Below are 105,019 nucleotides of genomic sequence, written 5' to 3'. Positions count from 1 at the left end.
CCCAATCCACGGAGTAATCCCCAACCCCGTAGAGGTTCATACAATAATAATTGTATGAAACTCTATGCCCAACCCCATTAATCGTGTTCGACGTGATGATCGTGTCTACAGATCATGTCATCAAAGCAACGCCTCTTCTAGATCTTTTTATGAGGCTTTGGTGTCGTGATTGTGCCAGATTTTGATCCAGCAGCCGTGGCATAGCCGTGGTAATGCACTGTGGAGGATCGTGACGCACATAAAAATCTGCGCGATCATTGGGTTTATCACGTCAGGCAACGCGCCAAATCACGAAGGCAAGGAGGTTCTATACCATGTCTTGGAGGTGCGCCCCGATAATTGACGCCGGTCACCGCCATATTAGAAAATGGAAAGACTCGGAAGCAGACGACAAAGTGCGCTTCGTAGCACCGCTCTCACAATGGCCTTTGGAGACTGTGACATGCTTTTGTAAATCAGTTAAAGATTTTGCAAAGCCACGGTGACTTCGTGCGCCGAATATCGCTGCGCAAATCGCATCAAGAAGACGCCTGGGATCACTTTTCACGTGTTAGTATTCTGGCTTCGTTCACTGGCGATCGCCTGTTTTTTCACGTATTCTGTTAAATAAAAAACAATGTCAAACGTACGCATATGTGTAATACATGCGTATAGCTGTATGGAAGGTAACTTGAAGCTTTAAATGCTCGCTGACTCGACGTTGTACATGAGGTTTAAGTTTACGGACGAAGCACTTGCAGTCTATGGCTGCACGTATTAAACATTGGAACGAGTAGGGCGTCTAAATGCCCTTTAAATTCCAAGTTTTCTGGTGTTGTCTTACAAGGCAAGACTGACGGCGTGTATGCATATTTTTTTGGCGAGTGAATATCGAATTTGGTGCATGCTTATCGAGGTATTCGCAAATGTAGAGAAGAGTTCCATGTCGTACGTGATTATCCTTGTTACAAGTTTCCGAAAGACAGTGCGCTGCGTTATGCTTGAGAACGTGCTGTTCGAAGGAATAGCTAGAGGGCTACGGACGGTGACCACCTATGTTCTATTCACTTCGAAGAAGGCTGCTTCGACAGAACGGGGCAGACAACCAGACTGCGGATTGGCAGTGCACCTTCGATTTTTCCTGCTTTCCGAGCGCATCTGCAGAAACTTGTTAGTTTCTACCTCCTTGACGTAGATTCAATGGAATCTAGTGACAAAAATAAGCAATGGCGTCTAAAACAAGATGAGACACATTTAAAATCTATTCTATCCTGCGACGAAACCTAACCAAAACACCGAAAGACGAAGTTGCCAAAATGATCGAGTAGTGCCATGGCGTTATATCAAACATCGAGCTACCTCGTATCTAGGCTCTGAAGGTTGCGCTCACCATGACAACACACGTCCCCAACGGAAGTTGATAAATATTATGCATAACTAACGCCATTACAATCGTTCTTATAAACGGTTCAATTGGGGTACGTCTCCTGGAGTTTGTCAATTGCACGCGACATCGGTGCTTCGGTTTTGGTTCCGCCTGTAAATTGGTTAGAATTCGATAACTCTAGAAAAAATTACTGGTGACTTCCAGTTTACTTAATTACCTCTCTTTTCTAACTTTAGCTTTAAATATTTCAACTTCCTTATATATATTCTCTGGTAATCTGCCGACACACACATAAGCACATATATGAAAGAAGCGAGTAAGTATCGCGTTCCCCTTGATCTTGAGTATCTGCAGGCACATTTTTAAAACACCCAATATATACTACAACCTTTTTGTACCGCAATAGTGCGCCAGCAAGCTCGATATGCGAAGCATCCCTCGACAACAAATTGATCTGAGAGCGTGCAGCTGCATGAAATAATTTGTTTCATAAACAAGAAGAGGCATTTATTCGTTGGTTTAACGTAAAAGTGGTTTCCATCTCATTTTTTTTTTTTTTATCGTGGAATTGCAAACCGACGCGCGCAACGCGCGTATTCCATTGCGTTCCGCTCTATTTTTCCTCTAGCAATATGGCCGCTGGCGGCTTCACTTGCTCCCGTTGGCGGCGGCCGGGACTGTTACTCCAGAGGTTCTATAAAACCTCCTTGCACATGGGCCATCAAATATTTATGGCCTTCGAGATTGCGCATCAACTGCGCACCATCTCGGTAACTGTAAAAAAAAAAAAAATCAATATTGATTGCGTAACTTCCCGACAGAGGATGCTACTGCTTTTAGGGAAGAATCCGCATTGGCCGACTCCGACCCGCGTGAAAGTTATAAAAATAAGTGCCGTACCCAGCGTCCGCTCGATGGAAGGGCTGTTCAGCGCATTCAATCGATCGTAGTGCATAGGTGTTCTGTGATTCAAGCGCCGTGTATTTGTTTTCACCTTGTATTTGCTCAGCTACAGCGTCACGAACATGAAGATATTAGCACCGCTGAACTCGATCGAGGCTCTTTCTTCGGAATCCGCGCGTGCTTCAAATTACGCGGTTCACTTTCAACTCAACTTAGAAGTATAAAAGCGGTCTTATTTGTACAATGAGTGCCGACATCAAGCCAGAGCTTGGAAGCCTCCGTGTTGACACCCCTCCGACAATGCCCGCAGGCACCATTCGTGTAAGCAACATGCACTGTTTTGATTCGACAGTTTCATGCTAGCAATAACGCGAAACTAGCGAACGTGATCGCTAAAGGTTACAACAATGCCTCCTTACAAGTAGAGGGGACGTTGAAAATTCCTAGGCCACGATGCCATAGGAATACATGGGATAGTGGCCTGGGAACTTTTGACGGCCCTTGTACTAACTAGCTCGCCCCCTTTTTTTTTTTTTTTCGCCGCTTGTTCACGTTAGCGATGCCGTGACACTTGTGGGTTGATAGGTAGGACAGACCGACGTAGAGATACTGTACATGCTACCGATAGAAAGCAATATACAGTAACTCTAGACCGACGGTGTAACTGTTTACTAGCAATTACTAGAATCCCTCTGAGTTCTAGCAGACGACAGTTTAGCTAGTAGATGTTATTCAATGTATATATTTTCACGACGTCAAAAAACGCTAAGATAAAAACACCAGCAGCTTGGTCTTAAAAAAATAAAAAAAATACCACACTTCATAGCGTTCTTCTTCTTTCTAATTTCGCAGCACGCGCGTGGGCTCATTCTCAACCGGAATTATGAAACCTAAGGGAAGCATATTAAGATGGAACCAAGCAGCCAGCCAACCATACTACATTCTGTAAGTGATCGCGCATGTTTTTCTGTTTTAATTCCCTGTTATCACGTCAATGATATTTATGGGTTGATAAAACAGCAGACTTACTAGCGATCAGAATCCTTTCAGGCTTCTTACATTAAGGACTTCAGCTGGTTCACATTGACACTTCCACATAAAATGAGGCTCTTGCCTATCTGTAATAAGTTGAATGCCTTAGATATCGTATTTATCAAAACGTGAGCGTCGACGTCAGCGCGAGTGACGCGAAAAGCACTCTTTGATAACGTCACGGGTCAAGATTTACGACGTCGTCATGTGACTACGACGTCGTCATGTGTTTACGGCGTCGTCATGCGACGACGTCATGTGACGTCGTCGCTTGCTCAAAGGTCGACCAATCCTGGACGCTGCATAACCACACGAGGCGAAGAAAGATATCAATGTCTCGGATCCGGGACACATTGCAAAGCCATGTTGCATGTAGAAAGCTTAAAAAAGAAGAGGGTGGTCAGTACGATTGAGAAAAAAAGAAAGAAAATGCTTTTAACCTTTGAGTCGTCCTGGGCAAATGCATATGATCACATGGGAATTAAAAAATATATATTTTTCCAATTTTCAACTCTGCTCATAGGGATTATTTAAAATTTGTTTTCAGAGTTTTTCGGGTGTTGACATCAAGGTCGAGCAAAGCAGTCCACCACCTCGAGCCACTGTAAGTAAAGATCAACCTGCAGTTTTCATTCTTTAGTTGCGTGTTAGTGACATTTAATGCTTGCGTTGTTTTGGGACATTAAACCCAACATATCATCATTTGATGCTTGATAAGGCAGCCAAACCATAAATATCATTGGTGGGATATTATGCCGCATAATGTTTGCTTTTCAGTTAAGTAGTTTTCCAGCAATATGTTTTCTTCAGATGATTGGTTCACGACTTCTCTAAGAAAAAAAAATCAGCTCAAGATAACACAACAGGCAGATACAAGGCATATTTCTTATATCTTGCACACAAGAGGGATTCAGTTCTGGGACTGCGTTAATTAGCGGTAGGATACACACGATTTAGCTCTGTAGCCTTCACTTCATTGCCAAGAAAAGCTGTATGCATGTAAAGGACAAGTCCCGTCGTGTGCCTGTCCATTCTTCTAAATGGCAGGAAGGAGAGGGAAGCTTGTGATGGAAAAAAAAAATATATATATATATATCCGTAAACAGGAGTTGTGTCGATCCGACGTTTCACAAGCAGACTTGTCATCCACAGAGCTTGAACTGTCCTTGTGTAATTTTGCCCTGCAATTTCATCAAGTGTGTCCGGCTTGTCAATCTATACATCTGATGTGGTGCGATCATATTTTCAGTGAAGTGCTCAATACTAGACATAACAAGGCTAGCAATGCTCGAAACTATGTTAAAATGAACAAACACAGTGTAAGATAATATATCTGGCAGAAATAACCAATTTCTTGCAATTATTAACCTAAAATCGCTTTTCGGAAACATAGTTCTGACTCTGGCCTCGCTCAAGAGATGCTGCCACCACTTGGCCGGTTGAGCGAATGACCCTTCTCTTGCATGATAGAAAACTGGACAAGTTGGTGCAGATTCATTGTGGCCAGCAGCAGGAAAATGCAGACATAGATTAGAAGTGGATACACTGTGTCAGCGCTGTGCCCTTTCCACATCTAGTCTAGGTTTTTGCGCTGTTAGCCGCAATGAACTTCCCTTTGTGCTTTGCCCACACTGCGTTTCTATGTCTCATGGATGAAGTGTGGCATATCTCGATGCAGATGACCTGTATTTGAACTGCCGTAACAAGCTGTAAGTGGATAAAGCGCAACAAAAAGTGGCACACATGTGGCACTCAAGTTTATGAATCTCCCTGACGAGTTTCTACTCATGCTGGGGTTTAGCACAAACATTGGCGACATTGTCGCTTTAGTAAATGGAGCGTTGGGATATTCGTGCTATCTTTTGCCGTTCTGTATCGACTTCCAGTTTAATGTTGAGTTACGTGTCATTTGGAGCGAGTTCTGTCAGGCTGTTTCACTAATCAGATGTAGCAACACAGCTCTCCAAAACGCCAGGGGAAGGGTATTTGCCCACTCATCGGGGCAGTGGTGTCCTCTTTTCAGCGTCTCCGTAGTCAGTTGCGTATTTCCAAAACTTCTTTAGCGATTCTCGGTTATTTATTACACTTCTTGGTTATTTCCATTTGGTACATGATTTCAGAGGTTGTTAATTTTAACCCACTTTTGAGCATTCATAGCACAGAGTTTCATACAATAATACCTAGAGGGGAATATGGCGCTGGTGTCTACGCCAGCTCTTTCAGTGGCACTTGTACCCCCGTGGGAAATATGGGATGTACTGGCTTCGAATCTGTTTTGGATGGATCACGTTCTTGAGATTCGTGACTCTTGTTTGCCGAGTGTAAAACTAAGTGATATGAAACTATATTTAATTTAAACTTGCTGCATCTTTTTTACGTATACTTTATTGCTAAAAGTTTTCTACCATGAGGTCGTAATGAAACCTGGACGAATTCAAGCACCAAGCATTGCTCTGCGATTGTGCTCCAGGTTTGGCATCAAGATATAATAAAAATTTTTCACGATACTTGAAAACAAAAAATCTTGTTTTTCCCTCGAAAGTACGCATTATTGATTTATAGAAATAACAGTATAATATTGAGTGAGAAACACTCAACAAATGATCTGCTTCGATGCCATGTGCATCTGTCCAAGTGGTCTGCCCCAATACACTTCTCGTTTTGTTGTGAAGTCGAGCCAGAAAAGTGCGACGGTGACTTTACTTGGTTTCACCATCGTTTTACAGTCATTTTGAACGAGTTTTCGCAAGAAGCGATTAGGAAAAAAACATGGGGGTATACGATCACAGCACCAGATTCCTCTCTAGGTATTATTGTATGAAACTCTATGATTGGCTAGCATTGCTATGGCCTGTATAGAGCACATTATTGAGCACTTTATTGAGAGTGTGATCACGCCACATGAGATGTATCTATCAACAAGCCAGGCCACAAAACGGCTCTGCACTTTAAAAAAAATAAACCTAGACAGATCACATCCTGAAAGGGCGATTGGGAACTTCAGCGAGAAACCTTATCAGTGAGCGAATTGGAAAATAGTCATTAATTGAGAACAAAAAATGGTAATCCTAAAACTTGACATATGAGAAGAACTATTCATTTTCCTTTGTTTGAGGTAATCAGCTGATCCACATTGTGTAAATTGAGTCTCAAGGTAGACTCAGATAATGAATTTCTCAAATTTGTGGTATTTTTTCTTTCAAGTTTAGAAATTTCAGTTTCTTAAGAATAAGTATTCATTACTCAAATATTTATAAATGGCTCAGTGTCACAATGCAAAAGTGCAAACATAAAAAGTTTTGGTGAAATTTGTGGAGACTTATGTGGCATAAAAATTCCAGCAATATCATTGAGCTTCGAGCACTTTACACGAGTAATGTTACCTAAAATGTAAACTAAATTTGGTATGTAAATAAAAAACGGTACTCTCAAAATAAATTTCATCACAAGAAATACTTACATGGTATTCTGTTAAATTTGGAAGGCATCCACATAACCAAATATTTCTTTTTTTCTGAGATATTGTTATGAGACAATGTCCCACAAAAGCGGTTAGATAGGCGCGGAGAAAGACGACGTGATTTTGGTGTAGAGCACAGCATTCGTTCTCCATCTTGGCTTGCGCGTTGGCGCTGTGTAAATATATCTTCAAGCGCCTAGTTTCGTGTGTACCTTCACGTAACAGTATTTATGAAATTCACGGTTTTCAGTGTTTCTTTTTTTTTCCAATGAATTTTATATAGTCTCTGAAACGACTAGGATGTTTTTCTCGGAATGATCGATATCTGTGTTTTCCCTCATAAGGGCTGTACAAGTCTGCTTCTCGGCTCTTTGTACATTGTTTGCTGAAAGCTTTCAAGACAGTTTACCTATTTGTATTAGCCTCTTTCACAGTGGAGTGTTAATTCCAATATGGAAACCTCTCAAGCAGCAATATCGCCAGTAATAGTTGCTTGCCCCGATGTGCTGTTTCCACCGCCTTCTTGTCAAGAATTTCTGTGGGCGCTTTCACGCATGTGTGTTTGAGCTGGCCAAAAAGTAATGAAAGTGTGCAATTGAGAGAATTTTGTACTTCGAGGGAAATGTCTCTGTTGCACAAAAACTAAGTGAGCAAACTGTCTGGTATCACAGAACATAAAGCACATGCCATGCGCAAAGTCTCACTTTTCCAGTGTTGCTGCTAGATAAGTGAAAGTTTATACCATGGTAGCCAGGGCTGAAATTGGGGTGCTGACAGGTCAGTCAAACGAGAGGCGACAGCCCTTAAAGACAGTCTTGACTCTGAACCTAACCTGATCTAACTTGAAGAGTAATACTATAATCGACCCGTTGCCCTCACTCAGTATTATATAACCTTTGAGGCATTTTGTGTATAATTGTATGCACCACTTGTTTTTCGAGTTTTGTCAGCTAGTGGCTAAAGCAGACCCATAGCGAGGAATTTTTTCAGGGGGAGGGGGCTCTCGTTAAAGACCTTGAAAGACGCCTTTTTTAGTATTTTTTTTGGTAGAACAAACACCCCCCTTTATATGAATTGACGAGGTTGGGGGGGGGGGGGGCTATTGAGGTTTTGGGCGAGTTGGACCTCCTCCCTGACAATTATGTCTTCTAAAACTTTTTTTTTTGCGTTGTACTGTTGTATATGGTCACTCTGTGGCAGGCGGTGTTGAGTTCGACTGGTAATTCAACCTGCCGCATCCCACGAGCCACGCCGAAACTATAAATTTTTTTCTTTGCTCAAAATGAATTCATCCGAAAACGAAACTGCATGATATTTCTAGTCTGGACTCCATTCTAACTACACAAAAGCATAGCATGAAAGAGTTCAGAATAAACATGTGCTTGATTACAATTAAATTGGGATGAATTGCTACAGTACACATTGAACTGCATATTATGATAGTTTTTCGCAATATTCAGTGCCTTCAAGCAATCTTGCATCAGTGTGACACCCTTGCAGGCAGTTTTTCGTAAGCAGCGTCTGTTAAGGTTAAGCTCTATTTTTTTGTATTTTGTGTCCTCTTAAGTGCCTTCATCTATTTAATCTTAATTGCTGCCTACGTAAGTTTATCATTGCTGTTAATCATCATCTACAATCACTGTGATATAGAAGGTATATGTTACATAAGCATGCTGCCATGCAGGATTCCCTAACCGTCTATATAAAAGGGCCGTTCGAGCTTCCGGTCCTGCTGCCAAAGATTGTCTCGGTGACTTCATTGAGCAGCAGCTCTGACACTTCAAGTGGAAAGGACTCCTTGGTTAGCAACAACGGGTGAGCTATCCATAGTGAACCCATTATGGCATATGATCCTAATAATCTTGGCGGCGACCATAGTTGAAAATTTTTGGCGAAGTGCACTGAAGAGGAGAGACAAACAGAAGAAGCTGTCTTTTTGGTGCACATCAACAAAATTTTCAACTGTGAACGTAATTCAACTTGCCCAACTTGCCATCTTGCTATGACCATAGGGATCTGTCAAATTAACTAGAGGTGACTCTGGCGCTGCGATTGTTCAGTGACCATGGGAACGATGTGTAGTACTTATATAGATTTGCTTAGTCTTCGTGCTTGCGGGCTTTGAACACACTTGTGGCTTTTGTTTATTGCAGTGTTTTTGTTTTGTTTCAAATAAAATAATAAACCATTTTGAATTTCGTGAGCCGATTTGACTCGGTGAGCCTAGCAGGTTAATGTGGTGAAGTGCAACTGCTGTACATTTGCGGCTTTTCGTTTCATTACAAAGCAACTTTCAAGCCACGCGAAGCCAATCAGAGCCGAAAGAATGAAGATCAGGCAAATCCATGAACTACCCATAATTTCCATTCTCACTGAAGCATCATGCGTTGCAGCTCCCATAGACACTAGTGCCAGTGTTTCCTCTAGTATACTTATAGGAAACTCTATGGCTATGGCAACTAGTCTCGGCTGTTGTCATGTGTCATTCAACACCTACAACACAGGGAGTCACCCAGCATATCTTCCGGCAGCCCAATGGTGATGACTTTCCACTGCTATATTCAAGTTTGGAAGTTTCAATTCATGCACAGTGCCGAATTTTGATGATTATAAAATGAAGAAATGCCTGTGTTACATAGATCTGGGTGCCCGTCAATTTCGGATGGCAAAGTCAATCCATAGTGCCATGCTGTGGTGTGTTTTATAATTGCGTCACGATTTTACCATGTGTGCAGTACTTATTGAAACAGTTGAATCTTTTTCTAAGAGGCACTGATATAAGAGACATTAGTGTGCTCATAGTAAAAAACGGGCTGACAAGAAAAGGCATGCAAGGTACCTTGCTTATAAGATAGATCTCATATAAAAGGCTAGAATTGCTGCCTAAAGCGTGCCTCTTATAAAGGGGTTCGACTGTAGAAGCACAACATAATTTTTTAAGTGCGTAGGGTTTAAAAGGCTTGGCTTGTTTTCCATGCAGGCCGAATATGCTTCAATCTAATGAACACAGGCTTCCAGAGATCCGCTTTTTGCTCTGCACAAATTCCGATTCTGTTATCATATTAGCCCTTAAATCAGATTGAATGTGGCTGCCTGTTTAGTGCATCTGTGAAGGTAGATACATACGCATCCTCTGCAGTCCCTCAAGAATTTGGGAGATGCTCAAATGCAAGGACAGACATACAAAAGTCTATTTGAGTTTTCGGTGACTTCACAATTCCTCCACTTTCTTTCTTTTAACACAGGGTGCTATTAGGGTGCGGTGCGGCGACGTGGTTATATATGCTAGAACGTCGTGACTTGCTGCTTTTTTAATTAACTGAATACGCTGCACTGAAATGGACATGTCCATTAGATAGACAGTTTGCCAATATAGTTATCCTGATTGTGCTCTCTGAAAGTGGTACATATGCAAAAAGGGGTCATTGTTCAGGAAGAGAAGTAGCTGGGCGAGTTTGTACTTATTTATGATAGTGGTACTTGGAAACGCAAAACACACAAAGTACACAAGAACTATATGAGCAATCACACAAGCGCACACGAGCACTCGTCTTCTTCAGTTCTCCTAGTGTATAATTTGTGTTTCGCACTTCCAAATTTAGTAGATTCATTGGACAGAAGCTGAAGGAACTATAAAATTATGTACCATTTAACGGGAGTTCCGTTTGCTGTGAGACGAATATGAGTGCAGAATACAAGTATGAGACCAGTCATACCAGAGGCAGTTGTCCCATTGAAGCAGCAGTTAATTTCCCTTTACTAAGAGTCTACTGTACCATCAACGTTATTGTAAAAGAAATTGTTATGCTTGGAAGTAAGCACTTTCAGCATCTTTCAATATTTTGGTGTCACCAAGGAGGTCCCCTAAAGCTGCCTTTAGATAACTCAGAAGTGGCGGTCACAGCATCTGCTGCTACAACACAGGGCTAACCACACACAAAAATTACTGCAAGCAGTGCTGAAGGCTTTCTCATTTCCTGCTTGCCTTGTGCTGTAACATCATTGCTTACTTTTAATGCTTTTCCTATTGATGGTGGTGTTCATGCATGCAACATGCATCGTGTGTCTTTTCTCTACATATTTACTCTAGTTGATCATGCTGTACTGTAAGTGCTTTCAAAACTGGGGTGGATGACTAACCCACTGAAGTAGACAAAGTCCGGCTTAACTCATTTTCTGTGGTAGTCTACTTGCAGCTTGATAATCAGTGTCGCGCGACCTAAGCAAGAATATCGCCCGTGTTGTCGTGTCACCACTTTACAATTTGTATAAATGAGAAAGGCTTTGCCTGGCATTACATAGGTGCCGCTGTTGCCAATGGTTCGTCCGTGTCGCCGGGAAAGGTGCAGTACAACCTACACCCTGCAGCTGCACCGTTCTTGTTACAACTTAAGCTTGCATTGAACAAAACCCAGTTTTATAAAATTCCTGATCTAACAAGCATACCTCGATTCCCCAGCAGGTAACCATAGCTGTTGTTGTGATCGACCCAAGCTAATGAAACTAACAAAGTACTAAACTCAATTTAATGTAAGTGTTTCTAGAAATAAACTAGTGATCATGGTAGTTATTTCTTTATAGTTTTGAGAGAACAAAGTTTTTTTGAGTATGTGCATGCTTTGCCGATATTGCGTTAAAACATTGGGCCACCCTAGTCACGACGTTAGCTTTATTTTGATGGGGCTGCATGTTACGCTCATGCAGGGAACCATGAAATTAACAGTTTGTAGCGCTCCTTGTACGACATGGTACAAGGTTCACCAGTGGTTTATTGTTCCTATAAATGCTCTCACGGGAACACAATTAGCCTTGAGAACGAACACTGGTGTCGCTGCGGTTGCGGCGATGTGACGTCACGACAAGAACTCGCCAGCTCCGCCGGTGCTTGTCGCCTTTTTCTGTGCCCGCCGTGCACACGCTCTTCAACGATACGTTGGTGATTATTCCTCAATTTTGTGAACAAATTTCTCAACATACAAGGTGAAAGGTTTCACAACTAGTGGAAGTTTTTAAAGCTGTAAGAAGTTTCCATAATTTAGCCTAGGATAGGCAGACTCCCATCCAAACTGAAGATTTATTGTAAGCATAGTGATGCAGGAGAAGACGTTTGTTGTTTTTATCGCGTACACCACAGAATGAATATTAAGAAAATATGCTACGCAGAATGAGTACTAAGAAAATATGCTACACAGAATGAGTACTAAGAAAATATGCTAAGTGGTACTAACATTATTAAAACTAGGCATAGACTCCGGGATTAGAACATATCTGTGCCGAAGTATGAGAAATGAAATTGGGAGGTTTTCAATTCACTTTAAATTGCACTTTACCTTGCAAGTTACGCTCGCATCTGCGAATGATCTAAATGATTTGATAGAACTGCTCTTTTTCCAGCAGGAGACATTAAATGAATATGGCTGTCATAAGCACTCAGGTAACATATTCGACAAACAAACAAAATCGATCAAAATAATACTGCCACATGCACAGCGATTTCAGAAATAATAAGACATTTCTGTTCGCAGGTAGCGTATATGTACAACTTTGTTCTCAACAGTCGCCAGGGATTATGTAGTCTTATACCCTGATTTCCGTGAGATGCTGGAGTTTTGCGTGGAAGCACTGCTGATAGCAATGATTTCAACACAAACGTCAGATAGTCGAAATGAACTCCTTCTATGGCGCGCTTACGGACATGGCCCAAGCAGTGGCGTAACCAGGGGGTGGGTGGTTCATGGGGCCTGTCTCCTACCCCCGAAAATTTTCTCCCCATGCAGAGAGAAAAATGACCATTTCAAGTAAATGCCCTTCCCAACCCCGAAAAAAATTTCATCCTATAGGCTTCTGTATCCATTTAATAACTAAACAACCTCCGCATCGATGAGGTGACAAGTGGTCTCCCACGTCATGTCCACCAACAGGTAATCAACTGCAAGGAAATTTAACATATGAGGAGGCTATCTAAACTGGTAGTTCAGAGCGGGACCACACTGTTGCTAAAATTCTGCACGAAGAAAGAATGTGACCGCAATAAGAATACCCGCATATAACCTAAACCGCTTTTAACTTCAATAATTTGGGTCAACTAAAGCTTCATAATATTGTGAGAAAAATATAAAACTGAACGTGTTGAGTGAGCAAGTACATGAGAAAAACACACAACAGCAGCGGTGCTATTCTAGAGCGAGCGCCTTCCGGTATATGTTGAAATACTCAATGCTGCAGGCGAGTGCGGGGCTTAATACACTTGTGAAAGCGCTGCCCATAGATACGTGGATTCCTCCGGTACCAATTATTTTAGGGGAGAAGCCCTCGATATCCCAGAAAAGAATCATCTATGCACATCTCAACCTTGTAATGTAAATATTGTGTTTTAATTCCTTCTCAAAATCACACGAATATGCGTCAATAAGTTTGTTGTATCCAAACAGAAGCGTGTTATTGATTTTCACACCCGTTGGAATGCGGCGCCACAAATAGAATCCATCATCGGGATTAGCAACACGACACAGACCTTTTCACTCATCTCACATTGCTATACCACCCAGCGTGTGATTATACAGCAGCAAAAGTAAACTTTTTATTGTTTTACCTGCAACATGAAATCTGTTTTCTTCATTCATCTGTAGCTTGAGACGAGCAAAAAGCTAACACAAACATTGGAACAGCGCACGAAGCGAGCGCATCATTATGTAGGTGCACCGCGGCTCGCATCGAAGAGTCCGTGCCTTGACGTCATCTGCCAGGTGGCGCCACTCCAACTTCTCGGGGCTAATAGCAGCTTTCATTTATATTCTCTCTGGGCATAAATTATGATGCACTCTCTGGAAATGCGTCAAATTTGGATGGCATGGTTGCAAGGCACTCAATATTATGTTTCAGGAAAGAAAATGAAGGAATGTGTTGTTTTTTGTGAGTTTGAGTAATTAATGTTAATAAGCATGTAATTAAATATATGATTGCTTTGTAATTATTCATCTTCAATCCTTGCATGAAAAATCAGACATTAGGCCCAAAATGTATGCTGAGTTTGGTTTTTAAACACACCACATTGACTGATCGTCGAACACTGTAGTGTCTCCAGCAAAGTGACCATCTGCAGCAATACGCAGCACAATGAAGTTCAGTGACCACTGTTTGTCCACCCAAGAAGCCTGCATGAATGTGCACACCGAGTTTCAAGCCATTTCAAGAGACATGCCGTGCGTGACATTTCTCCAACTGTGGTGTGTGCGATTGTACTATCAGCGTGAAATGGAACACGAACAGCGGCAAGCCTTTGTGATGATATAGTGCGTGCCGTCCAGCTATTACCGCAGACAGGCATGCCTATATGTGCAGAGCTGCCAAACAGTATTCGCGTGCCTATCAACGGTGATAACTGGACGGCGTGCACTACACTGTCGCAAAGGCTTGCCGCTGATAGTACACACCGCTGCCGAAGGAGATATTATGGTTTCTGCAACAGATGGCACTGACAGTCTCCTTTCAACTTTCTCGCTCGGCCTACTTCCAAAATCACTGCATTTGTGCCCCACAAGTCTGCGTATCGGCCGGCTGTCATAGCTGCACGTAGCCGGCCCTCTGGCTTGCATCGCCTCGACAAAGCAGGGTCCATGTCGGGTCAGCCCCCATTGACTTTTTACACGTGCAGGTGTGGAATATTAGGAAACACGGTGTGGCAATAGCTTGTAGTATCATCGTGTTGCAATATCGGATCATAAAAGACAGAAAGATCCCTTTCTCAATTCTACAACTTTTCCGATTTAATAAACTCAGCGCACTCGTCACTTGGTTAAATTCAGTTCTTTCTGCATTTTGACAGCGTCACTGCTGCTAGAGCTGTGGTCGACAGCGACGTGCTGCTGCGCCAATGGCATCACACGTGATGTTTCTGTTCGAGTCGCGTGACCCCAAGACTGTTAAAGTGTCAATGCTCTGTCATGTTTTCGGCGCGTCTTTAATCATTTGCTGTGGTACTGTGCCAAAGCACTGTGCCATATTTGTAATATCTTAATTCTTATCAGAGATGCAAAAAGTTTAATTTAGGAGTGCCACTTGAGCCAGTATTGTGACAAGCGGGCTTGTCTTTTTCAAGGCTGCTATACCACTTGTCAGGACCACTGGTCCAAAGGTTGGCTCAGTGGCACCCATATTCACAAATTTTTCCTCTCTTCCATTTTTTTCTAAAATTCAGAGTTTCTATCAGCGTGATGGCAATAAACAGTATAGTAAGTTTGTGATTTTCTCTCTTTTCCTTTATGCCCAGGGTCTCTGTAGGTCCCACGGGATCTTCACAGAAGGAATCTGGCAGCAACGAAAGCACCCACTCTGTGTGCGAAGTGTGTTGGTGTTATTTTTTAAATGAAGATAAAGCGCGACGACATCGGCTCAGGCACGAGGGGAAGAAGTCGTACTTCTGTTTTGTCTGCGGCCGTGGGTTTCACTACTTGAACAGAATGCGACAGCACGAGCAAACCCACGGGTGCGTGAAGGCGCACACATGCCTCGTGTGCGACCAAAAGTTTGTCGAGGAGTGCGAATTGGTTGAGCATCAGATCATGCACATGAGTGCAGAAATGTACACGTGCCGGATGTGTGAGTCCAAATTCTGCACAAGGGAGGCCTTGGACAGGCACGAACAGATGCACGCGAGCGGGGCGGACATGTGCGTCTGTGGGGAGTGCGGCATGACCTTCGAGCAGATGGCGGCGCTCGAGAGGCACCTGAAGCTGCACGTGACAGAGATGCCCCACCGGTGCCACCTGTGTCCGGCCAGGTTTTCAGCGCAGCGCAGCCTGGAGAAACACGTGGTAATGCATGTGGCCACAAAGCGGGAAAAGTGTCCAGTGTGCCGGAAAACGTATTGCGGATATAAAAACCTAATGAGCCACATTAGGGTCAAGCACTGCAGAGTCCACACTACCATGGCAAATGGCAACAACAGCGGCAAGGTTTTGTGCGATCCGCCGACCACATCACCTCCTGTAAGTGAAATGCAGTGTGGCATTGTGTATGCACAGTGTACAGTATCCCTCTGTAACAGCAATCAAGTCAGCCGGAATGCTTTCGTGTTCTCATCTCTTAAGGGGGCAGACTGGTCTTTGGGACCAACAAAGGACAAAAAAATTTATTTTTTAAAATTGACATATTTGGTTTCTGCAAGTATTTTTCTATCTCTCTGCAAATTTTCGCACACTAGGAAGTAGTAGTTTTTTCGTAATGTCATTCTAACTGTCGAGATCGTTGGTGCTGTTAATATACAGAACCTGCAAAAAAATGGGGAACCGACTTCGAGGCTTCTTTATGATTTGCCGGCACCTGTGTTAGAAGCTCTGCTACGAATTTATGAGCACCTTCATGAGGACTGCAAAACATGCGCACCATGATTGTTGCTTTTTGAAGAAGCTGTGTTTTTTCAGTTTTTTCCATTTTTCTCAAAAAAGTAAATTTACGACTGTTCAATTTTGAGACCTCAATATCTCTGCAGCTAGGGCAGGTACAACAATAATTCTATTTGCAATGGAAACCTGTATGTGTGTAGAATGCAAGTATGGAAGCAAAATATAGAGCACAAGCCTTTTTAATTAATTACTCATCAAAAATATAACACAATCCCAACTGCTCTTGAAGGCGGATAGTTCATTTTGCTGTAAAATAACCAAGAAAGGCCTAAAAACAAAAAGCTCTTGCATACTTTCAATCTGTAGTCATAAGTCTATATTGGCTTGTCTTAAATATCACTTTTAATTAAGCACTGTTTCTCTATGGTGGCCTTAAACAATATCATGTGAACTCAAGTTATCTCAGAAGTAAGATGAGTTACAGGAAAACTAATTGAACATTTGAAATCACAAGAAAAGACTGCATAATCCTGTGCAGTTTGATCAAGATTACTGAAGAAGTAAACAAAGAAATGTCTAAGACCAGTCTGCCTTCTTAAGCGGGCCCCAAACGACCTCCAATGATTTTGATTTAATCTAATTGACATGGAAGCTTAGAGAAGTAAATGATGATTTGATATGTAGGGTTTAACGTCCCAACACGACTATATGATTATGAGAGACGCCGTAGTGGAGGGTTTTGGAAATTTCGACCACCTGGGGTTCTTTAACCTGCACGCAAATCTGAGCACACGGACCTACAGCATTTTCGCCTCCATCGATGACTCAGCCGCCGCAGCGGGGATTCGATCCCGCGACCTGCGAGTCCGCAGCTGAGTACCTTAGCTACTAGACCACCGCGGTGGGGCAACCCTAGAGAAGTATAGGGGATGTTATTTGTAGTATAGTTATGATGTTAGTGTGGAGAATGTAAAGTGAATGAAAAGATCACTTGCCATTGACTGGGACGAAACCCACGACCTTTGAATAATGCGTCCAGTGCTCTACCACTGAGCCGTGGCGGTGGTTATCTTTCTGTCCAGTTTATGCAGTATATATGTGCATCTGAACATATGAGTGTTAGCACTGCGAGTAGCCATAATGGCGAGTGTTCTCATGTTACACACTCACGTGGTCCCTGTGCCTTCCCACAGTCACTGCACGGTGGCGCTGCAACTCTCTACGGTTCAGTGCGCTTTGGCGGTTCCTGTGCTTTCTGCTGCAGATCGAGTGTTCTTTGTCGCTTTTAACACACTCGTCAAAACACTTTACCAAAAGGAGGAAATGTCAGGGCTGAATCCCTGTCCATAAAGAATCCGCAACTGGTTTGATGCTACGAAATGACGCATTTCACACATGCCTAATGTCGTCTGCGAGTTCGGGGTTCAGTGCTTAACCTGAAAGTGAAATAGAAAAGTCGCATTATGTATCATACAACAGACCCAGCTAGCCAATCGAAAACAAGCAGCTGAGGTTGACATGTTAGACGCAAAAAGTCGTGTCGTAAGAATGGCTCACAGCAATTTTCATCGTGATCAAGTCCGCCTCGGATGAGAACATCGGCTGGCTGTGTCACAAAGAAGGGCCCATTGGTATGTTGCTGAGATGAAAACGGCATGAAAGCGAGACGGGCTTGGAAACAATAGTACTGGTGTTGTTCCTTAGTTTTTTTTTAACACTACACCTCTCGGTTGAGGTCAGATTAGTGGTGCATCACACTCAATATGCGTTCGTCGCCCCCGCTTGCGCACGTTTGCCTGCATGTGAAACGTACAATGCGCAAGGTGTGGGCGTGCTATCGATTTGCACATTACACAAAACATGTCGGAAACGGCACAAAACAGCCGCGAATGTCCATATATTTGCTATTGCAATAAAAACAATATAGGTTTCACCTTGAATCGTCTTTATTGTACGCATACGATACCCTGTGAGGCTTTTTTTTTTCTATGCCTTCTAGAGGCCACAAGGGAGTTCTTGGTGTACAGGCAGAAAGTAACAGCCATTTAAAACTTCGCTGCAAAAGAAAAATGAAGTATGTTAAATTATACAGTCCTAGCACCGAGATGCGTCTCAGGAGTTGGAAGTGTTGGAGGAGGTTGGCTCTATGGCGCTCATGTTTAGAACCATGAAAATCTTGGCGAGATTGTACTGATCTATAGTGGTATAAAAGGGAGCAAACGCAAGAGACGGATGAGAAAGAGCGCTCGTTTGTGTAATCTGTCTCTTGTATATTGTCATTTACACTCTCTTAATAGCACTATAAAGTGACATTATGTTACGACAAACAATACAATCGATAATGTAGAAAAAGAACCTCTATTCCTCCTTGCAGTCGTCTTAGGGTAATACATTTGAGACAGTGCGAGATTCTAGCGCTGTACATCACACCGTTTGTCTACCATGTCTGCTGATAACCACATAGGTGCATACTTTAAATGTTATTTCATAAATTACAATTTTGTTCAGTGCAGTGCATGCCTATGCTCAGCAGCATGATGCCATTATCTTTGCATCATCGAGTGAAATGGGGAGTGCTCCTAAGATGATTGGCTCCATGAGATTGGCAATGAATCAAAATATTTCTAGCTCTTCACAAAACCCGCAAAATAATTATTCATGTCCTTGAGCATAAATCCAACTTGCTTCACCAGAGTACTCTGTGATCATGTGGAGTGAGCTGCTCTGGAGTGCTCCCAGATATAAAACTACCTGCCCCAAAGTGCTCCAAATAGGAAAATTCTGCTGCTTCAAAAATCGCTGCAAATCGGAAGACTTCGGTAGCATGACTGCGATGGCTGTATACATTTTGTCGCTTTGATGAGAGTGGTAGATTTCCTCACATTATCTCGGAGTGTCTGCTGAATGCGCTGTAGCTCATTTTTAATCTCCGATGAATTTCTTTTTGTGATTAGGCTTTCGTGGGGACGCGGCGCGGCGTCTGTGTTGTTCATACGACCTTCGAGTGGCTTCTGCTTCCTACAATGATATTCAAGTGAATTTTTCGAGTGCGCGTTCAGCTTTGTTTGTGTCGCATCAGTGAAAGTGCCAGGACTATTTTGATGCCAAAACCTGCTGCGTGAGTGAACTATTTTCACGTTTTGGAACGTTTTTTCTCCGGAGCCGGCCACCGCCTGGGCTAAGCCTAACGAGGTAAGCCCACGCCGGCGCGACGCCAGCCGCGTCGCCGTTCCCGGGTGCCCTTTTCGCTCTTCTCAGGGCTTATTTTCAGAAAAAAATGGAATATCAGGTGGTGGGGGAGGACATAACCCCCGAAGAGGTGACAGAAGACCGAGGTTGGCAGTCTGCAGGCGCCAGAAGAGCTGGCGCGCGCTCGGCAGGCGCTAATCCTAATGGTGCTACTCTCAACGAGACGAAGTCGACAACGGCCGAGGCCCCGCGAGGCTGCAACAGTGGCAATAACATCAAGGCTAGAATCATCCGCGCTGGCCGGATGCCCCAGCTCCCCAGGGAGGATACGAAGATCGTGATTCGGCCTCGCGGAGGCCTCAATATTGATACAAAACAGCGGCTGAACACGGCTGCAAGAAAGAGGAGGACGAAGTGGGTTTTTCGGTTGGATGCTGTTCTGACGCCATCTTGCTCGTCGGGTTCTCTGCGCTGTGAATAGCTCATTAAACAAGTTACTCGTAACATTATTGGTGGAGGTGGACGACCCCCGTACCTCGATGGAGACGCGCAGTGGTCGCACCATCGGCGACCTTTCGACTGCTTCGACTGCCGGTACTTCCTCTACGCCGCCCTCATCTGTCCAAGCCACCACCTACGTCACAATACCGCACCTCCGGGATCCCGGCACTTTCTCCGGTGATGGTACGATCGATCTCGACACTTGGCTGAAGCGGTACGAGCGCGTCAGTGCTACTCACCGATGGGATCCTACGCTCATGCTCGCCAACGTGCTTTTCTACATGGACGGCACTCCCCGAACATGGTTTGAAAGCCACGAAGCAGACATAACGAGCTGGGATCTCTTCAAAGAAAAGATACGTGACCTGTTTGGCGATTCATCTGGTCGTCAGCTCGCTGCGAAGAAGACTCTTGCCACACTGGCCCAGTCTTCTACCGAATCGTACGTCTCTTACATTCTTGACGTCTTGGCCCTTTGTTCCAAGGCCGACCAGTCCATGTCGGAAGACGAAAAGGTTAACCACGTCTTGAAAGGCATTGCTGACGATGCTTTCAACCTGCTGGTTTTTAACAACGTCTCGAGCATCGACACAATCCTTAAAGAATGCCGTCGTCTCGAACAAGCTAAAGCCCGCCGCGTAGCCCAAAGCATCGTGCGCCTTCCGAACACAGCGGCCACTTCTTCGTGTGACGACGCCTTCCACCAGGCCCCTCAATGTGACAACCTTACACGCATCATCCGTCGAGAGGTCGAGGCAGCACAACCGGTAGCCACGACATTTCCGACGCCTGCGCCTTCCCCGACCACGATCTCTTTAATACAAGCGGTCGTTCGTCAAGAGCTATCGAATGTCGGCCTACATCCTGTTCCTACCGTATACTCTGCTGAGCCTTCTTATCGTACCCCGCACCTCCACCAATAATGTTACGAGTAACTTGTTTAATGAGCTATTCACAGCGCAGAGAACCCGACGAGCAAGATGGCGTCAGAACAGCATCCAATGGAAAAACCCACTTCGTCCTCCTCTTTCTTGCAGCCGTGTTTAGCCGCTGTTTTGTATCAATATTGTCAAGACCGGCTGCACCGTGGTGGCTGATGCAATCCTGGCAGCCACAAGCATCTGCGCCGAAGATTTGCGGGGCGACACGCTATGCCCCAACGTGCAGCAGAATATTATGGTTGTCAGCACACCTAGAAGGGAAAATGCCAACCACTACGTCAAAGTTCGGCAGATTGTCGTCATGGGCCGAACATACAAGGTCAGTGCCTACGAGGCCGCCCCTCATTCCACGTGCAAGGGCGTGATCCGAGGTATTCCACTCGTAGACGGCCCGAATGATATTGACAACAAGATCGTAAATGAAAGCAATCCGCTCGCCCTGGCAGCCAAGCGCATAGGCAGCACCGGTACGGTAATCGTCGCCTTCGACGGTCATAGAGTCCCAAACTTTGTACGCTACGGCCCCACCCTTGTGCAATGTTCGCTTTATCGCAAGAAAATAGACATTTGGTACGCTTGTGGTCGGCTCGGTCACCGTGCTGATGTGTGTCCCAGCCCAGGCGACGTCGTATGTCGGGGCTGTGGGGCTTCAAATCCTGACGCACAACACAAGTGTACCCCCAAGTGCAGGCTGTGTGGTGGGCAACACCTCACGGCTGACAAGTACAGTAGGCAAAGATTCGAGATCCCATATGTCGTGCGACGAAGGCGCTGGGAAAAGTCTCGCGCCACCGATCAAGGCCAAGCCACGGCACCACCATCACCCCCAACGGATGGGCAGGACTTCCAGCAGTCACGTGGTTCCGGGGGCCGTTCCAGGCGACTTTCTCGGTCCCGTTCCAGGGGCCGTTCCCGGTCCAGGAGCCGCTCCCGGTCCCGAGGAGGAGCCCGGCGCTACAAGTCTGGGAGCCGCTCCAGGTCTCAATCCAGGTCTACCGGGCGTCAACAGCAGCCTAGCGGGGTGTCAGCGAGAAGCAAGAAGTCGGGCTCTATAACCTGGGCCGACACGGTCCGAGGAGGGCCAGCTGAGGTACTGTCGGGGTCACTCCCAGAGCATGCGGAGAGCACGCGCGAGATTTCTCAGCTGAAACGCGAGAACGCAGCGATGAAGGAAACCATAAACAGGCTTTTGTCCGAAATTGCTGAGATTAAGAACGCGAGAAACCCACCACCGCAACCCGCCGTCGCATGCGTCGCCGATACAATGCCCTTACCCATGGAGGTGCACAGCACTAAAGCCGGCGACAGCAGCAGTGAGGGTCAAAGTGCTCCCAAGAAAAGGGCCGTCGCCTACGAACAGGGAAGTGTAGCAATTCGAGTCAGGTCTGAGCTTCGAGACACGCTATCCGCGCTCAGTGAAAGCATCAATAAGCTCGGGGAGAATTTCGCCCAACTGCAGATCACCCTGGCCGCGCAAAACGACCGAGTATCCAAGGTAGAGTCGTTTCTCGAAAGCGCAGTGAAACCAGCTCTGACCTCAACCGCCGTCGTACAACCCCAGCCCGGCGCTACGGGCCCCATCGTCCACGCTATTCTTAGCCAATCTGAGGGCACCACCAGCCCACAAAAGCACCAAGATGGCCAAGCCAAGTGAGACGTTTCTTATTTGGCAATGGAACTGCAGGGGCTTTCCTAGTAAAAAGGCGTCCTTGCAGCAGTACATTCGATGCTCTAGCGAAAAACCCCTCGTCATTCTGCTTCAGGAAACATTAACTCCAAACGTCACACTGACTGGTTACAAGCCCATCTCGCGTTATTCCGATGGCCGGGGTGTCTGCACCTTGGTCAGTAACAAGCTCACACACATCTCTCACGACCTCAAAATGGCCACCAGCAGCGCCGAATATGTCATGACCGAGATTCTGCCGCGCAGCTCGGACCGAAGCAGCATCTTTTTTCTCAACGTGTACAGTAGCCCTAAGGACCGACGGCAGCGCTTCAGGGCCCTCATAAAGAAGGCCGTCAACTTGGCAGGTCCCAACCCCCTGATTGTGGCGGGCGATTTTAATGCTCCGCACCACACTTGGGGCTACCCGTACAATACCAGCAAGGGCGCGGAACTGTGGCAGAACGCGATGGACATGGACCTGACTCTAATCACCGACAAGGCCTTTCCAACTCGGTTGGGCACCTCATCCTGCAGAGACTCCACTCCCGACTTGACATTCGTCAAGAATCTCCCCGATGTACAGTGGGCCAACTCAAACATTGACTTAGGTAGCGACCATTACGTCCTGGTGACGCAGTTCTTAATGGTCCGAAAGAGGGCACGGGAGTTTTCTTGGACAAACTGGGACCAGTTTCGCAAAGTCCGCAACGACCGACCCCTACCTTCAACCAGGCCAAGCCTACAGGAGTGGATTAGCCAGCTCAGAGAGGACGTCATAAGTACCACCAAGAATATTAGTACTGACCTTCCGGTTAAAAAAATGGATAGCCGCCTTGCCCACCTGCTCGAGGCCAAGCAGTCACTTCTCGCCCACTGGAAAGGCCAGCGCCTCAATCGCAGGTTGCGCAAGAAAATCTCCGACCTAAACAAGACCATCGAGGAGCACTGTCGCGTCCTCTCCAAGCAGCAGTGGGACGAGGTGTGCAACTCGGTAGATGGCCAGATGCGTAATGGCAAGACATAGAACCTGCTCAAGCACCTGCTCAGCGAGACTAACACCAAAACTAACCAGCGGAACGTACTAGCGCGAGCCATGCACGAAGCCAAGCAGTCCTCTTCAGAAGAGGAGGTTTTGAAGAAGCTGGTGCAAAAGTACCTCCCTGTCGACTCGAACCCCGCAACAACGTACCCCGAGTACTCAGGACCGGCCAACACTGAACTGGACGCCGAGATATGCCACGAAGAGGTTTGGCAGGCGCTTTACGGGCTCAATGGGAGGTCTGCCGCGGGCCCGACGGCATAACTAATAAGACCCTGCGCAACCTGGACGACCGGTCAATCGACTACCTCACCGAGGTCATCAACGAGGCATGGAAGAGCGGCGAGGTCCCCGACCCGTGGAAGGTCGCGCGCACCGTGCTCATTCCTAAGCCGGGGAGGTCACCCAACTTGGACAACATGCGCCCCATTTCGCTCACATCCTGCGTGGGAAAGGTAGCCGAGCATGTGGTCCTCAATAGGTTGACTCGGTACCTGGAAGACAATGGGCTCTACCCGTACACCATGATTGGTTTTCGGGCCAAGCTTTCGACGCAAGACGCTATGAAGCTGCTCAAGCACCAAGTCATTGACTGCAACACTCGAGACATGCGGGCCATTCTCGGCCTCGACTTAGAGAAAGCCTTCGACAATGTTGCTCACTCTTTCGTGTTGCGGTCGATTGCTGAGCTCGGCCTTGGAGTCAGATTCTACAAATATGTCAAATCGTTCTTGACCCGTAGGAGAGCCACCCTGAGTGTGGGAGACCTTGTCTCCGAGGACATCGAGCTGGGATCGCGCGGCACGCCACAAGGGTCAGTGATATCGCCCACCCTGTTCAATCTTGTCATGGTCGGGTTGTCCAAGAGGCTCTCATGTATCGAAGGCATTAACCACACAAATTACGCGGACGATATTACTATTTGGTGCACAGGTGGCAGCGACGGGCAAGTCGAGCGCTCCCTGCAGGAGGCCATAGACACCACGGAAGATTACCTCCGTCCCACAGGCCTGAGGTGTTCCCCAAGCAAGTCCGAGCTTCTCCTTTACCAACCCACTAGGCGAGGGCCCAAGCCCAAAAACTGGCAGCCGATCTCGAAGAGTGATATCAAGCTCTACACCGGAGATGGCAGTGCAATACCCAGAGTTGACTCCATTCGGGTCCTCGGCATGACCATCGAGTCTAATGGTTCCAACGGCAAGACTATACTCAAGCTCGCCGCCAAGACGGATAACGCGGTTCGGCTGGTTCGGCGGGTGGCCAACCGCTACCAAGGCCTCAAGGAAGACAACCTAATCCGCCTGGTCAATGCCTTTGTGCTCTGCCACTTTTCATATGTCGCGGCCATGCACAAATGGCAGCGTGCCGAGCGTGACAAGATCAACGTCTTGCTCAGAAAGATTACCAAGCGGGCCCTCGGTATCCCGATCAGGACGCGCATCGAGCGCCTGCTCCAGCTCGGAGTACACAATACGTTGGAGGAGATTGCCGAAGCGCAGGAGCGGGCCCAACTCTCCGGCTGAAGTGGACGAGAAGATGAGACAGGTACCCCGTGAGATTCGTGACCTCATCACCGTGGCACCGATACCGAGGAATGTCCATCCCGAGCACAATCGTGGTAGGCGACGGGCTAGAGCTGCCACTCTTCTCAAGCAGATTCACAGTGAGGAGCACGGCGTCAGCTTTGTCGACGCGGCCGCGTACCGTGGGAGCCGCGCCTTCTCCGCAGTCGTCGTCGACTCCAAACAACAAATCACCAACTGCGCATCGGTTCACACTGACGATCCGACGGTTGCCGAGCAAGTGGCCATCGCCCTGGCCATCCTGGAAGGTGAAAGGGAGGTCATTTATAGTAACTCTAGGTCAGCTATTCGCGCTTTCGAGCGCGGTGTAATCTCCAAGAAAGCCCTCCGCGTGCTCCAAAGTGGTGGCCGCGACGGCATCAAGCACCACGTACTGATTTGGTTTCCTGCACATGTTGGACAGGTCCAAGGCGCTCCCCCCAACGTTAACGAGTCTGCCCACGAGGCCGCGCGCGCACTAACCGACCGCGCAGGTTCCGGGCAACGATTCGGGGCCAACGGGGTTTCGGAAAACAGGGACGCGCCTGCCACGTACAACGAAATAACAAAATATTTTTACCTCGCGTGGAGACTATATCCACTCCCTCATCCAAATCTTAATAGGCCACAGGCCCTTACGCTCAGACTACTGCAGACCGACACGTACCCTAACCTGAGATCTCTTCACGCTATTTATCCTGACGTGTTTCCCAATGACGCTTGCCCCACATGTGGGGATGTATCCACGCTGGCGCACATGCTCTGGGAGTGCAAGGCAATGTACACTAACCCCAACACTACATCGGTCAGGTGGGAGGCGGCCCTACGCAGCTCCCTCCTGGCCGACCAACTTTGGGCCGTCCAGCAGGCCCGCGGAGCAGCCGATAGGCTTGGCCTAACGGTCCCGACGTGGGAGTCGCCCGCTGCGCGCTGACGTGCGTCTTGCAGGACCTCAATAAAGTTTCGCAACCAACCAACCAACCAATTAGGCTTTCGTGTTAGTAGTTGTCCTAGGTATGCATGCTCCTGTATACGCTTTAATGTACAGTTCTCAATCTTACTCTTCCTGTTTCTCCATGCTATTTATTGTAACACAGCATCTCATATATGCAAATGTAAAGTGGGGCGGGGTCACTTTCACTGTCCTGTGTTTCTCAACATGGCATCTGTATTTCTCTTAACCATATGCGGTGAACACAAGATACTGACACAAGCCAAGGGGTCGATGTCCGACGGGACAGTGAACGTTGACACCTCGTGTAAGTTCGAGCTATGGCCATTCCCGTACAGCGGCACAAAGCAGGTTTTGAGCCTGCAGTGATGTGTCTCCTATTGCATCATTATTCAGAAAAGTTTTCATTACACGTATGAGCGCAAATAACAATGCAAACATGACAAAAAAAAATAGAGTAGACGTTGCCAATACAACCTCTGACAACACCAAGCATGAAGGACCGACAGAGCAGCGTTGCACATGCCCACACACAAGCTACACCTTTATGACAACTGGCCGCACCTGCCAGCCAATGATGGAAGGCATCACCACGTCGTTGCCACTTCCTCGCATAGGGGGGGCCCCCTTGGCTGCACTCTAGCCAGTATATTCTAGGCACGCTTTTTTTTTTTCGGCCTGCTGGCGTTATGATGCATGTGATCTTTTTATGCACTGGCAGCCGACCGACGATCCCTGTCTGCCTGAATGACACCCGTGCTATGATTAAACAAAAAAGAATTTTAAGGGCTTTGTTATTTTTTGCTGGACATAACATTAATTAGAAATAATTATACAAGAGAGCCTAGAAAAGTATAGAGAATGTGCATTGTAGTAATTGTGGTGTAAATGTGAAGAAAGTGATGTGGCAAAAAGAATAACTTCCCAACGGCAGATGACTGCTGCTGCAGCTGCAAGTAATGCCTTGTTTTTTTGTTTTTTTGTCTTTACTTTCTTCACATTTATATCATAGCAACTATAAGTAACATTCTGTTACGAGTGTGCTGGCATCTCTTGCTCAGACACTGAGTGCGCCCGCCAGAAACACTGGGCGCGTCCTTCACAGACGCCAGAGGCGTCCGTCAGAGATGCTGCGCGCGTCCAACAGCGGGGCTGCATCCTCCTCCCTGAGCGTCTCGGCGCCTATAAAAGGCCGGCGCATCCAGTACCGGGCTGCCTCCTCGTCCACGCTCTGTACATATGTCATAAATATAAGCGTTTTGTTTGCTCTGGCTGCCTTTTGCCTTGCCACTGCCTGGATGCTCCCTGTTCCAGTCCATTGGTCCTTGCGTCACGCTACCCAAGAGACCACGGGGCCCTCTCGTAACCATTGTCTATACGTTCCTTGGCTTTCTTGTCTTTTGTTCTGATTAATGTTGTCTAGCAAAAAAAAAGGAACTAGCCCTTAAAATTACTCTTCTTTCATTTCTCTAATGATTGTAACATCGGAGGTATGTGCGTGCATAGAGTTCAGGATGCCATCACGATATCAACGATGATAGACGCAGCAGCAATACGAGTCACAGGTGCCTCACGACTTTCAAAGAAACAATCTTTTCTCCTCTCTGGGTCTTTCGATAATCCTAAGCGTGCACCATGATGTCAGCAATGCTGTTGTCTTTTTTTTTTGGGGGGGGGGGGGGGGGAACATACAGCTAGAGTTTATCTGCAAGGTAAGGCAAAAGGACCTAAACCTCCTGGCTAGGCCTGACCACACTGGGGAAGCAGAAGCAACAGATTTCAAAATAACAAATCAACTTTGAAACATAGTGAATAAACAAGGGCATAATAATTAATATAGTAAGCATGTAATTGCTAGTTACAGAAGTAACAAATTGACAGGAATGAACATAATGAAATGAACATAAGCACAAATATGAAACAAGCAACAAAACAACACATAAAGTAATAAAGCAACTAGTTATACAATGACAATATTTTGTAACATTATGATGGTGTCACCTAACATTATGATTATTATTTATTCACATTTACAACAAAACTTTTACAATACGTCTGCGTCTGCAGCAGAAAATGTGTTTATCAATAAATGTTAAGATTTTGTAATTGTTTTACAATTTTTGATATTTCCACAACAGTTGGATACATATTGTCATCCACAAAAAAGAACCTGATGTCTGCTCGCAGGTACGCATGCTCGCTGCTCTTCCTCTTCGCACAGTGAGGAGGAGTTGGAGAATGGAGCATATTGAAGGAGAGAGCGAAACGAGCGAGGGCGCTTTTGGGTGGTAAAATGCGGGTAACTCCGCTGTTACGGCACCGTTTAAAAAAATTCTCATGGCTATGTGTTCATTGTAGACCAATGCACAACTGCAAAACTGCAACTAAATTATGAGCTCTGGCTGTTTTGGGGGCCCTTTAAGAATATGCTTGAGGATTCTCTGCAACTTTTTCTGTATTCTTCGCACTGCAAACAAAAGTAAAAAGAAATCAGTCGTTGTGTTTAGAGGAGCACTACAAGACTTTTTCAGAGGTCAGAAAATGCTACTGATCGGTAGTGGATGCTTCTGAGAATGTGTGAGCCAAATAATCAGCGTAGCATGAGGCAGAGAAATTATAACAAATTTTAAAGTTAGCTGCGAATCGTTCCCTTTTTTTCCAGCAAATGATGCCATATACTTGAATGGTTTCATTATATCGCCAAATTCGCAGTCATTGGCTGGTTCGAGCTGCATAGTTTCCTAGACTACCATGCATCTGATCACACTGAAAGTAAGTCATGCGTTTGAAGAAAAAAAAAAATGAAGTGCTCAAAGACATGCGCGTGACGTTACTTCTGCACCCCATCCCATCCCTCCATCCTAATCTTCCTATACACTTGTCAGCATGAGAGAAGAGAGAAATCAGTTGTCATGATCATTGTCAGCCTGACTAGCCCACTGCAGGACAAAGGCCTCTCCCATGTTCCGCCATTCAACTCGGCCCTGTGCTGGCTGCTGTCACTTGATACACACAAACTTACTAATCCCATCTGCCAACCTAACTTTGCGTCTCCCCTTCATTCGCTTTCATTCTCTTGGAATCTAGTCTGTGACCCTTAATGACTAGCGGTTATCTTGCCTTTGCGCTACATGCCCCGTCTATGAAAGCAATTATAGTATGCAACAAATTCTTGTAACACCACTCATGCCTGATGGATTCTAAAAATATTTACAGTGCTTGATTAGTGAAGCAATAAACTCTTTCAGTGAAGCCATTTGATGGCTACCTGGAAAAGTGTTGCAGGGCCACTTTAAGGGGGCATCATTCTAGCCGTGCTTGTTCTGGCCAACTGGCACTTTCAAAAAGTTCAGGGCACATGTTGCCGCATGCAATTCGCCAACATACTGTGCTTCAGGTTCGTGAACACTGTTTTCATAGCTTTCCTTTTCTTCGATAGTTTGCTCGTTTCCTTGATAACGTTTGTAGTAACAGTGTGCATATTGTCTTACAGGAAAACGCCAGTGTGAGTGAAAAGGGGCCAGCAGGAGCAGCATGTGGGGAAAGCACCTCTGCGATGCATCTCCACAAGTAGCCCATGAAACATCAGTAGGCATTGTGGGTAGCAAACCAAGGATAAACTCGCTTGTCCATTAAAACTCGGTCGAATGGAAGCCTTGCACATGCTTCATGTAATGCTTCCTGTAAGACGAGTCATTGTTCATTCCAGCGCATTTCCTTGTCTTTTAAACACTGCATCTCCATATATAATGTTGCATCGTTTACTACTCATGCTCATTGTTTTACTATGGAAACTGAACCGATCAAGGGAATGCAGGAATTGTGTCCCAAATTATCAGTAGTTAAGCGAAAATTCCTAGGTTGATTCACTGTTTTCTATTTATGTACATGTGTGTGCACTTCATTAAGGTGTAAAATATTCATGGCCATAATCAAATGTAATAAAAGTATATATAGAACACACTTTGTTTTCACTTCACGGCATCGGCAGCAGCGTTTTGTTCTGGCATCTCTGAAATTCTGTAACTATCTAAATGGCATTTCAAAAGCCTATGCACAATCCAAGGTGTTTAAAGCAGTGTTGAGTGTTGTTGGTTCCGGCAGCACAGAAATTGACACTCGCACTACCTGCATATATGTCCCGATACGCTTCTTTGCCACTTTCACGTAGTCTTGCATACTTCTAAGTGTGTCTCAGACAGGGGTGATCCTTGAGACAGCTGTAATCATATTTTGTAATCGTGTGGGCCTATTGAAGTGTTAGTGTTTGATTGTCAGCTCGACACTGTGGCAGAAAAATGTTGTATTGTTGTGATGCAAAGCATGGCAGCTGGAAGTGCAAGTAATGGCGAATTACATTGAGAGAAGAGGGGTAGAGGGGCAGGGCACTGAGGAGTGGGGCGCAGAGCACTGAGAGAAGAGTCACTGGATCTGCCACTGGAATGTGGCATGCTCCCGGAGAGCAGTTGAGAGGGTTCGAGTGGGGAGACCTAGTGATTGAAACATTCGAAGCCCCCAGCATTCTCTGTGGGGCAGCAGCAAAATACATACGAAGTCAGTCACATGTTCATTATTCTTATACATAGTATGTTTGTGCAAAGGTGCATTAGGCAAGCATCCAGCTGTCGTCGTCATTAATACAAAATAGTGGTGTCAAACCACACGTGCTTGCTACCACTGCCGCTGCGCTTGCCACCTGAAAATAAATTCGAAAACTGTGACGTTCAAAGGTCACATGACTATCGTTGAGTGTGCCTACTCCGCTTTTCCGACCAGAGCACTACAAACGGCTCCTGACTGCTCTAAGCGCAGTGGAAGGGCTCTTGCTCTACCAATAGATAACAATGCTCTGACCTATGTTCGACCACTGAAACATACCAGCTCTGAAAAGAGCACGTTCAGGATGCTTTTGATTTCTCCTGCTCTCACAATGGAATTCGCCATTAGAGGTAACTTTATAGTGGGTAAGTTAAAATTCATCATTCGTAAAAGGCAGCGTGTATAGGCACAGACGAAACAAAAGAGAAAAACAGGACTAGGTTTCCTCATGTTTCGTCCACTGTCCCTGTGTGTGCTGCACTTTATGAATGATGATTGTGTACCAACGGAGCAGTCATCAGAATCGAACCTAGTGTGGCACACCCAGTTTTTTTTTTTAATGCATCATTGTAAAGGGCTCATGAATTGAAACGTATATTTAATGCTATGTTATACCCCTACTTTCTTATGGGTCATGTCTAGTCTGTGTCATGTTGTTGTAATGCTCGCTTGTACTCTTGTGCCACAGTGAAGATTACCTTTAGTGGTTCATTTTGTAGTGACAAGAGACAGCTTTTTTTGACCAGCTCAATACGTTGACTTCGCAGTTTGATTTTCGGATTGATATCAGATCAGACTTTTAGCACATACTACCACTTGTAGCTTGTACACTTGAACGCAATGTCATTAAGGACACTGTGCACTCACAAGCATAGGTGTTCAGGATATTATCTGTAAGTGATGAACATATCTTCCTCATAATGTTCTTACTTTCCAGGTGACACTTTCTGTTACGCATCAAACGTGCACCTTTGAACAAAATTATTTGAGCTGTATACACATTATTCACTCATGCATACACCCAGGCACCAAACACTTACAACGCTCACTTGCAACTGTTTATTCATTGTACTAATGCGTGAATATATCTAAGTCTTTCGGCATATGGTGTTCACTTTTGTGGAACAGTGGTCGCAGTGCTCAGCTGCTGACCCGAAGGTCGCTGGTTCGATCCTAGCCGCGCCGAATGCCAGCTATACCCCCGACCCCACTGATCGCCGGACAACTTTCACCAAATATTATGGCGGCGCCTCCAGACCTGCACACCTCCCTCCCCCTATTTTCCTTCCCCCGTCTACCTGGGAGCATACATCCCATCCTGTGCCCAATGCGCCCACCACCACGCTACCCTTACTCATATCTTCTCGGAATGCCCGGCAAACCCTCCCCTGTGGGGCTCAGAGCCACTGAAAACATGGAAGGAATGAGAGACCTTGCTGCGCTAGACAGACCCTGCCAAGCAGAAGATCGCCATTGGCTGTGCAGCCCACGTCGTGGAACTACTCGTGAATGCTTACTGCAGTGGGGTCGTGCGGGGACCCTGGAACGTACGTGCCCAAATCCCTTGGTTAAATAAAGTTTCACATCCTCCTCCTAGCCGTGGCGGTCTCATTTTCATGTAGATGAAATGGTGGAGGCCCTTGCATTGTGCGATGTCAGTGCACTTTTAAGAACAGCAGATCGCGAAATTTGCGGAGTCGTCCGCTACGGTGTCTCTCGTAAACGTATCGTGGTTTCAGCATGTAAAAGCCCTCATAATATTATTACTGTCGCACATGCACACAAACACTTATGAAGCCAACTGCACATGTTATGAGGAACATTCTTTTTTTTTCTTGCAGCCTAGAATTGACAAAGTTAATTTTGGGGGGGGGGGGGGTGCAAGAGGGATGCAACAGTGTACTTATACAGCGGTGCTCACACTTTTTGATGAAAACAAGTCTCTAAAGCATCACGTGCTGTCATTATTGTGCTTCTGCCAAGTCTCTTCATTTGAGAAAAAAACGTGCCTCGCATCTCAATATAGCATACACAGCCACATAGATGCACCTCCTTGTCATCTCTCTTGCTAAATTTTTGGGCATGTCTTAACTGGCCATTAACACACCTCTCGGTCGGACCAATGTATACCTTGCCACAAGACAAGGATATTGAATAGGTGGCTTCAGTGAAACCTTTTCCGAATGGCCTCTGGTGCTTGTTGCAGCTGCGTTTTTTGCTATTGCAAATGTGTTGACCCAACTTCCGGAATATCTCGGGCTCTGCAAACATATTTGGTACTCCGTGCCTGCCTGCAACTTTTTCAACGAAGTTGTGGGCAGATAATTTTTTATATCGATTTACCAACTAGCCCAGCAACAAGTTGGTTTAAATATGCATCAAGGTATGAGAAAAAAGAATGATGTAAGTTTGTAGATCGGAAAGGGCCCAACATGCCCAGTTTTTAATTGCATTGTAACAGCCTGAGCGTGTTGCAGATTGAGATTGCATCCTTATAAAATGTTACGCTGTCAGCAGATTGTGGAGCCATAAAGCTTTTGACATATTTTGAAACTTTGCAAACAAGAGAACACGACTGCTTTGTTCAAAGTAGTAATACTGAGGGTAATCACCATAGTGTGATTACGAGGGATGCTGTAGTGGAAGGCTCCGTAAATTTAGACCATCTGGGCTTCCTTAATGTGTTCCAAAACCAATAGGCCAGCATGGCAAACTTGAGTACTGAAGAATTTTGAAGTCTTATACTTGGACCGGTTAGCAGCTACAAAGGAAAAAAAAAACATGATTAAGCCAAACCTATGCAACAGTTTCCTCTGCTCAGAAGGTTTTGAACAACTATATCCAAGGACATCCTTGCCATCCACTCGCTGTCAATTCTTTTGCCTCGCCTGCTAGTATGCTAGTAATCTGTAATAGGGCAAGTTAGCCTAGCAACTAAAAGTTAGCTGAATTCGTGGGATACTTCCAAAACTTTAGCTTTTGTTGTTGCTTGCAGAGATGGAGATGTCTTGAACAACGCCCAACCACAGTCGTCGGCCAGCCTGTAAACAGGAACCCACAGAACTGTTTAATGCTTCTAATGAAGCATTAAACAAAAAGCGAGGGTTGGGAGTACTTGCAGTTGGGCTAGCTAATTCATTCTGTGTGCTAACCATAAATGCTGGTCGCTGTGTGCGGAATGGTAAAAAATAAAAATGACAGCATATCTACGAAGTGAATGAAGATGAGTGGGGTGAAGCGCTGGAGGGTTTCATCGCTAAACCGTGAACCACCCATGAATATTGCCCACTACATCATCAAAAACGTGACAAACACTGTATGTATTTATACAAAAAATTTTATTATTCGCAAATGGTACCTATACTTCGCTTCCGTTCTTCTTTAATTATAACGGCTTTATGGTCGGTGAAGTGGTAGATCGGTGATGGGGCATAGTGGCCAGTTTGCAAGGACGAAGTAGTGGGCAGTTTGTTCGTCTGTCTGTCCATGCATCCGTCCGTCCATCTAATGAACACTTCAAGTACCGCCATCTCCCATCTCGCATCCCCTGTGGCACATACCGCTCTAAAACAATAAGTGCCACCATATCCACGAAGTGAATGATGATGAGTGGGCGAAGCTCCGGAAGTGAACCTGGTAAACCATGAATCCTCTGTACATTTTCCCCACCCGATTCTATTACAACGCTCCCCCTAGCGTACATCGTTGCACTGAATCGAACGATTGCCTTCCACCAATGACACGCGCCATACGTGATATCATTCTTATTTTATAACATCTCGCATATTTCATCATCAACTACAAGTACCGCCGTCTAGTTTATAACATCTTGCATCTTTTCATGGATGAATGGATGGATGGATTGAAGTGGCTGTACCCTTTAGATCGGGCAGTGGCTAACGTCACCTAGCCGTAATACTTAGCGAACCAACAACTAGATTTATCTTTTTTTTTCTTTAAATAGTGAAGTTCAGGTCTGGTACTTTGCAGTGAAGAGTTTAATCTTCACTCGTGCTTTGACTTTAGCCACCAATCAGATAACCTCCTTCTAGTTAATTCTACCCACTTAAAGTCTATTTTGCCCTCCCTGTCCCTAAACCCGAGTACTTTGAAAAACTCTGCACCATCATCCTGAACTATAAGGTGAAGCCCTCCCTTTACAGGACATTATCAAGTGTTCGGCAGTTTCTTCTTCCTCTCCACACGCACTGCATACCGTGTCTACCCCTTCATATTTGGCCCGATATGTCTTGGTTCGCAATACTCTCGTCCTGGCCTCAAACAGTAGAGAACTACCCCGAGTATTATCATAGATCCTTTCCTTGGTGATTCCCTGCTTAAAAGTTCAATAGATCTCTAGTGTGGACTTCCTAATCATGCCAATTCTCCATATGTCAGTCTCCGTTTCCTTCACTTTTTTTTTAACCGATAGTTCTTTTTGGTTTGGCCACCTGCTGTTTTCTAAGTATTTACCAGTCAACTTCCTGGTTCGCTTCCTCCATTTTGTATCGACATTCTTCATGTACAAGTAGCTGAAAACCTTCCTAGCCCAATGCTCCTCTCCCATTTCTTTCAATCGCTTCTCAAATTTTATCTTGCTGTTAGCTTCCCTGCCTTCAAATTATGGCCATCCCATATCATCTTGTACTGCATGACTTGGTGTATTCCCGCGAGCTCCTAAAGCAAGCCTACCTATTCCCTGTAACTTAATTTCTAATCTTGCTTGAACTTCTGATCTCATGCACAAGACCGCATTGCCAAACGTCAAACCAGGAACCATGACCCCTTTCTATATTTCTCTCACAACATCATACCTATTGTAATTCCACAGTGCCCTATTTTTCATCACTGCTGCATTCCTGTTAGCTTTAGTCGTTATGTATATTTCGTGCTCTCTTAGGTACTCGGTCCCATTGCTTATCCATACGCCCAGATATTTGTATTTATCTGTTATCTCTAGCGTGACCCCCAGTATCCTAAGCTCACTACTTCCATTATCAGTAAAAATCATGACTGCTGATTGTTCCTTGCTAAATGTGAAATCTAACCTATCTCCCTCATTACCGCAGATGTCAATCAATCTCTGCAAATCTTCCTTGTTGTCGGCCATTAGCACTATATCATCTGTGTACACCAATGCTGGTAGTGCCTGTTCAATGAGTTTTCCTTGTTTGACGAAAGAGAGCTTGAAGCCAAGTCCACTTCCCTCTAATTTTGCCTCTAATCCTTGTAGGTACATCATGAATAACAAGGGTGACAGAGGACACTCCTGCCTAAGCACCCATTTTACCTCTGCAGGCTTGGATATCTGTTTTCTCACTTTATAACTACCTTGTTACTTTTATAGATATTCTTTAAAAGATTAGTGATGCCATCTTCCACACCTAGTGTGTCCAGTATTTTCCACAAGTCCTCTTGAACCGCGCTATCGCACGCTCCCTTGATATCCAAAAATGCTAGCCACAGGGGCCTGTGTTCCTTTTCTGCTATTTCGATGCACTGCATCAGTGAGAACAGATTGTCTTCCAACCTCCTGTGTTTCCGAAAACCATTCTGCAGTTCCCCCAGCACTCCCTCATCTTCTATCCGTGCCTGTAGTATTTCCTTTATAATTTGCATCGCCACTGTATAATTTATACTTTAACTATAAATTAAACTTTATAATTTGCAATGTCACTGTTATTGGACAGTAGTTGTTTATGTCAGCTTTGTCCCCCTTTCCTTTATAGATCATGCTCATCCTGCTAAGTTTCCATCCATCGGGGACTTCACCATTGATTATATTTTTGCTCACTGGCTCTATCAAAGTCTGTTTAGACTTCGAACCCAATGTCTTTATCAGCATAATTGGAATGCCATGTGGGCCTGTTGATGTACTACTAGGAACCCTTTTCTCAGCCCTTTCTCACTCTCGTTGTGAAAATAGAGCCACTGCGCTACTTGATCCATCCTTGACGATTGTGATGCATAAGGCACTTCTTTGTTGAAATTTTTCTGTCATGCTTGTTCTTATATATTCAATAGCTTTGTCCCCTTCTAACCTAGCACCTTGAGCTGTAGTTTTAAACCTCTGCCCTAGGCTTGTCTCATTTCTTAGGAAGTTTAGATGGTTCCAAAATTTAGCAGCTGCCTTTCTATCCTTTTTATGTACTTCTGCCAGCCACTGAGCTCCCTTTCTTCTAATCTTTTCATTGATCAAAAGGGATGCATCCTTTCTACAGCTTAGAAAAATTTCCCATTTTCATTAAACATCATCTGTCGGTTCACCCCACTGCTTAGCTTGTGTTTCTTAGAGGCTGCCTGATGTTTTGGTATGGCTCTCTTAACTTCCTCATCCCACCAACTCTTGGGTTTGTGTCTTCTTTTCTGAGGTGACTTGTCACGTGCCTTAGCAAGCTCTAGCTCAAACAGTCTAATTAGATTCGTGTATGTCCACGCTGTTTTATTATCCTCGGTGATTGCTTTCTCAATTTCTTTAGTAGCTATTTGTATTTGCCTTTCTGAATAGAAATTTTCCTGTAGTTGGTCATCTTGTCTCCTTCCCACTTTCACTGCTCTTCCAAAACTTAGCTTGATGCGTTTGTGATCACTACCCAGACGTCTGGAGCCACCTTCAACGATGTGCATTCCCCTGAGCTTATCATACATTCTATGTGACATCAGTGCGTAATCTATCGTTGACTGCAGCCTTCCTACCTCCCATGTTATTTGCCCTTCACACTTCTCAATACTGTTGAAAATCATCAACTCGTGTCTTTCACGCATATCCATGATCATTTTGCCTGTTGGGTCAGTACACCCATCTATATCTTCTATGTACGCATTCATATCTCCTAATATAATTATCTCGCACTCTCCTCCTAGTTCCTCAATATCCTTTTGCATACACTCCACCATTGCCTGGTTTTCCTATCTGGCCTTTGCTCTTGTCCACAAGTCATCAGCTACAAGTTCCGTCATCTAGTGAACACTGCAAGAACTAAACGAGAGGTGGCTACATACAGGGGACGGTACCGCCATCTAGTACACTCTGCAAGAACTAAACGAGAGGTGGCCACAGAACACCTACCAGTTTGGTAGGGCGTGGGCTGTGCATCTACTGCTACATGCAGGGGATGTACAGCCCACGCCTTAAGGAGCTACACCCCTGAAAAAAAAGGAGCAGAAATGTGGCCCTCACGCATTTTTTAAGGGGCGAAGCTCTTTAGGGCGTGGGTCTGTCCATTCCTTGTGTGTGTGTGTGTGTGTGTGTGTGTGTGTGTGTGTGTGTGTGTGTGTGTGTGTGTGTGTGTTTGTGTGTGTGTGTGTGTGTGTGTGTGTGTGTGTGTGTGTGTGTGTGTGTGTGTGTGTGTGTGTGTGTGTGTGTGTGTGTGTGTGTGTGTGTGTGTACGTAGCCACCGATGGCACATACACCTTAATCATGTACAGTCATGCGAGTAATAAGTCGCAACATGCTACCAGTGGTCAAAGCAGTGCCAACAGTGCACGATGGCGGAGACATATGAAACAATCGATGACATAAACACTATTTTAACTACTGTACTGGTATTTCCAAAACCAATTTCACGTTTGCTGGTAAGCTGCTGTTTTGCAGCTTTTTTCTTCCTTTCCCTCGCGCTTTATTTTTTTTTCTTGTAAAAAGGAAATGGGAAATAAACTTGAAACAGTGCAGGCTTCAACCTTGACCACTGTGCCACAACTCGAACCGAGCGCCACTGTACGCATGCTTTCAGTTATCTTAAATGTGTGCTGTAGGCTACTGTAGGGTTTGAAGACCCTCACAGAAACATATGGTACCGGTTGTCCGATCGGGTACTTCTCTGGAATCTGCAAAAGAATAGCAAAACTCTATGGAGGTCTTAGCATCTCACAGTTATTGGGTACTACTATAGACAGCAGCAGCATGTCCTCCTTCAAAGACGGACGAATACGAGCTTTCACGGATGGGTATGCACTCTAGAGTGGTGTTCTAAAATGGACGGCCGGTGACTCTATTGTACAGCTGATGAGCGAAACTTCATTCAGACTGCTATATACCCGCATATAATGAAATGCCGGTTATATCGAAGTAAATAAAAAATAACCTTGTAATATATATAGCGTTAGGAATAAGCTTTTATTATGGGGAGTCGCTTGCTGGATTCCGTGCTGACCGGTTGTGCGCGCACGCACTTGCGATCTCCGGCGTCAGCGTAGCTCTGACCGACTGCACTTGCTCTACGCCATCTACCGACGCCAACAAGAGCTCTCGCAAGTGTGCCCCGTCCAACGTTTTTAGAACACTTTCCTATCTCTTCTATACCATCAGTTTGTTGTCGCTCGCTCTGGCTTACCACCTCACGTCTCTTCCTCTCTTCTTCTTTCTCTTTTCTACACCTTTACTCCTACCCCTTTTTTATCCCTCCTCACCCCCATCCCTTGTGAGCTACTGTTGAGGTGTCGCTCACTGAAGCAGACAATAATGGGTCTCACTTTTCGGTTCCTTTCTCTCTCTTAAGAATCACTCACACACAAGCTTTTATTATAAGTTTTCGGATGTAACTAACATTATTTTGTAAGATGCAGCTTTATTATAATCAGTTTCGAACGTATCTCTTTTAGTCACTAGGACAATTAGCAGTAGTGCTTGTCATCTGGGCTCGTCTATCGTCACAAGTTGCATCCGTCCTCACAACAGAACCACACTTCCAAGTGTGAAATGGCACAGGTAAGCCTCTACTTTACTTTGCTGCTCGCTACCAGAAAATGTGTTACCAATAAGTACGACAGCAAACCATTCCTCTGTAATCACCTGCCTAGCCTGCATTGCCAGCAGGGTAGCTGTAGACAGCACACTTCCTTGAAAACGTGTGACCGTAGGTAAATGCAGTGCGGCGATTTGGATGTCGGCTGCGTTCAAATGATAACAGCCTGTGCGCCCAGGTCGTCAAAACTACTAGAACTCTCTTGTATGGTATCCCTCATAATCATATAATAGTTTTGGGACATTTAATTCCCAACAACTATTATTAGTCACAGTTTCAAAGTGTTCAAGTTTATCATGCGAACAGGCATGCCAGAAGTACACTGCATTGCAAGCATGTCAATGTTTAACTCTGCATTTTTAATAACCTCATTTCATTCAGTGAAGCATTTAGAGTTTAATGCCATCAGCAGTATTCATCAGCACTGAGTAGCCCAGCTTGTTACAACATAATTATGCTACATATACAGCCAGTTGGCTGATTCTAAAGATGCTTATATTCACTGGCATGCGTAGAAGTAAACTCAGACATAAGATTTTAATGCGGCAGCGTCAAAGAGTTTGTTTCTCAGAAATTCTGGCATAGGCATCGTTGGTTGCGAGTGAGAAATTATCTTGCCACTTGCCGAATAATCCAGCAAGAAAGATGCGAAATAAACTATAAAAATCTTCGGTTTGAGTAAGAATCAAGCCCAGGCCATCTGTGTGGCAAGTAGGAGTTCTACCGCAGAGCTATGTTACCGCTTAAAGCTGCCCAGGAAAAAAAAAAGTACACACTATATGAATGTAATGTAACGGAAGCAGTTTCCTTAACTGTATAAACATTGCCTGCCAGAAGTGCAGAATGGGGAACCAGGCATCAAAACGCGAATTGCGCACATATTGTTTAGTTTTTAAGATTTCTTTGCAGTTGCTGTATTATCATGGTTGCTGTTTTTTTTGGAATTTGAACTTGATTTTTATATCTTTATTTATTTTTATTTATTCATCTATTTGGTGTTGTTGTTATTGTCGACTTCACATCGCTGATTGTTTGCCACTGCTGTCGTGCTAAAAGGTAGCTGTGGGCATTTGTCAAGCTGCCTCTTTTGGAGAGCAGCTTTTACCTGCAGCTGTCCTTCATCAAACTATTGATGAAAAAATTATTATTATTATTATTATTATTATTATTATTATTATTATTATTATTATTATTATTATTATTATTATTATTATTATTATTATTATTATTTCATGAGTGTTTTGAAGCGCTGAGAGACATTTAATGATCATCTGCTGCACAAGCACCAACATAGTAAAAGCACGTGCACTGATGCATAGGTTCCAGGGTTGCCTAGCTAGCTTACACACACGTAGAGGTCCAAAGACCGATTCGCAAAGGAAACAATTATGGTGCGCAGTAGGCACTGAACAACTGTATTGCAGCAGGCATTCTAGGATAGTTTGGGGCTACCAATGTTACACGCACAGTCGTTCGTTTCCTTATGCCATGGTCAGTGGCGCAGCTTGTGCCCCCCCCCCTCCCCCGTATTTTTTTTTTCTCGCTGTGGCATACATAGCGGATAATGGCCATTTGCATACCTGCCCCTTCCCTTTTCAGATCTAAATGCCCCCCCCCCCTTCCCGTATTTTTTTTTTCCTACGCCGCTGGGCATGGTTGTGGCATGTACCGAGAACCATGTAGCGTAGCCAAGGGGTGACACACCAGGCCCATGTTCCTCCCCCCCCCCAACTCCCCCGAAAGGAGTGTCTGCCTACGCAGAATTTTCAAGATATACGAGCAGTTGGGAAAATGATGCGCACAGAGCTCAATTACGATATCGCGTACTATTGAAGGCGAAGCTCAAGTGTCGTCGACGTTTTTTTTTCTCCTTCTTTGTCTTGAATCTCTAAATAGCACGAATATATACTATAGGCTGCTCGGTCGGGGTTGGCGTTCTAAAGACAAATAACCGCGTTCATGGTTCAAGGTGTAAAATGCCGTCCATGAAGACAACAAACAAAAGAGGGAGCTAGGACAGCGGACAAGCGCTTGTCCTTTGTCCACCTCTTTCGACAGTAAGTGACAGCAGCGATACAGTGCGATTTGTTTACTTCCTTATGAGCTCGTTGCTGTATTATGTGAAGGAAATACGTGAGCGGCCTCCGATTATTCTTACATATAAATGCCATAGCAACGTATGCATGTTGTACTAAAGGCGGCTTTGTAGGAACGTAGAAACTACGGCAGTGTTAACCGACGGCACGAATGAATCAAGTTATCCTGCCAGCCCTGTGGTAATCGCTTCGAGCTCACTGGAATTTGGGTATCGTTGAAAGAATGGTTGATCGTAGCAGTCAGCGGAGCACCAGATGAGTCATGGTAACCGCGAAGCCCTGGTTCACAGCAATGGTCACAGCCTTTGCGTTTGAACTAGCAAAGCATACTCACAAATAACATTACCGAGAGTAGGCTAAATTCGACTAAACAACACTCAACACGACTTGCAGCGTACTAGCTGCAACACAAATCAAAGCAGAAAGACGAAATTCGCGCCACTTCTTTGCGCACGGACGTTTCTTTTGCGCTGCTTGTGAGTGCGCACTCACAGTTTCGTTTTCTAAAAAAAATGGAATTGTCTAATATTTTCTAAAAAAGTTACTGCCAATTAGTATTTAAGGTTTTTTTATGGCAGTTTATGCATTGCTATCAACGTTTTTTTTTTACCATTAAAAAGGCGGAAGTGTAATAGATTGTAATAGACTAGTGAGACATAGTACAACTCCACATACGGTGAAAAAAACCATTAGGAGCCAATCAGAGTCACGCAGTTTTTGTCGTGCCACCTATCTTGACCAATCATAACGCTCGCTTTATGTGCCGTGTAGATAGCGTGAAGTGGCTTTGCTTAGGCGTTACGCGTCACGCAACCATAGAAACCGCTTGGCGGGGCTGAGAAGCCACGCGGCGCGTGTGTCGCTGCAGCTGCCGTATAAAAACACCGGGAACCCAGCAGCGCGCTATGACTGGTGCTGATAGTAACAAGCGTGCGAAGATGGCTTCGTCTCTCGACCAGTTGAAGGAGATCACCACCGTTGTCGCCGATACGGGGGACTTCGAAGGTGCGTGACCATGCCCTGTGCCGTATAGTAGCCGCCGCCTGACGAACTAAACAACTAAAAAAAAAAAAAGTGGGGCGACATCGTCTCGTAACACGTGCCCCCGATTTCCCTAGCATTTGCTGTCGTTAGCCGGCCAGGCACTGTCTTCATTAGCGGTGCAGTGCATTCCACAGACCCGCCGAAAGCCGTAGTACGGGGCGGCGTATCAATCAGATGGCAAAGAGACTTTCTAGCGGACACCGTCAAAACGGTTTCCTGTTGCAAGGTGTTCGTGGCATCCGCCTGGAAATTCCTGTCGCGGAAAAGCCGGTCTCTTGTTGCGATAGCCCGACGTCTACAGAATTCATTCGCGTCCTTCTGCGCTGAGTTGGCCCGTGGTGTCTAGAGTTTTATGTTATATTAGTCGGGGACCTGGAGATGCCGAGTGCGGCAATTCGGAGCTTATCAGTGGCCGTGATCGGCGAATCGCAGCAGCGGTCGCGAGAAAAAGATCTTGATCCCATCAGCCGGGTGTCCTTCGGGTTGCCGGCTTTGTAACGAGAAAAGTTTTGGAGTGGCAGTGGTTTCGCTATCGTTTATTTGCCTTTTGGTGGGCGTGGCATCCTATTTCTCTGTCGTCGTGTTGTTAATCGGTCGTGTTTTCCCCGCTGGTAGCTTTCCAGCCTGGTGCAGTCTTTTATTTCATTTTACTTCCCCATGTAACACCGAAAGCGCTGCTCCTCGAATTCCGTTGACAGGCGCCACTGCCCCCCCCCCCCCTCGCCACAGTAAAGATGTCACTGTTATTTAAATACGGCTTTTAACACACTTGTTTGATTTGTTTCGCACGTGCGGTTGGCGTAAGGCTCTTACAAAAATTATTTTTCTGTTAATTAACTCGGGCCATGTGAAACTGTTCACCTCTGATATATTATACATGGACCAATTTCAGCCCGTGACATGATACTGTAGACTTTTATTCCTTGTGGCAAGTGTGACCACTCATATCTGCACTTGTACAGGCTGTAATTGTACACGTCTACTGTTGTATTTATTTTTGAGAGTGATCACGAAAAAGTGATATTGACAACAGTGTCAATTAACGGGTCGGGTCGCTCAAAAGTGCTCTGTCGCAATAGTGGTATTTATAATAATGATGCCCCCAAGTCTGCGTAACTGAGTAGTGAAAACTTTTCGATATCCACAGTTCTTTTTTTTTTATTGCTACACAGAGTTGGTCTTAAGGCATGATATTTTGTGCGTATGTGTGTATTAAATGTGCTCCATTAAGCCTGTGTTAATCAGGAGGTTGAAGCCATGTGCAATTTCTCTGCTAAATTAATGAAATGAGAGTATGGCTAGGTGTCACATTAGCTGCAAGTCTGTTCAACACAAAAGTCCAGTAATCTGAAAAAGAGCAGCGAGTTTCAGCTACTTAGTAAGCTAAGCCTCTGCGCCTTGTGCTATGCACTTTTCAAACAAGAATAAGATTGGTACTGATGATGAATGAATACACCAGTGTGCATGCTGACACATGTGCAAAGCTAGAAGGGCTGTTTTTCTAAACACTCTTCTATGATTGGGCGTTCCTCTATTTTTTTCGTTTGACGAAATTTCTTTGGTCTCGCAGTAAAAACCAAGCTGCACATTGCGTCTCGACCTTTTCATACTTTAGTTCATGCCTCCCACCTGTAGTCTTGATAAAGTAAAGTACAAACTACCAGCTAGCTTTGTACTCGAGCTAGGCTGTTCGTCAATCTCACTATAAACCAGCAGTGCTTGGCTTTTGGCTTCTGTTCTTGTGCATTGCTGGTATCAATATTATCGCTATTCAAAGACTGCATAGCACATGAACAGTGCAATAGTGGTCTTCCTAAAACTGCTTAATAAGTGACTGTTCAATGCTGCAAAGATCTTAATGCTCGTGAAAATTCTTTGCACCTGAACATGCATATCTCACTAGATTTGGAATTTTAATAGTCGAATGTAATCTATGATGGATGCCAGTTCACAGAACCAGTCACCGACGAGTAAACTTGGTTATGCTGGTGGGAAAAAGCATTCGGTTGTGGTTATGCTTAATCATATGTGCGGTTATTTTTTTTATCAACTCAATTAAGCTGTTCTTTGAGGGAAATAGATCGAAGAGTTACTTGAGCAACGCTCGGATGTGCTAGAATTGTAGGGTTTGAAAAATCTGGCAACCTAAATTGCTTGATGGAAATCGTCTGTGGTGAGATGTTACCACCAGGAAAAGTGCTGATTGCAATCTATGTTAACATACTTATGAACAGTAGCTTGGTCAGTTGCTGTAAACACCTGAAAGGAAATTAGTATAAAAATTGATAACATAATGTGTAATATTTTGTATGGTGTATTTGATAAGAAAATGTGGCATATTAAAATTGACACCACTCAACCAATTTGTCTGAACGATTGAAATCTAAGGACTGAAGTGTTAGTCAATTCATCAGCACAGTTACAATCAATTGCCATTGTAGCACGATGAATTTTTAGTGGCAAACATGTGAATACAGCTTTATATTGTTCATGATTGATTGATCAGTACGTGCAGCTGTAGCCAGAAATGTTTTTCGAAAGGAGGGGAGTTCAATTATGCCTTCTGTATTTCATGTATACATGATAATTGGCAAACAAAATTGCACAATTTTGGCTTGAACAGCCCCAACTTGGCTATGCCCATGGTGTGCAATATCTTAAATTGGCTGCAGTTAACTGAAAAAAAAATCAACTTTTGGCATAATTTTTGTCAGATATGAACACTATTAGTATAGGTACATACATAGTATTGAAGGTGCACGGCTCGCGGTTTTAAATGTGTGCACTCGGAAATGCCTATATTAAATTTTCTAGCAAGGCATATATTGAGTTTAAACTAACAAGCTCAAAAAATAGCTTTGACTCTGTGCTATTTGAAAGAATGTTGCCAGTCTTGAGTTTATTCACCAAAAAAAAGACCAATTATTCATAACTTGAAATGCTTTATTCCCGAGGAATCTGCCTGGTCTTTGATGCCACTATGTGAATTAGACTTCTTTTTTTTTTTTTTGCCACAACTTTCTTTTCTACTCATAATTGCTTTAAGTATTAATTTTTTTCCTCCCACCATAGTCGAGTGGTATAAACTAATGCGATTGTTTCAGCACCCTCACTGGCATTGTTTTCAATAGAATTAGAAAGTGCTCCGACCCACTGAATCGTATTACATATTGTATAAGTGTGGTCTCTCTTTTTTATTGTATTTTCTTTTATCTTGCTGTATCTTCTTGCTTGTGAAATTTTGCATCTGCCCTATGCCCACTGTAAAGTCTGTATTATATATTCATGTACTTGGTATTTTTTGGTCAAGACTAACTTCGTGTACCGCCTTGTTAAAATAGCTGAATAGTGATTGCAGTACCTGAAAATAAAAATAAATATAAAAAATTGTTTCTCTTTTTATGCTGAAAAGTTTCTTTTCACTTTCCTGAATTATCGCAAACTGAAATGCCAACAAATAAATGCATTGTATTATTTGTTATCCAAATTCTGAAATTGTATTTTATTGGGGGTTTGTTAGTAATTTCAAGGAACCCTTAGCTGGAAATGCATGAATTCGTTTCGCATGCTTTGATCTGGTTGCTTGCAGTGATGAAGCAGTACAAGCCAACAGATGCCACAACAAATCCATCTCTAATCCTGGCCGCCTCCAAGCTTCCCCAGTATGCCCACCTGGTGGACGATGCTGTCAAGTACGGCAAGAGCCACGGAAAGTGAGTCTCTTCTGTGTGGCTTCTCCTTATCATCTATGCGTGGCACACACGTACACAACAGTATCTGCCAGTGGCATTGGGCATGTGTCTGCTTCAACTTTGAAGTTAATTTTCGCATCGACTGCAACATAGACAAAAAGCCTCATACTGGCTTGGCAAGGTCTGTCCCCCCCCCTCAATTTTTTTTGGCAACCAACAGTACACGGTCATCATCATAAGTAAAATGCATAAACAGGCTCTTGTACAGAGAAAGACTCTTTGCATAAAAGACATGACTGACTTCTAATTAATGAAAAAAATGTACTCTTGCTACTTTCAGAAAAAGAAAAATGGTGAAATGTAGAGCTTAAAAGCACTTCTATCCACTAAACGTCGTACTGATTCATATACAGTTTGAAACTCATCGTGGTACACTTTCAACATAAAAATGTTGAATGTTGTAGTGGACACAGTAGAACCTAACACATTCTTCATGTGACCGTGAAGAAAACCCACAGTAGCTGGGAAATGGGCAACACAGGAATGCCATTAAAGGAACACTAAAAAGGAACTTTTTTTTTACATATCAGTACATTAGTTTCGTGGTTTGGGAAATGTCAGCCTCGTGGCGAGAAGACCCTTTGAAAATGCACGACAAGAGAAGGCTAGGAGCAACGCTGCCTTGAAATTTCTGTACAAAATGCCGTGACATCCTAGACTTTGATGGCCTTTACTAGGTGAATCCTAGTTCCTAACTGGTAATAATGAAGTGCATTGACCTCTGATGGAACCACGCAAAGTTTCTGGTAATTTCATTGAGCCACTGTCACCAAGCTGTGAAAGTGGACTTTGAAGTTAATTATGATGCATGCACAGATATTGTCACAAAATTTTAAAATAACTGTGGTCTTGCTTTCTCACCTCTAGTAAGAGGTTTGGGATGATTAACCTAGCAACATTAAAGTAATTGGGCTGTAATTTATTGATCTAAGCCAATAAATTGTTTCATTTTAGGGCGGTTTTAAGTGCTGCTGAGTAGCGGCACACATAGCACACAATTTTGTGGCTGGAACCTGTAACAAGCACTTGATGGAAATCTGGCATTTCTTTGATGCCTCTGTCATTACCTGAGCCTTTCGGGAAACATGCGTTGCGGCAGTCAGGGGTGTAGCCAGAATTAAGAGAGGGGGAGCCAACCATACTTTGTGTGTGTGACACGAGCAAAATAAAACGATTTCGGGGTAGTTCCGAGTTCTCTCTCAACCTCTCCTGGGCTACACCCCTGGTGGCTGTCTACATTGCCAACTCATTGAACCTTCTCAGCTTTATACAGTGAAGTGGAAATTCGCAACGTATCAAGCAGGAACGTTGCAGAATGACTTGTCAGAAGGGGATTGTGCAAGTGTCTTTAGATCCTTTGCTGGGTCCAGGTTTCAGGAAATAATATATGTAGCAAATTGTATGAGCAGCCATTCAACCACATTTAATTTGACAGCACCATGTCTTGGGCATAGCTGGGAAAAACTGATTCTGACCATGGCATTCGGAGCATGGCAGACATTCATTAATTGACACTTTGTGAATCTGACTGTAGGGCATCGTAATTAATTAAGGTTGGCTGTGCAGTGGATCATCAAGGGTAGCCAAGTGATAACACGCATTTACTTCAGACAGAAAGACTAGAAAGGGTTAGTGGGTGAGAGTTCATATTTAGTGAGAGGTGCCGGAAATTGCCGATACTAAGATAGCTTACTACATTGTGAAATGCACATAAATTTGCTGTAACGTTCTACTGAAACATACCTTAAATGTCCAAATTTCTCGGTTTGCTTGAGTCGGAGAACATATTTTTCTGTAATTGCATTAGTTCTTTGGAGGTAAACATTTAATAGTCGAGAGTTCGACAGAATGCCATCTGGTCTGGTAAAGGCATTGTTTAATAAACAGGTCACTGACTGAAGTCACAACACAAAAAAAAAAAAAAATGGCATTGTGGTATCTCTACAGATTTGGAAATGTCTTTTTTTCGTGTTTGCGTTGGTCAGTGATGCGTTTTTTTAACAATGTGAACATGCCCATGTACGTGGGTACTTTTGGGTTACACCTGTTGCTTAGTTATTTTCAGTTCAGCAAATCTGTCTCTCCTAGAACTGCAGTGTTAGATCAGAATTGTTCTAGATATATACGTGCTTAACTACTAATACTTAAGAGCGAAGTGCGACCCATGGTGTGTCAATCTCAATGGCACTATGGCAATACTTTCAGCTGCAATGCCCTAGCTGCCAGTCACGCTGGCTCGAAATTCGCGCGTCACCTTGCGGCAACGTCATAGATTTTGGCCGCTTCCGCAAGAGCATATGCAGTTATGTATCGGCAAGAATGCCAATTCCATTGTGTTGCAAAAGAGCAAAGCAAAAGGCAATGTTTTCTCGGGCGATCCTGGCATTGAAAACCGTGACGTAACGCCGACGCTAGGTTTCTGCGCGAGTTTCAAAAAGCGATGTTTTCGCCTAGGCAGTTTTCAACGGAGATGTTATCTCCTGAAACAGATTTATGTTTGTGGTTTAGCGTCATTTTGACATCTATTAGCCTCACGGGTTTTCGCTCCGCGGAGATATCTTGACCGCAAGTAGAGAAGAGCTCTCGTTCAATCTTCCACGCACCCCCCCCCCCCCTTTTTTTTTTTTGCAATCCCGTGTTCATACCCATAGGCACACGCACAGTTCTCCTCGGGGGGGGGGGGGGGGGGGAGGGGGGAGTGAAGGCTCGTCGCAGCGCCTCCCTCCCTATTATGTCAATGTATGGGGCATGCTTTGCGCCCCCTGCGCCTACCCCCCCCCCCCCCCCCCCACCTCGTTTGCAGACTGCCCACTTCCCTCACGCCCCGCTCTCGGTTGGAACATCCTATGAAAACCTGAACTTTTGCGTGTTGCCCCCCTCCTCTTTTTTCCCCCTTGAGACCTCGCGATGCCTTGCCGTTTACTGCACGATTGCTCGTTTTCTTCGCTTCGTTGTTACGAAAGATTGAGGAAGGCGGAACGGCCCTGGTTCCGCTTTCTGCTGCGCCGCGCACAGTTTGGCGAAACCGGAGGCGCTTTTCGCGATTCGGCGCACCAGCCTGTTTCAGACCTTCAAGGGAGGGTGCCGTGTTTATCCGTATACTAGCCAACGCTCGTCTCCACCGTCCATCCTTTCTCCTCATGCTCTCTTAAAGTCTTGCAGATTTAACCATGCAGCTGCGTGATTTGGCCTAACTCGCCGCGCTTTATTTTGCGCGTCCACAGTACTCGTGAAGTAATGTTTATGCAAAAAAAAAAAAAAAAAATCATCGCTTTTGTCGGGTTCGAAAGCGGGCGCACCACGCGTCGATCTAGTGCACAATCGTTACGCTTTTGCAAAAGCAAGCGCGTTGTTTCTGCGAGCATCTGCGGGTGAGTGTTCAAGCAAACGTGTATGGAAGCGGCGCCTGCAGTGTACGCATCAGGCACGGTGCGTGCGTTCCTTGTTTTTTTTTTCTTTCTGTACGTCTTTTTCAAGAGGTTGGTGTTTACGGTGCACAGTAAATGCCAATGGGCGTCGAAATCGAAGGCGTCCTAGTCCCGGGCAAGGAAACAAATAAACCTGAAACGCATTGTAGTCGGTATTCGTTTGGCACGACAGCGGCGCATATTCTTGCAAGGTGGTCGACTTGTACTCTGTACCGACAAGTACGGTACACACAGGCTGGCGCTGCCCTTGCCTGTCTGTGCATGTCTTCACCTCAAGCTTTTTTGTGCTTGCCCAGTCGTTAGTCATCGGCTTTCGGACTTGTTTTTTTATTTCGCTTTCTTTCTCGGCCCTGTACTTCCAGTCCGGCAACAGTTCCTTGCTTTTCCCGGCGCTTAAGCGGGCTCGTGGCATTTTAATGTATATTTTTGTGCCTTTGTCTCGGTGGCCCTGCCCTCCTTTGCTTCCTGCTAGGCCGAGTTTTCCTTAGTTTTGTTTTGCGCGTTGGTGGCTTTCGTATCCGTCTCTCTCCTGGGGCAGTCGTGGCCTTGGATTGAGGGAGTGCTAGACTTTGACCACGTTTTCTTCTTTTTTTTTCGCACTTTTTTTTTTCTTTGCCCTCGTGTAAAGTTGAGACGGCTTGTTTTCGCTTTCGGCGCGGTGCCATTGACCTTTCTGAAGTTTTTGAATCTGTTGAATTGACTTGTGACTTTCATGTGACTGATTACTGAACTGCATACTATTCTCTCGTAATTTCGTTCCGCACGTCTGGGTGTACCTTCTCTCCGGTGCCGTACGCACGCCTTGATATATTGCAATAGAGCGAAGATTCGGACACCCAAAGAAAATTTTACGAAAGCCGTTCTATTTCATTCTGCGATGGTGGATGACCGATAAAGCTGTGTATCACATGGTGATACATGATTTTGATGAAGGCGAAGGAAATTTCAGTGTTTTGAGCGGGCGGCGGTGACAATTAAGCGCACGCACCATTTACTCTTGATCGGTAGTCATTACAAGCCCGTCGCTGTTCGTTTTTTTTTTTTTTTTCTCCTGTGACCCGTTGCTCTTCCGGAGTGCTAACTATAGGTGGCCTTGCTGTAGCTATTGCGGAACATGTGCAGTGTGCTGCCATGGGTGTCGGCCTTGAGGGGCGCTGCCCGTGTTGCGTCATGCGCAGTGAGAGAAGTGAAGGAGCGCTGGTGTAGTTTGGGGTGGGGAGTGTGTGTGTTGCTTCGCGAGTGCAAGTGCCTCCTTTGTAACCTCCTCTCCCTGCCGTGGCCCACGTGTGCCACCCGCCAGCTGCTGGTTTCGTTAATTTCATTGTGCTCTAGTGCGCACGACATTTTCATGAGTAGGCTTCCCCGCAAAATACCATGTGGAGAAGCCAGCTTAGAGAAGCCAAGCTTACGTTTTGGAAAGATTGTTCTCGTATTAGTGCATTACTCTTTTACAATGCTAAAATCGCCACGCTTCCTGCGAGAAAACGCGTGGTAAGTGAAAAAAAAAAAACAAGCTAGAAGACAATTTGGGTGGCGACGCCCCCTAGAAAATTTCGCCGTGACCTCGTAGGTTTTCGACAGCGTCCATAAGGGACCCAGTTCTTCATAATATTGTCGCGAGAGGGAACGATAGACAGGAACTCGAAGTAAAAATGAAGCAGATTGTCCTTTCAATGAGTGGAGAAGGGGGGAGGAGCAATCGGTTTAACATACTAATTTTAAAGATTTTGGGACGTCGCGCGCGGGAATTACGGCGCGGACGTTAAAAATGAAAATGTGACCTTGTTTTTCTCGTCTATGAATGAATTTAAGTAAATCCTCGGAGTAAAATTTGCCAATCTAAGTCTATTCATTGATTGACTCGCTTTACCGTCGCTTGAAATTCCACTTCATTTCTAAATATAAGTGTATCGCTGTGAAGGCATTTTTCTGCGTTACGTCCCGAAGCAAAATATGATAGCTTAAAAACCTTTATTATTAAGTCATTTTATTACTTGCTTGCCATTGCTGTTAGATCTGCGTGTCCTTGGAAAGCGTGGCTGTGGGAATAGCTGGTTTCGTCATACTCCAGCACGAACAACTACCGCCATCTCGGGGAGCCTGAGGAAGTACACTCGAACCTCGGTATAACGAAGTAAATCGAAAACTGTTCGGAATAATTCTTTACAATGCATTTTTGAATATAACAAACTTAATTTTATGCAAGATGCAACTTTGTTATGCGGTCTGAGTGTATTTGCACACTCCACGATCCTGCAGTATGAATAGCTTGAAAGAGACGTCGTCGCTGCTTCGTAATGTACTGGTTCATCAACATGGTGGCCTTCATATTGTATATGCAGGATAAGGACTCTGTGCTTAACCTGCTTCGGTGTGATGAGAATATTGCCAGAACTTTGTTGGCCCCAGTGTGCCAATATATAAAAAAACAAACTTTTTAGTGATATAATGGTAACATTAACATGTGGTGTTGTAAACATTGCGTGTGCCATGCATGGCACCAACATGGCGATTTCATTGCACGTGATTGTGGCAATGGAGTTTCCTTAAATTATCTAGAAAGGACTCTGTCGCTGCAATCGTTCAGCGACAATGGGAATGATGGGTAGTACACACATTTGCCTAGTCTTCGTACTTTCGGGCGGCGAATTGTACTTGCGGCTTCGTTTATTGCTCTGTTTCAGTTTTGTTTTCAAAGAAAGATTCAACCCTATTGAACTTCGTGACCTGATTGGAAAGGTAAGTCCAAAAGAATAAGGTGGTGAAGCACAACCGTTAAACATTTTCTAATATTTCTTTCGCGAGAAAACAGCTCCAAGCCACACGAACACACAAGGAGCCAAAAGCAGGCCAGAAGTACGAATATTAGACAAATCTGTGTACTATTCATCATTCTTATGCTCGCTGAAGCGCCGTGCGTTGCAGCTTTCATAGACACTAGCGCCAGAGTCCTCTAGTGTATTTTGGGAAATACTAGAGGACTTATGGTTGCGACAGCTCTGTGCGAGGAGTAGTGCAATAACACACTGCACATATGCGCGGCTTTTGGACCTTGTTTTGTTTGTTGGCGGTTGGCACACATGCCAGGAGTGTGCGCCCAGGTTCCAGGAAAGCCTTCTCCCGTTCAACTTGGTGCATACAATAGTGCTTAAACACAGATTTGCTACAGGCGTTCTGAGGAGTGCACTCGAGAGGTTGTGTTTGTCATCAAACGCAAAAAAGCTTAGGTACTCGTGTCCATCGGTAGAAATGTGCCACCTACCTGAAGGAACTCCTGTGTGCCTCAGCCACAAAGCTACTTAATGAGGTTTTTGGGGGAGAGCCATATGCTCAAGAAGATTGTAAGCAAAGTTGGGCATTAGGCTTGTGTTTAAGCTCCCCATAAACTCTGCTACCTGTGCCAGCGCCAAGGAAACGCTGAAGAACCCAAGAAGCACACTTGTGCCAAGAACCACTGGACTTGATACGTCGAATGTGTTGACAATGTTGTCTACGATATTCCCTTGTCGTGTGGTCGTTCCTATATATGGACAAACCAGGCGCTGCTTGAATAACTCGCTTGCATGCATGCATGCAATCTTGGGTCTTCAACTAGCAACACTGTTCGTGTGGTTGCACTCCAGTCTTCAACGACTGTGAAGTGCCCTCAAGATGCCAAATCGCATCTAACCTGAAATTAATGGAGCCATTCGTACCAAAAAAAAAAAAAAGGGAGCACATGCATCAAAGAGCCTTCGATCGCCCTTTCAGAAAAAGAATTTGTTTTTATCAAGCTGATAAAGATGTCTTCACCGTGGTGGACTTTCACTGTTATTTCATCACTGTTGACCCTATGACAGTTCAGGGCTTTATTTTTTTTTTTTATTCATTGTTACAGCATACGTTTTTCGACGCAGTAAAATTTCGCTGGTTGTTAATCAGCATTTGTGTTGTGCGTTATTTCTACTCATCCCGTTCCTGTGCCGTTTCCACTTCGTACTTTAAATTGATTTCTTCATTATGGTTAAAAACCTGGAAAGTGTCTATCTGAACCCATTGCCATTCAGTGTGATGATAAAAGTTATAGTATTGCGGCTAACCTCGCTCTTCTTTTGTTTTGTTTTTTGAGGTTAAACAAAAAAACTATCGAAACACTGTAGTAATGATGTTTATGATTACTTTTTGACTCCAAATTACTAAATTTACTAGTATTTTGTTCAGGAAGAAGTGTTTGTTACGTTCTATTTCTACTTTTTCACTCTTGACTCGGTTGCTACCTTCCAGAATGAAATAAACAATTTAGTAGCCTCTGTGTACGTATAAGCCCTGTTACAATTCTGGTTTTGCAGACGATTGCGGGGACTTTACAGTTACGAAAATAGAAATACCTGCAGAGTAATTGCTTTTCTCTCTGTGTGTCTTTTCTGTGCCGCAGAACTCTGGGTGAACAGGTGACCAATGCCATGGACAAGCTGGTCGTCCTCTTTGGCACCGAGATTCTCAAGATCATTCCCGGCAGAGTATCGACGGAGGTCGACGCCAGGTCAGAAAATCACTTTAAATCGAGAAAGGGCTCGGATATTACAAAGGGACACAAGCTGTGAATTCGAACATACGATTCAACCTCAGTGAAGCGAATCATTGTTTGCTTTCAAGTTAGTTTGATAAGTCGAGGAGTTTGTGAAATTCAGAACACATTTTTTTTTTCTTGAAATCTAAAATTGTAACATAGCAGCACTTGAAAGCTGGCCATTGTTCTAGCCAGCAATCTGCACCTGTGCATTTGAAAAGTCCGAGAGATTGGCTCGGACATGCAGCCTTAGATGTAGCCCAGAAACTGGGGATGCCATATCTGGGAGATGGGATTTATAAAGACTGTTAAGTGCAGCAACGACATTTCACTGATAAGCATTGATGCAGAGGACAAATGCAGTGACCATACTAACGGATCGAGCCCGAAAGTTGCGAAGGAGACGATTGGTACAATCTGTTGCACAAGTTATGAAAAGAAACCAATCACTGCCGCCCATAGTGTCAGACTTCAGTCTATTGTTTTATGCAGAAACATGGTATGCAACTTCATTGTGGAAGGGCCATAGGGGTGATATAGAAAGGGCGGAAAAAAAATTGGCCAGGAAAACTAGAAAAATCGGTCAGAAAATAGCGAAATTGGGCCAAGGGCAGTAAAAGTAGCCAGAGGAATGAAAATGACTGCAAGCATTTTAATTTAAAGGACTGAATGCAGGAGCATTTTGGTGGAAATGTAAATTAATACAGCAAGAATCCTTTCTTGTCATAATTGCAAAGATAAAAGCACGAATTGTTCACTTGCACAATCATTTTATGTAGGATGACTAAGTTCCCTGTGCTACCACAAAAATGACACTTTTCAGACATATTGCTTAACTTCTCTTAAAAGGACTGGAAGTACCAGCCTTGAGGCGAGGATAAAAATTGCTGGTGCTTGAGCTTGCCCCTGGTCACAGTTAATGTTATTAAAGTGTAAAATAATCTTATTCGCAATCATTTCTCACATGATGACTAATCTGTGCAGTTAATATTTCTGAGTTGCACTCCTTACGTAATTCTCAGAAATATTGCAGGTAATCTATCAGATATCTAACTTCCAAATTGGATGACTGTAGATCTTCCTGGATGCAAAGCACTTTCGAATGTCCCGTTCACTTCCAGTTAGTTTGCAGTCGTGCTTAGAAATAGGTTGTCTGTAAAATGAGGACCCATCAAACGGAACAGAACTCGAACATACTAGCCTGTTTAGTGACACCAGAAAAAAAAAACTACAAAAAAATTCTGACAAAGGAACAATAGCGCTGCTTCCATGCTGTTATTGGTTTGTGCCCAGCCAGAATTCTGTACTCTTTTTGTTTTTTCCTGTTGTGTAATAAACTTTCATAAATTTAATGACAGTGAGCTAACTAGTGCAACCGTCAACTTTAATAATAAGGATGTCTGGGTTTTTACGTCCCTAAACAAAGACGTGACTATGACAGATGCTGTAATGAAAGGTTCTGAAAATTCGACCATTCGGTGTTCTTTGAAATGCACCTAAATCTAAGCACAAGGGCTTTGAGCATTTTTGCCTGCGTCGAAAATGCCGCCTCCCAGCCAGGCTTCGATCCCGCAACTTGCGAGTCGGCTGTTAAGCAGCTCAACCGCAAGCAGGCTTTATTGCTCAGTGACCCTTTAAACATAAGTACTGGTTCTTGTTCAGAACGCTTTTGTGACTGCTCTGACCCTCGCTATCTGTCCTTGTGGTTTGCAGGCTGTCGTTCAACACTGAGGCTTCCATCGCCAAGGCCTTGCAACTCATTGCCCTGTACAAAGAGCATGGCATCGACAAGAAGCGCATTCTCATCAAGCTGGCCTCCACCTGGGAAGGAATTCAGGCAGCCAAGTGAGTTGTTCTCTCATTTAATTTTTTCCCCGCTCTCTGAGAGATTGAATATTGAAAGGAAGAAGTGAAGTTACCCTTGTGCAACCCATAGGGGTTTGGGAGTGATATTTGCACTGACTGGGTTGGTAAAGTTGCAATTCATTGGAAGCCACCTTTCATTTCTTCTCGGTCAGCGTGTTGATCCTTGACCACTCGCCCTCGAAAGTTCTTTGCGCCTCACCTGGTGTTGCGCTGCCTTTGAGATAGGCACACCTTTGACCACGGAGATTTCATATGATGTCGCATTCACGTCACGAGTTTGGGCTATGTACGATGCCTTGATGGCTGCAGAAAGCTTGAACAGACCCAGATGTCTGGCTGCATCATAGGTATTCGAACAATGTGCCCGTGGCTGTTAACTAGAAGGGGCTGTGGCACTGTAGTCATTAAGCACCCACGGGAATGATGGGTAGTGCATGTGTTTGCCTAGTCTTCGTGCTTGCGGGTTTCGAATGCACTTGTGGTTTTGTTTATTGCAGTGTTCTGGTTTTGCTTCGAATGAAGGAATGGACGGTTGCAAACTCCGTGATCCAATTTGAAATGCTGAGCCTAAATGGTTAAGGGGGCAAAGTGCAGCTGCTGAACACTTGCAGACTGTTGTTTCGTGGCAAAGCAACTTCAAGCTATGCGAAGCCAACTGGAGCCGAAAGTAGGAAGATTAGACAAATTTGTGTACTGCCCATCATTCCCATGCTCACTGAAGCAGTGTGCATTGCAGCTCCCATAGACACTAGCGGCATAATTCCCTCAGTGTATTTATAGGAATCTCTATGGTTGCTCGTGCCCACGTTCTTTGTCCTCTTTTCTTCGCAACAATGACATCACGTGTTGACATCGATTGAAGCAAATATCTCTAGTCCTGCCACCTTTTGGCGTCCTTCATGTTGATGCCGATGGCCACTTGTGTCATTTGCCGAGGCCTGTGCACCTTTCTGCCTCAAAATAGAACTCTGTGGTGGCATAGCTGCACAAGTTGCACCAAAAAGTGAAACCTGCTACATCTTGGGGAGAAATTTCATTTGTGCCAAGCGTGCATGAGGATGTCGTTTTTGCATTATTTTGGCGAGAAACAAGATGGCAGGCACTCAAAACTCGTAGGTTACCGCTGAAATTTCAAGTGGTCATCGCGGTAGACTGAAGTGCTATGTTGTCAAAGCAGTTGCTGGGTGCAAGCCTTCCAAAGAATTCGAACTTGCTTTTGCCGTGAAACTTAGTGCATGGCTTTTTTACTAGACCATACTGTGAGATCACATTTCAATAAAATAGTTTCTAATGGTTACTGTGGTTAGTCGGAGATGCACAAGTTTCTTAATTGTTCTGGACAGCAGTATTGACTGACTGCATTAGTTGCAGTAATTCTGTGTGTCTGTGTGCTTAATTAGTTTTTAAAACTTGCAGTTCTATTTGATTCGGTTTAATTCTAAAATATTTCATGCAGGGTGCCTATGTTTTAATGCCTTACAATGGGCAGGCTATCAAAAATTGGAAATACCACATCCCGTGCATTGACTGTTACTTTGCCGAGAAGGCGTTGCGTCCCAATATTCACTTATCTGAACTTCTCTACTTCGGCAACCTACCTATTTCTTCTTCCCCATCATCATAAATTTTGTTGGGAACGCATCAAACAACGAGAACAAGGGACCAGTTACTGAGCCCTGTTCATTATTAACCATCCATTAAGCAGTGCCCACACCATGAAAGCCTTTATTATACTCAAAGAAAATGTAGTTGGACTTCTTCTTTCAGAAAGTCAGTAGAATGCACAGAAAATTTAGACAGCTTGTGCTTCCAGTATATTGTAACTTAACAGTCATGGAAAGCCAGAGGCATTTACGTATACCAGGTGAATTGTTAGCCGGCTTAAGCTGACTGGTAATAAACTTGGGGATGTCTGCAGAAAAGCAAAGAGCACTGACTTATCATGATTTTGGCAATAAGTACCACTCCAAATTAAGATGCATATGTGCATAAGCTGATTCCATTTGACATGTGATGCAACAGCTCCATGTTATACTTCATCTTTCGGCTATCGTTCAGCACTGCTAAAGCTGCAGGGTGTAAGAAAGCCACATGCTTGTGCAACAAAACTTGGTTACAGATATAATTGCCTGGTTGTTGGAAAGCTTCAGATGTTTTCCTTTGTTTAGCATCTGCTGCTGCCCATTTATAAAAGGTTCATTTATCGCATTTACGGCATATTCTTTTAAATGTTGTATGGGTAACCGCCGGCAACTGGTTAAAAATTAGCATGGCAGCGCCCATGCACATGCGACTGCGTGCTTCAAACCGAGCTTGCCCTTGACACTTTTTCGAAGAGCTGACAGCTGCAAATAAATGGTATAAAGAGTTGTCACCCTGTACTATTTCATGATCAGGAGGAAGCGTTGTGTAGGTTGTATCATTATTGGTGAGATAAGCTGTCTCTCGGACCACAACTGCTAATCACTGCTAATCCTAATGCACCAATAATCTGAGAGCAGTTTATAGAAATAGCTCAATGGGGGGTGGGTTCATCATGAATACATTGCTGCCGAAGCTCCAAGGCATACATCTGAAGCAAATGCAAGTGCGAGTTTGGAACTTATGGATCACAAAGCACACGACGACAGCATGATAAACTCCAAGCAGAAAGCACCAGTGTCAAATCGTGCAACCTTGGTCTGTTTTATTCATTATTTTATTTTGTGGTGCTGCCGTCTGCTCACCGAACGTGCCAGGAATGTGCCAGGAGGACGCTTAGCAGATGGCACGGCGCGGATGAATACATGCAGAGGGGCTAATTGTCCTTCCTATTGGCCGTGGGGCCTTGTAGCCCCCCCCCCCCCCAATGTTAAAGGCAACTTTTTAGATGGAATATAGAGGACAATATTTGCGTCCGAAAATGTGCGAAAAGTAACAGCTCCAAGTGGTTGCTCCAGAGTGATATTTTAGTTGCTCCAAAAAGTGTGCAAGAATGGCTTTAGTCAATCTCATCACTGAAAACTCCTCACTTGGACCACGACCATATATTTTGTACTTGTTTTCTGAAGTGTGTATCCTGATTGCTGCTCATTCTAATTTTCCCTGTTATCATTTTGTCATCTAAATTTTGTGACGTGTCTTTGTCTGCTCTGTCATGTACAACCTTCAGCTGAATCCCGTTCCATCTCTTATATGTTTTTATTTTTATCAATGTTTGCAGACAACTCATGCCAGCTCTTGACAGGGCGGTCTTCAAAGCGTAGAAAGGAGTGTCATTTGGTGCCACTAAAAAAAAATAATTGCCCCATAAAATGTTTTCTGGAGATGGAACAAAACCCATGCTGGTTCCTTAACATTTTTTTTTTTTCATTTGGCAGTTAAAGTTCCAATAGGTTCAAGATATCAGTTAACCAAAACAAAGAAATAACTTCAAAGGTTTCAAGCTTCTTGATACCCAGAGCAGTGGCATCATTTTGATAATTGGTTATTTCAAATTATCTGAAAAATATCATTTGTTATAGCATGATTGTTTATTGTCTAAGCTGTGCAATTGCTTAATTGGATTGCTTTCATCCTGTTAAGCTACATTTTTGTTTTTTCTTCTCCATGCAGAGTTCTAGAGTTTCAACATGGCATCCACTGCAACATGACCTTGCTGTTCAACTTCACCCAGGTAGGCACAGTAATTATTTTTCCCAAAATGTGCCTAGCATAGCTTTGTAACCTGCACCTAGCATACACTAAAATTATAATATTAGTAATTAAGGGGCTCTTCATCAATGTGGTTCTATAAGGGGCCAAGCACTATCGATTCATTCTTTGTGCTGAAAAATCGCCTGTCGCCATAGAGCATTATGACAAAATATCTTTTCAGTAAGTGCAACAAACTGCTGCTGCAATGTTAATCAATTTTGAAAGCTCCGAACGGCGAATCTGAATGTGTTTTTTTTTTTTTTTTTTTAAATAAGGTTGCCTGTGGCACTCGGATAATGTGTTCATCTTATGGCATGTTTGTTGGGGCATGGTGCAAAATGCATCCCATGTGATCGACACCTGCCGTATTGGTATTTGCAGTAGTCAAGTCTTTGTAGCCCATGATGCAAGCCTGGGCGAAAACCCACTACTTTCTCGAGTAGCCAAATCCAATGCTGTTTTTGTTTATGCATGGTCATTGTTGGTTTGAAAACGAATGGCATCATGGAGTGAATAAGGATTAATGGGGAGTACATAGTTTTATATAAATACGCGAGAGGGAACTCGGGCACTAGTGTCCATGGGGGTTGAAACGTAAGGTGCTTTGGCCAGCATGGGAGTGATGGGTAGTACATGGATTTGTCTAATCTTAATTTTTTCGGCTTTGTTAGGCTTCATGGAGCCTGAATCCGCGTTGCCGCAATATGAAGTCCACCGAAAGTTCAGCAGTTACACTTCACCACCTTCACCTTTTGAAGCCCAGAGATTCTAATCTGCTCATGCAGTTCACAAAGTTCATCCGGAGAGAAACCAAAACACAGCAATAAACAAAGCCACAAGTGCGTTCAAAGCCCAAAAGCACGAAGACTGGGCAAATTCGTGTACTACCCATTATTCGTATGGCGGCTGAACGATCGCAGCGTCAGAGTTCCTTCTAGTTAATTTTGGGAAGTAGATTATGGTGGAGTAGATTATGCAGTCTCAGTTTCATTAGATTTCATTGGCGGACTTTGTAGTTGCTTGCCAAGTACAGAGACTTCTAATGGGGCATTAAATATAATGGATCCTCTGTGCACATTGTATAAATGCTGTAATACAGTGCAGTCCACTTATAACGATACCACATATAACGATATATCGGTTATAACGATGGGTCGACTTAACAGTCTCATTTTATGCATTGGGGCTATGGGGAAAAAAACCATATATAACGATATGTTATCCACCGCATATCGGATACAGCGATGAAAAGTTTGCCGTGGACGGCATGTTTCATTCAGAATAATCGTAACATTTAGATTGATAAGTTCCTCTGAAACGAACTATGCCGAGACAAGACGAAAAGTTAGCGTAGGCGAGTACGTATCTGCCGCCACTGCAGCACAGCGCCGGCAGCGCGTCCCGGCCGTTCAAAAAGCCGAGGAGAGCATCGCGAGTTGGCGCGACGCGCTACAGATGGCGCCAGCTGTGTCACGTTTTGCGCCTCGCCGCGCGTCGACCGCGGAGAGGCTGAGAGAATTAAAAAAAAATGCGAAAAGCAAAGCGCCGCGCTCCGCGGCTCCCCGCCTTCTACAACGGCAAGCCGGCAAGCTACTCGTAGCTTGCCGAACGAAAGCGGGAAAGAGAGAGAAAATAAAAAAAGCGAAAAGCAAAGCGGCGCGGCGGCATCGGGGCGGGGCCTCGTTGGCATTCCGGCTGTGTACCTCTGGCTGTGCTTTCTTCCTCCCACTGCTCCCACCCCGCCGTCGGTCAGTCTCTCTTCCTCAGCGAACCCGTGATGCGTTCTTCGGAGTAAGAAATAAAGTCTTGTTTTTGACATCCTACTATCTACAATATTTATTAATTGGTGAAAATAGCGAAATGAAGCCTGGAGCTACGAAAGGTACGTCCGGCGACGCTTTTTTGGCGGCAGTCCAGATATAACGATCACCGGTTATAACGATCATATTTTTAGGTTTTCTCGATATCGTTATAAGTGGACTGCACTGTAGCTTGACAGTTTCGTACATATTGCTACATAACGCATTTATTGTGCTCCAAGAAATCTATATTCTTGTTAGCAGCTATGAACAACCAGCAGAACAGCAAACTGGTGGCAGCTGCCTTGTGTTTTTTGCAGAATGGGGCACTCTCCACCTGTTTAGAAAATGGTTGTTTTTCAAAAAGTAATGACGCTGTTCAGTTTGTTTTGTGGTGAACTACACTTAAAACAGGGTTCAATATTTTGCGCTCTATAGTCTTCTTTCTTATTAATGTGTAACAACCTGGTGTTAAGAATTTGGGACTTAAACACAAGCTTGTTTAATTGCATATTTCTAAGCTCTTTTTTGTTGTGCATCGGATATGAATAGACCTGCTCACACCGGTCTTACCAAGTTTTTATAAATTCGCTATTCCAGTAAACAAGTTTCTTTGCGGTGGTCGTATTTCGATGGAGAAGATACGCTAGAGTCTCACCTACTGTGTGGTTGGTGTCGGTGTATGTTGAACTCCAGACAGTCTAAATTTCAGATTCTAAAACGGGCTCTCGCTGATCCAGCCCCGAAACGCATCGTATGGGCTCCTGGCCATCAGGGCTTACGAGGCAATGAGGCCGCTGACGCGGCCGCCCGAGCGCTTACCCACCGGGCTCCTCACCTTGGCTCTTATGACTCGGAGGCCAATACACCACTGCTGCGGTTCAAAGAAATTCTGATCTATTATCGTGACACTCACCGCCTTTACCCGGCTCCTGCAAAGGGGTTGAGTAAGGCGGAAGAGCGAACTCTAAGGCGCCTGCAGACAGGTACTCTACTCTGTCCTGCAGTCCTAAAGCATTTCGATGCGAACACAGATGGGCGGTGCCCATACTGTGGGGAGACGTGTGATATCTTCCACATGGTATGGGCATGTCCGAAAAATCCCCACCTACCCCCTTCCCCTACCCCTTCCCGAGAGGCATGGGAGACTGCCCTCCTCAACTGCTCATCACTAGAGTCTCAACGGGCTCTAGTGAGACGGGCGCGAGTAGGGGCCTCGTCATGCGGTGTCCCGGACTAAGGACGCCGACCATGTAGCAGGGTCATGCTTTGGCCCCGTACCTCTCTCTTCTCTCTTTTATAATAAATGTTTTTCATCATCTAAATTTCCGGAGCCCTCTGCTACAGTTTACCTCATGATCGTATTGTGATTTCGGCAGGTAAACCCCCAAATATTGTTTAATGTACAGTCGAACGCCGCTTCAATGAATTTTCCGCTACAACGAAAAATTCAAGATTCCCTGTCAGCAGTCCATAGGAGTAAACGCATAAATATTGTCGCTGCAACGAACACTTTTTTTCGATCGCCTCGCTTCAACGAAATTTTACAGTGCAATTCCAGACTCGGATACTTATTGCTATGCAGTAAAACCAATCTTTACTATTTCGATGCATTTCCAGAGCTTGAAAATGCGTCAATGAAGTCTAAAACACGTGTTGGCACCACCAGAAACCGCCGCTATTCAGAAAGAATGAGCGCTGCTATTGCTCGATAGCAATGGCAATGAGACTGCTCTATTTTCGTTTTGCCACTGGCTTGCTTTTGATCTGCAGACGATCTGAAGCTGAAGCTCAGTCGCTCAGTTCATGGTTTCCTTCTCGCAGCTGCTCGGTGCAAACGCGACACGATGCCTTTTCCGATGCTTATCATTATGTTCGCGCTTGGCCAGTGTGGTAACTAATCGGAGTGGCTGTTCGTCCGCATTATCAACAAAATCTGCTAGCCGCAAGTTATAGATGATAAAAATGGCACAGAATAATGCAAAAGTCGCCGCTCCACGATACCCTGCCTCCATTTCGGCATTCTCTGATACTTTTGACGGCGGACAGTTGCTGGTGTGAACGTATTAATGCAACTGCTTGGTTCGTTCACAAGAGCGGTTTCAGGCGTTGTTTCAGCGTGCTTTTGCTGTGGCCTCTCTATGCAGGGATGAGAATCTCGTCGTGATGCTGCTGGGAAGGAATAGGAAGCAACGGACATTTTTTTGAATCTTGAGAATAAACGTTCCTTTGTTTTGTTGCTCAGATCAGCTATATTTTCTCGATTTCACTACAACGAAATTCTCGCTTCAACATATTTTTTCTGTGCCACGTCAGTTTCGTTGTAGCAGGTTTGACAGCAGTGTATGGTGTTAGCAAAGGAACTACTTAGAAAAAAAGAAACATGCATAGATTGATACCAGTCTCTCTGTTGAAGACCCGTTTTGTCAACACCCTTCGCAGGCGGTGGCGTGTGCAGACGCAGGTGTCACGCTGATCTCTCCGTTCGTGGGACGCATCCTGGACTGGCATGTGGCAAACACCAACCAGAAGAGCTTTGAGCCCCTGGAGGACCCCGGTGTGAAGAGTGTGACGCGCATCTACGAGTATTACAAGCGGTACGGCTATGCGACCGTGGTCATGGGTGCCTCGTTCCGCAACGTGGGACAGGTGCGCGCCCTCGCCGGCTGCGACCTTCTCACCATCAGGTGAGTGTACACGGGCAGGATGCCTGCAATTCACTGTGTTTGTCGAAGCACGCCTCTGTTGGCTCGATCGTAGCTCTGTCACAGTGTGCTTGCATAGACAGTAAGCTCTGCAGTGTCAGAATAGAGCCTTGTACATAGTGTCTGTCATCGCAATGATTCTTGATGCTGTATGTGATACTTCTCAAGAGTAACCGGAACAGCACTACGATGAGCAGAGCTACCAGAGTATGCATTTCGCCTGCTAGGCAAGCACTGTACGACTGCTTTCAAGATTGTTGTATTCGTTGGCTTCCCTCAGAAATGTACTCGGAGGGCCTTTTTTTTTTTTCCTTCTTTTTATGGTGGCACTTTCGCACATTTCTCATGTTTTTGGAATGGCCAATTTAAAGGGGTTCTGACATGGCCACCCAACAATGGCGATGATAGAGGGTCAAACATGCTTGTACTTGTGTGAAAACTGGACTGTAAGATTATTTCAGTCCAAAATAAGCCGTAAAAACCATTGGCTATAAACTCCACCCACCACAGGTGACCGCAAATTCGCCATGGCGTGCGTGACGTTGCATGCCATAGGGAGCAGTGCTGTCGTCTGCTACCAAACCGCACCTTTCGCACGCGGTCCCCATCGACACCTCGCGATTCCGGCAGTGCTTCATCGAGCATCAGATGCTGTGATGACGTCGAGTATGCTGCACATTTTGGCTTTGACCCAATCGCCACCAGCTCAAGCATTGAAGAAATTGCTGAAGACGGGACGAACCAAGCTGCCAATGACCTCGCCAGTGTAGCAGACGTTGCAGACGGCTTTCTCTGCTAAGTAGCCTTATTTCAAGCGTGCCAGGTTGACAAGCGAGCTTGGGGTACGAGAGTTTGTCGTTGCTGTATTTGCGAGCAAGTGTTACTTTGTGCAGTGGAATTAGTGAAGCGTGTAGATTTTTATTGGCTAGCATACGTGCAAGCACGATTTTCGATGGTCAACCTAATGAATAAGTGGTCGTAATAATGCTGCACATGGAGAACGTTGTTTTCTCGTCGGTTGTTGGGTGCTGCATATCTAAACATTAGCCAAAGCACACTGCATGTCAGTGCAACACTGAGGCTACTCGCAATATACCTTTTGGCCGAATTTTTTCTTGCACTCTGTTGATTGCATTCAGTTCCGGTAAAAAAAAAAAAATAGCAAGTGCGACGCTCAATAATGACACTGCGTGCAATGAGTTTCAATAAATATTTATCTGTAGTGGCAAATGGCATATGCCTCGCACATTTACAGGACACTTTTTGACATCTGACAGATCAATGAAAATTGTTTGCCGCGAGTACCAGCGCTACGTAGGTGACGCGAGGGCATTGTTTCAACCGCCGCAAGTCGTTCAGTATTTACAGTGGCAAGTCGAGCAACGCAGAAAAACCTCGATAGCAAGCGCAATGGACCATGGAAACACGATCGTCCTCCGGAATGCAGACCGCGCAGTAGCTCGCCCAGCCAGTGGCTCGTTACCTCACGGCTAGGGAGTGCACCAATGTTGCCAGACTCTTGGGCCGCTCACTCGTTTATAAAAATATTCAATTATAAATTAATGGAAACTTGCAAGGATCAACCCACACAATTCAGATTATGGTAGAAAATCGGTTGTCATGACACCTTTAAGTGAACAGTGAGTGCAGCTCTGAAATCTTGCCTAGAAGACTGTTTAGACTTTGAACACTATTTATAAGAACACAGCTATAGAAAGAACTCTGTAATGAGTTGTTTTCTGTATTTAAAGAAGGGGCAATTGTCGATTTGTGACAAACCTTATTCTGGGTGACTGTCAACTATACAGAAAGAAGAAAATGTCAAAATTTTGTACACTTCCTTGAAAGCTGATGTGACTCATGAATAATTCTGACAAATGAGCAAAAAAATTGTGGAGTGCAGGTGTGCTCTACTTTGAAAAAACACCAAAGCAACTCGGACTTCTTATCCAAGGTTGTCACCAGTAGCTAGACATCTTCACGACCACCCAAAACGAAAATTCATAGCTACACGTCATTCACTTTCATTGGCCATCATAAAAAGGTGTGAATGAAAAAAAAAAAAGGTTGATTTTTGTGTCAACCATTTGTTTAACACGAAAGTTGAATGTTACAGACAGAAATAGTTGAATTCTTAGTGTACAATGATACAAGCGAGTTTGCCCAATGTCTTTTAGTATTGTAACGGGTGTGCGTCCACATTGACGCTTGGTGGTACATGGTGTGGGGCCTCGGAATGAGATTCCTGCTCTCGAAACACAGCAGACACTGTAAAACAAAACATTACGTGCGTTTATTCAGTTACTTTTACATCGACGATATTGCCACAGAGACTGTTTACAATATCCGACATTATGAATAATCAGCGTCCAGTCTTGTGCGCACTCTTGCTTGGGGCCGCAAGACTCGTGCCTCTTGTTCACAGGCACGAGCCAGTGTGGGTTGGAGCTGCGAAGAAGGTGCGTTGGCAGATGAACAGTTTTTGTTCTGGAACGCTCTAGCGGACTCTTGCATCTTTTTGCACATAATTTTCAGGGCACAAGTTCACCCATAATAAACTAGTTTTTGACTTTTCTTCTCTTGCACCCGTTACATTCTGGTGGAGGTGCTGGGTATGATTGGAAGCCCCCTTGGCGCAAGAGAGCGAAGCCTCGATTCTCAACGATTGGAACCTGGCGAACTGACTCCGGTACACCAGCGTTTAGGCCGCCGCCTCCGAGGAGAGCCGCCTAAATTCGCACCCATGCCCAGTGCTCCAGCAACACAAGCAGCGTTCACAGACAACGGAATGATGGCTTACCAGGTGACGTCATCGGAACTTATTCTGTCCCCACCGTGCTTGCCCGAGTCCTTCCACGGCGACACGTTCGAGGATGTGCAGGATTGGTTAAACACTTCGAGCGGGTTGCGAAAACCAACAGCTGGGATGAAGCAAGGAAACTGCTTCGCGTGTACTTCGCATTGGAGGATGCAGCGAGGACGTGGTATGAAAACCACGAAGCGTTCATACCGACATGGGAAGAATTCCGATGACAAATAGTAGCTACATATGCCAGCACCGATCGTTGGGAGAAGGCGGGGAACGCTCTACAGTCCGGAAACCAGCGCACGAACGAAAGCGTTGGCATGTATATTGAGGACATGTCCCGCCTTTTCAAACGCGCTGACCCGAACATGAACGAAGAGAAAAGGCTGCGTCACTTGATGCGAGGGGTCAAACAGGAGTTATTTGCCGGTTTGGTACGCAACCCACCTCGTACAGTTGCTGAATTCCGCAACGAAGTCACCTCCATAGAGCGGGCATTGCAGCAGCGCTCCCGCCACTACAATCGTGACGCGAGTAGTGTTCCTGCGGATGTCCTTTCGGCAAACCTGGGAAGCAGCAGCGAAGCATTGAGGGAAATGGTGCAATCCATTGTGAAGGAAGAGCTCCAGAAGCTGCTGCCCCGACAAATCGCAACGCCAGTTTCGTCTCTGACTACCCTGATCAGAGATCAAGTTCGCCACGCCATTCTTCAAGCCGAACCCGAGGCGCAACCTGTTCGACTTGAACAGCAATTGCAGGAACGCCCCGTACCGACTTACGCCGATGCCTTGCGCCAGCCCGCCGTGCATACTGCTTCATTTGCAGCTCCCAGTGGCTACCGACCGGCTTCGCGTGGCTCAAACTATCCAGCTAATTTGAGGCCAGGAAAAAGCGACGTGTGGCGCACACCCGACAGGGCGCCTCTCTGTTTTCACTGCGGCGAAGCTGGACACCTGTACAGAATGTGCCCATATCGACGAGCTGGTCTCCGTGGGTTTTCTCCAAACGCGCCATGCCCCCGAAATGGCGAAAGACTCGTTGAAATTGAAGATTACTTGTCCGGCCATCTGTTTCCAACTGCTGGTTTCCAGCATCAGCCTAGATCACCAGCGCCTGCTCGCTATCGATCGCCAAGCCCTCGACGATTTAGTTTACCTTCTCCACCTTCAACCTCAACACACCATCGTTCAAGCAGTCCCCATCAGGAAAACTGAAGCCAGCGACCTATGGAGGCAAGGCCGCTGATGTCCGACCAACTGAAGATCCTCCGTCAAGGTCAGAGTGCATAAAGAACCCCAGGTGGTCGAAATTTCCGGAGCCCTCCACTACGGCGTCTCTCATAATCATATGGTGGTTTTGGGACGTTAAACCCCACATATCAATCAATCAAGGTCAGAGTGCAGCAACGACGAGCGGAACACTACAACTAGGTTAGGTAAAGACAAAATTTCTTCAGACCTACGCGTTACCGTAGACGGGTGTGAATTTACCGTTTTAGTTGACACAGGTGCTGATTATTCGGTTGTCAGTTACGATGCCGCAAAGGATTTAAGGAAAGTCCTGACGCCTTGGAGTGTACCCCAGATACGCACGGCTGGGGGTCATCTCATCACACCTCTGGGAAGATGTACAGCACGAATCGGAATTCAAGGCGCTACTTACGTTGCTGACTTTGTCATACCTCCGGAATGCTCTAGAGATTTAATACTCGGAATGGATTTTCTGCTAGCAAATGGAGCTATAATCGACCTGCAGAATTCTAGTGTCTCTTTTTCGACCAAACTGGCCATAGACACAAATGAGCCAGAGTACACTGCATTACGTATTATAGATTGTGATGTTACCATGCTGCCACGATGCAGCGTAATAGTCGGTGTAAGAAATGAAGCATTCGTTGATTCTGAAGGTATAGCGGATGCAAACATTGAACTACTGCTCAAGAAAGGCATTTGTGTAGCTCGAGGCATTATTCAATTACATGGTGGATGTGCCGATGTATTGCTCACGAATTTCGGAAACGAAATTCAGCATGTTGCAAAGGACACTGCTATCGCCTTCCTGCACGGTTTTCAAACAGTGACGGACTTATGTGGTTTGGTGTAAGAGCCACCTACTTCGGAACCTGCGCCCGATGTCGTGGCAAGAGTTGCAATCAGCCAAAATCTATCCCCAGCCGAGAAGAAAATCATTCAAGACCTTCTAAGAGACTTCACCGGATGTTTCTCTACCTCGTCAAAAGTACGGCGGACCCAGGTTGTTGAACACCGAAAAATAACAGGTGAAGCTACAAGGCCGGTACACCAAAACCCGTACAGAATATCACCGAAGGAACGAGAGGTCATAAAGAGCGAAGTGAAAGAGATGCTGAATAACGATAACATACAGATATCCAAAAGTCCGTGGGCATCCCCTGTAGTCCCTGTGAGGAAAAAGGACAACACGCTGAGATTCTGCGTTGATTACGGAAAGCTGAACAGAGTGGCCAAGCGGGATGTCTACCCTTTGCCGCATATTGATGATACGTTTGATCGGCTACGGCACGCAAGGTATTTCTCTTCATTGGATTTAAAAAGCGCTTATTGGCAAATTGAAGTGAACGAATGGGACCGTGAAAAGACTGCTTTCGTAACCCCGGATGGTCTATATGCACTCTCATTCGGCCTCTGTTGTGCGCCTGCAACTTTCCAGCGCATGATTCACAGCGTCCTTTCAGGCCTCAAATGGCAGTTTGCTTAGCCTACCTTGACGACGTTGTGTTTTCAGCAACGTTTGAACAGCTTGTAGAGGGACTACGTTCGGTACTTCAGGCTATCCAGTCAGCCGGCTTGACGATTAAACCGGAAAAATGCCAGTTTGGATTCGAGAAGCTTCGTTTCCTCTGTCATGTAATCAGCGCTCAAGGTGTTGGCCCGGACCCGGAGAAGACTGTGGCTGTGGGGGTATATTGCTTGTGAACAAGATTCTTTTTCAGCTGCTTATCATGCCTCTTTAAATCAATCGGCATGTGTACATCCTTGTCTCTCTATGCTGCTGAAAAGCACCATTGTGTTCTTGTACAACACAAATTTATGCAGTTTTCTAACACTTCTTGTTTAGTGAAGCAAATGGACAGCACGTAAAGCGGCCCGACACAGTGGTACTGCGGTTATGGCGCCCGACTGCTGACCCGAAAATTGCAGTTTCAAATCCTTCCTGCAGTGGTCGCACTTTCATTGGAGGCCCGAGTACTTGGATATAGGCGCATGTTGAAAAACACCAGGTAGTCGAAATTTCGAAAGCCTTCCACTACAGCGTCCCTCATAATTGTATTATAGTTTTAGGGCATAAACCTGTTCAAACTATTTTAGGCTGTTATTGTTTTGGTTCAGACTTGAAGTGCTGCTCAGCAGCTTGTATCAAGCCGAAAGGAAAATGTTCTGGTCCAGTGCAGTACTGACCGAGAAGTGTCCATTTCAGCCCTGCCCTGCTGTCGGAGCTAGCCAACTCGACAGAGCCCATTGTCCACCACCTGTCCGAAGCTAAGGGTGAGTGAACTTGTATTGCACAGTGTCTGTATGTTTTAAAATTTTTATGAGTGTCGACTTGCTAAGATTGCTGGAAAAATGTTTTGAGTGAAATGTCGCTATAGCAAACACTGCTATGAAATTTCTGCCACCATTAAAAATTTTCCATTCCCCGTCGGCCATCCATAAAAAAAGTATGCGGAAATTTTCGAGCCACAGCAAAAACTTTTTTTGCACATGTACTTTTCGACTAAGTTTTTGGCATGTCGAACCTCGTAAAGCAAGCTTGCTAAGGATAGGCACGAAATTCTGGTACTAACGGCGAGGCAATTTGATGTTGGCTCATGACCTCAGGAGCAGTGTGACCCTTGGCTTTATTGTGAGTATGTTTTGCAAGTACACTCGCAGACAGATGAATTTTTCATGTTGAGGCTGATCGAGATCTTCAACCAGGATGCTGCTGGGGGTTCGATGCGTGTGTGGACCACAGTGAAATGAATCTTCAAAATTTGCCGTCGTGTTTAGGGAATCGCACTAAAAATGAACCAATTGCTTGTGGTTGTCACTAACCTGAGCTTGGGAATGACGACCACATGGTTTTGAAGCCATGCGCAGCTAGTCTGCTATATTCTGCCACACTCGCTGTGAATGCATTGCAGTTTTATCGACACTATTGCCACGTTCCTTCCTAGAGTTTTCTTATCACCCCATTACCCTGTAAACAGTTCTCGGTGCAAACCGTGCCTACAGTGGTCGAGAAGCTTCAGGACTGCAGTAGATCATTTTGTTCCACCAGATGTCACGGGGTCGTGACATGGCTGAAGGCAGGAAACTGGATGGTCAGATGAAACTGTTTAATTGGGCGAACCTGTGCCCGGTAAACGGAAAGTCTGGTTACACTAGCACTCCTGCATTGATAGCGGCGAATGCAGCGTCGGATGTCGATCAACTGACAAGCGGCGAAGCGTGTCTGCATTTATACACTCGCCATCTAGCATTCTAGCGTCATCACTAGCAAGGACGCAGATTCCAGAATAATCTTAGGTGCTCACGGAATGGGCCTAATCTCAACGAAATAATATATTGTGGTCCTGAAGCTTCTCGAACACTGTAGGTGCGATTTGCGCTGAGAATTGCAAACGGTGTAACCGAGCGATAAGAAAACTTGAGGTAGGATCGTGGCACTATCGTGACATACCTCGAGAGAATGCATGCACTTTTAGTGTGCACAAAGTGCTAAAACTACTTATCATTCCACAAGCACGGTTGTGGCTAGCAAAGTGTCCTCAAAACTGGGGTTGCCGCAGTTATGAACAGCTACAGTGCAGCTTCGGATATAGCACACGCATGGCCAGGTCATACTAGGTGAAAACTAGCCTTACCATTTGCCATTACTGCTGTAGACGAACTCAATCGTTATTTATGCGACTTGGGTTGCATAGTTCCCATTTCTAATGTGAATCTTCTGCTGGCATATAGACTGCATTTGTACCATGTGCATTAGTAAGTGTGGTACAGTAATGAATGGACTGTTTTGTTGAAGCTGTGTTTTGTACAAATAATTTTTCTTAACCCCTGGCCTTATGAAAGATACAATTTCAATCCATTCTTTTGGAAATATGGTTTTCTTTTTCATTTTCTTTTCAGAGAAAGTTTGATAAATTCCTTTTTGTGTTGTGCTACAGCTAAGATGGCTTGCTTTTTTTATAATCTTTTCTCTATTTTGTGAGATTCTGCAAAACTGATCTGCATATTATCATGAAGGAGTAGATTAACGAAATCAAGCTACATATTATTCAGCAATTTGCCTGCTTGAACCTTGCAGCCAAGAAGTTGGACTTGAAGAAGGTTGAAGTAGACGAGCCAACCTTCCGCTGGGAGCTCAATGAAGACCAAATGGCTACTGACAAGCTGTCTGATGGCATTCGGAAATTTGCTGCAGACGCCGTCAAACTCGAGAACATTCTCATTGAGAAACTCAAGTAATAGTGGTGCATCTCTTGAAAGCCTTGGCAAGCTGGACAACATCCCGCAACTGTCATCAGCGATTTACTTCATTTGCCATTCATGGGCCCCCTCCCGCCCAATGTTTGTGCACTGGAGTGCCCTTGCCGTGTTGTGCTGGGAGCGAATTCCAAGAAACAATATTTTTAATGTGGCGTTTTAAATACAGAAAGTTTTGCTACGAAAGGTTGAAGCAGATTTTTGCAATATAATACGGTGCAACATTTTCATTTGTAGAGAATAAAATTATTTTTTTGTTAGACAAAGTGTAGTCTGCTTAGTGGTAGTATTTCAGCAGTCTAGATCTGGTGGAATACTCAATGCTTTTTCCACTCGTGTATCCACAAACTCATGATAATATTGTAATGCAGAGATGACACTGTTCTGAAAGCTTAGTATTTATAGGTAGGCACAGAACATTCTTGCACTGGTTTATTTATCAAGCAATTATTGGCTTACTGACTTTTCATTATTGAGCAATTATTTGTGTATTGATTCTGACATTTAGTGTACCACAAGGCCAAAGGGAACTGTCATTGCATAGGAGAGTTGCGATTCGTTAAGAGTACAAGAAATGTTACTTTCAGTGATGCAAGTAGGTAAAAACGAGCACAAATTTCGGGTAGTTTCTCACATTAACAAAAGGTCTGTTTAACAGGGCTTAAAAAGACCAGTGGCCTTGTGATACCAGATGAGTACCCCTCTGCAAGTCCAGACTAATAGAGAAGTAAGAATATTGACACAACAGCTGCCACAATGCGGCTGCGTGAAAAGAGGATGAAGTCGGTTTTCGATTGATGCTGGACTGGCGCTGTACCTTGACAATGTTATTGTATTTTCACTCGCATTCGACTCTTATCTCTATCGTTTATTGGCTATTATTGTTTTACGTTGAGGTGGACACTAGCCGAACGCCTCCAAGTGCCACTTCGCTCGTCAGCAAATCTCCGTGCTTGGTCACCTTGTTGGTCCCTAAGGCGTGCGTCCAGGCCCAGAGAAAATTCGCGCAGTTACAAACTTTCCCATTCCGAAAACCACAAAGTATGTCTGCAGCTTTGTGGGGTTGTGTTCCTATTTCTGATGCTTTGTTAAGGATTGCACATCCTCTCACTGACCTCTTGAAGAAAGACTCCTAGTTTTACCGGGGCCATCACCAAGTGTCATTATTTTCCCAACTTATGACCCTGCTTACAACACCACCAATCTTAGCCCACTTTGATCCATGAGCCCCCAACATAAGTTGGCACGGATGCCAGTGGATACGGCATGGGAGCTGTGCTATTGCAGCACCAAAGTGTTATAGCCAAGACAAGCAGACTGCTATCTTCAGCAGAGTGCAACTTTTCCATCACTGAGCTAGAATGCCTTGCCTTTGTGCGGGCAGTTGCCAAGTTTCGTCTATACCTTTACGGGCGCTTATTCCGTGTCGTCGCCGATCAACACGTGCTCTGCTGGCTAGCTTCCCTGAAGAACCCCACAGGGCGTCTCGCTCGTTGGGCCCTAGACCTTTAAAAATACACGTTATCTGTAATGTATAAAACGGGGCGATTGCATCAGGATGCGGATTGTTTATCCTGCTACCCTGTGGACGAATTGGCTTATACTGACACTGTCCCGAACGCGTTTTCCATGTAGCAGCTACTGAACATTGGCGAGGAGTGGCGTCAGGATGCTTCTTTACGAGCTATCGTTAACAAACTATAGTCAATCCCCCACAATCTGTCCCTACGAATGTTTGTGGTCAGACTGGACCTTATGCCGCCGTAATTTTGATTCGTTTGGAATGGCACGCTGGGATGACAAGAAGCAAGTTAGATCCACTGTCCTCCAGCAACTACATGGGGCTCCCATGGCAGGCCATTTGGGCGTGTCTTAAAAACGTCTTGTTTTTTTTTTTTTTTTGGGCGGGGGCCTGGACTTGCTTGTTTAGTTCGACACTATGTCGCCGCTTGTGAGCCCTGCCAGGATCGCAAAACAGTCTGCCTTTCCAGCTGGCTACCTTCAGCCGATCAACGTTATCCCTGAACTTCTTTTATGAGTTGGTCTCGACCTACTCTGTCGTTTTCCACTACCCAGCTAAAAATAAATGGATTGCTGTCGCCACAGACTACGCGACGGGGTGCGCAATCGCACGAGCACTCTCGACCAGTTGTGCTACCGACGTTGCGGGCTTTGTGTTGTACGACATATTAGTGCACGAAGCTCCCCGCCAACTCCTCGCAGACCGTGGCCGCACCTTTCTCTCGGCTGTTTACAAAATCGTAAGGTCTTGCCATACCAAGCGCATATTTACCACTCCGTACCATCCGTCCTATTGAGGGCTTCACGAAACGTGTAACACGACCCTAATTGATATGCTCGCCAAATACGTTGCGGCTGGCCACAGGGACATTCATTTGCCATGTGCGACGTTCGCCTACGATTCCTCCCGTCGCAGAACTGTGGGCTATTCCCCCTTCTATTTCCTATATGGCCTGACCCAATGCTACTCTTCGCCACTTTGCTACCTGCGGCCTCTGAATATGCCGGGTGAGCCATTGCCCGCGCCGACCACGCACCCCAAGTCGCTTGTAATTGTCTACAGACCTCGCAGGAGCACCGACAGCTGTATGGCTCTCATCATAGGGGCGTACACTTTTTCCCGGTTTCTCCCGTGCTTCTCTGGTCACCCACTCGGTGTGTGGGACTGTCTGAGAAACTGTCGTTGCCATACACTGGGCCATTCAGTATCGTTTGCCAGGTGACTGACGTCGCGTACGAGATTGTCCCAACCGAACTAACAAAGTAATCGTCAACTTTGAGCGGCACCGTCCACGTAGCTCGGCCAAAGCCCTATAACCTTACTCGCACATCATCTGGGTAGATTAGGCACCGAAACGGTGCTTCTACCGCCGAGGGTTATGGTACATAACAGCCACCACAACGCAACTACATGAAAGAAGAGGACGAATTGTCAGGTGATTGTTGCTTGAGTGGCGCCACCTGCTCGCCGAGTTCTGTGCATTGTGAATAGATTATTAAAGAAGTTACTCCTAACATATATCAAGCGGCAGCGCTTTGGGCGCCTATCTATCTATCTATCTATTTACGCAGAGTGCACTACATTAGCCGTCGCCGAACATTATACTTAGAATGCTTTTTCATACTAAAGGGGTAACAGAATAGATTCACTTAACGGGCTTATTGCTTCGCGAATCCACCGCCGCAAAAATATTTTAAAATCCGTCCAGTAGGCGCGGAGTTGCAAAAGATTTGTCGCACACTGCAATTGCATTCTCTCTTCTCTAGTCCCGATAAAAGTGCTGGAAGCTAAGCAGGGAGCTATGGCACGGGAAAAGGGAATGTCACGCGCGTCTCGCGACCTTGACCACTTTTTAGATGCGGAGCATCTTATACTCGCGCCTTGTAGTGCGCCGTCCGCACCGCTTCTCGAACATTCGACAGCTGACGCGCGCGCATGCGCCGTCGCCCACTCTTCCACCATCTGTGCATCCCTTCCTCCTCTACACACCGCGCGCGCTTCACTCCTCCACCATCTGTGCACCCTTCCTCCTCTACACACCGCGTTCGACATCTACAATTCTCCTGATTCTCCAGTGGACGCGCATGTGGCGTCGCGCTTCGAGAACATTCAACAGCTGACAGTGCATGCGCCGTCGTGCTGTATATATACTCAAGGTCGGCGCTCGCTCGCTCAGTTGCCGCTCGTCGGTTGGTTTGTACGGCGCGTCGACGTCCAAGGTCGCGGTGAAATGAATTCCAACGAATCCACAAACACAATGATCGACGTCCCTTCGACCAGCGCCGCTCTTTCGCATACGTGTGTACGTGTTCACTCATTTAACACCCCCTCCTACAACCACGTTAACCAATTTAGCCATCGACCCAAGTAAGTCGCAATTTAACACCCCATTTCACAACCACGTTAACCAATTTAGCCATCGACCCAAGTAAGTCGCACTTTAACACCCCGTTAACCAATTATATGGTCCGCATCCTCCTCAGTGTTCCCCCGAGGGAAGCTGCGGGCAATTTTTTTTTTTTTTGTCTACGAATACGCGGCCTTTTCAGGGTGAGCGCACGCGCGGACATGCTGCAGTCTCTTGCGGCCGCCACGGTAACCACCAGGCGCACCATTCTCAAATCAACGAATGACTGATACTATGGCTGTGAGGAGCGATTTTTGAGCTTGGATTGTCATTTGTCAAGAGAAGAGAAAGCAATTGTCAGCCGACTTTGAGAATTTACTGTGAATTCCAAGCCGCGTGCTGCGCTATAATATGTGCCTCTAGAATTCTCGAGAGCCTCGACTACCGATCGACAGTGTTTTCTGACCATGTTCGAGGGCTGTTGCAGGACTCCTATAAGGGACCCGCCTTGCCGTCCATCCATACGTATCATTAGGTGGGATCACGCACGCAGTAAAACTTTCTAACCACTATAGTAACAAACATGGGTCGGCAAAACTTGTGGAGCTCATTCAGACTAATTCAGGGCATATGTTTTGAGCTTGGGCCTCACTCTCGCGAAAACTCTTCAAACGGACTCAATCGAACTCATGCTCGCCCAAACATTATACTCACCTGGTTCACTCAAACTCTGAGCATGATCCGAGACTCGGCGAGTTCGAGTGAGTTTGGTGACCTGTGGTAACAACACAGCCCATAAATATACGCGATAACAATGCACAAAATTGGGTTAAAGTGAACGAACGAGGTCTAAAAAAACCTACAACATAAATGATGGAGGTGTCATCGCAATAAATAACTGATATCAGCGGACTCCCGGTCCGGCAAGAGAGGGCGCCATCACCTCGCCGAGTGTAGGGAGCCTACATGAACGGCCGTGGCCGTTCATGTAGGCTCCCTAGCCGAGTGAGCGAAGTGATCGAATGCCTCTCCCGGGAGCGTGTTTCCGCACCATATCCCAAGAGATGTATGGAGAAGGAGGTCAGGTTGCTGCTACTATGGTGTGCTGAAAGGGGGTAGTGTGCCGTCTTCGGCGGAAAGCAAGGGGAGCAACGTGGTCACTTTTGCAGTGACGCCACCAGATAACGCTGCAATCGAAAGATATGCTCAAGGCGCAAAATTTGAACTTTTATGCGGGGCCTAATGCTGGTTTAAGCCGAAAAGCGTCATTTCACACAGTTTTGTTGGTCGCTTAATTTCATACCATTAGACAACTAACTTAACTGTCGATAATTATAGCACGAAATTTTTAAATGTGCCTGCCCAGAGAGCTCGATTGTGGCTTTGATGTGACTAAGTCTAGATGTAGGCCATATGTCGTCGTTGTTTACCGAAAATAAAAGCTCAAAATGAAGCGTATAGTAAGGGGTTCTAAGTTCTTAACATACTGAATAACATAAGGGAACGAAAGAGTAATAACTTGCGTGCACGGCACTGCATTTCTAATCGTCTGCTTTAACTGCTTATGTTGAGCGTCGTCTGCTCATAATGCAGATGGTAAAAAAAAAAACATCGTTTTTTGCGCATGTAGGCCTTGTGTTTGCATAGTGTGATAAAAAGAAGTAATTGTTAATAGAAATCATTAAATGAACTCCGAAGACGGTACTAAAAGTGAAAGACAATTCTGAGTGATGCGTTTTTTTCGTTTTTTGTTTTTTTTTTGCAATCGTCTGCTATATCTATAACAGATGCCCGCATGACGCGCAGCGGTGCATCCCTGGCTGCCGCCGCTTTCTGTCGCATTAGTCGACGTTACATTTGTTCCTCCGTTTGAAAGGCATTTTCAACGTGTGTGTGAAGTCACGAAACAGAAAACATGAAGAAGCGGTAGAAGGAGAGTAGGGACGCGACCTGTTTTGTTTCAGGCTGTAGAAGCGGCTACCAGTCTTGCAAGGAAAAATGGTCTCTTTTTCGTGAGCCCAAGGATCCCGAACCCCGCGAGGAGTGGTCGCAACTTATTCAGAGAACTGACAGGGAGGTTAATGCAGCGTGCACAACATGTGAGCGGCAGTTTGAGCCACGCTACATAGAGAAATCATACAAGGCGACAGTCAATGGCGAAATAGTGGAAATCCCAAGGGGGCTGCCGCTTTTGGGTAAGGACGCTGTTCCATCCTTATTTCTCCAAGCACCAACCTGCACGTAAAAAAAATGAGCGAGCGAAGAGAAAAAATGAAGGCAAGGCCGACCAAGCGCCAGCAAAAAGGAAACGTAATGCGACACCGGATACCTGAGAGACAATTGAAATCACGTCGGCACCACATAATAATGCAACGAGTGAAACTGCAGGTGAGCTCTTGTGATTATAATTAGCCCTATTGATCAGCGCGAGAAGAGCCTGAACCCAGAAATTCATTGCACGCAACCAGAAATAGTTCATTTAAAAAACACGGCAATAAAGCAATACTTGACCCTTTTTTGCATACAGCTCATTCCAATCGAATATAGTCGCAAAGTTTCACCAGTGCTAAGAACGCAAAAAAAAAAAAAACGCCGCAGGAACGAACTGGCAGCGAAGATAGACGAAGCACTTCTGCTCCCAATCGTGCCAGTTAAACATGGCCTCCATAAAAGCCGAGCTAATCTCGAAGGCCATATATTATCCGCAGACATTCAATGACTCTTAGGTCCAGTGGGTGGTGGCGCTAACATAGAACGGAGTGCTCCGTTGACGAGGCCTTCATCGCAAAAAAAGCTACGTCTCAGGCGACAGATAGCACACTACCCCATTTCAGTACACCATACTGCTACTCCTGAGTGAGTGAAACAACTTTATTGTTGATCCGGCATAAAGGGGACAGAGGAAAGACTAGCGTGCTCTGACGTCCCGGAGCAACAACCTTCTTGTTGGAACTCGCTGCAGATGACGCGTATCTCAACGTCGTAAGCAAGATGCGAAACAAGATTCTACTCGTCACAGGGAAGCCTGCACGCTCACTTCAAACATTGACGTCATGGATGCCTCGGCAAACGGAGCAGTGGTAACTCCACTAACGGGAATCGCTGGGCGTGCTTGCTACTTGGGCTACTTCCACAGTTTCCACAATATATATATATATATATATATATATATATATATATATATATATATATATATATATATATATATATATATAGTGGAGCTGCCGTACGTTTTTATGGACAGGAGTTGAGTAGTGTTGCTTGCTCATTTTCTAAAAGAAAGCAAACAGGGTGTTGTCTCTATGTACGATTGAAAGAACACTCCGGAACCTTCAAGACCAGCACGTACGCGAATTATTCTTCGCACTGCCACACGTGTGGGTGCAGGCCCTTGTTCAATGAAACGACAGTGCTCTTCAAACATAGCGATCACATCTCAAGAGAACTAGTCGAAGCATTCTATATCAAAAAAGAAGGGGAGTCCTGCATTAGTGTGACATCAATATCTCTTCATGAAAAAAAAAAGAAATCCTAATCAGTAGCATGTTTGTTTGAATGGAATATGTCGCGCCTGCGATGTTACGCGTAGCGCAAAATTATTATGACGTCGACACGTTTCTTCACTGGTCCCTCTGCACATGTTCTGTGTGTTTTTATCTTATGTGCTCAGGTAATTTGTATATTTCAATAAATTTTTCAGTTGAGAGTCAGCCCTTGTTTGCGTCTCTTGATTCTCTTCGTCTCGTGAGTTTGAACGCATTTACTGCCCATAATGTATCACCAATTGCAATTAGCCCAACTATCAGTCCCTGCGCCTTAGGAGTTCACGCGTGAATACTTCGAATCAGGGAATACAAGGTGATATGGGATTGGCGGCTAAAGTAAAAACACGAGTGAAAACTAAACTCTTCACTACAAAGTACTAGCCCTCAATCTCAATATTTAAAGAAAAAAATCTAGTTTATGGTTCATTAAGTATTACGGTTTAGTGGCGTTAGCCACCACCCGATCTAATATATATATATATATATATATATATATATATATATATATATATATATATATATATATATATATATATATATAGCTAAATCAATCCATCCGACCATTTATCCATGCTGCGGCCTTCCTCCGTGTGGTGTGCGGTGGCTTCACGAATATGACGTCATGGCGTTTGTCCTTCCTCCATGTTCCTCCACCATCATCGGGCGGCGGCTAACGCCCCTAGCCGTAACACTTAGTGAAGCAAAGACTAGATTTTTTTCTTTAAATAGTGCAGTTGAGGACTGGGTTTTCTCAGTGAAGGTATGTGAAGGGTTTAAATTTCACTCGTGCCTTGACTTTAGGTGTCAACAGGGAGCGTTTCTTGCGAAGAAAGCAGTGAACTACAAAAAAAAAAAGAAAGTGTGCTTTGGTTTTCTGCCGCTAGAGGACAGACCCTACATTATTACTTCAATTGCTATGTAAGTTTATTTATCTTTTAGCTGGTTTTCTTTGCGGTTTTTTTTTCGCCCATACTGGTTCTGTGATTCGCTCCTCAGTGTATGTTTCTCGATTTCTGGCGTAATTAAGGTAAGAATCCCGCTGTTAAATCTTTTTTCGCACGCTCTGCCGAAATTGTGCGCGCTTATTTCTCGTGAATGCTAGATCACTAAAGCAGAGGAGTCCGTGAAGTCTCTGGCCTACTCTTTCCTTGTTCGGTTCAAAAACTGTCCGCTGCTGCTCTTACAACGTGCATCGGGACCACGAAATGAGGCCGATTACGTCCGTTTCTGTTCGAAAGGTTTGAAAGCCCAGTTGTACAAAATTGCGCTTATTGTAAAACATGTTCGTGTTAACGCCACGCGCGTTTTGTAATATATATTAGCCGTTGAAAACGGTGGAAATACGTTTTGGCGGGATCTGCCGATGGCTTATTGTTTGGTGCTTACAACACGAGTGTATTCATGTGAATATGGTTTTCTTTTTAGTAAAAAAAGTGCAGGCGTCTTCGTGGATGTTGGAAAGAATCACAATCTACCGCAATTATCGTAGTAATCCATTCCCGGTTCGCGGAGTCATTTAAGCCTAAAAGCATCGAAGCCTTAAGCCTAAAAGCATCGTGGTGCTTGTGTTGAGATGTATGTACGTCCTACAGTGTTGATTACTAGTCAAGTTGTTAAAAAAATCCAGTCTGTTGGCTATGAGCGTTGTGCTGTTGTACCATGGTGATTTCTCGCCGGTCGCATAGTTGCCATCTCGCGTTTGACTTGGTTCTTCAAGTGAAACAAGAAGTATTTAATGTCTGCCACCTCGTATTGTTGTCTGCAACATCTGTGTGAACGGCACGCACATCAATTTTGCGGATTTGGAGTAGGGTTAACTTTTTCGAGTCCAGACAATGCACAGAAACTTGCTGCAAATTATTGCTTTGAAATTACTTGCTTATTTTTTGTCTTTTGCTGTTTTCAAGACAAGGTGGTAGGCACGCTGCCTCGCCAACTCCAAGCGCCTCTGTGCCTGTAGTTCACGTAGGCCAATATCTGAGCGTGAATAACTATGCGCTTCGTAGTGTAACGATTTTTGGCACCATGAGTGCTTTTATTGACTCTTGATAACCACATTAAGCTGCGGTATTTGCCAACTGGGCAGGTCAGATTTCCTGCAAGGACCTCACTAAGCCTCCCAGCTGCAGTTATCCAACTTGAGCGCTCCATACATAAAAAATTACCAAGATTGATAGTATTAAATGGCAGCAATAATGAGGCAGTATCAATGAAGGGCCACAGAATTTCTTAAGAATATGAGTAGCTAGGTCAGGGTGCCACATTGAAAGAGGAAGTGGCTCTTCTTTTTCAAGTGTGGAGCAGTCACGAGCACTAAATTGGAAAAGACTAGAAAGAGAGTACCTTAGTTAGACGAACTACTTAGAGATGATATGAGTAGAGCAGAATGCTTCAATGCGTATTTTCAATCCGTTTTTTCTCCGCCAAGCCCGATATCTCCCGTTACGACACTCAGATCGTTACCAGCTATGAATGATATCATAATAACTGAATCAGGTATAAGGAAACATTTGAATAGGCTGAATCTGCGCATGGTCCCGACGGTATTTCAAACCACATACTAAAACGATGTGCTGATCATATAGCTCCATTTCTAGCTGCTTTGTATGTAGTATCGGTAAGGTGTGGAAAATTGCCACGAGAGTGGAAGTTAGCCAATATCACGCCTTTGCACAAATCCGGCTTCCGTGATAATGTATCTAACTATAGACCGGTATCGCTAACCCCCGTTTGTTGCAAGACACTGGAGCACATAATCTATTCTTGCCTTATAAAACACCTTCAAGATAATAATTTTTCCACTCCGTCTCAACATGGCTTTCGCGCAGGCCTTTCGTGTGTTACACAGCTAACCGAATTCGTACATGACATCGCTTCATCATTCGACCAAGGCATTCAATTGGAGGCTGTATTTTTGGACTTCAAAAAAGCTTTTGATGTCGTCCCCCACAGTCTTTTGCTTCATAAGTTGTCGTTTCTTTGTATTCCTAAAACCCTCATAGACTGGATTAAGGATTATCTCAGCGGCCGCAAGCAATGTGTTGTGATAAATGGTGTGTCTTCATCAACAGCTGATGTACTGTCCGGGGTGCCACAGGGGTCGGTCCTGGGGCCGCTTCTGTTTTTGATTTTTATCAATGATTTTCCACTGGGTTTGAAATCAACAGTGAGGCTTTATGCTGATGATTGTGTTCTGTATTGCCCAGTCAAGTGTTTTGATGACACCACAGTACTTCAGTCTGACCTCGATAAGATTGTGTCTTGGTGTGCTCAGTGGCAAATGAGTTTGAACATAACTAAATGTTTTCATGTGCAATTTAATAACAAAAAAAAGGTAGTATCCAGGTCTTATAACTTAAATTCCTGCGCAGTACAAAAGGTAGATGAAGTCAAGTATCAGTGGCAAATGAGTTTGAACATAACTAAATGTTTTCATGTGCAATTTAATAACAAAAAAAAGGTAGTATCCAGGTCTTATAACTTAAATTCCTGCGCAGTACAAAAGGTAGATGAAGTCAAGTATCTGGGCGTAACATTCACGGCAACACTAGATTGGACCAGTCACGTAGATCTAATCACAGCCAAGGCTTCGCGCTTAATTCATTTTTTCCAAAGAAATTTCAGCGACACGCCGCAAACACTCAAGGAAACCCTGTATACTACAAATGTGCGCCCAATTTTAGAGTATGCTTGTGTTTCTTGGGACCCTTTCACGAATGTACTAAAAGAAAAGTTGGAGAGGGTGCAAAAAAGGGCTGCTAGGTTTGTTACAGGAAACTACGATTTTAGAATAAGGTCTTCGGGAATTCTTCAGGCCTTGGGATGGGAACTTCTTTGTGGACGACGGAAAGTTCAAAGACTTAAATTTCTCTATAATATATATCACGGTAAGACTGGGCTAATTAAAGAGCGGTATTTGAAGACGCCTAGTTATATGTCCGAACGGAAAGATCACTTATATAAAATTAGAGAATATACCTGTCGATTGAATGTCCTTAAATACTCTTTCTTTCCAAATTCTATTAGTGACTGGAATGCGCTAAAAATACCAATAATCTCCGATTCTAATTTCCTAACAGTCATTGAAACAGCATTCTGAGCTGGTGAAATAACCCATACATTTGACGTTGGCTTTGTACTTCTCTTGGTTGTTGATTTTTTATATGTATAATTACTGCTTTCGTTGTATAATCCTGTGTTTTGTACTTTTGTTCTAATGCTGTACTACAAGTGTTGATTTCTGCTTTATACTGTAATGCACGATTTATTTGCTTTTAATTTTGCTGTTTTGTATTCTATTTTCTACTGTAACTAACCCCCCTACAACAATGCCCAATGGGCAATGCAGGTACTTGTAATAAATAAATAAATAAAAAGTAACCTGCACTTCGTCGATCACATTGCATTGCTGAGTAACTCACGGGACGAATTGCAACTCATGATTATGGAGTTAGACAAGGACAGCTGAAAGGTGGGTCTTAAAATTATTCTGCAGTAAACAAAAGTAATGTACAACAACCTTGGAAGAGAGCAGCTCTTCGAGATACGTAATTGTGCATTTCAAGTTGTAAAAGACTGTCTACTTAGAGCAGGTAATAACCGCGGAGCCGAACCACGAGATTGAAGTAACTGGAAGAATTAGAATGGGGTAGAGCACATTTGGCAAGCACTCTCAATATATGACAGGTAGATTGCCACTATCCCTTAAGAGGAAGGTATATAACAGCTGTATCTTGCCGGTACTTAGCTACAGAACAGAAACCTGGAGACTTACAAAGAGGGTTCAGCTTAAATTGAGGACGACGCAGCGAGCAATGGAAAGAAAAATGGTAGGTGTAACCTTAAGAGACAAGAAGAGAGCAGTGTAAATTAGGGAACAAACGGGGGTTAAGGATATAATAGTTGAAATGAAGAAGAGAAAATAGACATGGGCCGGGCATGTAGCGCGTAGACAGGATAACCGCTGGTCATTAAGGGTAACTAACTGGATTCCCAGAGAAGGCAAGCGAGTTAGGGGGAGACAGAAGGTTAGGTGGGCAGATGAGATTAAGAAGTTGGGGGGGGGTATCAATTGGCAGCAGCATGCACAGGACCGGGTTAACTGGCGGAACATGGGGGAGGCCTTTGTCCTGCAGTGGATGTAGTCAGGCTGATGATGATGATGAGAAACAACAAGCAGCATAAAAGCTCTGTATTGGAAAAAGCCATGACAAGAAAAAAAGGAATGCTGCTGAACATTGTGGAGTTACGAGTTTGCGGGAGGGTGTGATTTGCAAACTTAGTCTTGTGTCAGTGGTGTAATCAGGACAGGACATGGCTCAAGGAACTGGGAAAGTGCCTTAGACGCTCGCTTCAAACGAAGCTGTAAAGGGCGATATGAGGCTCACAAGCTGTCAAGGAAGATACCACAGGAGGAATATGAAAGATGGGCAAAGTTTTCTCGGTGATTCAATATGTGAGTAGCTAACAGCATGGACCGATTACATTAGCTGTGATGGAAGTGGTGCTCCGATTGCTCGAAACTGCTCCAAAAGAAAAATACTGCTCCAGACCTGCTCCGAAAAGATGTTGGCAAACTAAAGAGAATGTTGTTGAACCATGGGACCGTCCCGTAAGCCTAAGCGAAACCACAAGCAAGCTGTATACACTATCATCCTAGTGTGCTACTCAATGGCAGGAATCCAGAAAAATCTCGAGGGCTGACACATATCAGGCAATGGTGTCCAATTCATATATTTAATATGGGTTGTAATTTTATTTATAAAGAATAAATTATGCTTTCATATAAAATATAAAAAGATGAGCATGGGGTTCGAGCTCCAGCAATTGTATTGTTCCAATCGGTCTCTCTCTCTTCACAATTTTTCGATTTCCATAGTTCACACCACTGAGTGGCATTTAACACAGGTATGCAGTAAAAGATGAAAAGCCTTTTACAAAGTTCACTGCTCTATACTTGACTGTTACGTAAATTATATCACATGCTAAAACTAAATCTCATGTGGGACACTTGCAAGTGGTGCCCCCCTCAGCCTGAAAACCAGAAAAGTCCAAACTCTCTTGACCCTCCCCCCCTCTCCGGCTATGATTTATGCCAACTATATTGCTGCATACAGCATTTTTAATAATAGTTATAAATATTAGATGCTTAAGTCATGTTCTAGACTTCAGGAGTCGTTAGGAACACGCATGTGCTCTGAAAACACCAATAGCAACCCTAAGCTATAGCATTTACTCTGAAGATACTTCAAGCTGCTCAAAAGCACCGCTTTTTCTGCTGCACCATCTGCTCTCAAAAGCAACAATTTCGCTTTCATCACCGCATTACTGTAATGACCACGGGGGTAATTATGACCAGAATTATGGCTGTAGCTTGGAGTGATGTTCTGTGACTGATCGCAAAGTTTCTAGAGCTTGGTGGGTTTCAGGTTCCCAATCGCAAAGGGGCACTGGGCTGGTGGCAGTCGAGTTGAAAGGAACACTTGAAGCCTATCAGGGCAATTCATGGAAATGTTGCTTCAGGGGGCAGCGATATTCGGCAAACAAATATTTAGACATGGTTATCGCTTCTAATAGCAGTTGTTATGAAACAGATTGCAGTGGGAATTCGTTAGTATAAGAAGAGACAGCGACATTTTGCTCTGTGAACTTTGGTTATGTGCAAGCAAGTTGGTGCTGTCATTGCTTGCAGAACGTTTGTTGACAGTAAGTGGGACACATCCCATGACAGCAGTTTTAGAAATGCGGCATTCGTGTTTGTGCATAATTAACCCTCTTAAGGCTATGTAACCTGACACCGTGCTTCTGGATGTAATTAGCGGGTGAATGGTTTCTCTGTCTTGTTTTACTTTGCTTAATAATACCTTGTCAATTTGTCTTTATACTAATACCACTTTCTCTCTAGGTGGTAAACTACTTCAAGGAAACACTTTGTGATAGTATTTTGAAAAGCGGGGCATGTAAGCTTGCACGTAAAAGATTAATGGTTCTGGTCAATATTTGATACTGCAGGGGAGTGACAGCTGTGTCAATTTGATACAATTATTCATTTGTGCACCGAACTGTGCCAAAATCATAAAATTTATGAAAATTGCCCTAAAATGCCCAACCAGCCTCAAATTTTCTCAGTTGCCATAATTTAAGCGAGAAGTAGATGTCACTTTGGCTGCCTGTGTCATCAATCAATCCAAGTGGGCAGACCCTCAACCCCCGTAACACCACCGTTCTAACCCGTTCCCTAACACCGCTTATGTCGCCTTCGCCATAGTACATGACTGGCCTGCAGAAAAGTGTTTAAAGATCTAGAAGAAGCTTATAGCAGTAGTCCCTAGACACAGCACAGATCGTACAATTACTGAGGTGTGTGTAACTCCATAACTGTGAGTACTAAAAGGATTGCTTACATCTAACAAAGTTACTAGCAAAATGATTTGGAGTATTGTATGACCTTTCTGCAGCCGTATAAAAACCGAACAAAACTATGCACCAGTTTTTTGTTTTTTCCAGTTTTACGAATCTCATGGGCACCATCTTGGAAGATTCACATTTTAATTCTCAGGCTCTTTCAAACAGTGGCAAATTCTAATGTGGACCTCATTAATGTTTATAGAGGGGCTGATTAAAGAAAATGCTACTTTTATTGAAATAGCAACACTTGTATTCAGTCTGCATGATTTAGGGAATGTTCAATGGCTTGTACATATATATATATATATATTTCTAAATCCAAGCCTTGTTTCTGACACTGCCCAGAATTTGGTTTTCTAGGGCTAGTGAGTGTAGTAGCAAGTATAGTTCACACCTGCCTCAGCAACTCAGTATGTATCTTAATATGTAACTCGGTATGTATATCAAAACGACCATGTTGATCTGTCGGTCCTCGGTCGAGCAGCATATATTTAGTGGCCAATTGTACTGAGCTCTTATTTGGATCTGTGAGAAGCCATTGATTGTTATTATAAATGCGTAAAATATCCATCGGCTTTTAGCTTTTTAGCTGGCATTAAGGAGCAGAAAAATTCTTATTGTATATAAGATCAGATGAAGCTTCACATTATAACCCTGTCAGCATCATTGCGAATGTCGCCTCTATCGGTACACCCAGGCAGTTCGTGATGTCATGTTGATCTAGGATGGCGCCATTAAACTTGGAGAGACATCTACCCTGACCTGTGTCCTTGAGTTCTGCTGGCAGTGCCTTTGGCATGATCCACAGGATGTAAGCAACTGTTGCCTGACCCGTGATGCTGACATGCTGCTTCACTGTTCCCACTGCAGGAGTGCTCCTCGTGTTGAGACTGCAGCTCAAGTTTTGGTCTTGGCACTCCGTGACTTGCCTTCCAGGCCCCTTGCGCACCACTGCTGCTCCACCCATCTTGTTCTGGTTGCCACAGCAGTGCACTGTGAGCAATGGCTCTTTTCTATCTCCGCGCCGCTAACACCTTCGTGACCACAGTTTTTGACACTCCAGGAAATACTGTTATTTCGCCATAGAGATGAATTGTTGCTTAAGTCCGAGATGCAACAGCCGCACTTATTTTGCCAAGCTGTGCAAGCAGGTGAAACCTGCTACTTCTTGGCAGAAATTCGATGATTCTCGACAAGCCTGCGCCAAAGTGTTGTTTCTGCGTTCTTTCCATGAAAAACAACATGGAAGGGTGCTCTAAATTCATAGGTTACTATTGTAATTTCAAGAAATCAATGCAGTTGACAGAAGAGTACTATATAGTTGAGGTAGTTGCTGGGAGGAAGCCTTTAAAAAAGTTTCAACTTGGTCATATTGCGAAACTTGCCGCATTAGTTTCCTATCACTGATAGACTGTACTGTGAGATAAGTATATTGATTGCAACAGAATAGTTTTTAACTTTTGTGGATGCTGTCAGAAAAGGAATAGTGATTTGGTTGTTCTTGGACAACATCGTTGTTTGAATGTATTATAGTAACTCAGTATGTATATAAAAACGACCATTTTGATCTGTTGGCCCTCGGTCGAGCAGCGTTCCCTCCCGGGGACCCGGCAACCCCTGGAAGGCGACATTCCTGGCTGCGCCTGCCCTTGGGAAGGGCACCTGCTGCTGCTGACCGGTGGGGACTCGTTTTTGGACGTGCGGAGGAGTGGACCTGGTGACCCTGGAGGCCCTGGACGTTCTGGCTGGCCCTGGCGACCTCCGGATGCTGGATGGTGCTGGCGAGAGTCTACAGCTCATTTTCTTGCCTGGCTCTTCGCCTGCTGCATGCCTGGCCCGGTCGTCACTGCCTGTTGACGACGTCATCGGGCTCCGGTCACCGTCGTGACCGCAACGCCGTTGTCGCCTGCCGCCAGGCCCACCTCGTTCTGCCCGGCCCTGCTGCTGCCCGCCGGTCCCGCTGCCATGGATCCCGCCCGCCCGAGTTCCGCGAGGAGTCGTCGTCTTGGGTGGTGCCTCGCTCCTGCCCCTTCTGGCTCCCCGGCACCACCCCCTCCTCAGCGACCTCGGCACGGGACTTGGATTCCCCTGCAGCGGGCCCCTCTTTGCTGGCATCCACTGTGTCGCCCTCGTCTGGACCGGCTGGTTTGCAAGCACCGGCGTCTTCACGCCCTGCTATCCCGGTGCAACCACGCCAGCCGATCCTGGACGGCGACGTTCTTTGGGTCTACCTCCCTGCCCCGGTAGAGCTGCAGTGTCCGGTCAGCGACTGGAGCATCAAGTACAGCGGGGCCAATTGGACGTCCCGCGTGCAGTCGGTGCGCCGCCACGTGGAATTCGAGGACTTAGTTCGTGTTAACAATCGAATTCACGTGTGCTCGGTGTGCGACTCGCGACTGACGTCCCGGCCCTCGTACCACCGCTGTCTGGCCACGGCTACGCTGGCGCCTTCGTTGGAGGCGCCTTGGTGTCGCTGTGGTGTCTGTGATGCCACGTTAACCAGGCTGGGCTTTCTGGCACTGCTCGTCCTCTGTCCCCGGTTCGCCGGCACCAAGGCAGCCACGTTAACCAGGCTGGGCCTTCTGGCACTGCTCGTCCTCTGTCCCCGGTTCGCCGGCACCAAGGCAGCCAAGGAAGGTATTTTTCAAAATTTTTAATGCTGTTTGTTCCAGTTTACTTCTAAAATATTTTATGCAGGGCACCTAAGTTTCAACATCAAACAATGGGAAGATTTAATCAACATTGCCACATACTACACAGTTACTGTTACTTTGTTGAGAAAGCATGGTGTTCTAATATCCCGCTAAATCTCGGGCTAAACTAGATTAAAAAAAGTTGTTTTCTGGTTTAATTTTTGGGTTGGGAACAGCTTTTGGCTTTGTGAGTGAGCTATCAAACCAGGACTTTTGCCCCCCCCCCCCCCAAAAAAAAAAAGCAGTTGCTGCAGGAAGTGCTCGTGTGCAAGTGAAGTGCATCCCAAATTACTCTCACCATTTAATGATCCCAGGTAAGACTAGCAGGCTATATAAAGGAAACGAAAATAAAGCTTCTAGAAGAGAAGAAAAAAAAAACAGCAGCTATGCTCTAGTGCTGCCTAGCCTGAAGGCATTGTGCAGCTTGGCGGGCTTTGGAAATAAGGTTTGTAGAAGAGAAGAAAAAAAAAAAGCAGCAGCTATGCTCTAGTGCTGCCTAGCCTGAAGGCACTGTGCAGCTTGGCGGGCTTTGTTATATTCTCTTTCTTTGTTCCTCTCTTTCGTCCTTTTTTGCAAGTCTCTTTCTTTCTCTCCTTGCTCTCTCCCCCTCCTGCTTTTCCTCCTCACCATGGCATCTCTCCTCCTTGCTCTCATTTACTGTACTATACTCTACAGGGCTATGCTATGCTCTAATAGTGGGCCTCGATTACAACGCTTGCATTGTAATCCAGGCGGATAGCTTTGCACCCAACTATCTGTGTGCACTACTTGTTTGTTTGTACTGCCCAAACCTCGGGAGGGGAACTTTGAGAGTCTGTAGTATCTACACAGAAGCGAGGCGACTTGGTCGATATTCTGCTTTGCCAAGATGTGATGTGTACCCTGTCAGAGAAGATGTGGCATGGCATCTGAAGGGGTAGTCTTTCACAAACATTCAGAAGGTTTTATAGAGTCGGCAGTGGTGTGTTGGGTGAATGCAAGTTGCTTTTGAAGGTTGGGCAGTTAAAAATATTTAAAATTTGTTGGATGAGCAGTTAACTCAGTAGAAATAGTTTCACTCATTGAAAGTGTGTCAGTTTCTTATGCTTTGGTTGGGATTTATGTTTTTTTTCCAGGACATATAGCATGGCTTCATTTGAGTTCAGTATTTTAACGAAAAAGCTCTGTAGTATCCTGAAATGAGGTGAGGGCAGCAGTGTCCTCAGCTGCCGAGATTGAGTCCAAGGTATCCTCAAAGGAGATTGCATTCACTGTAAATGCTATTTGTCACATAATGCAAGGAGCATTGTCACTGATGCGAGGTGCACATAGAATGCGCATTCATGCTGTGTGGAGTAGGATATGATTAGCAGACATTTCTAGTGCCTGCTGTGTTGGCATCTCCGTCATAGATTGTCTGGTAAAAGGTTTTTCTTAATTTGATGACTTAATAGGGTCAAGTGAATCTGATCAAAATTTGATAATGCCCTCCGCTCTTAAGGCGTGTCCTAGAGGCATTGCACAAAATAAGTGCTCAGGCAGGCCAAATACAGCTGCTGAATGTCTATTTGCAGGTGATGTTCGTGGCTCCAGATGCCGTCGTGCCAACTGTTGAGATGGCTTTGGAAAGTGTTGAGGGAGAACCTAGGCGTCCAGCTGTGCCCTTGCCACAATCATTAATACCCACATCATTTGAAATTGAAACATGTTCATGTGAAGCAATAGAACTGAGATCAGAAGCTGCTGACGGTGGTGATATACCATTGAAAGAAAAAAATGCAGAAAATGGTCACACAGATTGCAAAATCAATAAGAACCCGGACACTCTTCGAACAGATGTGGAAAACGCTAATATTGCAGAAGACCGCACTTCAAAATATCTTTGTCGCACTTGTCATAAGCAGTGGGACACAAAGCTTTCCTACTGTCATCACATGACTACTGAACACTCCGTGGCATTTTTCTGTGGACATTGCTTGAAGCCGTACAAGAGGACGAGGTATCTGCTCACGCATGTTGCTTATCGTCATAAGGGCCCCCATTTTCGGTGATGAAATTTGAGGATGGAAAAATTATTGATGTCGGCAAGCTTGTTGCACCATCATGGGTTCGTGAAGGTCAGCGTTATCTCAAGTGGACCAATCGTGCAAAGCTTCAAAAGAGGGGTAAAACCATGATAAAAAATCTGAAAATTGCAATTCGTAATGTGAGCTCTGCTGTTCTCTTGAATGAAGTGGAGCAGCAACAAGGAAAGAGCACATCCTCCGATACAGATGACCAAAATACAACCGCAGAGACTCCAACGCGTTGTGCAGTACCCATGGTTAACAGCTTGCGTACAAGAGTCCCTGGTAGCCCATCTTTTCAAGACGAGCCGTTGCATGAACTTCCATCAGCATTGGACGATCTCAGTGACATTGGCATTGATCAATCCTTGGAGGAATCCAACCATTCAGGAGTTTCGTCCTTTGTGCCAAATGACCTTGACATCAAGTCCTTCGTACCACAGCTTTTGGAATGGTTATCAAAGAAAACACCCTTACTCACAAAGCCTCAGACGAGCATTAATGGTAAAGTTCACATGAAAATACTTTCGTCAGTGTACATTGATGCTTCCTCTTGCAAAAAAGTTAATGGAAACATTGTACTTGAGGAAGTTTCTTCATAATTCGGCTAGTCTGAACACCATGCATGTACTCAAGGATAATGATGGTAGTGGCCCTGATTCTCTTCTGTTTGGAGCATATGCAGGTTCGCCTGTGTGCTCCGTGTGCCTTATCTCCTTTGGCACTTTTGAAGACCTCTGCAAGCACTTTGCAAGAATGCACGAGAACTCTTCCAGGGACATTGACAGTGCCGGCAAAATAAATTTGCAAGGTAACCCGAAACTGCAAAAAATTTCATCCATTGCCAACACCATCAGGAAAGTCAAGTCGAGTCCCAGCAGTCATGCACAGTTCAAGCACTCGAACAGTAAGCTAGTGTTGCATTTCAAGCTGTCGAAATCAAAAAAAATTTAAAGCCTCAGTCATCACTAGCAACGTCTTCATATGACTGGGTGGTGCACGAGTGCTGTACAGCCAGTTTGCAAGTGTTACGAGCCTGAACCCTGTTATTCAGCTGGTCAGGCTGCCTGCTGTCAAAAACGAGAGCCACTATGAGCACCTTTGTCAAATGTGCAATCTCTATTTGAACGCACTTTTGTTCTATTTTCCGAAGTGCTCATTCATTTCCTTATGATGCGAGAATTGATCTAAGCAGTATTTATCTTCCCAGCATTCAATTTATGTCATAGTAGTCGTATTACCTTTCATGGAAATCTGGATTTTAAGCAAAGTTCTGTTGATAATTAGGTAGGTAGGTAATAAACTTTAATTAGGATCCAACGTGGAATTACTGGCCCGGGCTAGGCCTCCAGGAGCTGTCGTCCGCTGAGCATCGTGCGATGTCTTCGGCGGTAGTCCTGGCTCACTGGACAGCCCAGATTTGGTCCACGGCACATTGGCTGAGAAGGGCGGCTCAGTAGTGGCGGCGAACACTGCACTCACACTCCCAAAGTATATGCACCATGTCGGCTGTCTCGTGCCCGCACCACAGACAGCCGGGTGACGGGTGCAGCGAGGGACACAGTCTATGCAGGTGTCGGGGATTCTCAAATGTGTCGGTCTGCGGACGCCTCAGATCAGACGCCTGAGACCTTTCTAGCTGCATGTGGGGTGGCGGGTAACGTCGTCGCGTTTTTCTGTAATGGTTTAGGATCTCGTGGAAGGTAACCATGATGTCATTGCAGTCCTTTAAGGCCTCGTGGTCTGTTATCGGCGTCGTGGAGGTATTATGTCTTCCGACCTCAGGTGCCTCGCAGTCGTCAATGTGTCGCACAGCGGCAGCCCTTTTGTCTGCGTCGCGGCAGTCTCGCGACGAAGTGGGCGCGCTCGCTGTCGTTCGACGGGAGGTCAGATCTTTGCTCGCTGCCAAGCTCTCCCACGTGCCGGGGGAACCACTTGAGAGACTTGGCAACAATCGCACCAGACTTGAAATATTCCGTTCTGGCGTTTAGCATGTGCGCCACCTCGACAGATACCCATCCCTTCGTAAAGTTTCGGACCGCCGTCTTTGCGTCACTCATAAGAGTGTCCTTGTTTCCACTATGAATTACTGCGAGGGCTATGGCCATTTCTTCTGCCGCCTCAGACGATGGGAGCCTCGCAGATCCCGTCACCGGAGTTTGTTTCCTCGTGTCGACCACCGCCATGGAGAAGGAAGGTGTGGATTGGCGTGTTTGTTGCTCTCGTTCGTTCTGCTGTTGTCCTCAGTCGGGCCGGGGGTATCTAGCAGCATCGACAAAAAGGACACTTTCTCGGCTGCTGTGCTCTTTAAGGATCACCTACCCTCTGCATCTGCGCCTTTCGGCATCGTGCAATGGGTGCATGTTTCGGGGCATATTCTCTGTGAGTATAGAATTCTTGACTGCTGGCAATAGCGCATTTTTAGTCTCTGTGTCCAGTGGTAACGAATCTCGAGGGAGTCAAGGATGGTTCTTCCGGTCTTGGCGCCCGACAATCTTTCGAGCTGCGCAATCCTCTGAGCCTTGATGATTTCGGGCAGCGTGTTGTGCACGCCCAGCTCAAAGAGCCTGCAATTGCAAGTGTAGTGAGGTACGCCTAATGCAGTTTTGTAAGCCCTGCGGATGATCATGTCCAGCTTGTTGCTTTCGCTTGTACTCCAATTGACGTAAGCAGCTACGTACGCGATGTGGCTTAAAGCATACGCCTTTATTAGTGTCACTACATTGTGCTCTTTCATTCCTTTCCTCTTATTCGTGATTCTTCATATCAGGTTCGTGGCGGCTGCCACTCATTCTGCAGCTGGCTGACCAGCTTGGGATTGGTACCGTTTTCTTCCAACCAGAGGCTGAGGACTCGTATCTTGGACACCATGGGTATGCGGACTCCTTCTTTTGTCGTGACACACACGCCCGTCTGACGGACCTCGGCCACGTCCCTCTTGGGACGTCCTGGTTTCCGAGGTCTGTGGAGCAGGATCTCCGACTTGTTTAGAGCGCAGACGAGCCCCCGTGTCTTCGAGGTGCTTCTCAACTTCGCTTACCGCTCGCTGCAGCCTATCTTGCATGCTCCCAGAACTCATGCTCTCTGTGGTTCATATCCTAATGTCGTCCGCGTAGATTGTATGGTGGATGCCTTTGATCGCGTTGAGCCGCTCCGGAAGGCCAATCGTAATCAGGTTGAACAGCATTGGGGAGAGCACGGAGCCTTGCGGCGTCCCGGCACCTACCATCTCGACCGCCTTTGGTGGTAACCCGTCGATCTTGATTCGTGCTTCTCGCCTGTCGAGGAAGCTGCCGACATATGGGTGGAATTTCTCCCCTAGGTTTAGCTGACCGATCTCCAGTATGGCCGTGTGCCTCACAGTGTCGAAAGCACTTTTGAGATCGAGCCCGAGTATGACGCGAAGGTGCGTGCTCGGTGCAGCGACGACTTGTTCTTTAATCTGCAGCTTTGAGTCCTGTGTGGAAAGTCCTTTCCGGAACCCGATGATGTGGGTGCCAAACGCGTTTCGACTTTCAAGGAGCGTCACCACCCTATTCAGGCAGGTATGCTCGATCACCTTGCCGATGCACGACATGAGAAAAATCGGCCTCATGTTCTTGACTACCAGTGGCTTGCCTGGTGGGGGTATAAGCACCACGTCTGCAATTTTCCATTTGCGCGGAACCCGACCAGTCCTCCAGCACTCATTGACATACTCACATAAGTTTACGATGGCATTGTCGTCAAGGTTCCTGAAGATCTTGTTAATGATTTCGTCCGGGCCGGGCGCCGTCTTCGTCTTGAGTAGCTGAAGAACCGCCCTGATCTCCTGTACAGAGAAGTCCACGTTGAGCTCTTCGTTAGCTGCGCCAGTATAGTCGGGATTATCTAGGCCTTCGGGGTGATTGACGTGCGTCCGCACGACCTCGTCCGTGAGGGCCTCCGGGTCGTCCTTGTATTTGTGCTGTAACTTGGCCTTCTCTGCCTGAACTACCGTCCTGGTACCGGGGGGATCTAGCAAGTGCTTCAGGATCTTCCAGGTGCGTCCCGCGCTCATAAATTCCGTCCTTGGTATTGCAAAGCTCTTCCCATTCCTGCTCGCTTAAGCGGGAACAGTGTGTCTCGATTTCGCGGTTGACTTCGGCGATTTTTTTCTGCAGCTTGTGGTGTACACGTATCCCGAAAGAGTACGGCCACCAGCGTGGGTCCGGTCTTAGTGAGCCGCAGGGCACGCGTTAACCGTCGCCGTGGCGGGAAACACGATACTGCTCAAGTCGCAACACTTTATTATGGCAAAACCAACGCAGTACAGCCCGTTGCAAAAAGGCGCGGCGGGAAAGCAAGTAGGCTTATCCACGCCACGGGCACAAAGTACTACACAGGGTGCCACGAGCACGTCTCCGCGGTAAAGGTGATCCACGGAGACACCGGGACAAAGGGCCCGGTTGCTCGAGCGAGGGCAAAGGCGCTCGCGTTGGCTTCGGAGGGAGACGGGTCGGCGTAGCGAGGCCACTCACTAGGACACCGTACTGCCCTTTGACCGTTAGTACGCAGCGAGGCAACAAAAGGTGAGCGTTCGCATCGGGCGCGAGGCGCCGTCAGCGAAGTCCGACGAGCCCCGAGCGACGGGAGTCGACGGACGGAAAAGATTTCGTGGCTCACCGCTTGCTGTCCCGGAGAGTACCTCACCGCTCCCGACGCAGCGCGCGAAAACCTCTCGGGGGTCCCCACGCGCGGCGCCACAGTCAACATCCGCTACCGGGTGAGGGAGTTATACGTCACTCCGCCCTTTCCAGCGCGGCAGACAGCAAAGGAGGGCAGACATGTCGGGACATGAGAACGGCAGAAAAGGCGGGAAAGCCCGCGCAAAAGCAGCGGGCCAGCCTCAATTCCCACAAGCTTTTTATTAAACCTCTGCTTGCTTACTCTGTGCTGCATCGATTTTTCGGCAAGGATGAGGTGCGCCAGATGGCTGTCCACTCTGGTTGGGTCGGGGGCTTCAGCTCTCTCGCCGCCCGGGTCTTCTTCCCACCAGTCTGTCCATTCGATTTCTTTAGTGGCCTTCTCGACGTCTGCTAGGATTTTCTTGCATCATGGCCTATTATCTTTGATAGGCTCTTCATTCTCATTGTCCCTGTTTTTGCGAAATTTGTCCCAATCGACAATCCTGATTTTGCAATTTGCGTTTTGTTCTGCGTTCCTGCCAACGACCAAGTTGAGGATTCGATGATTGCTTCCTAGGTCTTCAAACGTATTTTCCCAGCTCACCACGTCCGTGTTAACGCACATCGAGGGGTCCGGGGTCGTGTCGCAGCACACACCCTGCCAGATTCTGGTGTGCGACATTGGCTCGTTTAGCAAGGCGAGGCCGAGGTCGTCCGTTAGTTCGGCCAGCCTCCTCCCCTTGGGCATGGCGTAGCCATATCCCCAGTGCGTGTGTGGGGCCTTAAAGTCTCCGCAAATCAACAAGGGTTCGGAGGCGGCTTTTGTCATCGCTTCGCGGAAGAGTCAAAGTTGTTAGTGAGATCTTTCTTCGAGGGGGCGCTGTAAACGTTGAGGACGAACAACTTAGCTGTTGTCCCCTTGCTTGGTATGATTTCTATTAGAGCGTTATCAATGTCGCTTGCCACGTCCAGCTTGTGCTCAACAAACGCTAATCCCCTTACAAGGATCCACATCGTGATGCTCTGCACTGTGCTCTCGGAGAACGGATAGTGCGTGACGCACCCCAGAAGCTTGGAGTGGTCAAAAGGCTCTTGTAAAGCAATCACATCTTGAAATTTCTTTTTAGAAATCGTTTTCATGTACTGCATCAGCGCAGCTTTTTTATTTTTGAAGCCTCTGCAGTTCCATTGCCAGACGATGAGTTTGCCGTTGTGCACGCGAGGAGTAGCCATGGTCATGCGAGGGTGTTGTAGGAGCTTGACTGACCGTGCATCCCTTCCGCTCCAGGGTGGGTGACATTGACTTTATTGCTTCTGTTGATGATTGTCGGAATGCGAGTGACGGGAGGCGGGATATCTACCCTTAAGTGTAGTTAGGGTTGCATGTTGGGCATTCCGTTCAGCGTCGGACTCCTTCAGCCTCGTGAGAAGCATTTCAAACATGCGTTCCGTTTTTATCCACCAACTTGTCGATCATTTGCTCGAGCACGTCTACTTTCTTGGCATTTGACCTGGGTCTCTTCGGTTCTTGCGTGTTCTCTGTGTCATCCGCTTGCGCGCCATTCTGATTTTTGTTTGGACCCAACTGTCGGTCCCTCTACGTCGAGCATGTCAATCTCCTCTTCTGCCGCTGCACTGGTGCGCCCGATAGGCACACGCTGAGTGGGGGCACCTCCTGCGTGTCCCGCCATGCACTTGAGAATTTCGTTTAGCGTTTTTTGCAACTCGTCGATCTTCTTCTCCGATTTCTCGTTTTGTTGTTTCGCCCTGCTCATTTCGTCCCTTAGTTCTTTGTTCTCTTTGTCTAACTTCTCTAATTGCATCCCGATGGGCGAATTCAAGGTCTTACCTTTGTCTTTGGGGGCTGAGTCCCCTTCCGGACTCTTGCTTTCTTGAGCTGCCAGGTGTGACCAAGTAACCCTGCGTGATCCCTTTGGCTTTCCGCCAGCTGGACGCTGCCCATTGCCCGACAAGAAACTGTGCTCGCTACTTGAGTTTCGTCCAGTACGGCTACGGCTGCGGCTTTTGCTTGTACTGCGAGGCCTCATTTTTATTGCTGATGAGGAGGAGTGGGGGTGAATGGCTCTGTTGCGTTGTTGGGAACTGGACCTTGACCTCGAACGGCCTCTCTTCGGGTGACGTTCCGATGGGTAATGCTGCGAGAGGGCCGGTTACTGGTCCCCCGCGCCTTCTTCGGGAGTGAGTGCGCCCTCTTTCCCATTCTCCAGGTCACCCCTGCTTTTCGCGAGCCATCTCCTCACCTTGACCACGTACGGAACCTTGTACTTTGCTTTACATGTGCGATCGGCGGTAGGGTGGGCTTCCCCGTAGATTTTGCACCTTGCCGAGCACTTGTGCGCGGTAATTGGGGTTTTAGTGCCACAAATCAGAGTTTGACTTTCGGTCTCGGGCACACGTCAGCTCTGTGACAGAGTCTTCTGCATTCCCGCCAGAAATCTAGTTGCTTCCGGTAGAGTGCGACTCTTATCATTATGCTGTTAATGTAAACCCACGTCGGGAGTCTGTTTTATTTGTAGAGGAGGATTACTGTAGTGGTGTTTCTGAGTCTCTTCGCGCAGGCGAGATTGGAGTTCCTCGTAGTGACCAGTGCCCTGGAGAGTTGATCTTGCGTATAACTGAGCGGAACGTCCCTTATTATGCCCTTGACCATTTCTGCTGGCGCAGAGACACATGCACTGACCTCGTGTTGTTTGTGTCCCCACTCTAATTGAGTGGATCCTTGCTAACTTGCCTGCCGTCTCCTCGTCGGGCACGCTGGCAACCAGGATGTTTTGAGTGTAGTTGGGGCAAATTGTAATTGTTTCGTTTCATTTATGCCGGCCGTTTGTGATGTTATGTTTGGGCTCAGGATTCGCTCCAGAAAGAATGATGCAGCACGCAACTTTACACACACGACAGGACTCAACGAATAGTAAAAGTTACATTGGACATAAGGGGTGCTACGCGAAATAGTCAAGCAGTAGCGTACAGTTTTTTGTCGGAGCCGATGAGGTCGCCGAGTCGAAGACGTCGTACGTAGACCGTCTGGCCGATGCCGTAGCTCAGTTCTTGGTCTGGCCGCGTGAAGTCCCAGAGGTCCACTCCGCGGCAGTTGATGCCGGGACGCTGCGCCCAAGGGACCCGCTCCACGATGGACGCCCTCGGCCTGTGCGTGCTCGTGGGCCGAACCCTGAGTGTGCCCGTCTGCACACAGCGTCAAGGCCTTGGCCCGGCCTCGTGCACGTTCCCTGGCCCGATCTCCTCGTAGCGGAACAGGCGGGAGTGCTCTAAGTCGAGACAGGGCTCCGGGTAGGGCTCCGGGTTCTCCCGTGGACCGGACGCCCAGCGAAGGATAGCCCAACCTTGGAATTCCGACCCTCGCGCACGGCCCCCGCACTGGTCACGCTGTCTCGAGGCACCCTGCGCACACGATCGCCGCCCTCTTCGCCACCGCATGGCTTATACGCAATTCGCCCCCGCACGGCGCACACATTCAAACGGATCGACACACAAGTCGCCACCGCACGGCGCACTGTTTTGTTTTTTGTATATTTTAGCCCCGTGCGCCATATATTATGACACCGTTCTCCTGATCGTTTCGTGCAATGCCACCCCGCTCGCCGTGTGGGGGTTCAGGCCATTCCGTGGACTCATGATCACCTTAATGTCTCCTTTTGTTAGCCTCGGCATTTTACTCGTACGTAGGATTTTCTTCACAATGCCTCTTTTGCGGCCATGCATTTCGGTCTCGCGCTGCAGGGATGGTTCGTCATCGCGGCGAGCTTCGCGGTGCTTCTTTCGTCGCGTAACTTTAATCCAGCCGTCGGCATCTGTTTTAGCTTCATGCAGGTTTGTCACATTATCTCTATCGGCGTGCCGATCCAGAGTGTCGTGAGACGCTGTTTCGTCCACCCCCCATGATTGGATCTTTTCTGTGGGCCGTATAGCGTCCGCGTGTTGTGGACACGGCTTAGCTCGGTCGGAACGCCAGTAGGCCTAAAACGCTCCACATGCGTTGGCGATGTAAATGTGGTCGTAAATGTCACAAAAAGGCACGCTCACCGTGATACTTGGTGTCCCCAGGTCAACATGGTCGCTCGGGAGTCGATGGTAACCAAACTTTGATTAAGGCACTGAAACTCCTGCGAATTCATTCAAAAACTGCGGAGATTAAATGGGGTGCGTCCGCTCTCAACGGCGGCCGCAGCGCCCTCTCCTGTTGATATTTAGATTGTTTGCACTTGTTTTGTTTTCAAAGTGCAAAGTTATATTGTGAGTCATTAGAACAGATGTTTTTATTAATTAATGCATTTGCTACTCATTAAATCACTTTGGTTTTTACAAATGATGCTTCAATATTGTGGCTCAGGCATGAACTTTTGACGACCGCAGGTTGTCCTCAGAAATTCAACCTGTTTGAACCTCTGCAGTTTTACAGCTGAAAAGTCCTGATTTGTAAACTGGTTCTGCACCTGTATGCTAAATGTGGCATATGGTTTATTGCTTTGTGTATGAAGTTATGCAGTTGTGTGCGTGGTTATAGATAGAACACTTAGTAGGCATGCACTGGGGTATGGCTTTGGATTCGGTTTCTCATTGTAAGCTGCCAAGGGGTTGTGAAATGAACAGACAGCATGAGCAGGGCAAGGGCAGACTAAGTGCTGTTGTCTCAGTTCTGTTCTGTTTGTGCTGTTCCTCCTTTTCTGTAGACTTGTACCAGCTGGCCAAGATAAGTACTCCAGTGCAGTTGTGAAATAACCTGAGCCTTGTTCCCTTCGTTAGACTCATGTTCCCGTTCCATGCCGGCGCAAGGTCACAACGCATTCTGCTAGGAGAGCCCCTTGCTTTTGTGGGCTGGAATTTTCCACTAACCAGCTTTGGGCACTTAGCCGCGTCCCTGATAAGGGAGAAGAAGGGCAAAAGCCCCGTCTTTTCTGCAATAGCCACTAATGTGCTGTGAGGACTTCTACTGTCTTAATTGCTTGTAATGACGGCCGCTTGATATGGTTACCTCATACAGTTTCTTTCTTAATTACCAGTATTAGACGAAGTTTAGAAACATGGTTTTTATTTTAAAAAATTTTATTGAAACAAAAAAACAAAGACGTACACATGACCAAAGTACATTTATATGAAGTAATGAATAATTATTTAACATATCAGCGGTACAGAGGAGAAAAATTCTAGGGGGGTGGGGGGGATCTTGTACTTGTCTAGCGCCTGTCTTGTATTAGCGCGATGCCACACGCATTTTGAAGCATATGTAACCAACTAGCGCAAAAAGACACATTGACAAAATTTCTGCGCTGTAGAGCCTTGTATAATAAAGTACTTTGGGAAGATTTGTAAAAGGGAATTGATGGTGAGAATAGGAGAGAGCAAAAGCATATATTACGGAAAGAAAAATACAATGAAAGACAAAAAATAGAGCGACAGAATGAGATATTAAGAGGATGCGACAAGTTTAGAGAAACAGGAAAAAAAAGAAAGACCGTCACAAAAAAATGATAGGGAGAGAGCAAAAAAAATGCAATACAATTTAGCAGATACAAAAAGACATACCCAAAGGACATAGAAAAATGAAGGAGGAAAAAATATTGCAAGAGCATGAAGCTACACGTAGACGGAAATAAAGAATAATACACAAGACATGGTGCTATGCACGTGCCTTGAGTGTTCTTCTTTCGTCTCCAGCAATGTGTGCTGTGTAGCCTTCCATGATGCATCACCAGCTAGCCTACTAAGCCATTCATAGCGAAACAGCAACACGCCAGCCAGGACCGGCACGAGTGAGCTGGAGCCCCCCGAAATTCTCGCCTCCCCCGGGTTATTATTATTAGTATTATTATTATTTCACAATGCTGCAGGTGCTCCTCGGGCAGATGCAGGAGTAGGTTGAAAAAACGAAAAAACCATCTATACAGAGCCATAAGTATGAGCCCATATAAATGACAAGAAATATGAATATTATGCAGTAAACAAGGTCTACATATAGACAGAAACCAGTATTATAACTGTCCATGTTGAAGAGGTAGCATGTGAAACAAATCCAGCTGTCTGGATTTGTCTTATGACGAATCCAGTTGTCTGTTTTGCTAGATTTATCAGACGAAACACATCGCATGATTCGGAACCAGGTGTCCTCAATTGAGACCTCCTGACCAGCACGATGATGGGTACGGATACAGCATGGCACGGCAATAAGAGCGACTGCCATTTTCATGTACCTTTCAGTGGACTTGGGAGCGCCGAAAGAGCACGGATGCTGATCAAATTCTTTTTGATCGCAGAGGTCGGTACCGAAAATTCATTTTCATCAGAGACAATGATGTGATATTGACGGTGCTTCCAAGTCTACAATATCTTGTTATTTTGTGAGACTGTTTTAATGTTGTGCGTTTGCTATTACTAAATCCGGAGGTGTGAAACGAAACACCAGTCCGGACTCTGATTCAGATGATTGTTCGCAACGGGACATAATGAGACACATTCTAAAAAAGCAAAAAGGGAACAAACAAAACATTGAAGCAACTGTCTTCAAACTTTAAGCAGGTAGAAACCATAGTTGCAGATATGCAGGAAACATTATTGGTAATTGAGAGTGAACTATGGCAAGAATATGAAGAAAAGATAGTACATTATGAGGAATCTTGTACATCTGCAGAAGCTTAAATCAAGCTTCTAGAGTCATAGGTTCACGACTTAAAAAATAAAAGCAGCCGAAATAACCTAGTAATTTACGGAATAAATGAGGCCTTTGACGGAGATGCCAAAACGCTCAAAGGGAAAGTGCAAGATGATATATTGAAAAATATTCTAGGATTAAAAGTTTCCTCCATAGAACAAGTTCACAGAATCGGCCACAAGCAAAGCAATAGGACACAGCCCGTTATCATTAGACTATTTAACTTTACCGAGAAACATAAAATTTTGTCGAGTTGCTTCAAGCTGAAAAACACCCCGATTTTAATATCCCAGGCTGTTACAAAGAAGATACGCGATAGACGTGCTAAACTATGGCATTCTGCAGTAAATGACAGAGCAAAGGGGGCAAAAGTGTCATTGGCATTTGACAAACTGAAAATAAACAACAAAACGTTTATCTGGAGTGAATATGAGGGTCAAAGATTCGAACAAAACCAACACTTTTCCCATGTGTTGACCCGACAACTGATAACAACAGGTGACAACAAAGTGCCAAAACCGTCAGAGCTTTATGGATGAATGCTCACAGTGCAGGAAATAAGCTCAGCCTGCTAGAATGCACAGTTGCAGCCCTTCAACCTTACGTTATAGTTATCACCGGATCTTGGCTTCATGAAGTTACCCAGGATTGAGAAGTATTACTGTCGTATTATTGACTGATCCGAAAAAACACAGAATCACGTGGTGAAGGAGTGCTTGTTGCGATTAAAGCAAACCCTAAATTCATCATTCCAGATGGCGTACATAGTCATGAAAGTGTCTAGTGTAAACTTACCTTTCACGGAACAAGTATATTACTGGGCGGAGTGCACCAACCTCCAAATGCTACGACCTTTATGTCATGCATGATTACATAGCACAGCACACCAATTCACATTCTAATATTACCATCACAGGTGATTTCAATTCACCCGGAATTAAATGGACTAACCGTTCGCATGTAAATACCGACACAAGTGCTGAATAATTGTAGTATATGTCATTTTCTTTCTCTCTAGATCAATTAGTTTCTGAAACGACCAGAATAGTTGGCTCCTCATGTTTTCTTCTCGATCCGATATATGTTGGCAGTCTATTTTATGATAATACTGTGAAAGGGGTATTTCAGACCACGAAATCATCGTATTCTACTGCCCTATTTCAGGCAACAGTGAACACGTGAATTTGTCAATAACTGTCAGCAAAGATTACTCTCAAATGAAAATGCCATCTCGCATTATTTAGGCACCTGTTTTCCACAGTTTTTGTTGATAAAAGTTGTAAATGCGTTATGGTTACGTTTTAAGCAAACTGTATATTTTTGGGAAGAAAACGACATTCTGTCCCGGGAAACATGCGTTAATAGAGAAAACTTTCGAGTTTCGCACATAATCATTCACCTAAAAAGGAAAACTAAAAAGGAACGCAAGAATAAAAACACATGTGGTCTACAAGAACTTGCGTGCACACTACAAGATAAGATTCAAGCAGCCAAGGAACATTTTCTTACGCTCAATCTGCCTTCTTACATGACGGAAAAACCGCAAACCTTTTGGCGCTATCTCTCGAAGGAGCTACATACTGTACCTCAGATTACTGTTG

The 105,019-nt window shown here is 45.4% G+C and overlaps 3 protein-coding genes across 9 annotated transcripts; all 3 read left to right on the top strand.

Annotated features, from left to right (window-relative positions):
- Positions 1 to 2,042: 2,042 nt before the first annotated feature.
- Positions 2,043 to 32,153, top strand: LOC119164581 (uncharacterized). 5 transcript variants are annotated; one of them, XM_075872518.1, is made up of 5 exons: positions 2,046 to 2,590; positions 3,122 to 3,214; positions 3,849 to 3,905; positions 8,446 to 8,576; positions 15,031 to 16,790. In XM_075872518.1, exons 2-5 carry the CDS (start codon positions 3,179 to 3,181, stop codon positions 15,968 to 15,970), a joined length of 1,164 nt encoding a protein of 387 aa, XP_075728633.1. In that variant the 5' UTR covers positions 2,046 to 2,590; positions 3,122 to 3,178; the 3' UTR covers positions 15,971 to 16,790. The 5 variants fall into 5 exon arrangements, with proteins under 5 accessions (XP_075728631.1, XP_075728633.1, XP_075728632.1 ...); XM_075872517.1 differs by lacking the exons at positions 2,046 to 2,590; positions 3,122 to 3,214 and adding exons at positions 3,567 to 3,700; positions 28,146 to 29,445 and having other exon boundaries at positions 15,031 to 15,748; XM_075872519.1 differs by lacking the exons at positions 2,046 to 2,590; positions 3,122 to 3,214 and adding exons at positions 3,578 to 3,700; positions 29,452 to 32,153 and having other exon boundaries at positions 15,031 to 15,748.
- A 10,060-nt stretch (positions 32,154 to 42,213) lies between these two features.
- Positions 42,214 to 72,794, top strand: Taldo (transaldolase). Of its 2 annotated transcripts, XM_037416807.2 has the most exons (8): positions 42,216 to 42,402; positions 46,031 to 46,154; positions 54,036 to 54,143; positions 55,884 to 56,015; positions 59,631 to 59,691; positions 63,953 to 64,197; positions 70,478 to 70,545; positions 72,350 to 72,794. In XM_037416807.2, the coding sequence occupies exons 1-8, from the start codon at positions 42,303 to 42,305 to the stop codon at positions 72,508 to 72,510; spliced, it is 999 nt and encodes a 332-aa protein (XP_037272704.2). In that variant the 5' UTR covers positions 42,216 to 42,302; the 3' UTR covers positions 72,511 to 72,794. The 2 variants fall into 2 exon arrangements, with proteins under 2 accessions (XP_075728625.1, XP_037272704.2); XM_075872510.1 differs by lacking the exons at positions 70,478 to 70,545; positions 72,350 to 72,794 and adding an exon at positions 64,726 to 64,850 and having other exon boundaries at positions 42,214 to 42,402.
- Positions 72,795 to 80,633: 7,839 nt separating this feature from the next.
- On the top strand, positions 80,634 to 101,078 carry LOC119164583 (uncharacterized). Of its 2 annotated transcripts, none has more exons than XM_037416808.2 (4): positions 80,634 to 80,969; positions 88,220 to 88,344; positions 88,940 to 89,986; positions 91,596 to 101,078. In XM_037416808.2, exons 3-4 carry the CDS (start codon positions 89,122 to 89,124, stop codon positions 91,634 to 91,636), a joined length of 906 nt encoding a protein of 301 aa, XP_037272705.2. In that variant the 5' UTR covers positions 80,634 to 80,969; positions 88,220 to 88,344; positions 88,940 to 89,121; the 3' UTR covers positions 91,637 to 101,078. The 2 variants fall into 2 exon arrangements, with proteins under 2 accessions (XP_037272705.2, XP_075728624.1); XM_075872509.1 differs by lacking the exon at positions 80,634 to 80,969 and adding an exon at positions 80,976 to 81,180.
- The last annotated feature ends 3,941 nt before the right edge of the window (positions 101,079 to 105,019 follow it).

The sequence above is a fragment of the Rhipicephalus microplus genome, chromosome 8 (assembly GCF_043290135.1).
Source record: "Rhipicephalus microplus isolate Deutch F79 chromosome 8, USDA_Rmic, whole genome shotgun sequence".
NCBI classification, from domain to species: Eukaryota; Metazoa; Arthropoda; class Arachnida; order Ixodida; family Ixodidae; genus Rhipicephalus; species Rhipicephalus microplus.
This window is presented reverse-complemented; position numbering and strand designations above follow the sequence as displayed.

Coding starts and splice junctions, on each gene's coding strand:
- LOC119164583 (XM_037416808.2), top strand. CDS start 89,122: ATGGTGCTGGCGAGAGTCTACAGCTCATTTTCTTGCCTGGCTCTTCGC. Junction 89,987..91,595: donor CACCAAGGCAGCCAAGGAAG/GTATTTTTCAAA, acceptor GTCTATTTGCAG/GTGATGTTCGTGGCTCCAGA.
- LOC119164581 (XM_075872516.1), top strand. CDS start 2,513: ATGAGTGCCGACATCAAGCCAGAGCTTGGAAGCCTCCGTGTTGACACC. Junction 2,591..3,848: donor TGCCCGCAGGCACCATTCGT/GTAAGCAACATG, acceptor ATTTGTTTTCAG/AGTTTTTCGGGTGTTGACAT. Junction 8,577..15,030: donor TCCTTGGTTAGCAACAACGG/GTGAGCTATCCA, acceptor CTTTATGCCCAG/GGTCTCTGTAGGTCCCACGG.
- Taldo (XM_037416807.2), top strand. CDS start 42,303: ATGACTGGTGCTGATAGTAACAAGCGTGCGAAGATGGCTTCGTCTCTC. Junction 64,198..70,477: donor TGCGACCTTCTCACCATCAG/GTGAGTGTACAC, acceptor TGTCCATTTCAG/CCCTGCCCTGCTGTCGGAGC. Junction 70,546..72,349: donor CCACCTGTCCGAAGCTAAGG/GTGAGTGAACTT, acceptor TGAACCTTGCAG/CCAAGAAGTTGGACTTGAAG.